Here is a 121,770-nt window from a genome sequence, read left to right as displayed (position 1 = left end):
TACAGTATTTACTAAATGCTGAAATTCACGTCAGCACATTCTCAGTGCTGGCTGTGATCCCAAGCAATAAAACGTCAGTTGGATGTGGATGCTGGAACTGTTTGGCTCCACCAAACCATTGAGCAGAACAGGCACAGAACAGGCTTCTCTTAGTTTTCTGTTGGCTTTGGTAAAAAGAGTGAGGATTCAGAATGAGCTTGAACCTGCAAATACTCCATTTAATTTCTTGAAGGTGTACAGTGATGTGTCATATTCATACTTGTAGTCATTTGGGAAGTATCCACAAATGAGCATCTTTTCCTGCACTCTGAACACAAGAAACCTCCCTTGTTGTCATGCTGCAGCACTCACATCTCCCAGCACCGCATGCCGCCAGCTTTGATGATGCCTTCAGACATGTGACATATGGGTCATCGTGTCAGGAGCACTCCAAATTGCCCTGCAAAGCTCCTCCTGTCAGTGGGAACCCAGAGAGGATCATCTCCTTTTTTGGACTAGCAGCGGAGCAGAGTTAAGTATCGTTTTTTATCTTCATTTTCAGAGCCTTAGGCAGGGGATTGACTGTATTTAGATGAAGACTGTGAACATTTCTCCATTTGCATAAAAAGTGAACCGTTTTTCTAGTTGCTGTAGTAGTTTTTGGAAGTAAATCAACTCAATAATCCAAGTTTTATCTTTATCTTACACTAAAATGCCATTTTACATTATATTAAATAACAATTATTAATATTAAATCATATTCAATGCTGAAAATGTCGATCGCTTTTCCTATGGAACCCAATATAAACTTAAATTACTGGTTTACTGTTGTTTAATACTGATTAAGTAGCAAAAGGTTGTTGTTTTGTAAAAGGTAATCTCTGAAGTTTTAAATTGTTTAGCTGCTGATTAAATTATTACAAATGAATGAGGAACACTTTTTGGTCTACGAATCCAATATATTGGGGTTTCCAAACTTCTTCCTGCCTGTGTACATATAATAAACTTTTACAGATGTGGACACATTGATTTAAACTGTGCACCACAGCCACATTTGACATTTATAAATGTGGTGCAGGAAGCAGAGCCACCAGGAATCTTCAAGCTCCTCAGTGTCTCATCTAGACACTAAAGACCTCCCTCTTCAACATTCTTCCACCATATGCCTTAATTACATATCTAAGGTAAAGGCAGGGGCGAATATAAACTTAAAAAAGTTTTTTTCCTACTCGAGAGGACCTCTAAAAAAAGTTAAAAAAAAAAAAAAAAAGAAAATAGAAGAAAAGAGCAGAGACATGGAAAAATGATGATGATACATGAGGATTAAATGGGTATGACTGGGTTAGGCTCTGTGTGTCATATTAAAGCATAACTGAATAATTCAAAGCAGCACAACACACTGTCTGCATAGAGAAGGCTGTTTCTTAGCACTGTGCTACAGCTCCAGCTTCACCATCACACTGCCTGGAATAAAACAGAAGCAAGTCAAGTGGATAGTTTAGGGTTAGAGCCCAGCTGTCTGTGTTGATGATGAACTGAACTTGATGTTTTCCACATTCGTCTATGTTTTAATAGGGAATATAAGAGGAACACACTCTGAAGTACCATGCTGTTACTTAAAAGAGATGGTCAGCCTCACAAATTTTGCTTCGCTTCTCCTAAGTGTACACTTCAAGATGCATGATGCATTCAATGTCCAAGCTAAATGAAGGGGTTGTGGATGTGATGTTGTTCTGTATTCACAAGTCACAGGCCCGTCCAGTTGTTGCTGAGTATATTGCACCTGACTCTTTCACTTCGTGCAGTGCTCAGTTATATTGAGAGAGAGGGGATGGGATTGACCTCCAATTCTGGAAATATTGTTTATTTATTGCATGTTCCTGTTTAAGAGCTACATGGTGAAATGTGAAGCTTTTTAACTGACATCTTTGTTGACTGTTGTTCACCCAGTTGTTCAGGCTTTCAGTGCTGCTCACACCCTTATTAGTCTTTACTTTATGGCTTATCAGTAGTCAAAGGTCAAAGGTCAAGGTCACTATGACCTCACATCTATCCTATTCTTGCTAATGTAATATCACAGGAACAGCTGGAAAGAATTTCACTACATGTGACACAAACATATAATGTAACAACAACACAGGATGTCATTCTTAGGGGGGCTCTTAGCCCTCACTACAGTATAACATCACTACTGATGGTAATCTCCGTTAGAGTGGTAATGGGGAATTACATTATGTCTTAGTCATTTTTATACTTTTAATAAATTTGTTTAAAGGCCCCCAAAAAAAGGTCTAGAACTTCCCCTGATGTATATACAACAGATATAATAGCTGCTTTAGTGAAACATTAAAAGAGTCCTTCTTATTCCCTTAACATCGTTATGATATATTTATGGCTCTTGTAGGCTCAGATAAACCATAGAATAAAATCACAGTGACGGCAACCAGTGTCTGTGACTTCAAAGCACCTTTCCTCTGGGCCGCTCCTGATGTCGGCCTTGAAATACCTGTCACGCTGTCACACGGCTGCCAAACAAGGCCGTTATTGTGTCCAGATGCTCCTTTGTTTGCTTGACCTAGCTGGGCTGCTTGGCATGACGAAAGACCAAAGCACACAGGGGAGGGAGAGGGGCGGGAGGGTGCTGATGGCCTTGGCAAATTCCTTACCACATCAGGCGTGACTCCATTCCCCACCACTGCTTTGGTTTTGATGGGAAACTTGCCTTGAATCTCAGGATTATTATGATGATTTTGCCTTTTTTAAATACATCTGTAAATGCCAGCCTGCTGCTATGGACCAGTATCTTTTTTGTATGACACCCACCTACAGTGAATCATTATTAAACACACACACAAAACTTTTTTGCAGTGTCCTTGCAGACTTCACTGGGAAACCAGTGGAATCTGAACGGTGTCCAAATCACACAAAAAAGAATTAAAGAGTTGTCCTTATATTTTCTTGTTAAGTATGCTGCTAATAGTTTCCTATGGGTGGTCCAGATGGTTGTAATTCAAAAGTTTTTATCAATAGTACTTTGTTGTTTTCTCAATAAGTGGGTGTAGGCCCTATATTTTTGCTTAGCACTTAGGTTGACTAAGCAGAGGCTGCAAGGAGTGGTGTCCAAAAGAAAACTGTAAGGGTCTGTGAGAAATCCTAAGGCAGCATGAGTTTAGCTGAGATACAAAGCAGGTTTGCCTGAGAGCAAATTAAACTTGAGCGGGGGAAGCATATGGACCCTGGTGTCAGAGTGCAGGTGGTTCCCCTTTCACTAATTCAAGCAGAATGGACTCTCTCCATCAAACAGCCAACAAAGAGTTTTGTTCCACAGCAGAGGAAACCAACACAGCGCAACCACATCTGTTCAGTTCACTACACAAGCCACAAGGTTTATGATTTATCAAGTGTACTTCATGTTAGAGCGTTTGATAGCTATCTGACTGACATTGATATTGTGTGTGTACTTGATGATTGTACGGCTTTTGTTGCATTCATACACGTCATTTTGTTGCTACATTGATGCCATTTAAAAGGAATCTCATACTATAACTTAACTTACATACTTTGATATTAAGAACATTGCCTTGTGTATACACACACATAAATGGGACCAATGCACATACAGAAACACACCATTTTCAGCACCCTTACCACTCAACAGAGAGATAACACCAGCTTTGCAACACTACAGTAGGCCTACACATAGTAAGTCAGTGACTGGACAGAAATCATAAACAGAGGCAGGAAAATGAACAAATGATCAACAGCCCAATATACCATAGCCCCCCTAACAGTCAGCTGACCTTCCTGCTCGAGTGCATGGCATTCTCACTCTGCAGTGCTGCACAGGATACGGTGTTGCGCCTGAACCCTGCTAGATACTACTAGAAGGTGGAGCCAACATGAAAAACAACAAAAAAAAGTTGGCATGGATTCCCTGTCAGGAGCTCTGTGATGCTGATGATGACGGTGATGTCTGCAAATGCTGCAGTATGTACAGCGAAACACAATGTTCCTGATGCAGCTTTGTTTGCAATTCAATGAAAATGCTCAGATATATCATTTAAGATGTCTTAATCTTTACCTGTATGACCTGTACTAAGATGGAAATACCAGAAAGTGAGTCTCATATATATTATACTTAAACAATATATTCCTTTTTACATATTATGCTCGCGTACTTACATTAAATACATAGCTTTACATACCACATTTTGTAATTACAGTCTTCAACTTGAGCTCTTCCACACAGATTTAAATCAGTACATGTTCTTTAATAGTGCTCTAATTCTGATCTGTGCCTCACAACAGTCAAAACTTTGCTTCTTCTGCCGCCCCTGTGTTGAATGAAGCCTTGGCAGAAGTCCAGGAGATTGTGTTGTTGAGTTGTCCCCTAGAGAGAGCGGCCGTGAGCTGCTAGGGCAAGGGCCACGGGACCCGGGAGGGCCTGGTTGTTAATATGCTCCAGTTATACATGTCAAGGCTGTATAAAGTTCCACATAGTTTCATAGAGCGACAATAGAGCCTGGGAGAACATTCAAGTCCAGGAAAGCGAGCAGTCAGGAAGTGAACAATAATTCAAACCAGCGCTCCAACGAAAGAGGACCTTCAAGTGTTTTGACTTTAAAACATGTGATTTATCCTCGTGTTCATGGTACCCCTGTGGAAAAAATATACAGTGGCAAGAAAAAGTATGCGAATATTTTGGAACTTTATGGTGTTCTGCATTAATTTATCATAAAACCTGATCTGATCTTCATCTACGTCAAGAGCAGAAAACAATGAAACTAAATAAGGTTCACATAGTTTTTCTTGCCACTGTGTGTGCGCATGAAGACGTATCAAAATGTCATGCATGAGCTCTGAAAGATTTCCTTTACATCTAATACCGCTGGAATATACAGAGCATTTGGCTGTGTAGCTAAAATGGAGTCTGCAGGAGCAGTTTGAGGAGTTTGACAGTGTCTTTGTCACCGCTACTGGAATCCATCGTGACTGACATAACTACAGGCTGTCCACATCTGCTGAACAAAACTCAAAATGTTTTAAAGGCTCTTTTCAAGCCTGCCTTTTTTTTTTTAACCCTTCAGGCTGAGTATCCGAGATATCAGAAAATGTTGTCTAACCAATCATTGCCCCCGACTGTTCGTACAGCATGGATTTCATTCACAGGCTGACGGTGGAGATCTTAAAGTTGGTTTGCAGTAGCTGAATGTGACAATTTCACACTTTGACACTTTAACGCTTCACTTCAGACATATAACTTCAGCACAACAAAAGGACCACAAATCCCTTTATGTCCACTTTGACACAGCTGTGTGGGAAAATTGTATGTTTTGCTATTTTTAAAGTTTCTAGGTCATTCTAACCAGAGACGTGCTCGTGCATACTTACATACTTGTACCAGTTCAGCAAGTGTGAAAGCGATGAGCTTCCTTGTCTGTTGGGACGGCTCCCTTTTTAAGGATCGTCTGCTGCGTCACACGGGGCCGTGCTGCGTTTACTGTCATCAGCAGGAAGCTTCCTTGCCCAGAGCCTGACACTCTGCCACGAGCTCCAAAGCTGTGGGTCATCACAGGCTGTTCGTTGTGATCCAGTGCGGCACTGCTGCTGCACTTAGTCAGGCATGTACGGTGCGTGTGCTTTTCTATTCACATAAATCCCGGGATGGTGTGTAAACTATCACTTAAAAGAGAAATGGCAATGAGTCGTGTGTAAGTGTGCCTCTGTGTGCTTGACTGTGAATATGCACAGACAAGATGTGTGCATCTGTGTGAGTGCAGTGTCCTGTTTGACAGGATTAGGTCAGGGTTTGTCACCACAACAATGGGAGCGACATGATCACTGTCAGGCATGACAAATGTCACTTTCATTATCATTTATAGATCTTTGGGCGAGAAAAAATCTAGATGGATCCATGTGTGTGTGTTTTTACACAGTAGGTGGGGGAGGATGATAACTGGGCTCACATCAACTGCCAAGGCCTGTTAGAGTTACCCTCCTTAATGAATTAACAAATATTGTGGCCTCTCATGAACCTAGCTCACTTTACTGATGAAATGTGTTTCTTATCCTCCCTTCCTCATTGTTTTTTTGTTTCGCTCTCTGCAATGGTGTCTGCTCTTTGACCTGAGGGAAGATCTTATCCTGTTAAAGTGAATTTGTTGTTGTAGGTAAAAGTATTTCGACACAACCCAAGGTCATCTAAGTTTGGCCAGTTATCTATGGGAGTAAAAAGTGCTTTATTCAACCATAATACAGGGCACGTAGCTGGAACTATTGTTCATGTTATGCAAAAACAGGACTCAAAAGATGATGAATGATGACAAACGTTGGACCTTTTTTCCACGGAAACCAATGGTCTGGTATTTGCATTTGCAACACTGTGAATAAATGTGCACATGAATGACAAAATAATAACTTCTAGTTTTACTAGTACCTTAAGGAATAACATTATCAATAATGAGATCTTATTAACATCAAACGACAGGTTCAGACAAGTGGTGCTGTCATCTTTTACCTTATCTGACAGGGATCACACTTTAATAAACACAACCGTGCTGTAAACGTGCCTGAGTTAGCCGAACGGCTCCTTTTTATTTGCTGTCCCTGGACAACTCTAACAATATTACACCTTATATTGATGTAGCTACGTTATTAAGAAGCAACATTATTCCCCTAACATGGCATGCTTGTAAGATGTGACCTGCTGTGTAACTCACAACTTCCCGTACCACCTGAACTTTAAAACTTGGTGGATAAACTGAGTAATAGTCCATTCTAAGCAGAACAAGCAGAACCTTTCCCCAGTCTTACCATGAGGTCCCAGCCTCCAGGAAAAAACAGCTGTCTCACTGATGCCTTTGCACTCGTTCCCCCGCTGCTGCAGCTTACATATTGATCTCCATAAACATGCTCATAAACTACCTTTAACACCTCTCGGCCCCAATGCTTACGTAGTGCCACTGGGGCCAGGGCCGGAGATTATGTGTTTTATCTAATAACCTCATGGCAGCATCCTTCTCACTTCCCACTTCCCACTCCCTCTCTTTCGTTTTAGATGAGTGATCAGTGCTCACATCCCTAAAGTGTCTCAAAGTAGCTCTTTGTCGCCATTACTGACATTAATCCCTCTGATACGCACACCTTTTCCCATGCACACACACACTCTGTGACACTCCACCCTTGATTGAACAAGATACAGGAGGGCGGAGGCAGCGGAAGACAAACAACAGACATGTAATTGATGTGTGTGAAAGGCTAGTGTTTACGGGCACTCTGTCTTATTGTTACAGCAGTATGTGTGTGGCGTGTTTATATGTGTTTGTGTGTGTAGCCACTGTGAGTAGTCATTTAGTGTCCCTCTGTCCATGTGTGCACCTGCTTTTAGGTGTTGTCTGTGTGTTTCCTATTAAAAAAAACTGTCACCATTTTCCAAGAAGGGCTTTACACCCAGATGTGACTGAACTGGTTCGACAAGTAAGCGCTGTACATTCTGTTATTCATTATACATATTATGTAATTGATTGATTCATCATATATTGTTTCATATGTTCTAGTGACCACATATTAAGAGAGATGATTGGGAGTTACAGTAGAAAATCAACCCTTATGCGTGTTCCTGAAGTTAAAGTGCAGCCATACAATTTACAATGTGAGACACAATGTTTGTCCCCCAAAGAAATCAACCCTCCGACTGCATAACGCTCCAATCCAATAACAATTATGCTGCCTTATTTTGACAACAAGTTATCCCAAACCCTAAGAGCACCCTCTCAAGTGGAAAAACATTAGTGGATCTGTCTTGGACAAAGCTGGAGAAACAGGACCACATTCTCCTCTTTGTCCATGGCCTTTTGATGGGATTACAACGCGAACCGGTCGAGGGAGGATCACTGCATATATTTACTATAGAAGTTGTTTAATAAGATTAGCTTTATTGTATCCTATCAGTCTCAAACGCGAAAGCTTTACTGGCTCATTCTTTGCACAATCTGGTAATCCACTGACGCGGGCTTAACGGGCTGAAAAGCCCGAGACCATGAGAAAGTTTTTCCTAAAAACACTTTTCACTTCAGAACATTCAAATGAGTCCTTGGAGCGTGCAGAAACGGACGACCTGAGCAAAGAGGTGCTGCAACCCGTAGGAAATTCCCCCACATGACAGAGCAGATAAGCTCACGTTGGCCTGTGCTTCTGGCTGAGATATCTCATCAGCTACTGAATGGATGTCATGAAATCGAGTGCAGAAATTCATACTTCCCTCGAGATGAAGTAAGTCCTACTAACATTGGTGATCCCCTAACGTTTCATCGAGATCATCTTCAGGTCAAACTTTACATTGGTCCTCACAGAGCTGCAGGCATGGCTGCAGACTCTGTAGACAGCTGGTTGCCATCATCACATCATGCCCGACTTTTTTTTTTATCAACAGCAGAACAGAGAAGTAAAATATGTCTTTCTGCTGCTTCCCACTGTGCAGAAAAGCCTTAGAGGTGAGTGGATCAGATCACAATGTCTAATCTCTTCCTACACTGAGACGTTTTCACTCAGCCTACAAGTTTATTGTGCAGAAAAAAAGAAGATGTCCTCCTCCTTGCAACTTCGCTTTATTTCATGGCGTGTGACTCAGCCCCTGCAGCGCGTAAACAAAGTCTGAGAAAGTCATCACTAGTGAAGACGGACTATTTTGGCGTAACATTTATGTAACTGCAGCATAAGAGCGTCTTGGCTTTCAGACTTTATTTCAGCATGTGAACCCTCTACGCAAGCTCGAGAGCACGGTGGCAATGACTCTGTCATGCCGTTAAAAAGATCAGCTCTTGGCGTATCCATTCATCTCTCCCTCTCTGTGTCTTCTTTTACCGTGTCCCTAGGCAGGTAAAAAAAAAAAAAAATCCTCATATCCAGCCTATTAGTCACACAGGATTAGACCCCTGGCAGAGACGAGCAGAGATGGGAGGTGAGACAGATTAAATGCCTTCGGTATTATGAGGTAATGCTCAGAGACCCCAAGGAAAGGTATGATCTGTGAAGTTACTGTGCAGCGTGTAGGTACAAAGACAAAGTGTGATGAAGGAAAATATCACCATGCTCAGTTTCTTGCTCCATGTCCAATGTAAGCTGGCTACACACAGGCTGCACAGTAAACGATTAATAAATGTTGTATGACTGCTCTTATGTGTGAGTCCATGCTGTGTTTGTATACAAGACCACGCCTGTCTTTCACAGACTCCCTCGTGAATTGCTGACTCTGGCCTAATTCATTACCAGCGTGGATGGAGATCTCTCCACCTCCCACCTTTTTCAGAAGCTCATTTGAAAGTCAAGAGTCATTTATCAGCGTTTGACTAAAACAACCTGTAACCGGGATGAAAGCAGGGACCAGACGTCACCTGAGTCTGTGAGCCGCAGTTGCAGCATAAAAGAAAAAGAATCATTTACAACTTTAAGCCAACGTCCTCAATCAGCTCCTGAAGCAGCTGTTAAGTAATTCGAGTTTGTTTTCATCTCACCTTTTATAGTTTCGCCAGGTGCATTGTCAGCATTGTTTTCTATTATGGTTCTAACTCTTCTTAACCTACACGTGTGTTCAGATCAGGAACTAACTCTTCAAGTTGATTGTGAATTATGATCTCCAAGTCCAAAACTCAGTATTTGGTACAGTATGAAATCTCCCTGCACCTGTTCCTTCTCTAACAGAATGACACATACTCTCTCTGCTGGTTATTTTAATTATTGCGCCTCACAAGCAGAGTGGGAGGCCTTCAAAATGAAGCAATGAACAGCTACAAAAAACAATGCTATCATGAAAAAACACTGTTTTCTTCACAAGTTCATATGCAAATGTCACGCCCTATTGAAAATGTTCATTTACTGACGACACCAAATGACCCGACTGCAAACATTTGCTGTCATTGCCGCGCGAAATCTCCTATATCTTTAGCCTCTTTTATTAATTGCTCATATCCAAACACTGCAGAGTGCCTTGCATTATCAGTAATCATTGAACACCTCACTGGAGTCATTTTCAGTAGGCCTGCAGGTGTCTTGGATCATTACCATTGGGTAAATTAGGTGGCAGCGGTTTTGAGAGAAAAAAGAGAGATGATGAGGAGTCCAATTAGGATGGAGAGACGCACGGCAGTCCCTCAGTGAGAAGAGATAACATCGGAGGAAATGTGCCGGTGGAGTGTAATTAGCTGTGTTTACTGTCCAAGCAATTAACACTAATTTGTGATGCTTTCAAACAAGCTGTTTAAGGCGATGAGGTCTTGTTCAACAGAGGTAATAATACTACAGCCATGTAATTACATACATAGCTCAACAAGCCAAACCTTGACCCGATGTTGTGATGTCATCTTGTGGGAGTCAATACTAGAAATGAAAAAAGGGACCGTCACTTAATCATTTCATCACGTGTCCGTTTGACACACGATGGCATGGTCTTGCATTTAAAATCGTACTGGGAATATAACTACATCTGACACAAATGTCCACTTGGAAGTTAGATGATGGACAGACATGGGTATGAACTTGCCTGGTTGCCCTTCAACCGTTGGTTGTAATAATGATTAATACTGATGCATCAGTATAAAAGCTGCATTCTGTTGTTGTATCTGCTCACAAATGAGCTCGTTTTGGCCACTTTATGCACAGTCCTTGATTCCCGGGAGAGGGTCAAATGAGACTTTAGTGAACGAGGAAAGAAAACAAAATAGAACAAAAGTTGTGAGTTCCCTTTTTTTGGCCTTGTGTCTCATCTCTGCTTTTTTTGTCAAATCATACAAGATTTAAACAGCTTTCATTGTTGGACGTGTTAATGTTTAGACATTTAAAAGAAACGCCAACCATACATACTTATTTATACTTTAATCTGCAAAGATTCCAGCATTTGACCAATAAAGTACTTGAACGTTTGAGCATTTTTTCAACCTTCAACCATCAGTATCAGTTCCTACAGAAACCGCTATGTGCTTCTGTTCAGCAAATGTTATTTACCAATTTCATTTCAAAAAGTAAAAGACAGTTATGAACTGTCCAAAGTCAGATTTTTTCACATTTGTGTATTTGTTGTTGTGAAGGATGTTGGATCAGTTGAATGTGCAAATGCTTTCAAATCCTTCGAGCCTGTATACATTCACCTTACTCATACTTGGTAAGTGAGAGTAAGTTCCTAATCTAACACGTCCAACTGCAGTTAAATCTGTGCCAGTAACACAGTGATGAGCAACGATGCGGACAAATAATGGAACTAGCAGAACGGGACAGTGAATGCCACGTCAGTCAACATACTCTTTGTGGTTGATGAGACAGGAAGAATAGTCTCTGCAGTGCTGATCCCTCCTCTTTACTGATTTAAAAATCAATTAGAGCATTCGCAGTTATTTGTCAGCATAATCTGACAAGCAGCAGGCACAAACTCTTAAAATGGTTTCCCCCTTTTATCATCATATTTATTCACTTGCCACGTTGTATTTGTAGAGGTTCAAGTCAAATGAAATGAACAAGGTAAGTCATTACTATCAAAATTTGCACTACCACTGCTTTTGTCAAAGACGTTGTCCCTTTCATTATGATTAAGGGAATCAGCTCAGTCGCATACATTGTATTGTGGCGCTATTTCATTTCCTTTCATTTCCTTCTGTTACTCATTATTAATCATAACAAGCAAGTTCCACAAATGGAGACGGCGCTCGCTTATTTTATATTAATGGAGGCAATTATTGCATGAAAGACTCATGACTTATGAAATTAGCATGTTAATGGGTTATTATCACTCTGTCAAGTTCACTGGGCCCAAAAGACCCGTTTGATGGGAACATTCCCATGTGTCGACTCGGGGACAGGAACGATGTACAACGCTCGACAGCTGCTAAATTTGAAGGATGTCAGTTATACAGCACAAGCAGGCTCGTTGAAGGGAGATGCTATTTGACTGTGGGAATGTGGCTCATTGTGATTAAACTACCAAACTGTAAAGTTTGAATTAGCTCTTGTACTATGTTTTGTAGCTCCATTACACATTTGTCTGCAAGGTGCATTTGAGTTAGCTTCATCAACCATGTGATAAACAAAGTCAGCATGCTGTTTGACCACTAGATGGCAGCCTGATACCACAGTAAAGCAGCCCGAGCTGTCCAGATGTTATTCCAGTCGAAAGGTTAGCCTCTCCCTCGGAGCTCACTCTTTGCTATTTGAAAGGTCATCATTTGCAAGCAGAAGACAATCTGATGTAACATTTATGTTGCGGAATCATAATCGTCTTCTGCAACAGGGTGTGGAGTTGATCACTATCACAGTTTGAATGATGCTCCAATTTGCAGACCTTCACCAGGTTCTCCAGTGTAACCTGAAGGTGACTGTGGCGAGAAGAGAGGGGGACACACTTATGTTTGCGATGTAATCTCTTCTGATAACAAGCCTCCTCTACGAGTTTCCCCAGTAGTATGAAAAACATGGTTGCAATTTGTCAGAGTTCTCCTGCGACTGCAGCATCTCAAAGTGTCAGACTGATGCCGGAGCCGGGGCCGGTCTATCAGCTCACGAAGGGATGAATCAAATGTCAGTGTGACAGAGAGCACATGAGGGCAGATCCATATTTCTATTAGGCTCCACAGACACGATAGATAGGACTGGAGTGCCAAGCATGTTTGTGCATATTTTACTGTTATGTAGCTCTTCCATCTTAGCTGACCTACAGAGGATGTGATAGAGTTACCCCCATGGAATTAACACATATATGGACAGGCATGCGCACATACATCACACTCTATCCCCGTCCTCTTCTCCCATTTGATGTGCATGTCCTGAATTGATCCATACAAAGCGAATACATCTGTACATGTCTTTGCCACAAGAGCCACTCCAAGACTTCTCATTCTGGCTGAGACACGGGACCCGCGTTATTGATCCATCTGCTGCCGCCTGAAGGGAACGACTGCCGGCAAAGATGAAATCTACTTGTTCACAGCTGGTCCCTCTGCTGCAGAGGCCTTTAGCACGGTGCAGGCTATTAGCAGGCCACACATCAACTGTGAGCTCTCAGACCCAAATGACACTGGTGGATATTGACTGAGCGCTGCTATCTGACGTGTGGCAGTGAAATTCACTAACGGTGCATTGCAGGTGAAGTTTTAGGTTTGTGTGGTCAAAAGAAAAAATAATTAGCAACAATTAACAATTGTTTTAGTTCACTAAAATGGTGGTGTCACACATTGGTGGCTGCTGATGTCTGCTGATGTCTGATGCAGAGAGAGAGAGACAGCTGACAGATAGAGCGAGACCTAAAAGGAACAAAGTCATACATACGTGGGAAAGCCGTGCACTATTGCACAAGGCTTTGTGGAGCGTACAAGATGTGCTGAGGCATCAGCCACGAGAGGACATTCAGGCTTGGCAGGGATATCTGTCACAGCAGCCACAGAGTCAGAGCGGCATTAGTGGAGTCAACAAGATATGTGTGACCACAAAAGTATTCTCTAATGAGAAAGAAGCACATTACACTACGCAGAACAGAGAAAACGTTACGGAACGATTTAGATTTCTGTGTCTGGGCTGATTTGTCTTGTTGTTTTAGCAGTCAAGCATGAGAATTAACCCCCTGTTCCCATCCCATACAGAACCAAAAAGTGCGCTCCTCATAGAAAATGCAAAAGGCAGCAATAGGGTGAATGATAAAGAAGCATGAGGCCCGGTGAAGTGATTTATCAAAGGATACAGGATGCTGCAAACAAAGCCCCTATGATTCATTTTGCAGCTGTTTGTGAAGTATTGTTGTTTGGGTGCTTGGGTCTTTCTCCTCCTCAGCACTCAGGCCGTGACAAATGCAAGTGTCATCTGTGACTAGAAGCCAAAGCAGCAAAAGGCCAGTCGGTTAATACCAGTGGAGGGAGGAAGTCAGCCACACTAGTGGTGATGAATAGATACCATATCTCCTCTGAGATAATTTTGTGTAAGGTGCTTTCTGTGACAGGATTGGTTGTACATTTTTCCTGCTTTCTTCCCCACTCAGCACATTTCTTCATAGGAAAAAAACAAAAAAACAAAACAAGTTGACTTGTTTTTATTTTTCCATTGCTCTCACACACATTTAAAGACATACTGATATACATAGTAGATGCACTAAACAATAGTAATAACACCAAGTGCTCTGTAAAAAGCTGCATTGTGACACAAAATGTAATTTACTCTACAAAGCTTTATATTTGTGTAGGGTATATATATTATTTATTATAAATAATAATACAGTTCCTCAAATGCCTGTGTTGTTTTTTAATGCTGTCCATGATGGAGGGACCAAGCAAGTCAGGGGCAGACATAAGTTAAGGGTTTTATGTATCCACATATAAATGGCCGGGAAAAATAAGCTGTAACATCTGTATCATCTGATATCAGACAGCTCGACACTGAAGTGAATACAACCTAAGCGGGTGTTTTTACCATCTTATTTCAGTGTGTTATCATGGCTGACCCTTTGTTAATTAACACGTCGTATCGTTCGAACCATGTGCACCTAAGACATAACCGTTCCCACATAAGTAATATGTAATGTAACTAAACTACTCTGTGAAAATCGGCGTTTGATTTAAAATTCTCCAGAGTGGGAACGACGTCTTGACAGGTGATGCCTCTGTCGTGGTCACTAGACAGCAGCTATAATCCAGGGGCGGTTGCACATGTCCTGACCTGACCTGTCACGAGGCCCTCGCAGTTTGAATCCCGTCACAGCCCCTTACTCAAGTCACCTGCAGCTGGTACTGGTGCAATAGCAACCGGCGCACAGTATCCATCACGTGTGCATTGTGGTGAAACTGATCATTGCCATCAATGGCAACCACAGCGAAGCCACTGGTGCTGATGCCGCTGCAAAGAAGTAGACATCAGGAGTGCTTCGTCTTGTTTGTGATCTACGCTGGAGCTAGGCAAGGGATCAATGTACTCCAGGAAGCTCATATTTCACTGGTGACCCAGCTGGGATAAAAGGGCAGTGGGGGGAGAAAGGCGAAGGGGGAGATGGGATGATGACACAGCTTTGCAAGGCTCTCAGAGGGGTTGGGAGAGGGGGTGGGGGGGGGGTCAATCCGCAGATCAGATCGTTTGGAGCAGGAACAGGTGATGTGGATGCAACCAAAGGTGAGAAAAGGAGAGAGAGAGGTTTTGAGTGTGACGTAGGAGTCAATAGTGCAGCGGGGGCTTATACACTCGGTGGACGGCAGCGCAGCTTGACAGCTTGTCGATTCAGTGAATTTATAATGAGTGTTCTTTTACTCTCCTCTTTCTCTCTAACCTTTTTCTTCTGCTTTACTCACTTCATCTCACCTCCCTCCCTTCTCCCCCCCCTCCTGTCACCTCCCTCCTCTCTTCGTTTGGAGCATCATCACCCCCGCCCTCCCCTCCCCTGTCACAGACTCATGTAGCCTATCATCCTGGGAGTAAAAACAAAGAGTTATATGAAAGGCGCTTAGTCGCATTTCCTCCTACCCCTGCTGTTGCGATGTCCTAATGATGCAAATGTTAGGCCGGCTAATGAGCTGAAGCTATGTTTGGGCTGAAGTTTGCCGCACTGCTCGAACCATCCCGTCTCATGAATAATGTCACTGTGTCAGAGTCAAGATGTGGGTTCCTCTCAGCTCACGAATAATGACCATTACAGATGGTGCTTTCTCAAACTGCGTTCAATAGAAGAAAAAAAAAGAGACAATTGTTGGACTGTAACAGTGTCCAAAGGAGCAGCCGAGCCTCCTGAAGAAAGATAATGAAAATTCATAACAAAGAATTCAGATGTGAGCAGTGCGTCCTGTCTGAAAACAGCACACGCAGACAGGAACAGGAGAAGTGTCGAAAAACTTTCGGTGGAACTCTGAACACCCTCTCACCTGTGCAAGTCTCACGACCTTTTGACTCAGGGTTCATTCTGGCTGTCACCGAACACACATGCCTCCGGAGGAGAGCGCAGCCAATAGATGTCGGCTCCGTGTTATTACAATAACCCTCATGGCTGCGTGCATTTCTCTCCCTCGCCGCATCGTGGTTTAATCCTCCTTGCTTTCACCCTTCAGTTTTTCAAAGACAGCCTGCGGGCTAGAATTGCCCTTTGCTGACTTGTGGCTGACAGTGAATAAGTTCCCCTCTCGTCTCCTCCCTTTTATCTCTGAGATCATACTCCGAGTGGGTCAAGATCAATGGTGCTCCCTGCAAATCTGCCCAGACTCTAGGTGCTTCTCATTGACCTTACACAGGGGTAACAGAGCAATCCTACTCTCATTCAGCTGGCTTTTACACTCACTTCTGTGGATAAATTCACCTATTACTCACTGCGCTTTCATCAAAATCTATTCTAGTCTACTTGAGATTCCTCGTCTCAGAGTCTAAGCTGCACTCCTGACATGTAGCTGGTTGAAATCATTCAGGAACACATTAAGTAAAACCGTCGAGCAGCTTGTATGTGTTAAAAAGTGTAAGGTCAAATTTTTATATCGCTGCCGAACAAATAAACAAACAGTTCAGCAAAGAGGCAAAGAGCCACACAAGCTCCGCAGGAATCTTTGTGAAGTACTAACTTCTGGCTTATTTAAAAATGTATGCTTTGTGATGCGGTTCTGTGATTTGTGCATTTCTAAAACCACCTTACGGTTGACTAACAGTCCGTTGGGACTTACAGGAATGCAGCATTAGGAGCACAAATGACAAAAAAAAGAAACCCAGTGACAGAAGACATGCTGTGACAGGGTGATAAATGGCTTCACGTGATGGAGCAGACAGGACGCTGAAAGCTGCAAACATCTCGATACCAAGAAAAAAAAAATCTATTTCACGTTTGGCATAGAATTAATGTGCTATATTGACTGAGCTGGGGGACAACAAAACTGAATCTGAGTGAGGGGTGGGACTGTCACAATGAATAGATGTTGCATATGTTCAGCAGACTTAAACACAACTAAAGAAGCCAAGTGAAGGAGACAGCAGCAACAAAAGGAATCCTTCCACGTCTGTCCTCTGAACTCTGCGTTGTGAAGTGCTGCATCAAGGCAATAAAGGCACGAGAAGCAGAGGGTAAGTGCTGCTGTTGCCATCCTGAGTCCTAATGCACATCAGAGACAACAGCCCAGTCCAGATGCAGCTGGGGCTCACATCCAATGGGATCCCAGTGAGACTCGCTTCAACAAGATGGATGGCGGGCACCGAGCTTCAAACTGGGCGCACTCAGCCCAGACATCATTGGGTCCGGGCTGAATAAAGAAGCGGTGGCCCTTTGCCTGCTTGCTCCTAATGGGAGGCGCTGTCTGGCTGACAGCAGCACATAAATAACCCAGTCGGTGTGTCACTGGAAAAGAACACAGTCACCTCGGCCCACTCGCTCAGGGGGCATCACAAGGAAAAGGTGAGACTCAACAGTACAAAAGCCAACAGTGATGTGAAGGTGGGTCACAGAAGCACGTTTTATGACTTTATTTTAATGCAACACTTTATGAGATCAACCAGAAACTTAATATTTGTGATAAATAACAGGAAATATTAGCATTCTAACAGGACCACAGGGGAACATGGCTGACTCACAATAACAATAATGATGACCAGCTTAAATTGAACAGGGCTGAAAAGACTTTTTTTTTTATTATTATTATATAATGTATGTATTATATTTTACATCGATAAAACCAGAGAGGATTTTTTACAACTTTGTCTGAAAAAAAAAAAAAAAAAAGAAAAAGAAAGAAACACGATCGCCGACGTTTACGTGCATCGTGACGTCACGCGGAAGTAGTTCAGCCAAGATGGCAGCGTCCTTGACAGGCATGTTTGGATTTCACTGTTGATTTATACCACAGTTGGACATCTATGAGCTGAACCAGTGACAAGAGGAGACTGTGAGAGCGGATCATGGAGAGACGAGAGTTCGTCGCGTCTCTGGTGGTAAAGGGGTCATTTTCTACTGTGTGAATGCTTTTAATTTGTCATGTAGTCGTCTACTCAACGTTACAGTATTAAACCAACACTTTGACGCTCACTGCTCTTCAGAGACAACAGCTACGTTGTACAATACATATGTTTTAATCGTCTGGTGAGTGAAGGCACGAAGGAATAAAAACGCAGGGAGCAAAGGGAACATGTAAGAAAACCTACTGCAGAGGACTAGATACTAGATACAGTACTTAGTTACATTACAACAGCAAAGTAACGTCGCAGTTTTGAGGTGAGCTGATGAAACGTGATATTAACGTTGTTATTACAAATCAAACAGTAGTCAACATAAAGCAGTTGCTGCGGAAACATTAATGATTAGTGATAATGCTGATCAGCCACACATCAGTGCATTGCAGCTGCTGTGTTATGGGCCTGTGTAGCTGAGTGTTAAGTAGTAGTAATAGTATCATAATTGATCCTGTTACATAACTTGTACAGAGTAACAGTTCTTAATGTTGGTCTCCTTGACTTAGTATTCTTTGCCTTGTGCCCCACTCTGTAAGACACTCGGGTTAAAAGCGTCTTCAAAATGACTAAATGTAATGTAAATGTAAGTTATAGCTGGGTTACCAAACAGGTCTATTGGGCAAAGGCCAGAGCACCTGACACGACAAGGTGCCCCTGGTGTGACGTGATGTTTATGTTTTTTGACACACAGTATTACCAAAAAGAAAAAAAGGACCCTTTGGAGACGCTTTGCAACTATAATCAGACACAAAATGGCCACAAACTAGTGAAATGTGACAAAACAGGTTCTAAAATTAGACAAAACACACAGAAATAAATACATTTAAAAAGCCAACAACAACCATAAAGACACTTGGAACAATGTTCTGCACTGTCCATGGTTTATGTAAAAGATCTGAGCTTCTCTCCCAGCATTGCTGTTAAAGAGGATGTATCACAGCTCCATGGCTTACAAAGTGATTTCTAGTTGATACTAATCTTTCCAGGCAGGAGGCTGCGCAGGGATGTGTGTGGATCTGACCCTCTTCCCCCTGGACACCGTGAAGACCAGACTGCAAAGTCAGCAGGGCTTCTACAAGGCTGGGGGCTTCAGGGGCATCTACGCTGGGGTCCCATCTGCTGCTGTTGGCTCCTTCCCCAATGGTAAGACAGTCAAAGTCCCAGTGACAGCTGGGTATATGTTCTGATGAGGGCTCAGTGCTTGTAAAGAGAACTTTGCACTGTGTTGGCTATAAAAGAAACAGTTTGAGTTGGGTGTTTAGAGCTTCTTTGAACTTCTGCACATTCATTTATTGAGTTTGGTTGTCGTGCCTGAAGTCACATCACAGTGATTATGAGTTAGAGTGCGACTTTGTTGTTGCTGTGGGTGGCTTCGATCAGTGTAGTAGTTCACAACCAAATTAGTTTTATTTCCTGACTTTGTTTTGTACTGCAGTACCAGGCACTCAGCTTGTATCCTCGTTAAATCACTTCAGGATGCGGCTAAGTTCTGTTTTTTATTAGATTCTCTTTGAGATCATCCTCATGGACTATTTTGTTTCTGTCTTAACAGGGAATCTATAACGGTGCTTTCGTGTTTTAAAGCACCTCCTTTTTAAAATTAATTGAACGTCACTGCTTAAACATTTGAAATTAGCTGCTCAAAGCAATACACTTTTTGTTATGTTACAGCCTCAATACTTTGTCTAAGCATCTTTAGCACAAATTACAGCCAAAAGGCTCTTTGAGTATCATGCTACAAGCTTGGCACTCTTTTTTGGGCAGTTTTTCCCAACCTCCATCAAGTTGGATGGGGAGCGTCAGTGCACAGCCATTTTAAGATCTCTCTTGAGATGTTCTATCGGGTTCACCCTGGGCTCTGGCTAGACCACTGGAGGGCACTGTGCTCATTGGGACCTTTAATGCTGCAGAAACTTTTTTGCACCCTTCCCCAGCTCTGTCCTTGGTACAATCCTGTCTCAGAGGTCTACAGACAATTCCTTGGACTTCATGGCTTGGTTTGTGCTCTGACATCCACTGATAGCTGTGAGACCTTTAGACAGGTGTATGCCTTTCCAAATCATTTCCAGTCAACTGTGTTTCCCACAAGTGGACTTCAAAGAAATGGTAGAAACATTGCAAAGAAGATCAGCTAAAACGGGATGCAGTTAGAAACACTTAACTTTCTTTCTTTGTCTGCATGTGCAATAGAAGTTTTACCTCTATCCCACACACACACACACACACACACACACACACACACACACACACACACACACACACACACACACCTGAGAGTCTCCCCTGTCAGTGGTAGTGAGGGATATTAATTGCTGGATGCTGGTTGACTAATGGGCCTTAAATGGCTGTGGTTCTGCTTGGTTTCAGCTGCTGCTTTCTTTGTCACCTACGAATGCACAAAGTCCCTGCTCGGTGCTGGGGGAGTGCTATCACCGCCACACATGGCACCTGTCACTCACATGCTGGCTGCCTCCCTGGGTGAAATAGTAAGTCTGTCTGTCTGTCTGTCTGTCTGTCTGTCTGTCTGTCTGTCTGTCTGTCTGTCTGTCTGTCATTCTGCTGACCTTTGTCTTCTCTCATGTGGATGTATGCTCTTGTTTCACTCTTCCAGTCCAGTATTTCTCTTGGTCTCACACTTGTTATTGCTCTTTTACGCACTTGCTCTTCTCTTTGCTGTTTCTTTCCCACCATTATAACTCCCAAATGAACACCACTGGCATGTCTGTTAACATTATTGCCTTTCAGATTGCACACAGCACTATCCAAAGGGGCAGCAGGGGAAGGGGAAGTGGGAGCGGGTATGTGGTTTTGGCTGTAGGCTTTGGGCTGCAGCTGGGCGAGTTACACGGGCTTCCTTGGGACTATCCCAGCATTTCCCCTCCACCAGCTGGGTAAATAACATCTCATTACTGCCTTTTGACTCATTTATGTTCCCAGCTCAGGTCCCCAGACTCCCCAGCATATTTAGTCTGGGGAATTCAGGCCTGGGACTAACGAGGAGAAGCGCAATTTCCTCAGCCTATCCTCTCCCGAATCCAACCATGTCGGGGCCATACGCTTGAAGATGAGTAAAGGGAAGGGGTTTATGAAAAGAGAAGTGCCCCCTCGCCACCATAGCTGTCTTGTGAAATACTAGGGTTTCAGTGTTCATGGCTTTACATTTAGCCACGTTATACCACATAGTAGAGATTTCACTTTAGAGTGACTTGATCTGCATCTTCTTCTCCTCTGTTGAGAAGAGGACTTGTCACTCTTATATTAGCACGATTTCATATGTCACATTTAGTTGTCTTCTACTTGTCACAAACACTGTAAAAGTTTTGTGGATTTTTTTTTATGTCTGTGACATGGTACACGAGTTTGAAAGGTGAGGCCGAGGTTGCTGTTACCTTTACCCTCTTCCCCTCTGTTCTGGATTTGAACACATCAAAGACACAAATCCTTAGAGTGGAGCTGAGCTGAGCAGGGGCGGTATCCCACTGCATTCTGGCAACTGGATACATCTTGTTCAAAGAGGGTAATCTTGAGGCTTAGCCATGAAAGGCCTACCCTAGTGGTGCCCCGAGTTGTATGCGAGGACTAAACGCCCGTTCTGTGATGCAATTCCTGCCACATATGATTCTGTGCCTCTTCAGTCATTGTTAACAACTTTTAATTAAAAGTTATTGCACCGAGGGTCTAACAGAAGTGGTGCTAGCTAGGCGAGCTTAGGTGCAATGGATTTGTTATGTGTGCAACAAATATGATTAATGAGTTAGCAGGTAAAAAAGAAATAATCGAATCAATTTGATAAAGAAAGGATTATTTAAGTTGTTGGAAAAGAGTTGTCCCCAGCTGTGAGGATTTATGACCTTTGTACCTTTTGGTTTTGCTCTGTTTGTCTGTTCTGTCACCTCTTTACCTCAGCCCAAATCTATTAACACCAATCAACACAAATGCAAATTCTAGGAGTTTTTCAATTAGCATGATGTTTCATCTTCTATTCTTCATTGCTCTACTCTGTTCTGCCAGTATGGGACAGGGTCACTTGCTTTCTGTGCTGCACTTCCTCCTGCTTGAACCTCTATTGCTACAAGCAGCTGGGTACAGACAGGTTTTGACACAGGAAGAATAAGAGTAAACCGTCTGACTTCCCCACTTTACCTCTTCATCAGTCCACGATCCTTCGCCCTGGAATCCATTTAGTTGTCTTTTACCAACTATTTCCACATCACAACATAAGCTTTATAGGACGTATTGGTTTGCTAATCTCATCCCCAAGCCTTCCTCTGTGGATGATGCGTTCAACTTGGCACTAACTTACTTTAGTGCATTGTGATCGTTCCGCAGGGAGTCGTAACTCAAAATTCATTCTGCATGAAGTATGAGATGGGAATTGAAAGAAGGAAAAGAGAACAATTATACACACTTGAATCAAAGCATTTTTCATCTTTATAGTCAAGCCTTTGGTCTAACAGATGTTCATGGCGGGAGGTAGGGTGTGGGGGGGCAGTAACAACAAGCCTCATCAGGGTAATCACCATATGTGAAATACAGTAGAGATGGACATTTGCGCGAGCTGTGGGATGCTGGTCTTCCAATGTCACATTAATGTTGTTTCTTTACCAACCTGGCTTAACTTGTAAACACCGCAGAGGGAACAGAGAGGTGGACACTTGTGGACGTTTTGGAGAGAACTCACTAGAGAGGGTCACGATAAGGAGAGACCCCCGTCCCTCCCTCATACACCCACCCTACCAGAAGTGGCCCTGTGTTTGTGTGACTGTGGTGGTGGGACGCTCGCATAAAGAATGTGTAAGCTGATGGCGTCTGTCAGGCTCTAGCAGGCTGTTATACAGCCATTAGATCAGATTGATCTTCATTCCAATTCGCTCGACGTCTACCCTGAAAGCTCATTTGTCAAGGCCAGGCGGCGGGCTATACTCACACGTGTAACACCCCCGCCAACAACACCACCACCACCGCCATCACCGCATGTCTGTGGCAGGATGTACTGGAAAACACAGTGTGACGTGACAAGATAGGAGGACAGCGTGGAGGGGCTTTTTTGGGGGGGGAGGGGGAAAAAAACTGGCAGCCACTTAACTTGGCAGCAAGAAATAATCCATGCGTTGCCTCTGAGCAGCGTCACGCTCCGTGATTTATTGGCTGTTGTTTCAAAGTTAGATACAAACAGTGTCCTCATCTCTCCCCTTTTTCTTCATGACCCTTTTCCCTCCCTCTCTTCCTTGCTTCTTTCCTTGCCGTCTTGGGAATAGGGATTCCTGGGAACTTGAGGTTTTGTTATGTACAACAGATGTATAATCTGTTATAATCAGCTTTTTAAAAGTGTAACAACAGGTAAAACTGTGTTTTAGAGCATACTTAGGTCCACTTATTGTCTCATGAATGATAGGGTTGGGTTAAGTAAGAGAATAGGTTGTTTAGCAAACTTTTCAACCAAGGCCGATTTCTGTATTTGGAAGCAGGAGCGCTCTAACTTGCAGTTTTATAAAAGTAAAGTTAGATTCTGCTTTGCTTTCTTCCTAAGAAAATTGTACTTATTCAACCATTTGTTGGCTCTGCTATTTCATTATACTGTATGTGTGGCTGCAGCAGTTACTCTTTGTCTGTTTTGGAGCTGAATGCAGTAAATTTTAATGACAAATAAATCTGAATAAATAAGGCCCAAAACAGCTATTCACAGCCTGTATGGTTTTTCTTACCTGTTGTCTCTTAATGGTGCCAAATGGTAATCCTGGTCCTGATTGACTGACCACTGTGTCTTGATGGCCATGAGCACTAACAAAAGGGATGGTATGTGGGATGTAATGGCTCAATCTGCCAATTGATTTGCTGGCAGTGTCTATAATGCGCTGCGACTCCGCTAATTTCCCATTCCTCTCTGCGCTTCCCACATGATTGAGCGCCCTGCTTCTTACCTTGTTGTTTGGCGGACCGGCGCTGGAAATTGAAAACACGCTCCGTCATTTGGATTAACAAGAGCAGGCCAAGGGAAACTGAAAGGCTCCAATCACAGGCAGGCAGCCTCCTAATTAACACCGCTTGGTGAATCCAACAGCTTGTAAATAAAGATGAATGCTAGCAGAAATCTAAAAGACTGCCAGTGGGTTTATTATAAGTTTCCAAGTTGTCTGGGAAAGCACTGAGAAGGAAGGGTGCCAAGCAAAGTAGGTGAAATAACAGAAAACACAAGTGTGCCTTCCACCTACAACCCTCCTCTAAACGTGAGGTGATTAGGCTGACTTTTAATGGTGGCCATCTACCTAAATCATTAGCTCAATCTTTCTCTCTATCACCCAGACTTTCCGAGTGCCCCGATTCATCACCACTGTTTCTACCATTTGCCGCTGTTTTCCGAGATGTGAAATGGCCTTGGAGCCTGCACACTTAATCTTCTCTCCACTCAGCATCCTTCTCCCCACCCTTACATGTGCAAATTACTCCCAAATAAACAATGTCCCTAATTTATTTGGTATAATCTCAGGCTCATTCTGCGCTCCTCTCTGCAGTGACAGGAGAGGAAAGGCCGTCTCAACTCCAAGCCCCCTGTCCAATTACACAAGTAATTACTTGTCATAGCCACTTTCTTTCTGTTTAGCTGCCTTATTCTGGTCCTTTGGAGAATTGGTTTGGGGAAAACATGATGTAAAATGTAATATAAATGGTAACTTGGCCAAAGCGAGGGCAAATGAGTTCTCTGAGATGGATGCAGCCAGCTTAGTCACCAAGGGAAGGGAAGTCTGGCCACTTGGTGGTACTGTTGCACCACGGTTAGGCTGCAGCTTGAGTATGGCACACTCACCTGACATACCAATGCATGTTGGACTGAATTCTTCATAGACGCTCATTCATTCAGATCTTTAGTTTTTGCTGGTGAATGTGTATTGAAAGGATGGAGGATTTGCACCGATCTGCAGAAAAAGCCGAATGAAAGTGAAGGTCACAAGAAATCTGAGAAAAGGTTTAAATAATAATTAACTATCAATGTGATGTTTAGAGGTACAGAGAGAAAAGCCCTGCCTGTTGGTCAGGTTATTTGGCTTGGTCTGTGATTTCACTTGACTTCCAGTGCTGCTGACTTTCTTATTCCCCCCCCACACACATGTATTCATGGTCATGCTTGTGAGGCGTCCTTGGTGTCTGAAAGAGGAGACGACAGAGAGGATGAGTGGCTGACAGAAGCGAGCCCTCGAACAGCTGTATGGGTAGACTTCTCCCACTTGCAGAGTAGGGCAACAGGGGCTTATCCTCCAGGTCTCATCTCACCAAAACCTTCTGCTGGGGAGCAAATGCGCAGATAGTTGAATGAGGAAGGAGCAAAACAGGAAAGGGGTGCATTTCATCTCTATTGCAGTGCCTCCATCGCACTCATTCTTTCCGCCTCTCCCTGCTTCACATAGCTGTAGTGAGTCGCATGCAGTGGGGGGGGGGGGCTCACCAATCGCTCTTTAAGATTGCTTGCCTTTAGCCGGTATTTCCACTCCGATGCAGGATAAATGGGAAATTAAGTCGCCAGGTGGGCAGCTGTGCCTGTCTGCCTTTAGGACGATGGGAGTTATGAAGCATAAATATTCATGTCTGTCTTCACTAGCTGTTGGCAGTCCATATTTTTGTTGGCATATGGCGGATGAGTTGGAACTTGTAGCGTAGTGTGCTTCTTGCGGCATGCGTGTGTGTGACTGGCCAGTGCGTTTGATGGAAGCACGTGGTCTTTGAACACAGATACACAGTCAGTCTTCTGACCTTTTTTACCTGTTGCTCAGGTGTCGAGTTTACAGTGTGTATTGGGTTGTTAATTGGACCAATTGCGCACTAACTAGAGCGCTTGTTAGCCTGACAGCTCGGTGTAATTGCTCTCCTCGGGCCGTGCCCTGTCATGGCCACCTGCCACATAGCAAAAACATTCAGAGGCTGGAGTGTAGAGTACACCGGTGTCCCTTCAAGTGTGTGTTGCTCACACACCGGCCTGCAGTTTGAGTGTGCAGTAATGTGTATATTAAAATTGAATTAGAGAGGAATCTATTACTGTAGCTTACAGATGATTTAACTCATGCTCTCTCCATCCTGTAGGTGGCATGTCTAATACGGGTGCCCACAGAGGTGGTCAAACAAAGAACCCAGGCTTCTCCTTCATCCACCACCTACAACATTCTGCTGGCTACGCTCAGAGAAGAGGTACACGCCAATTAAAGATGCTTTCTAAGCGGATTTCTTTCTTGTTTTGGCAATCACTTACATGTCTGTGTTAATAAGCAGGGCTTGACATGAACTTTTTTTCCCTTACCAGCCACTGTGGCTTGTGGTTTTGTACAGTTACTGGCCACTCAGCATTTTCAAATTAGCGTTTTAGATCAAGTTAAAGTTGACTATGATGTGAAAAGATTTACTTGAACCAAAGTTCAAGTAGATTCTCTCTCAGGCTCCAGAGTTTGACCATTCTGAGGCCAAATCTTTCATCCATGCCTAAAATAATAACCTCTTCCTTTAAATCCAGAAATCCAGAGTCATTACAGTGGGTGGGGGCTTCCCCCCTCCTCAACAGGAATGAGGAGGGGGAAGAATCTCATTCTCTCTATCCAGTTTGTGCACTGTCTTACTGCACATACCGTACAGCAGCCTTTCAGACTAACACAAAGACGTGGAAGGTTTCAAATAGTCAATAATGGCGCACACCTTTGGTCAATCATCCCTTTATCTATATTTTGCACTTGGTTGTCCAAATAAAGTGAAGTAAGTGTAGTACGAGTGGTGGTGACGTCTCACTACCCTCTGCAGAGTTGGCTAATCAGTGCATGAATGAATGTCAGATTGTTGGTTTAAAAAAATGAGTTTCAGATGCCGTTAAACCATCCAAGAAGTACGTCACATGGAGCACATCAATGACTTCACTCTAACTTATTAATTCAATTCATTTCAATTCAGTTTTATTTGTATAGCGCCAATTCACAACAGAAAGTATCTCAAGGCACTTTGCAGTGCAAAGTTTAAGACCTTACAGAGTATAATTATACAAAAAATGATACAGAAAACCCAACAATCCCATTTGAGCAAGCTCAGAAGTAGTCTAAACTCTAATTGAATCCCACCTTTTGCTTTCATATATTAATCAAAACATTCCTGTATGCCTCACATCGCATCCAGTCACATTACATGAAATCAGGCGTGAGTTCAAAGTCTTTTTGTTCTAATTATCTGTTTGTTTGTTTTTTTGAGCAGGGCGTTCGAGGCTTGTACAGGGGATTTGGCAGCACAGTTCTCAGAGAGGTAAGTTTGATTCAGATGTTTTTTTTTTATCTCTCCCTCTCCCTCCCTCTCTCTCTCTCTCTCTCTTTCTCTCTTTCACACACACATACACACACACACACACACATACACTCGCTCACTCACTCTTCCCGTCTGCTATCCACTTACAATCACCACAAACCACTACTAAACTGACAACCAGTCATAGCTGCTCTACAGCAGATCACACACTTGCTGTGTCTGTGATGTTGGTGATGTTTAGTTTTAAGAAGTTGTAAAGCACATCTTACAAATTCAGTTGAATCAGTTTCAAGAGTTTTTTAACTGAAGACAATTACTTGGCTCCTTGAAAGCTGTGTACCGAATTCCTTTTTGATAGGTTGGATGAATATTGAGGCTTTCCACTCTTCTGGCTGAAGTCATTTTAATTTCTCTTGGGCTTTATTGAGGTTGGAAATATTGATTTACTTTTTTTTTTCCCCCCTCAATTTCATCTCATTCAATTACTTGTCCGAGCTGCTCTCCCTCCTATTGGAAGTACATCTGATTAATTAATGCAATTAGTTGTGTTATAAAGGCAAAACAAAACAAGGATAAATGAGAGTGGGGCTCCACTCCCCTGATGGCCTCTCACCTTTTTGTAATGAGCAAGCCGCTCCAGTTCTTTGATTCATGATCTCCTGTTTAATTGCACCTGCAGTACATGATAACACAGAATGATTGTAGCTGTGCACAGCTCTGTAGATCTCCAACAGCCTGCCTGCTAAGTGCCAGTAGAACTGTAAAAGTAAACGAGTAAGGCCAGCAGAGAGGTAGAGAGAAGTATATGAAGGTGACACTTGTCTTTCTATCCTGTTTTTAGGTAGGTGGGTGAGGGTGTAATCTAGTCCCCTCCGCTGTGCTAGCCTGTACTTATTTTCTGCCTCACTAAACTGATGTTATTCACGCAAATTCCATCTGGACACACAGGGAAAAAAGGACAACAAGACACTGTGATTTCTCAGAGGGGTTCTGAATAAATGAATACATTTGGAGGCTGGCGCGCGGCCTGTGTGCATACTAACACCGGCAGATGAAACGCTACAGTGGCGGCGGGGATTTGGGGGTGTGGGAACGGCAAAGGATGCTCCACAGTGATTGGCTTTGACGTGTGTCAGGATGGTAATTTATTTTCTCCCGGCCTCCTTCGCTATCTGCCTATCTCCCTCCTTTGGCCAAGCGACCCTGTCAAGATAAGTTTGTTTATGTGGTATGGCGTTGTGTCTCCCTCCCCTCGCTCGCCCATTAATTGGGGTCCTCTCTGTGCTATATATTCATTAGTCAGCCTTCAAAAGGCATTTCTGATGGGCACAATGTCACATTAGTGCAGGATGTCGGAAGATGTACCATAGCGGGGAGGGAAGAGTGGCTACAGATTTGTTGATCTAGTTCAGATTGTGGCACACACAGCTGTGTTATTGCATGCACCTGTACAGGTATGGAACAGTTATGTGGATTGTAAACAGGATGCCCCAAAAGGACTGAACTAGTGATTAAAAAACTATATAGGGACTATTGACTAATAGGCATTTAGTTCTTTTTAACTTTTGCACCACATTAATCTTTACTGTGGTCCACCCCTCTCGTTATAAGAAGCTGTCAACTTATCTGCTGAGTCGGCAGCTTTTGGGTTCCAGCTGACTAGAGCGTGAAATCAGTGAGATCCAGATTTTAGTGACTAAAGTTGTGCTGTGAAAAATCACTTTATTCTACTCTGAAATTAACATCGGCAAGACTTTGTCTAGGACTTCCACGAGTACACTTGCTCTGTGGCCCAGATCTAAGCTATTGCCTGCGTGTTGATTTGTATCTATTTGATGAAAGTACACAGCGTTGTCCTTGTAATCAAGACTAATTGTATTTCATCCTCTAGCAATGTTTGTCATTTTGTCAGCATCCCCAGTGTCAAGCTCCGTCAGGACACCTCCAGCTTCTCTTTGTGGCTCATACCACCTTTCCCCACTAGATGGCATGATAAGATTAACACTGGCCTGTACTCCCCTCACCTCCTTCCTCTTCTCCTCTCACTCCCTCTCTCTGCTCCACCAGCACACCAATCCAGCTCTATGACATTTATGAGCAGCAGTCACCACAGCCAAAATAATGGGGCTTTCTTTTTCTTTTTTTTTTTTTGTTTTAATGGCCAGCCGTTCAGTTCTCTGATGTAAAGCACTGCGAGGTGAGCTCGGATTTGGTCTAAAATGCACCAATTTCAGTTTGAGTAATGAGCCTGAGATGGGTTATTAGATCATAATTTAGTGATGTGGTGGTATGATAGGTCTAAGTGAAGCTGACAGAGTCTTCCACAGTCAACTCAGGCACCTGGAAGATTTGTCTGATTGACTGGAGCATACAGCCGCTCTTCATATATTCATCTTTCACCTCCTCAGCCTAGAAGGCGAAATATCTGGATACATTTTGTTCAGACTTTTAACTTTTGTAAAGCATTAAACTATTGTGAAAACTGTCTGAATAGCTGCCAATTACTATAATATTGTGTTGGTTGACTATTTAGTTAATAGACTGTTATTGGCACACATCAGTCCTCTATCACATTCTCTTTATCCTGGCTGTGCCCTTTGGTCCCTGGCGGCCTTTGTCTAACCTCCATTACAGTGTGTTTGATTTCCTTTCCTTTTGTTGTTTACCCTCCTGCTCAGCCTCAGTCACACTGGACTCTCCTCTCAAAAGGTGAAACTGTGCGAGAGCCTGGATGTTTGCATGTACAGCATGTAAAATCACAGCCGTGCAGTGACAGTTCAGTTGCTGTTATGTGTACGGGAGTTATGATTGTCAGGGCCCATGCAGAGCAGCGAGGGGTCAGAGCGGACCCCCTGCAAAGCCCTTTTTTGGAAAGGAGCTGCTTTTCAGTCTCTGACACAGGTTCAAAAAGGGAGAGGTGGTGGGAATCGCTCTCATATCCTGTCTGTGTGCGCAATGATCCACACAGGCTCGTGTTTATACACCCTCATATGACTTAGAGCAGAGGAGAGACAGAGCCGAAAGAGGGATGTGAGACTGGCCAGGGGAAGTTAAAGGTGTTTATTTTCCTTTAGATATGTAAAGGCAGGATTTGTGGGACACATGTGAGGGAGCGGAGGCTTCCTTCTGCTCGGTGTTTAGAGTTGGACATCGTCAAAGCAGCTGTGACTATGAGCCTGACAGCAGTCGGCTCTTCTACGACACCTTAAAGCACGTTGTGTGGTAACCGATAAGCCATTGGGCCGTCCCCCTAACTGCCAATAGTTAATATGTGTTAGGTAATTGTCTCTGTATTAGAGAAAGTGCTCCAGTCTTTCTGCTACATAACATGTCTGCAAAACATAATTGATTGATAACAAAGCCAAAGAACTAGAAGAAGCATCTGGATGTGAGTTGCTTGTTTTGGGGCCTATTTTGAGCCTTGAATCCTCAGCGTGTAGATCAAGCTGAGCCCCATCAAACGGCCAACTAAGACGTCATAAGTTTGATGTTCCTGCTCAGATTTAGCTGTAATAGTTGGTCTGAGGTAAAATTAAATCAGTTCTCAACAAGAAATGCAAGAAGGCCAACAGCTTAACAAAGGCAGCCTCATCATGCTGCAATGCATCAGCACCTGGGTTCTGAATTTAATTCAGACCCACCCAGTCCCAAACAGCCAAAACCGATGATAGTCATGAAGGTAGACTTACACAAGCACAGTGCTGAAATAGTTTTACAGAACGTCAGAGGCAGCCAGCAAAAGCTGCAGGGAGGCTCCAGCCCCTTGACTATTCGCATTGTAACATAGTTTCTTTGATTAATCTGCATCTGTCTAGTTGCTTGAGTTATGGAATATTATGTTTGAATTCCGCCCCCTTCTGAGTTATTTGCAGGTCGGGACGACCCTTATTGGAAGACTGATAGCCTTAAGCTTCCGAGAACAATTCCTCTTTGTCACTGGGTGATCTTTATCACTTTACCACACACGTCACTCCAGGGACTAATGGTTTCTTCCCACTGTCACTCTGAGTGATAGATGGGCTTCTGTTTACGGTGACTCGGCTTGCTGTCGTTCACGTTATGGTTGTGCTAATACAATTGTGTCTTAATTTTTGTCGTCTTCTGTGTCTTGAACGCAGCATCTTGAGCACTGGATCCCCCCGACGCATGCCGTGTGTTTTGGGGGAGGCACGGTGGCAAGTCTGATTAAACCTCAGTAGCCTCCCTTAGATCAACACATGGTCTTATTGATGAGTTCTCCAGTCTTGCGGGCTTACCGAGTGAGCTGCCATGCTGTCAGACCCTCGCTTTGTGCTTTCTGCTCAGCGCAGACTTGGCCACAGGACAGTGCAGGGCTTTCTGTGCTTCCCTGTTGAGGATGATGCATTGGAAGTCCGTGCCACTGAGACCCATGGATCAGACACTTATGTTAAGTACATTTGTCCCTGTTGAGCTCTTCGCTACACTCAAAAATCCATCATTGTGGCTGTAATTTCTAATACAGGGAATTTCTCTGCATTTCTGTTTTGTTTCTGTGTGTGTGTCTGGAGAATTATTACCAATATCTGCAGCCAGACATTTTTCCAGGAAAAAGACACAGTTGTTTTTGACAGCTCGTTGTGTTTATGCCTGTCCCCTCCTTTGTACGTATGTCTGTTTTATGTGTGTGCGCCGTAGACATGACCACGGCGACCGTGTTCGCCTGTGTGTTTCTCCGGGACTCGGGGCTATGTTTGCTTCCCACAACTTTATGCATGTTTGTCTCAATCCAAGCAGAACAATTTTGGTGCTCCACATGTGTTTCTAATAACACGCAGCCCCGACGACCTGGCAAGGGACTGAAGGGTGGGGGCTTGGGGGAGGAGGGGAGGGCGTTTAACGGAAGGTGGGGGCGTAGGTCTGGAATGGAGGGGGAAAAGGGACAGCAGTGGTTTGGATGTCAAGTGAAAGGAAATAAGTGTCAAGACGGTGCTCCTGTATGTTGGAATCTGGTGTCAGTACATAAGATTGAGAGTGATTCATGACTCCCCTGACAGCAACGCTCGCAATTTCGACTTTTAGACACCTGTTCAACTTGAGGATAAGCATTACAGTGAAATGACACCACTGCTGCCTTATTACTTTATTACCGGTCATATTGTGCAGTCGCTGTTTCATTTGTGGACCCCTTCCATCAGATGTGATCTAATGGTCTTTGCTTTATTGTGGGGTGACAGGACTGAGTGAGAGTTAAGGGAGTGGAGGGACGATAAATCAGCGCTGTGCGAGAGCCAGACATGGGAAGCACCCAGTAATTAGAGGTTAATCTATTCCTTTTTTTTTTTTTTTTTTTACTGCACCACTACTCTTTCATGAGAAGCAATGGTGGATGTACCCCCTCTCCCCCTTCAAAACCCAGTATCATACCTCATTCCTGTGACTTTACCGTAATGTTCAATTCAGACTTTTCGAATGCAAGTCGTTTTAACCTCATTTGTTAATCACATTCTGATTTTTTTTTTGTTGTTTCTTCGAGTTGCGTAAGTGCCCTTTTTTCCCAGAGAGTCATATGAGACTCTCCAGAAACAGCACCTGCTCCCCCTCCACTACCCAGCAATCCATATGCTTGCCCCTGTTTCCTCAGCCATCTCACTAGCAGCAGCGCTTATGACCTACGTGCATCTGGAGCAGACCACCTGAAGGGCCAAGGGTCGTGCTGTGATGTCACTGCTTAATATCCAGTGGAAGAGAGAAATATAAAGTGTCACCCGCACCACAGGCATTTACCTCAGTCAACCCCAGCAGAGGTTAGGAGTTCAAACCAATTCATAATTCAACACTGCAGAGCTGCTAGCACGGCTCTGGACACGGCTTGTTCGAGTGTCCAGTTTTCCCACTGTTTATTCAGAAGGTCCTTAAAAGAGAAAAAGAACGTTACTGTATTAAGAAGTACCGTGTTCACTGGCGTTCTGATATTCACTAACAAATAATGTGGCTCAGCTAATGGATTGATCAGGTCCCATACATAGTTTTGTTTGACAGAACCATCGGACTGTGTGTGTGTGTGTTTGTGTGTGTGTGCGTGCGTGCACGGGCGCGTGCATGCGTGTTTTCACACTAGTTGCGTCACTGCCAGTATACACTTCTCTCACTATGGAGATTCTGTTATTTCCAGCTGTGCTGCTGTTGTGCTTATCTGATTCCCAGCTGATAAGATATTTTCGTGTGTGTGTGTGTGTGTGTGTGTGTGTGTGTATGTGAGAAACAAGGAGAGAAACATTTCAGTTGGCCTCCAGGCAATGATTGGTTAGCTGGAATGACTCTGGTCTGTGTTTTATTGCTGTGGGCATCGCTCCCAGAGAACATAGTGTGTGTGTTTTAATGAGGCATGTGTGTATATATATGTGTGTGTGTGTGTGTGCCATGCTGGGGATATTAAAGCAAGCCGCCTTATTCAGCATCTTCTTGCCCACTCTTTCCTTTAAAGGGCAACTGGCTGTTTAACTGCCTACAACATCACCTGTGTTGTGAGACACACACATACTTCTCACATTTTCTTATTGTGCTGGATTATTAAAGCCGGGCTATCCCAGCTGCTTTATTTGCCGCTGCCTGTTCCACTTTTTTCATCCTTCCTGTTAGCACTACCGCTAAATTAACTGACAGCCACAGCTTTTCATTGGTTCCCCAGTGTCTGTAGCTTGTATAAATAACCGGGCTTCTCCTGTGGTTCTTTCAGTTCGTCTTCGAAGGGGAGATTAATGTGCCGTTCTCGCACCCATTCTGAAGTGGTTCTGAAAGTGTGTCAGCACTTGCACAACAGAATTCAACAATAAATTGAAACTTATTTTGCACCGCTGCGGCCATTTACCTGAATGCTTTCTCTAAATTCTTCCCTTTTTGACGTCTGCTAACTCCAGACAGACATAATGTTGAGAAATGGGATTATTTCCCTTTAAGCTCCGGCCTCGTTAGTGATGCCAAGCCCTTCCTGTCAGTCCTGGGATTATTTGCTGGTAAGAGACTACGTTTGCAGCTCAGCAGCCTGTGTGATTGTCAGTCAGCTGTGCTGTGCCACACCCCTCAGCCCCATCACATTGAATCTAAATCCACTCTCCCACATCAGGCGGCCATACATCTCCCTTCCTGTCAGCAGCTAATTGGTTGACCCTCAGGGCATCCTGTGTTGCACTACACCACTCTGCCATGGAAGTCATCTGTCAGTGGCCATGACAGGTCCAAACTGTCATGTTTTCAAGCTTATGGAAGAAAAACACAAGTCTACTGTACATAGATGATGAATTACACCACAGCATATTTATCTTTTTGCAAATACTCACTGTTAGCATGCTGAAAACAATACGTGCTGATACGTTCTTGCTTTATTAAAGGCTGCGGAGGAACAGCAGCATCATGTGTGTGTTTTCCCTGTCTCCCTTTGCCTATTGTGCTGTATCAAATCTTCAGTTTGAAGCTGCACACAGGTGGAGGGAAGAAAAAAAATCACCAGCACAATGTAAATATTCAGTTTCTGGGAATCATTTCTCTCATGTCGATGGAATTGCTCTCTTGAATCTTTGCCAGTGCGCTGTTTCTCCTGCACCACCACCACCACCTCTACTCTTTCTTTTCCTTTGCTCCCTCTTTCTCTTCCCGCCCCCCCCACGCTGCCTCAGAACAAGTCTTAATTTGTCAGAAATATTACGGCTCTGTGCCGACATTTACCGGGCTGCGGCGCCTTATGGGAACCGGGGCCAACTAACGTTTGATTGGCTCAGGGAAGAAGTGCCGGCGCTCAAACCTCGTCTTAGTTTTTGCTTGTTTAAACACACACACACACACACACACACACACAGCTCTGCCCTTGGCATTAAAAACTGTCAGGTGGAATTCTTCAGCAAGTGCAGTCACACTCGTTGCAAGACTTCAGCTTGCGATGAGTGATTGCTCGTCGCTTAGGGCTGAATACTCGTCAGTTACACAGCATAGGCCTTAAAGGGACACACGCTGCAGGATACACATTACTGTGCAGATTCCAACACTCCCTAATCTGTGACAAATTTAGGTTTAGGAACTGCACGGAGCACAAAGGGAGTTATGCTTTGTATGTGTTACAGGTTTAGGTTTGGATAAGCATATGATTTGTGTGAAGTGTTCCTCAGGGGAGCGCGAAGGCAGGTGTGTGTGTGTGTGTGTGTGTGTGTGTGTGTGCTTGAACTGAGGCAGCACATTGGGGTCTGTTTTCTGTGAGAGCAAACCTTGGCATCCACTACCCAACATTATACACCCACCAGGAGAGAAGTAATCCAACCTTCTCTCTCTCTCCCTGCCATTCTCAGTTCCCTCCTCCATCCCCCTCCCTCCCTCCCTCCCTCCCTCCCTCCTCCCCTCATCTCTCCTTCAGGCCTCTCTTATGACGTGAGAGGCCAAACACAGGCCCAGAGTGCCGGATCAGGCTCCTTCTATTGATTGACTTTATTTATGTGTTTGTTTATTTATTTAAAACGCCCTGAACTCCTCTGTCCCTGAGGTGTACTTAGGTGTGAAACACACACACACACACACGCACACACACACACACACACTGTGTCCCTCTTTCTTACTAAACCGGACACATAGAAATTCCTCCCGTGCTCCTGTGTTTAACCAGGTTTTCTTGCAGTGTCACTGCCAGGTGTCACCTCTGTTGTCACTGCAGTAACTAGGTGCGACATTAGCTCACAGGTGCACAGTGCGGGTCCTGTGTTTGCTAACATAACATATAGAGCCGTTCATACCAGGAAAATAATAAAGCGTGTACGCAGTTGCGACAGAAGCAAGGTCGGTGAATGGAGTAGGTTAGTACAAACCCATTTAGCCCGCTCTGGTTCGAGAACATATGATTACACTACTCACCATAATCATGATCATGTTCATAATATGACATCATTATTTTCACAGGAATCATGTTACAATTTCAAACAATAAATTAATTATGTTTTTTATTTTGTTCAAATTATATTTCACCTTTAAAGGCAGCATGTGAAATCTGACCCAACGATCTCTAAAATTACATTATTGAATGAAACATGTGAGCAGACAATAATTTATATTTGTTTAGTATGTGTTCTCTTTCGTACTATATATTCTATATGTGTGTTTGATGTAATATCCCAAGGAACACTGTTAATAACAGTAAATATCAAATACCTATATCATATCATGATGTTATATACATCATCTTAAAAAAACTATCTGCTGGGTTGTTACTCAGAAACTGTCCAGCTGCAGCTGTTTTGGGGAAATAATTACTGCCCCCCACTCACTGTTAACTCAGAGTTCAGGGCATTGCAACATGCATCCTTATCGCATATCTCTCAAACTTCATTAAAATAGAACTAACCAGCAACATCCCTGTCTGTGTGTGTGTGTGTGTGTGTCTGTGTGTGTGCTCGCTGCTTGTGCTTACTGGAAAGAACTTGTCTGTTGTGTTGTTTTTAGTGGTTGCATTAGTGTTTTGGTTCACTCGTGGCCTTGCGTGCATATATTGTCTTCGTATATTCATCCACATTGTCCCTTAACTGTCAGGCAAACAGGTCTGGCCTCTTCCTGCTCAGTGACTCTCTAAGACTGAGGTTAAACACTTGGCACGGGAACGTTCGGAGGTGTCCAACACCACCTGCATCTCTGACATGATTAATGACTTCATCAACTTTCGACATATTAAAATCTGATCTTTGTCTGTTTGTTATCAGCGTGTCACCGCAGTCAGCTCCTCGTGATTCTTTTCGTGACATGGAGCGGGTGGAATGTGGGTGTGTCTGGATGTTTGAGACGTACGTGTGTGTGTGTGTGTGTGTGTGTGTGTTTGTGTGTGTGTGTGTGTTTGCTTGTATGACTTTGGCAAGTGAATTCGGCTTGCAGCCCTGTTGCATTAGCAGGTAATAAATGTGGGCTTAGACTCTGGGTTTGGCTACGCTGGCCCAGCCCATAGGATTTTTTTATTTTTTTTGTATTTGTGTGTGTGTGTGTGTGTGTGTGTGTGTGTGTGTGTGTTTTAGTCTTCACATAGCCCATAGTGATTTCTCACTTTACATAAGGCCGCCACTGATAACTCTACCATCTGACTACCATCTGCTTTCTCTTCAAAGCCTCTCCTCTCCTCTCCTCTCCTCTCCTCTCCTCTCCTCTCCTCTCCTCTCCTCTCCTAACCCTCCTCTCAGGCAGAATGCTCTGATTAAGGTAAAGGTACAAGACAATAATCTAAACCTTCTTCAATGACTCAGTGTTTCTTAAAACGACTGTTTAAACATTTGAAAGGACTCATTGTTAATTTTATTTTGCGCATAAATTGAATTTGAGAGTGTAGCCATGGTCTCATTTGAAATGGTACATTTGATAAATTCCAAATCCACGGGTTTAGGAGGTTTTGCCAAATGGATTTGGATTGGTCATTTAGTAACAAGTCCTAACAGAGGATCCAACAGACTTCTCTGGCTCATGAACCATTTGCTCATTTGTTCCACATCTGGTGGCAGGAACGGAGCAGAACGACTGCGTAAGTTGTTGCGTTCCAGATTGCACCACATTGTCTTGACTGAATGCGAGTAGTGGTTTTCAGAGCAGTGTTATTTCATAACAAAGCAGTAAAATCAGGGAGGGCATCTTTTACTGTCATCGTAATGACAGTAAACAGTGTCATCGTGCATTTGCTGCTGTCTTTTCTAACTATAATGTGAGTTTTAGCAAGGTGGGTAATAATGGGAAGCACACAAACGGGATGGCAGGGACCATCGTCGGTCCACCACCTGTGTCTCAACTGAAGAACCCCAGTAAATATTGGAATGATTGTCTTAGCAACTTTTAAAGGGATTGACAGTAGATATGGTACAGACCTGTACAGTAGGCTCATGCCTTATGCTTTCATCTAACACCATTGTAAGGTAATTTTTTTTTCATGCTCCTCCGCCAGCAACAGCTGTGATTGGAGGAATTGCACTTTTGGGTTGTCCGTCTTGTCCCAATTCTTGTGGATCATATATTTCTCCAAAATTGACACTTGGACCCACGGGGGAGCCGATTCAATTAGAACTCTTTACAGACACGCATATAAACTTCAACTTGACTGATTGTCGGAGGCATAATTCGAGTTTGTTTGTCCAATACTTCAGTTTATGACCTCAGCCTCAGCTGTGCTTTGTTTATGATGGTCAAAAATGTGCATGTGAACAAGCTAAACTAAGATGGTAAACACCTGTTCGCGTTTTCATACCGAGAATACCAGCATATAGTCGTTCACATACAGCGTCAGACATTCACCAGCACAGGTGTGGACTGTGTAGAGTTGGTTTGTAGTCTGTTCAACTCCTAGTCTGTGTTAGCAGTGAGAGTTTTCTGATAGCATGAGGTCATGTGAATTTATCCTCTGTTTTTTTGGAGCGAGCACTTCCACGCTAGTTAGTTTAATGGAAATCTGTGTTGGAAAAATGAATGATGAAATACAAATAACGACTAATCTTTATTACTGGCTGTCTATACATTTGTCTACCAATCCCTCCATCTCAATTTCCATCTTCGCTGCTCTTTCTCCTCCTCAAAACGCTCATCAGTATGCAGAAGCTGCAGTACGACCTATTAAAAGTCATTTGTCAAATTGCAGCCAACTGACTTGCCTGCAATCAAGCTTAACGTGTATGTATTTTGACATGTGTTTTTCCTGCCCTCCGCTGAGTGTCTAAGGACCTGTGACAGCCCGGAGCCTCTCTGAATACTAATAAAGTTAGCACTAATACAGTTGGCAAGGACAGGCACACTCACACACACACACTCACAAACTGGAGCACTGTCAGCAGAATGACACACCAGACAGGATCTCCATATTCGTGTAATATAGTACCTGACAGTCACAGCAAATGGCACTGTCACCTTCAATCATTTAAAAAATGTGTCATCCAGCAAATATATAATGCTGCTTCTCAGAAACACACACACACACACACACACACACACACACACACACACACACCATCAGAAATATGATTAAGCATGCCAGCATATTCTACAAAAATGCAAGACACGATACTGTACATGCATGATAGCAGGTCTGTGTGAGTGCTGGTCATGTGTTTCCCAGCAGTGGAATCCGGTCCCTGGAGGCCGGCTGGATGACACAGATGTTTGTGGGCTTTGGGAGCAGATGCTGCTGTGCTCCTGGAACACAGTTTGTCCACTGTGGTATGATTTCTTTACACAAAAAAAAAAGAGGCATGTAATGTGATAACAGAATCTCTCTCTGTACTGTATGTATTTGACTTTGGAACAGAGCAGGGAGCAGAGCCGAAGAAGGTGAAGAGGAAGATGTAGTGTGCCAGAAACTCACCAACTGGTTGCTAACCTCCCTATTCCATAACTCTAAAAATGAGAATTTATGCTTCTGTTGTGTTTATTTTAAAGGTTTTCCGTCCAGTGACATTGAAATCTTGTTTGCAGCCCTCAACCATGTGTTGAATGCACTGGGTGTGTACATCTTCCTGGTTTCTTATGATCACTACGATTTGGTTGTGTCTTAAATGGTCATGGAAGCGCTCTGATTGGCTCAAACTGCAGCTGTGTGAGCTAGTCGTTTTTTCAGTAGATTTAAACACCATAGCTCATAGCTGCTCTCCCTTTAGTGGAGTTCTTCTTTTAATCACAGCTACATGTTTAGCTGTATCATGTGAAATGACACACAGCAACTGAATATTCCTGTTTAGAGTCTAGCTGATCTATTTTCTAATGGAATTGATGTCCTTTCTGTTTATTAGCACGCTTGGATTGAGTGGCCAATATATCCACACACATACACACGCACACACACGCCAGTCAGTTTGACTTGGCCTCCTAGTCCTGAATAGACCATGGTAGCTGAGGCATTATATGGGGCTGGGGGATCAGACAGAGTCAGCAGTTAGCCCTATTGAGCAAATGTGGATTTTATGCTGCCTGGCTGCCTGCATGCTGGTCTAGTGCAGCACGACCCTGGTTGTCTGCGTGGCTGTGTGCTAGTCTACCGTGACATAGCTGAGGTCTAAATGTGTGCCCTGAACACTTGTGGCAGACCTCTCTGTAACTCTAGGATATCGAAACCATGTGGTTTGCCCACTGGCCCTGTGGTTAAGAGAAAGAGTCACCTCTTGACTTCAGGTCCAGCACCTGCAACCAGTTATACAGCCAGGTGGGGCCCCCGCAGCGTCCTACGGTGTCTGAGTCCTTAACCCACTCAGCGACAAGCTGCACGGCATAACTGTGGAAGTGCACAACACGGAGCTGCCACTGGAACCGCTGCTTCTGTTGGGGTCTAGCACCAGCATGAGCCTCGGATAGCATATGCAGGCTCAACTAGGCACCTGCCAGGAAAAACCTGTTCATCATCATGCCTTCTTCAGTGAGCACAAACGTCCATGCTGCTTTTTTTTTTTTTTTTGTTTAATCTCAACAAGGTGCAATGAACGGGCGGCCAGCAACTCCATCAAATCCGCTTCAGTAAACAGTGGCTGAACCAGGTGTTAGGTCAGAGAACAGTAACATGACGTTATTGTCACGTTTGGATCAGGTCTTCCTCTTCTGCATTATCTGTTAACTTATACAATAACTAATTACATGAATGCTGATTAACTGATACCGATTAGTCACTGACAGATGCACACTTTGTAGACATTTGCATAATAAAGTGTAGTTGGTGAAGAGTCTATTAATAGATTTATTTTTGCATTGCTGGTATGTTGTGTGTACTGTTTGTTTATGAAGATTTAAAAACGCTAGATATGTGGAACTTGCTGAGCGCGATCTCCTGTTTCTTTTTCAGCTCACAAAGTTCAGCATCAATTCAGTTTGATTCCCGATTGTCTCATTTCATCAGGTAAACAGCAAAAGTAATTCTCCGGATTTTTCCTAGAGACTTAAACTTCTCCTACATTCAATAAGAGACGACAACTGAGTTTGTGTAATGGGCTTAATTACATTCACGTCTGTTATGAATATGTCGACCAAGGACTTGTTTTCATTGGCAAATGTGAAATGACTCAAGTAGGATACTGTACTTTTTTAGACCTACATGTGCGAAACAGTTGAGCAAGAATGGGGAAAACACCTGCACCACTTTTGAGACCAGCACCCTAAAATAACCTTTGTGTGGACGTTATAATAACTTTGACAAAGTAGATATTTTACACATGCAGCCCTAACTAAACCACCCTGAACAAGAAAACCACTGTGGACACACACTGGGATTGCTGAGCACAGGCGCACATGCAGATATTATATAAACGTGTCATTTTTTCTTAATTGAACAAACAGGTGAAAGAGAACAGAAACTTAACTGGAGGCTGTGTTTCGTCTTTGGAAAAATGTCATGTTCAAACATTCAAAACTACATGGGGACGAAGTAAATGAGTGACATTGACATCACATGTCTCCATGGTTACCCTATCCCTTTAAAAAGGACAAACAGCATGCGCGCTCTCTCGGGCTGTTTTTAAAAAAAAAAAAAAAAAAAACCTTGCTGGTGTTTTCATTACAAGTCAGAGCAGTGACACAAGAATTGCAGTTGTGGTGAAAAGTCATTCCACAGACTGCAACACGTCGCACGCGCTGCTCTGCTCAACGGACAGTGAAGAGATACCAGGTTGTTTTTGTTTGGTATGTTCACAGTATGATCATGCACCGCTGTATAACAGAAGGATTACGTGTCCAGCCCTCTTTCATTAGCACATCTCTCTCGCTCGCTCTCGTTCCTCATGCGCCTGCGAGGTTGATTGTGTCTTATTGCTGATGTGAGACGAGCAGAGAGCGTTTTAGGACTGAAACTGACAACACTGCAGGGGCTAGTTCCATATTCTCCACACTGCACCGTGTGCATTTGATTTCATAACTGGGATAAACAAACCCGCACAGCTGAATCCTGCATCATCTCGTCAGGCTCATACATGCTTCAAGTGTTAATTATAATTTTCAATCAGACCACATGCGGTTTTCAGACGTTCTGCCTTCGCTGTGCAACACACACACACACACACACGCATTCCACGAATAGTGTGCCAGCGGTGCTAAATCATAAGTCACAATAAGTCATAAATTATTGGTGGATCAGTCGTTACAGATGCTCCACAGAACTCCTCATCTGCACACATGCAACAGAACAGGCACCATGAAATTTAATGTATTCTATTCTATTATGATAAACTTCTTACACACACACACACACGCCTACTGTTTTTTAAAATCATGTGAGAAGTTTCACACAAGTAGTTCAAAAGTTCCCAAAATGTGAAATGAGTCAGGACATGTGTTTACTCGCTTGCTACTTACTCCTCGCTTCCAAATTAGTTTCGCCCCATTCCAGCACACCGCATTACATGTACAGCAGGATTCTCTGCGTCTGAAAAGCAGAACTCATCAGCTTGGTAAAAGGAGGCAGAAGCTCACTCTAATCCCTCCACATTTAGAAAAAACAGGGGTGCTCTCAGTCTTCATCATCTCCTCTTTCAGACCGACGGTATGTGAAATAAAGTTTTTAACATTATCTCCAAGTACTGGGAGTGTTTGCTTCAGACGGCCCAGACCACCACACAGACCAGGTTGGCATGAAGAGTTTCCACTGGAACATTTATCCACGTTCCAGGCCGCTACTGTACATCAAGCACATACCTGCAATTATTTACATTTCTTTATGCATTGTAAAAATGAAAACTTGAAATTGCTCATCTTATTGTGAAAGCATTTAATTGCACCTTGCACATGCTCATTTCAACTCCTAGAAGTTTTTAACTTATGATTAATAGTTAAATGACTACATTTGTTAGAGTTCACTGTGCTCGTTACATTGAGTTGATACGATACAAAACAAATGAGCATATTAGCAGATTTCCCAGCATGCATTTGTTGAGTTAATGCTCTTAAAATATTGTGTTTTTTTTAGTTCTCTACAGAAAATAGTCCTGGTGGAAATTTGCATAGTGTCTTTGATACATTTGCTTAACAATAGATAAACTTGAAATTTTAGAGATAGTAAAATAAATTAACTGAACAAAACTCTAGGAGTTTTTTTTTTTTTCAAAAACTTTTCAATCTTTCCAATTTGAATTGGCCTCAAAACTCAGCAGTAAGTTGCCTTGAAGTTTTCTCAACTTTGTCCTTTTTACAATGAGCCATTGCCAGTGGAAATTCTGGATTCTGAATGATTTGAAGATGTGTGTCTGAATATCAGGTTATCCAGACATTTCAGACAGTATATATGTGCATTAGACTTAGCAATACATCCCAATGCCTCTTATTTGCCATATTTACTTGTAAAATCAGGTGTTTTACCAGTGCATCATAGAAAACTAATATGCTGTGCTCTTGTTTTCACAGCTTTCTTTACTTTGGCTTTGAAAATGGCCTTGTCATTATAAAGTTTCATACTCAGCTCTCAAGGAGCAGATGAGGCAGATACCCTTTAGGTTAATCTACTGCAGACCAAGTGTTTACATGAGGTCACTTCATTTTGACCAAGTGCTTAATAAGCTCATCAAGTGGCACAAACACAGGTCTTGTGTTGTCTCTCGCTCTCCGGCTGACTCAGAGTTGGATCAGTCCAGTTTTACGAATGTGCTAACGTGGTCTGGTGGAACATGTCGGAGGAGGCAGCGCAGATGGATGAATGATCCTCTTGTTGCTGTGATCAAAGAGTGATGACACAACCGGGTGTCACTTTATTTATTTCTCTCTTTGGTTTTGTTTTTATTTCCCACTGTTCCTTCCTGTCCTGCTTTACTATTTCTGCTGCGCAAGATGACAGGATGCACGTGTGTGTGTGCCTGTCTGTCTGTGTCTGTCTGTGTGTGTGTGTGTGTGTGTGTGTGTGTGTGTGTGTGTGTGTGTGTGTGTGTGTGTGTGTGTGTGTGTGTGGTCTGACTGTGCCATTTAGCCCCTTGCCTTGGCACAGCCATAGATTTCCTCCTGCTTCCTGTCTGGACCAGTTTATTGTTTCTAGTGGCAACACTCACACTCACCAACCACCAGTGTCGACCCTCCCTCCATCCCACACTCCCTCTTTCCAAGTTTGCTCCATCCAGCTATCCATCTATCCACCCATCAATCCATCCATCCATCCCTCCGCTGAACGCTGCCAGACCACAGCCCGTCTCATTCATTAATCATCAGAAGTGAGAAGGAACAAGGGAGCAGTCAGTTGAGTGAGAGGAAACAGAGAAAGGTGGCAGGAAAGACAAGTGCAGGAGATTGGAGGTTACAGGGGAAACACGAACCGCCAGAAAATCAAAAACTAAACCCGACATAATCCTGATCATTCAAACTTTGCCTTCTGTGTCTTTCAGGTCCCGTTTTCATTGGTGCAGTTTCCCCTGTGGGAATATTTAAAGGTATGTAGCAGATATGGTCTTCAGTGTCTGTCTCCCTCTGTGTTTATTTTCTCCCGTCCTCATCTCTCCCCTCTCCACCAGTGCCATCATTTACTGTAATTATTCTCAGTGGTAAATCTGTAGTAAACTTGTAATACTGTGGTTGCACTCTGACACATTTACAGCAGGCTCACTCTCTGCATTCCCCTGTATCATTGTGGCGGGCGAAAATGGGACTTTATGCCCCGGTTTAATGGGTCATCACAACTACCAACTATCAAACCATCCTTCAATTTAGCATCATTCCTGTGTATTCTTTTCTAGCTTTCTCTCTCCTTCCTGCTCTTTTAATGTCTTTTCTTTTTTCAATCATGCCTTTCTCCTCCGACCCCCCCCCCAACCTTCCTTTGCCCTTTCTCTCATTGCATTGTGTCCGTGAACGCATAAAAAGCCACTTCGCTTTGAAAAGATGGCGTTTTGTGGGAATAACGTCATGTCTCAAGGGTGCGAGAGGCAGACAGTCAAACATTCCATCAATGTTGGGAGCTAACGGCCGAGCTGAGATGAACAATATGCCGCACAGCTGTGTGTGTGTGTGTGTGTGTGTGTGTGTGTGTGTGCGTGTGTGAGAGTTAGATTCTGTTGTCCACAAGTGTCTCTTTGTCCCTCAGTCAAAAGGCCCTCTCTCTCAGGCCATCTGGACACATCCGTTGGCGGAGAGCTGAACTGCTGGAATCTGGACCTCTCCTCTCGGCTCCTGCAGTTGTACAGTCCAATTATCCTCTGTGCTAACATGGTGCTCTGAATGACTAATGCCTTTCATTATAATAAATAAGGTGTTGAAGAGGAAGCAAAGCAAACAAAAGGCATCGATGAGCAACCTCCAGGACTGACCACCAAGATGTTCAGCTGCTTTTAGAAACTTGAGGGGGATTTCGAGTAAATCTGTGTGTGTGTGTGTGTGGCATCATCTCCCATCTGCTCTGTGGGTTAGTAATACGCTGAGTTAAGAACCTTTTCTTTTTAATTTCGCACCAAACCGCTACAGCTGTCAGCGAGAGAAACAGAAAGAGAAGACGGGAGAAACGACCAACTGCTGTAGGCCCAGTGGAAGAGAAGTGAGCAGACAAATCCCGTCATAAAGTTTATTAAGGTCAGCTGGTCCTTAAATTTCTTGGGATGTCATGGAGAGGTTTATTCCAGGCAGGAAAAGTCAGGGATACTAGTCAATTATTCAGATTATGCGAGAATTTGATACGTCGGTCACTGCGTAGAAACACAACGCCTTTCCACACCAGATTTGAATATCCATGTGAATCATTCTGGCTCTTCTTCTTCCACACATTAATTTCACAATAATGTGGTTTTTCTACTCCGTTGTTTTTCCCAACAGCAACTGCGCAGCCTGCCCCATCTGTCCCGACCTCAAAAAAAAACAACATTAGCAAAACAGGAGGGTGTAACACTTTCTAGGTTATGATCGAACATCAACAGAGAGCCGCAAAAAAAAAAAAAATCCACGGAATTCAGTTTCACAGGCACGACGGGAACGCAGATTAAACCGATGGCGTGCGTGAACGCGTGCAGTAAAGCTGCGCGCCAAGTGCACGCAACAACACAGAGGCACGCGAGTGACGTAGCGACACATGCACACAGACCAACCGCGCTTTTCAGGAAGTCACCCAGGTGCAGAGTCAGACCCTGACCCCTGGGTTCACAGGTCAAAAAGTTTGTTTTTCCAGGTTTGTGCCTTTATTATTTATTCATGAAGCAGAGAGGGAGGGAGGGAGAGAGTCAGAGAGAGAGAGACAGGGAGGAATCACCCCCCCCCCCCCCCCCCTTCAAGGCCTTTGATGTGGAAAACAAAATCTCCTTTTTAATCTGCCCTCTAATGGAACACACATGACACATCCTGAGCCTGTGCTCACTCTCTGCTGGCCTCTTTCTTCTCGCTTTCTTCCTTTCTGTCTTTTGTGTGTGTGTGTTTACTTGTTTGTGTTTGCGTGCGCATCCATGCACACATGGTTTTTGCGATGTCCACATGTGTGCGAGATAAGAGGAGGGGTGGGCGGGGGGAGGGACGAGATAACACACAGCAGATTTAACTCGCAGGGGGGGGGGAGATGGACAAAGAAAATATTAGTAATCGCTCCATGCTGTTGCTCAATTGCTCTCCCTAAGAAGTAATCATACCTTGCAGCCCCCGAGGCGGCCCAGCTGTCCATGTGCATTTTATGAAGGGACTGACCTCGCATCGTCAGCCCCCACACAGCTTTGCAGAAACTACTGGGCAGTAGAAAGAGAGACAGAGTTGATGCTCAAAACGAAAGCATCAGGTGGTTTCGCTCTGCAGCCGATTGCATTTGAGCAAGCGGCCCTGACACACGAGGCTCTGTGTGCGACAACCTACAACACTGCTATGACCATTCCATCCAGTTTTTCCCATAGATCAACAAACTGGTGTGAATTTAGTTTTGCTTTTGGTTAAACCGCTTCAGTGTAACCTGCCTTGTAAAAGCTTGTAAACATGTAGTTCATTTTCTAAACACTATAATTATTGAGGACTTTGCACTAAAGTAAACACAGCTGATATAAATATTGGTTCAATGCTAGCACAAAAGCATGACGGCAGGTGATCCAGTCCATACGTTTGCACAAACATTTCTTTTCCTTATTTTTCGAAAGTCATTGTCTCAGCATGTGATGCAGAAAATGAAACGTCTTATTATTCACATCTGTTCAGGGTTACGTTGCTCAGTGATTGGCTGAAATTTGAGCAGATGCTGTCACTGGCTGCAAAAGTTAATTAAGTGCTAGACGACATTCAAAAAAACAGGATTTACTGCAGTATTTTGATACCGAATGGTGATAGGTTGTAGAAGTTCACCCGGTGACCTGCCAACTCTGTGTTTAGCATACTCTCCCTTATCTGTATTGAGCTTCTAAGGAGAGATGTGGAAACCTTTCAAGACAAATGTGTGACTTGGGGCTACAGTATTTAGAACAGATAAAAAAATGCTAATGAAAAAGTAATGGACATTATGTCTTAACTCATTGCAGGTAGCAGGCACACACTTGAGTTGCATGTACTTATGAGGATTTGTGAAGATACACATGACTACTGTTATTCATTCTGTTCATATCTCGCGTAAGTAAATGTTAATTCATGCTGCGCTAAAGGTGCAAAGTTCCAAAAACTGCCCACATTTCTAGTTTTATGTTGAAAATCTGTAAAAAAATCTATTTGTAGTGCAGGGCACTGTAGTTTTCAGCAAATGTGAACTAACCAGTGTATAGTTCTAGTTATAGTGTAGCTGCTGATTACTACACACTACTGTAATCACTGTGAGACTTAAACAGTTGCCAACACATTTCACATAGTATGCGGAGGACTGAGCGTGACGGAGAGGGAGAGCTGCAGCGTATTCTCCTGCCTCCCTCTTGTCCCGTCCCAGTTCTTGGGAAACAAGTAGCATGACATCACTGGGGAGAAAAAGCAACACAAAAATAGCTGGACAAGCTGGTTCCCAGCCACAGAGCCTGGACCCCAGACCAGACCAAGGTTCACAATGTGTTTTCAATGTGTCTGATATCTCCACTAACTACAATCTGCTCTCTCCCTCTCTTTGTCTCCCTCCCTCTTTCCCCGTTTCTCTTGCTCTTTCATCATCCTCCTCTATCGACAACCCTCTCTCTCTCGACATTTCTCTCTCTTTCTCCCAGACTCTGTGGTCGCGGAGGCAAGGTCACACGCTCTACTCTTGGCAGGCTGCTGTGTGCGGAGCTTTTGCAGGTGCAGGGGATTATATGCTGCTTTGGGAAAGAGGCAAAAGGGGGTGGAGGGTGGTTTGGGGTGGGGGACTTTTGGGGGGGGGTATAGATGGATGGATAGGTGAGTAGGTGGCCAGGAGGGTGGGACAAGTTTACCCAAAGCCGCATTGTTGTTGGATTCAACAAAGGTGAGCTCGGCCGGCAAATCACATCCTCACCTGCACAACAGGTCTGCAGGAGGAGTGAGGAGGAGAGCCAAGCCAGTTCAGCCAATTAAAATCACACCACAGCAGAGTTTACGTCTCCTAGACTGCACGAGTATCAGGGGGAAAGGCAGACAACCAGGGGGAGAAGAAAGGAGGGATGAGAGGGCCTGCTTCCTGGGTCCAGGCCCCTGCAGCTGTGCGACCTCCTGAGCACCGGGGCCTGAAGTGGTTTAAGTGAAGAGGAAGTAAGAAAGGCACAAGAAAGGAGGGAAAGAGGGGAAAGGGAGCGGACTGAAAACAAGATGAAGAGAGGGAGGGGTGGGGTGGTGGGGGTGGGGGGGTGGGGCACTAAACGGGAGAAAGCTTGGGAAACAACTGGAGAAAATGAAATCGGACGTAATGTGGCGTTTAATGATTTAGTTTTTGAAAGTAGTTCCATCTCAAGATAAAGACCACACAGCTCAGTCCAGTCCGTCAACACGCTCGTCATCCACCCAAAGAATTGGACCTGCTCGATCACGGACAAATGTAGACACATGAAAACATTAGTTGATGTTATATCAGTTGTTATTGAAAATTCAACCAATAAGAACGTGCAGCTATTGTTGTACATTTACATTTAGTCAGCATGCGGGGCGGTGATCCAGACACTGTCCTGTTGTAAAAGAACCGCGGTCTCTGTGGAACTGAACTCGCTTCCAACAAGCCAGAAAAGAGAAGTGAAAACACAGCCATGTGGGTGTGTGGGGGCTTTAATTTGTTGTCTTTGGTAAGTCTTTTAAAAATCAATGTACCTGTGTTTGTTGGATACTTTCAGATGCTGTTTTATAAGTTTTTATTTCTCGGAAATTCTGGATGCTGCCGTTTGGACTAAATAGAAGTTGGACAGTGTAGCGGTAACATCGCCATTTTAAGCTTTGACCCAGAGAAGACATGAACGTTTCTGGATCCTGTTCCTTTATGGCTTCTTCTTTGCACGATAGAGCTTTAAACACGCGCACTTGTGGATTGCACAGCACAGCAAACTGTGTTCACAGACAGTGATTTCTGGAAGTAGTCCTGAGCCCCTGCAGCGATGTCACTCACAGAATCAGGCCGTGTTTTTAAATGCAGGGCCAAAAGATCACAGGCGTCCAATAGTGTATTTCAGTTTCAGAGATTTCTCCAGGTTATTGATGATATTATGTATTGTATATAATGTAATATACAATATTATTAGTATATTATTATTTGTTATTTGTTTATTTGTTTGTGTGCTACATTTAACTAGAGAGAATAACATCGATCCAAATGCATGTACATATCAACACAGCATGTACTTAGGAATAAGAAATATGTTTCAGCAGTCGTCGTTCCACCCGGTCTTCTCCTTTTTTTAATGAAGAAGCAGAAACACATGTCAGAACAAGAACAGCAGGCCAGTTCACGGAGCAGTTATTGGACGGTTGTAACTTTCACTCCATAATTCTTGCAACAGCACAACGCGCCAGACAGGACAGGAAGATTGAGGTTAGCTGCTCCGGGGGCGATGGAGAGATGGAGATGGAGGCGAAGGAGACTAGGGAATGAGGACCCAGCGCTCCAAGGAGCAGAGACATGGCTCTGCGCCTCCCCACCTGGTCCCAGTCTGTTCTGAGAAGAAGAGGGGGGAAAACACGGGAGGAAATCAGAACAGAAGAAATGGCTGATCGTGTGACGGGCCGAGACATGCAAGAAAGGAAGACGTAAAGGAATTAGAAGAGCTTCTCTCCTCATGGAAGTGGGGGATGAAAAACCTAATGATTTTATAGAAAGTTTATATAGACATATAACGTTTTAGGTTTAAGGTTGAAAAATGTATAATTTGGAAGACGACAGACAATCCGAGCTAAAAGGGGAAGAGGGAGGAAATGGGGCAGCGCACTGGAGATGGGGGAAGACGGGGTAGGACGGGGGCCTGGGTCCAGGGTAGGAGTCAAGTTCAAGTCTTTCTGCGGCCGAGCTGCCGTCCAAGAGGGATGCTCAGGTTTCACTCGCTTCCCCATTACATTGCGCTTCACACTCTCTCTTTCACTCATACATAATCTGTTTGACACTGGAAATGCTCACACAGGCGCGTTTAATCATCCCAAATATCTCCACTTGTAACTCGCCTTGACGTACGATGAACATGACCCCGTTTGAACCTCTTAGAGGGGGAAAGAAAAAAAAAAAAAAACGGGCCTAGCCCGAGATGAGATTACATCACGGCTCGTTTGGGTCTAACCATTTAGACGCTCGAATTCAGCGCTCGGTGTGTTAGGATTTACGGGGATGTTGCATCCTTTTACAGCCGGTCCAAAAGTATTTTGAAACAGACTACGTTAAGAGTGTGTTATCTTTTTTGTCCCTGCTGAAATGTGTGTTTCATCCACCTGAGTAGGAGAAAACTAAAAGTCAGTCCACTCTGATTATCAGCCAACATGAACCAGTAACACGGAGCCTGATGTTTTCCTGTATTCTCAGTTCACTTACAGACACATTGCTCCTCAGTGGGCGCATATGGAGATGTTTACTGAGAACAGTTGCTATGTTTGTGGCAGAATGACACACACACACACACACACACACATTGTGTCGTCCATCCAACTTGAGGTGTTGGAGGGGAGTTGGGGTGTAGCTGCTCTATAAAGATTTTCAGCAGGAATAGTTACGACTGTGTTTTCACTTGTATCTGTGTGTGTGTGTGTGTGTGTGTGTGTGTGTGTGTGTGTGTGGATCAGAGGAAGGGGCGGGTTGGATGAGGCACTAAAAGGGAGGTGGTGGAAATTCAAGTGTCTGTCTGTTTTTTTTTTTTTTTTTGTGGTCTAATAATGGGGAGTATTATGATTTTAATGAAAGTAACAAAGTGGAAGGCCAAGAGTTCCCGTGTTTATTGCTGGATTCGTACGTTACTGTAAGTGCGGTTTAGTAATTGGGCTTTTTTTATGGGTTTATTTTTAATATTTAAAGGCTCTTCTGGGAGGATGGAGACGGCCTTTTATGTTTTCAATTCACCAAAACTGTGTATGTGTCTCTTGTAGGTGCCGTAGCGGCATTTGTTACCACTCCTCTTGACGTGGCGAAGACCAGGATCATGCTCGCAAAGGTATACACACTCGCGCGCACACACAGACACACACACACACACACACTCACAGAGCACACCACCTTTTCTGGCAGCGACTTTTAAACACTGCTGTCAGGTGATGCCTCGCAGGCAGAGAGCTGAGCGGGCCCACGGCCTGAGTAAATTTCAACAGTGTCAGCAGGACGGAGCAGGCCGAGGTAGCACTGGGACAGTAGTGAGACGTACACACACACATCTATCATCAGATCTGGACTATGGACAGTGTTGGCAAGACATGTTTGTGCACATGGTTAGTGTTGGAGTGAGGACTTGTTGCTGCTCCAGAGGAATTTCCATCTCAAGGCTGAGGTGAACCAGAAGGCCAGTGTCCCTTCTGTTCACTCTTCTACTTTGTCCGTCCACTAAAGCAGCCCCCCTCCCCACCCCCACCCCCACCCATCTCTATGCGGTGGTGTCCCTTCTCTTCCTCCCTCTCTCCCTCTACTCCTTCTTTCACTTCTGGCTCGCTCTAAGTGTACGTCTGGCTTGCCTCACTACGTTCTCTGTGTGTGTGTGTAAAGGGTAGTGAGTTCAGAATTCCCTCGGTCAGCCTCCCACACACACACACACACACACACACACACACACACACACACCAAACTGTCCTCGGAGAAGACAGTGTTCCATTCCTCTCCACCCCTAACCCTCTCGTCCTAACTAATGAGATACTGGAATTAACAAAACAATCAGTCTTGATCTCTTGCGAGAAGCCGTTGGCTCAAGGTGGAACGACGCGGTACAAAAGCTTCCTGTAAACATTATTTGAAAAGCAGCTGCTGTAATTTACCACCAGCAGAGGACTTGCCGGCCTGTGCTGCCTCAAAGAGGTTCGGTTATAACTTTATAAGGCCAAGTTTTTGATTCACTTAAGGCTCCACAGGTGAGCTGCACAAAGGCTCCATTTCATTCAGTCACAACCAAACACAGCACGAGCCAGGAGAATACTCTACGTCGCACTTTAGTCTGCAGAGAAGAGAACTACATGTGCTTGTAGTTCATATTTGTATAGTTTGGTTTAGTCCTGCAAACTCCCACAGCAGCAAATCATGACAAGTCCAGGCAGGAGAGTGAAAGGGAGACAGACAGACAGAGCAGGGCTGGTGTTGATGGGTATGGACAGTTTGGATCGGATGAATGGGAGGAAAAGTGAGTGTTGGAACTTGTCACATTAGTTTCCTTCCCCGAGCAACAGAGTAGAAGACTCTACTTTTTGTTTTTTTTTTTGTTTTTTGCAGCAGCAGCAGGCAGAATGAACGAGTGCAGTTGTACAGTTGGCAGTCTGGCACAGACCAGAGCAGGCGAATGTCCAGGGCACAGCTGGATGTGAAAAAGCCCCTCCAGGGCAGGACTCCTGCCACACCACCCTGCCTGCAGCGCTGGCGGCGTGCCTGGCACGCCACACTGCTGCTGCATGCCTCCTACACTGCTACTGTACGGCACAGCACTGCTCTTTTCTACAGGTTGGCAAGATTGCCATCAGTGCCATGTTCACCGGCCTCCGCTGGTGCCCGCTGTGTCATTTCTTTGCATGAAACAGTGTGAAACACATTTTTTTTTTCAATCTGTTGACACGATTTGAAGCATTTCAGGTTGTAAATGGAGCTGCATCAAGATATTTTTGAATGTCAGCATGAGTTACACAGGGACTGTGTGTGTGTGTGTGTGTGTGTGTGTGTGTGTGTGTGTGTGTGTGTGTGTGTGTGTGTGTGTGTGTGTGTGTGTGTGTGTGTGTGTGTTTTGGATACCCCGGCTCCACCGTTCCACAGCGGTAAAGGAAAAGAAAATTTGTCAGGCGAGGAGAGGGGAAAGTCGTTTCTCAGCCACCTGTCTCCAACAGAAACACCAGGAGAAGCAGCATCGTGTTTCCCTCTTACATGAAAACTAAAAGCAGGAATCTGTCATTTGTTCCAGTAGATTGAGAATCGTAACACAATTTACTGTGAAAGAGACGCAAACCGGCTTCCTCCTCGTTTTCGGGCGCCCTCCACTGCCTCTTTCCCTTTCCCTTCTCCTCCCCTTTCTGCCACCCACTCTCACTTAACCCCGACTGGCCCTAACCCGCGGCTCTCGTACCCCGCCGGCACTCCGCAGTGATGGATTAAAAGCTCTCTGGCCAGCTAAGCTGTATTATGTAAATAAAAGCACTAGACTGATGGGTGTGGAGGAAGAACGGGGAGAACTCGTTGATTATGTTTTTGGGTGGGCAAACGGCTGGGGCGAGCTTCCTCGTGGGAGCCTGGGTGGGTGTTTAGAGGTGTCACCTGCGCTGACACAGCTGTCCGTGAGGGAGAGGTGCAGGAATGAAAGGGAAGGAGGGTGGGGGTTCGGAGGAAGCTCAGCCGAGGAAGACTAAACAGGGTGTCTGTCCGGGGAGCAGGAAACGAAAGAGATGATTCATCCGTCATCACACCTCTATTTGCTCTCTCTCTCTCTCTCTCCCTTTCCTTCCTAGGCTGGCTCGACCGCAGCGAGCGGCAACATCCCACTGGTGCTGTACGACGTGTGGAAGAGCCGAGGCCTCACAGGGTGAGTGCACGTCTTCATCGTGGAGAGACGTTCGGCGGCCAAACACAGTTTTTTTTTTCTTTTTTTACACATGCCGTTTTATCTGAGCCCATTTAAAAGCCTGTTATTTTACATGATTTGATTTAACTGTGCAATCCCTCACGTAATCAAATTTGATGAAAGAGCTGCTACCCAGGAGGGGACATGGATTTACAGCCACGACTGAGAAATTAGATGTATAAAAGCTTTTCCTGCCGGCTCACTGTACCGTCCTATTGATTAAGGTGTTACCGCGGCCCAGTGGAGGGATTTATTCGAGTGTTTTGATGTGTTTATGACGCCCGGCAGACAAAAGGTCAGGTCTAATGGGGCCACAGTGAGCTGCCAGCACTAAAACCAACCCTCCGCTGCAGCCGTCATTTAGTTAGGATGCACCTTGGCTTAGTGGTCGTAGTGTATTTGTTTGATATTCGGCCCAACACTGGTGGGACGCTAGCTCTCCCTGCTCTCTGTCTCCCAAACACACATTCACACACACTTACAAAGCCACTGTATCAATGTTTGCGCAGGCTCCAGTGCTGGAATCTAATCATGGAGAAACGACATTTTAGTTTGGTTTCAATCGGAGCCAGGGGTGATTCCCTACGGGCTGCTTTCGAGCATCAGTAATAGCCCGAACTTCATTTTTAATAAAGATCTTGTTTGAGAACGCTGCACAGTCTCAATGAGGTGATGGTTGGCGAGCCCCTATGGAAAAGCCCTCAGCACAAATCCCAGTCTCCCAGCTGCAACTGTAACCAAGCGGTTATATAGGAGAACCGCACCTCTGTGCACCACGGCAACCTTTGATGGGTTTTTTCTTTGTTTTGTTTTTCTCTCCTCCAACTGTCTCCCTGCTTTACGCCATCATGATGCAGAAGAACCCGCGCCACGCTCCCCGCAGCATCACAAACCCCTCCAACTTCTTTTCTCTCCCCCGACATCTACGTAACCAGAGAAGGTGAAGAGTGAAAGGAGAGAGAGCAACAAAAAGAATGAAACGGGGAGACAAAGGAGGGGCGGGGGGGGGGCCTGTTGTTCCGCAGGGCCAAAAGGCCTGGTGGTTGCGCTGGTGCATGCTTGATACAAATTGCTGGGGCTTTAAAGCTGTAATTATGGTAATAGGCCCAATTGCAGAGTAGTGAAGCTCTAAAGTGCTTCCATGTGTGTGCCATGCCCCAGAGACCCTGGCTTAGCAGAGAGCAGTGCAGCTCACGCCGGCCTCCCCCCCAGTAACCTGCAAAAAAAAAAAAAAAAAAAGAGAGAGCTACACCAAGAATCATGACAAAACAAGGCTAATTGGCAACATGTCCCTCAGGCTGTGTCTGTTTTGCGCTTTTGCGTAAACAGAAATGGAAGAAAAGTCAACAAATGACATGTTTGTACTGCACACGCACAACAAAGCAGAGCGTCTGGCAGTTTGTGGTAAACCGTAATTATGCTTTTATGGCGGCGGCCATCTTTGTTCCTCAGTGTAAGAAACGGAGTTTGAGGAACTGGAGCACTTTTCACCTACGAAATGAAAAGTACGTGGTGCTTTAAATACCCGCAAGGGAGCTTGTAGGAGTGGAGTCAGGGGGGGTGTAGTGGGTGCCTTGAGCAACTCTCTCTCAGTCAGACAGAGGTTTTCTTTACATTCACTACTTTTGCTCCTGTCACGGCTCAAAACTTTATTTAGCCCCAATCCCTCAGGAGAGGCGATCGGCTCACAATGGGAGGAGGACAGCTCTCAGTGGCCGGCCAGGCTGTGATGTCAGAGCGAGTCAGGGGCACCCGAGGGAGCCGAGGGGGAATATTTGAGCTCCGGCTCTGCTCTGAATCCACAGGTGGGCCTGATCTCAGACAGGAAATGTAACGCTGGTCCAGATCTGAGACAAAACAACAGCGCTGAGTTTAAAATTAGTCCATTCCTCACACTGCTGGCAATCAGACCACCACACGAGAAGATGGAGTGGAATATGTCGGGACTTGTTGTGTCTACGGCGTTCTGTGGCCGTCCAGCTGCTCGGTGGATGAGATTTCCTCTCTCCACATTTCTCTCTTTTCGGATTTTGATTAGCTTTGGCCCACGTTTAATATTATTGTGCAAGTGATGTTAAGTGCTCACCCGGAGCAGGCCTGCGGCTTGTGTTTCAGCAGATGGTGATAGATAGCTGTGTTGAGATGGAAAAAAGCACGCTGAAGGGCAGGACAGCAACCGCTGACTAATGTCTCCACATTTATTTGGAGCAATTACACCAGTCCGTGCTTACACAAACAGGATTAACTCTCTCACACGTACTGTGCACACTCTGTGTGTCTCACACACTCACCGCTCAATAATTATTTTATTTGAATCTCTTTCTAGACTTTCGAAAATGGCTTGAACTAAATCATCTGTGGTGAGAAAAGTGATTCAAATAAGGTGATAAACAAGTGACCTGTCTTGTTATCATGGTGTACAACACACCAAATGTGGACAAGAGAGAGAGAGAGAGAGAGAGAGAGGCACCAGAGGAGATAAGAAAGAGGAAATCATTTCCAAGTTTGGTCAAGGTAACAGCTGCAATAGCAGATTCATGCTCCTGTGGCCGTAATTGTTAATATTATTAAGACGTTTAAGAGTCGTCATGACGACGGTGCTGAGATGCTGATGTACATATTGTATATAACAGGTCACAAACCAAACTGAAAAGTTGATTTGATGAATAAAAAGAGAACTCCAGAGTTATTGCAGTTAAACCTGAAAGGGGAACTTGGATGTGGCTGAGAGCCCAATATGCTGACCTGACATTGATACGCGGTCTGAAAAGAGACTTTAAAAAAGCACTTTTGCTGGTGAAGCAACAACCTTTGTGCTGGTTTGGCTCTGCAGGTGGATCGCTGTTTTAAATCTTGTTCCATTCTCTGATAAATGTTGGGTCTGTGACACACTTGCGTTCAATAAATGTATTTTCAAGCTGTTTCAAAGCGAATTTTGCAATTTTTCAAAAGTTTTTTAAAAAATGACAACGGACAGAAACACAAGTGCTAATGTACCCACACGTATGATGAATGCAGACAGGCATGTAGTGCGCACAGGCAGCTTCACACACTCTCTTAACTCACACACACATGCACAGTGCTCCTCATCCATTACATCTGGCTTGGATTGGCCCAGAGCATGTGAGCGTGGGGGCGTATTGGCAGACAGAAGGTGTTGGTAGGCAAATGCATGACGAGAAAGACAGACAGAGAAATGGGAAAATAAAAGGAGGGAGAGACAGAGAGAGAGAGAGAGAGACGAGAAGGCAGATGACGGGCCGAGGTGAGCACGTGTCTGAGAAGTGGATGACGCAGCAAGAACTCGAGATGGAGGAGAAATCCCCGAACAACTGAGCCAGCTGAGGGGGACGTCGCTGGACCGCGAGACAGGGAGAAATGGATGGATGGACAGCAGAGGGACATGTGTGGATGTCATCTGGCCATCAGTCATGCAGATAGAGAGAGAGAGAAAGAGCGGGGGGGGGTAAGAGCTCCAGGGAGGCCCTAGGGTGGGGGCTTGAAGCCTAATCCCAAAAACAGCTGTGTGTACTCGGGAGGGCGGGGAAGGGGGTGGTGGTTCTTGGGAGACGGGTGCTCTCTCATGGCCCATCACATCCTCTGACCCCAGCAACGTCAACAGCTTCTTGATGTGCCTCAGTCGCCGCAGACCGCCCCCCCCCCCCTCGCTCACTGTGAATCAACCCCACCGACGAGGCCTCAATATTTGACCTGCTCCCTCTGTACCACGAACAAGTCCACGAAAGGCGCCGTAAATCACTCCCAGATACTGTCGATCAGTGATCAGGAGCGATACGTGATCCAGCCTGAGCTTCATGGAGAGGCGTGTCCGTTCGGATGTAAACTTGGTTACTGACACAAAAAACTCCCATGATGTCGTCCTCAGTTGTTGTCTGTGCGCTGTACGTTGTAGACAAAGTGTCATGACGTGTTGCTTTAGTGGAGAGGGACGATTGAGCATGTTTTCATACTCAGGTTCATTCTTTATTAATTTTCCTTCATGCTACCACTAGACGTGTGTTTTCTCTTCGTGCTCAGTAAGGACTACACCAAGCAACTCTTCTTTGCACTTCTTTTTTTAACCCCCCAGTGAAAGTTATTGTCTTTTGCTGAAGAATGCAGATTTTGAGGATTTTTGTAATCATTTTTGTAAGTCTGTAGAAAGTTTAGAAACATTTATTTAAAGAAAACAACATCTACCAACCTTTGCCACTTGCTCTCCTGCATTATTTCAAACACTAAATTAACAAACACGTTTCCCTCTTTCCCTTCTTTGTCTGCAGTCTGTTCGCAGGCAGCATACCGAGGATGACCTTCATCAGCGTGGGTGGTTTCATCTTCTTGGGAGCCTACGAAAAGGTCCGCCGCACTTTGCTATAGCGCCGCGGCTTCTCTAACTGCCCCGGTCTCCGGCCGGTTGGAGGAGTAGCAGGGAAAAGCATCTCGGGAAGTAGCACCCTAGTGTTCTGAAGAGCCCCTGCACCCTCCATGCTCCTGGTCCCCGAGATACAAGGACCACCTAGTGCTCAGGAGGAAGACTCTGCCACAGGCCAGGCAGAGAGAGAGAGAGAGACAGTGCCCTGTGGACTGAGTTTAACAACCTCAATCCCACTTCTGTTGATTTGGAAGAAATGAAGCCACACCCTGTCGCACAGGACTAACCGTGAAGCCTCTTTACTGTTTAATATGTGTGTGTGAGTGAGTCGTGGCATTAAAGACTTGTCTCTTTTTATACACGGAGGTGTTTTGTGTTCCCTGTGCTCTGACCACTGCTTCCTCTCCATGGCTTCGTGATTACTTTAGTGTTTTATCCATATCTTCTCCTCTTCATCAGGCCGAGCCACCTGTATTAAAGAGCCACCGGGGAGACATAGTACAGTAAGATCTGATCAGACGCAGTCCCACTAGAGGAACACTGAGCTCATCTGTTTGTGAAGACTGGACTGATTTTAGACTTGGAGGTGTCTCCATCAGTAAAACTAAATTAAATGAAGGTGCCGGTTGTATTAAGAGCCCCTGGTGTCTTGTACAAGTGACATGTGTTTTTATTTATGATGGTACAACATGTACTACATATGTAATTGCAATTTATATGTAGGAAATGATAGGATTCTGGGGAACAAAAGCAGATAAATGATTCTCCAACTGGACTTGTCTACGGAGCAGCACATTTATATTGTTATACATTGAATTACTGGATTTATTTGATGTCTCTTCTATGCAGCAGCCTTTTACTGCACTGGCCAATTGTAAAATAACTGATGGGCTCCACTTTCCAAATATGTCTCCCTTAAGTTAAGTTATCCAAGAAAACGTATTATAAGATTAACACATCACTCCTCTACATCTAATTGAAGAAGGATTATCCAAATGACATGTGCGGGAACAGTTAGCCCCCAGTGTCGTGTTTTCCTTCCTTGTTTTCAGTGAATCGGCTCAATGTCGTCCTTCAGCAGCCAGCATGGAGGTAAAAGCGAAGACTCTGTAAATCCTGCGGGGCGGTCGGGGAGGCGGGGGGCAGAGGGAGACGGATGGCCTCACAGGTGGGAGTGCTTGTCATGCTGCTTGTCACTAGGCTGTTGGACAACAATGGCCGGAGTGTGATTGGTGGTGGCCACGGCCGGGAGCGTGTCAATCATCCGGTGACAAACATCCATCTGGAATGCACATTGTGGCCGGTCACTGACCCACAGTCAGCTCGGTCTCAATAGCAAATATTTTAAACAGCCTGCATAAGGAAAAAATATGCCTGCTGTGTTTGGAGCTTCGGGGAGCCAGGAGACATTCTTGGTTGGAATATTAGCTCTGTGTGTGTGTGTGTGTGTGTGTGTGTGTGTGTGTGTTTATACAGGTCCAGGCACAAGCTACTCGACTGCTTTGAAGATCAAGGCCCTGATGACTTCTCCATAACCACTGAGACATGTGAGCGGCACTAAATGCTAACTCAGCTGTTTGTGATACCATTGTCCCGAAAACATTCTCTCCTCATGTGTTCACACGAGCAACGAGACAAACACTGACAACTCGCAACAATAGGAAACTGTGATTTTATTAGACACTTCACTGTTTTAGCTTTGACACTGGTACAACAGTCTCGGACAGTTTGTTTCAATAAATTACTCCGAACATGAACTGCACCTCACTCCCCTCTTGTCCCTTTTCACGTGCTACACTGGGGTTGGTTTCCTCCCAGGGTTTCGCTGATTGGTCTTGCTGGTAAAATCATCTTGTGATAGGAGCCATCAGGTGTAACCAGAGGAGCGTGTCCTCCGGCTCACCTTGATAAAGCCAACAGGTAACAGAACACAGTTCAGACAAAGGGGAGAATTGTGGAAACATAACTACACACGCGAGTTTTCTGACCCAGTGGAAACGGGGAATTGTGACAGTTCAGGGAGCATCTGACCGCAAGGAACCTCCCGGTTTGGTTAGAGCACGCTTCACAAGCTTTCTGACTGTTCACAGCATGAAGCCACACCTTTAGTGACCTTGAACACGAAACGTTATTCAACTGTAGTGATGATGACAAAGTTAGTTACAATGTGATGACGTGACAAAGGCAAAAAATACTGGCCGATCTCTTCTCAATGCACAACGGTGGATGTTGGAGGCACATTACAGCAGCAATACAACATCGTTCTCCCTGATTCTCCTGTTTTGTTTTGTTTTTTATTCCAACTTAAGAATCACTTAATTAAGCAGTCGGCCAATTAAACATTAGTGCACATAACTGAAAATGCCACAACAGCCATGTCCAAAATGACAAATCTTAAATAGTTTGTCGCCAGCTCTGACTGACGGCTGTTAGTTGAAGTTCGACCACATTCAGTTGCAAACGTGTCTCAAAGAACCCAACTTGAGTACGAGAAGAACCTTTTCACCCAACTAGAACAGAGCAGCTTCGCAGTATCGCGTAGTGTCGTGAAACAGGTGGAAGAGCCTTGATGGTACAGTTGACTTTACCGCGTCGAGAGTATGTGGAATGCCTCCTCACGCGGAGGAGCTTTCTGCATTCCTAGTGGCAGATATCATGTATCTGCCTGCAAGTGAGTGTAAAAAAAGTGCTTTACCTTTAACTGCTCATAAATATCCCATCGCCAATGCATCTGTTGTACCGAATTAGTTTTACACCAAAGCTCTTCCTTCATATACTGAGTGTGGGGTTGTGTTTCTTTAAGGCCATGGTTGGCATTGTTTGTCGAAAAAAAAAAAAAAAACATTCAAGTGCTATCAAGTGTTTTGTTAGAGTGTACCAGTATGTCTCACAAAAAAAAAAACGTCTCTTGATATAGGCTATTACAAGTTGAGTTTTCTTTGATCATGCAATAAGGCACTGCAGCTGACTGTTGGTGAAAGCTGAAAAAGGCTTTTGAAGAAAAACATAAAAATACCATCACTCCTTTCTTTGCCATGCACATAAATTCAAATACTCTTTTGTAAAAGTTATATAATATATAATATAAGAAAACTCTTATGTACAGTCAAATGTCTAAATGTATTTCTCTTTCGTCCCCCTGCACATACATACACTGTACAAGATTCCCTACATTTACATGCTTCAAATGCAAGTCACATTTTTTGGAGCTAGAATTTGTATTGGTCACCTCCCAAAGGAAGGTTGTTAACTATGTACAGCTGATACGCTCAGATGGGACGCCACCCACACAAGCTCCACCTTCAAACTCCGGATCCCCCCTGCCTCTCCCCCCTCCCCTCCTCCTGGCACTCCCTGTCAGTCTACATTCTGGAGGCTCAGGACAGTCCGCCTCGATATGAGGTAGCAGTTTTATTTCCCAGTGCAAAAAAAAAAAAAAAAATGAAATTCCACCCAGCAAGTCCACATTCTGGGCTGGATGGAGCTCCTGCTAGTCGCTGGCTCTCCTTAGGGGGGCGCTCTCAAGCTGAGAGGCTCTGAGGGTGTGTCCATTGGACAGCAAAGTCTGCCTGAGGTCAGGCTCACAGTCACTGTCGTGGTAGCCGTGGCTCATCACGCCCAGAGGCTTCACTGGCTTGTGGAAGGACTCTTCCTGTGATGGAGGACGTGTCGGTGTCTGTCCCGCTCTGCTCACTGCACAAAGAAGAGGTGGGGGTGCGATTAGAAATAAGCAAAGTCAATCACGGCACATGACTTTAGACAAATACAGATTCAGCTTTAGGATAGAGAGACGTGGAATGTGTGTATAGGGCTGCGTTGACGTGTGGAGGTGAGAACAGGAATTTGGAGGCCAATTCCTCTGGTATTACTCTCAGCTAGAGAAGCAGAAACCTAGAGCAGGCCTGGACGTGCAACTCCTGGAGATTGGCAGCAGAGAGAACTCGGTGCTGCTTTTCAGTGTTTTTATCGAGCTACTCTGAGTCAGATGCAGGCAGGAGCCGATCTATCAACGATCACGTTCAAAAGGTATGCGCCTTGAAAAGCCTTTCTGAATCAGTGATAGCTTCTCATGGTGTCACCTGACCCAAAGAACAGGGACTGTTTGGGCTGTAAGAAACCTCCTGCGTGTCCATTTGAACTCGCCTGAATCATCGTCTCACCTTTTCTATCGTGTCGGTTCTGTTGTATCGTATTGTGGTTTTTTGGATGCGGAGACCCCTGAATATCTGTCGGGACCCCATTGGGTGTCCCGTTGCACAGCGGGGTCATGTGTGAGCCTGCCTCGCGCTGCTCCCCTGGGTGATGGAGAGAGTGCTGCTGGTACTTTATGCCCTCAGCAGGGCCGAAGCCTTGGGTGAAGTAGTCGGGATCTGTGCAGTAGCTGCTGCCGTTCTCCATACAATCTGTGCACACTACTGCACTGTCGAAACCTGTAGGCATGCAGGGAGAGAGAAAATTAATGATTTGGTTGGTGGCGGAAAATCAACAACTGCGTGTCAACACTGTGGTTTGGATGTCTGCTGTAATTATTTCTGATTCTTCACAGACAGCGGTGCCCCTTTCATCGCTATGGAACTTTGGAAAACGGCACAAACCGGTGGGGAGCACAAACATTTGGTACCTGTGGGCTCTACAGCATGTCCATTAGGCTGAAGTCCACTGCCAGCCTCCACACGGATACACACATCCTGCCGCTCAGACAAAGTGCCCTGGGACGATAGGTAGCTGGGAACATCTGGAGGCACCATCGTCTCATCTGGGACAAGAGACAAAGATGAAAAGACCAACACAATAAATTAGATTTGGGACAATTGATAAATTGATTGTTAAATAAAGACAAAAATGGAAAACAATTGTTGGATTCATGGACTAAATAAGTACGAAATCAATATCAAAATCATCCCAAACCCCACTTAGAAACACACCTGTGTTGGTGACGCTGCACTCCTCACTCTTCTTCCTGGTCTGGTAGATGATGCAGACCCACACCAGTGACGTCATAACAATACTCGTCACCACGGCTATAACAATGATGCCTATAGTGACTGTGCTTGGCCCCGTCAGGGGGGCGCACGGGCTCCTGCCCTGCGTCACCACCAGATGACTATGAGCACGCTCCGTTCCCAGCGTGTTGGACATGAGGCAGGTGTAGCGACCGGCGTCCTCTAGCGAGGCGGATCCGATGACCAGTAGCTGGTTCCCAGGGGTGAAGTGGTGTCTGTCGGAGGGACGGAGCGGCTGGTCGTTCCGCAACCAGGTAATACGAGGAGGCGGGCTGCCCAGGGCCTTGCACTGCAGAGCCACTGTGTCCCCAACCACCACGCTGCGATCCTCCAGATCCTGGGCCAGGTGAGGGGTTTCTGTGGACAGGATTGATAGGGATCTTATCAAAAGCTCAGAGATTGCAGGATTCCTGAGGTCAGTGTTTTCTATTATGCTATCACGGATCCATCAAAGTTTTAGATTTCAACTCTCAGGTTTCTGCTTTATCTCTGTTTGTTCACAGTATCCATTGCCGACTGGTGATTTAACTGGACAGACTGAAGTCAAAGTGATGTTCTGAGTTTGATTTCCAACCACAGAAAGCTTATCTCATCATGACTCTCTTGCAAATTCTGAAATCTGTTAACTCTGCACATTTTCATTACAACACACAAAACAACACTTCTCTCAGGACAGAATCCTCTTCACAATAATCTTTTCAGTGTTCCCTCGGCAACTTCACATTCTGCTGAATGGAGCACATTGAGGTGTGTGTGCGTGTGCGTGTGTGCGTGCGCCCGCCCTCCCCTCGCAGACTGAGCACTTCCCCTCACAGTGGGACATACACAGATTAAGAGATCTCACTTAACCCACTTCAGCCGCCCCTTCTCTTCTATCAATACTTTCCCTCTCTCCATCAATCCCCCTCCTCCCTCCTTTCTTTACTCTAAATCCTACTTGTCTACCCTTCTCCTAAACACTCCAACAATTCCTGTTCTCTCGCTTTGTCTCCCATTTTTCTCCGCTGCCACTCTTTTCCAGACAGGAGCCCCTCAGCAGCAGCAGCCACCGCCCCCTCCTCTCTTCCACCCCTACGTCTCTTAAACCCACACATGACAGAATCAGTGCCTAGACATGGCTGCCTGCTTCAGTATTTTATACTGTTGAATGGATTAGCACTTGAAATGTCTCGCACACTATGCAAATGTGGCAGTGAAATACCAGTTCCACCAGTCTGACCAAGTTAAATATAGAAAATGTGTGTTATGAGCTCTTTAAGGGGACATTTTTTGCGAGATTCAAGCAAAGTACCCCCCATTTTTTCAGCTTGTCCAACAAGGGACTGCTTTGCTCAGTTCAGAGACAAAGGACAAAGATGAGCTATGTGTTGAGATGGTTATAGGAGTGCAGTTCCGTTTTGTTTGACTTAACAGTGTAAAACAGCCAATAAACTGGGAGCACTGAGGCCTGCAGTGAAGCAGCCATGACTGTCCCTCCCACCATGAGATGAGAAGGGGGGGTGGGAATGCCTGACAAACACCCCTCTGTGAGTCCCCCTCGGTCACCCACCATCCCCCTTTGACCTCCAATTGTAACCTATGGCCTCTGACCTGCAGCAAGACCACAGCTGCAGAGAAAAGAAAAATATAAAGCCTCTCATTCTGCAGCTTTGGACATTCCCAACTGAGTGCCGAGCTATTTGCAAGTGGAGATATGAGAATATGACAATGTGCATTTAACACGAGTTAAAAACAGGTTAATTTTAGGTTTTTAGTACATTTAATACTTGTAAAAACATGCAGCTCTTACCCAGCACGGTGAGGGTGGCGTTGGCAGAGATGGTGCCCGCTGTGTTTTTGGCAGTGCAGCTGTAAACGCCCATGTCCTCGGGCTTGACATCCATGATGAAGAAAACGTCGTCGTCAGGCATGACATGCATTCTGCGCTCCCGAGCAGCAGGGAAATCTGTTCCTCCGTCCTTTTGCCAGGCGATCTGAGGTGCTGGGTGGCCCTCTGCGGCACACTCTAGCCTGGCTGTGTGGCCTGTGCGGATTGTGCTGTCCCTGGGAGTTTTCAAGAAGGATGGGAGAACTGTGAAAGGAAGAGATGTGAATTCTGTCAGTATGAGTGGAGCAAAACCTCAATCCTTTATTTATTTTCACTGTCCACTTTACTTTTTCAGCAAACTCCCTCATTCATAGTCACAATTTTACACTTTCACACCTGCAAGCCCATGAGCAGCTCTGCAGGAGCTGTCTTGGATAAAGAACTTTGACAGCAGTTGTTCAGGATTACAGAGCATTACTCATTCAGTTCTTCCAACAGCATTTTCCCAGCTGGTGCTGACATTCAAACCAGGGACTCTAACCTCTATAGGAAACTTAGCTCCTTTGGCAGCTTCAGCGTCTTTACAGTCATGTGTATGCCAAGGCAACAGGCAGACAAATAACTCTGGCAGACGTGAAAGTACAGGAGAAGCTAGAGCTCTGATGCAGATTTGGGGCAGGAAACCAAACTCTACATAAATGCTCTCCATTAAGAAAAGCAGGGTGACTGAGCGCAGGAGAGACGGCTCCTGTTAGTGCTGACATGCAGCTAAATCAATTTGTTCCGAATACCATCCTGGGAGAGATGGAGGCCGGCTAAGAGAGAGACAGAGAAGGCTTTATTCAAGCAACAGAAAGGAACTCAGCATGACCACTAATCTCAATCGCTTCTCTGTCGAATTAGACAATCTAAACTCGGACAACACTTAACAATGATAACAACATAAAAACAGACATTTCCTTTGGTGGAAATAGTTTAATCACACACATATCAACAGAGGTTTTGGAGTGTTGTGCTTGTTTTGTCTAAATTGTCTGAGCCGGGCACCAGATCTCGTATTGGTGTAGTAGTTTTTTATTATAATCATTATATTATTATATTATATGTTATATTATAACAACAACCCAACTCAGCCTTTAGTAATAATAATATTCTTACCATTGACGGTGAGGCGAGCCTTATTGGAGTAGGTGGAGCCAAAGTGGTTGGTGATGATGCACTGGTATCGGCCCTCATGTGCAAAAGTGACATGCCGCAGGTGCAGGATGGTGGTGTACTCCATCACACCTCCACCTGCACCTGGCACATCAGAGGTTGTACCCTGGTGGTGTGCGCGAACGTGGGCGTAATTCTCTGTTTCGGCTTGTCGAAGCAGCTCCTGGTCCTTACGCCACGCGAAGGTCATGGGGGAGGAGCTGCTGCTTGCGGCTGTACAAGTTAGACGCACGTCGCTGCCAAGAACTGTGACAGTGGCTTCGGGCTGCACAGTAATCTGGGGCTTGGGGAGGTCCTCTGAACATGGACAGTTATGGAAAGGCAAAAAGAAAAGGGAAGAAGGAAAGTGAGAAAAGACAAGAAAGGGAGCCCAGAGTGTGAGGAGAGATAAAAACACAAGACAGAGAAGGAAGCATTAATGTCAAACAAATGTCCTTGAGTAAGTGTCTTCCTTTGCACAAATGGACGTGAAAGAGTGAAATAAAACACACATCGGGATCCATTAGCATGTCTGAGTGCAAATACAGAGCTAAACAAAAACAGCACACAAACAAATATGTGCGAGTATGTAAACAACAGAACAGCGCCAAGCTGTCAGTGTGGCCCATCTGTGCCTCCAGTGCCTCTTGCCCAACACGCCCACCCACATAAACACAGAATGCGCTCAAACTTCACTCACCACACACAAAGCTGCCGGACGGGGCCTGGAAGAGGCCGATGCCCTTAAGGCTCTCTGGGTGGGCGCAGGTGGCATTGACACCAGACTGCAAACCATGTGCCGCCAACCAGTCCGGCAGCCAGTGGAGCTGGCAGTCACACAGGAAACTGTCGCTCTGAATGAGACTGTGGAAAAGAGGAGAGGAGAGAGGAAGAAGCCGTGAATACATGTGGTGTATATCGCATAATTAAAGGTGTATACAGGTGCCGAAAGCACTATCTGTGCAAATGCATCATAACTCACAGGGTTTTGAGGAGCTTCATTTTACTGAAGGCTTCGGGCTGGATGGTACGGATTGCATTCTCTCCCAGGTTCCTGTTGGGATTAAACACTGCATCAGTCACCAACGAATGCACGTTTTACTCACACAGTTCCTTCACCTGATCTGATTATTTTACCAAGTTGGAAATATCCAGGAGTGGATGTTAGATACGTGCCAGCTTTTCTGTCACTCCCTGCCCTCTATTGACAAAGGCCTGTATAAGCACTTAGGAATCCCATTTCTTCTGCTGAGCTCGACATATGGTCAATAACTTTGTAGTTGCGCAGAGGCAGAAAAAAAAAAAGGCCAAAGTTGAGATTACGCGAGGCTAACGAGAGAGGAGCAGCTGGGCGCTCGCAAAAGCCCCTGTCTTCTCCTTTTACAAAGACGCTATTAAATTGCTAGCAGCCTCCCCTCTGCCAGCTACTTTTGGCAACCTCCAACCCCAGTCCACCCACTCGCCCTTACTCCCTCTCTAGCTAGGAGGAGGAGCAGCTAAGCATTGTGGGATACTCACAGGTGTTCCAGGGTCTCCAGGCCAGAGAAGGCTTTCTTGGCCACTGACTTGATCTTGTTTCCAAACAGAGTCCTGCCGTTTCCAAACATGAAGGTGTGTCGATAGATGAAGAGAGAGAGAGAAAAAGAGAGGGGCACAGGATAAAAAAAAAAAAAAAGGGGGGGGGGGGGGTGAAAATAGGGAGCAAGAGAGCGAGAGATGCACAATTAGCAAGGCTGAATCTGATAAGAGTGAAGTGAGAGGATTGAGGTATTGGAAATTTGAACTGTGTGGAGATTAGCCGGGAGAAGGGGGGGTGAGGGAGATTGGATGGGGGTGAGGTAGGTGAGGGATGTGGTGGTGGTGGGGAGGGGACCTGGGCTCTGCACTGCTCTTCAAAGACCACTTCCATCTTTATTAGAATTTAACAGCAATGACCAGGCTGTGCAGTGTGTGTGTGTGTGTGTGTGTGTGTGTGTGTGTGTGTGTGTGTGTGGGGGGGGGGGGGTTCTTTCCCCCTGCAGAGCTTGTAAGGATGTACATGCGACCGTGTGAGTGTGTGTGCGCCTTGTCAAGCCTGGTTTGAGAAGTGAGTTGCTGTTCCCTCTGATTTGGGGTCGTAATCCCTTCTTCCACCCTCTCCCTGCTGCTGCCGCCCCTCCCTCGCTCCTCTTCTGTTGTAGACTTCATTTCACGGGAAGAGGAGACACGGCTGACTGGCTTACAATCAAGACCTCAGTGTTCCAACTCATTCAAACGTACACACAAGCAAACGACTGTCTTGTCACGGGGATGACAATAAGACTCCTTTTTGTACCTTTTACTTTGAAGAAATCTAAAGTAAAATAAAGTTTTATTTTCCTTGGCTGTGGCTGTAAGAGCCATCCCACGTCGCAGGGTTCACAAGTTGCTTTTAGGGAACTCTGGGTGCACAGCGGACACTTTGACGTCTCACCCCTTCCTTCTCTTTTTGGCATCTCTTTTTCCCATAACTTGCTTTGCCAGTGTTGGGATGCAGCAGGCCGCTTCCGCCAACGCCATGACAAAAGGGGCAGGGTCAGAGGGCGGGGCATGTGAGGCGTTTGATGTTGATGACTGAATGCAGCCCTCAATTTCACCCTCTCTGAGTTCCTAACAACGGGGACTGGGAATAAGGGGACGCGAAGAGCGGAGGCATGGAGGAGAAATAGAAATAGGACTATTGGGGAGTGAACCCCTGCCAGCTTGAAGAAAAGCCCTTTCACTCCCTCTTTCTTCCAATTCTTTCTCTTTCAGTGGTGCTCACACTGGGAACCATCTTGGCTGGACACCATCTTTTCATTCTGCAGGTTGATGATTGCCCCTCAACACCAGCAACTCTATGACTGTTGTAATTCCTCACTCAACTTTTTTACTAGCTGTCTTCATAAAAACAAGTCATCATGGAAAACAGATAAAAATGATTCACTGTATCTGCTTCTTGAGCCATCATCAGGAAGCTGAACCCAGTTTGGCTATAAACCTACAGCAAAACAATGAAATCCTAAGTTGAAAGCCAAACTGAACTGAAGAAACACTGGCTTGGGATTGGAAAGGATAAAGCGAATAAAGAATTACCTTCGATGTTTCCCAAACTTGGCAAAAAAAAAAACCAAATTGGACCCTATAACTGGTTAGTGTGAGAACTTTCCTGCCAAGTGAAGTGTGGGGTCCTGAGGGGACAGATATCTCTAACTCTGCGGCCTTACATTGGACTGGATAAACTTAGCTGGCAGTGAAGGGTAACTTTGGGATTTGGAGGGAAACTTTTGGACGAGAGGAAAAATGAGGGAGCGCACTCTTCTTTCTCTGATTGTCTGTCTTTGAAGAACAGCAGAGAGAATCCCAAAGTCAGTGGCAGGCCAGGCCAAAGGGATCAAAAAAGAGGGGCTGAGAGAAGGAGAGGTGGAGGGAACAGAAGAAAGAGATACTCACAGCTTGTTGAGGCTGTCCAATCCGGAGAAGACCCCGTTGGTGTCCTCTATTGTGCCTGAGATGTCATTATGGTCCAGCTCCCTGTGGAGAATGAAAGAAAAGAGAAGGATAAGAAAAGTGGAAGGAGGGAGGGAAGGAAGAGAACGGGGACAGAGTCTGCCAGGACTGAAGCGGTTCAGAACCTTGGCAGAGGCTGCTCTGGAAGTCACGGGTTGCCCCCTCAACCACACTCCCTCCCCTCTACCATCCTCCTCCCCTGCACCTGGCCTTAAGAGCTCCTCTGCCGCTCTGCACTGCCAACCAAGCGCATTCTTTCCTTAGAGGGGAAGAGAAGGGAGCGTGCGTGTGTGCAGGCGTGCGTGTGAGTTGGTGTGTTGAGGCAAGCCCCAGTGCAATGTATAATTCATGATGGCATGAAGGGGTTGGCGCAAATATAATGCCTTGTGAGAGGCCAGACAGTTGGGTCCGTTTGTCTGATAGAGGCAGGTACGGCACAGCCAAAACCAGAGCCAAGAGTCTTAATGAGGTGAAGGGCCGAGCTTAACAGTGGCCATGCAAAGACAGAATGGTTTGAGAAAGAAAGAAAGAAAGAAAGAAAGAAAGAAAGAAAGAAAGAAAGAAAGAAAAAGGCTTCTTTTAAAGCATTTGGGGGTTTCCAAACACTTGTTGAAAGCACCTCGTCTCCCTTCACAATGTCTACAGAACTGCCTCTGTAGGTGAGGTCATTGCTGCAGAGGAACCACCACTCCTCTTCTCTGCATGGTAATAAAAAAAAACAAAAAAACAACAGAATCAAAGGTCTCCTCTGAACCATTAAAAGACTTTCTTTCAAACTTGGGAAAGGCCTTTGAGGTTGATGGTCAGCCACACCCTCCACCAACTCCACAATAGCACCCTCCACCCCTTCCTCCTCCCCTTGCCTTCCAAGCATCTCTTATCCCCCACTGGTTCTATTCAGTCTCCTTTGGCCGCAGTCTTAGCTGGACTGGACAGGGGCTGCCAATTTCCTACTCTTTCTGGCTGGCTGAATGTGAATGGCCATTGCCTTGTTAAAGCAAGGCTAGTGGTGTGGGCTGTGGAGCAGAGAGACTGGGCACGGATACGCGGGGGGGGGGGGGGTGCGATAAGCCAACAACCCCCGTGGCCGAATTAGAGGGCAGGCTGGCTTGTTTGAAGCTTTCACACCCCAATACAGGCTTCAGCCCATGCCAGCACGCCCAACAGCGCAGGCCCAATTAAAGCTCCCCCGGCTCCTTTTCAGGGCTGAGCCCAAGCCTGTCCTCGCCTACACTGATTAGATTAGGCCTGTCTCAAAAACAGAGTGGAGGAGTGATACAAGAGAAAGAGAGAAAAGACTGTGCAAATTCAAGAATGAGATAATGTGTGTATTGGGAGATAACATGACGATATATCAGAATGCACTCAGGATAACAGAGGGGACGAAATGGGCATTGAGCGTTCTTTAAATGGGTAAAGCCAAAAAAATAAAACAACAAAGTTAAAGCCAATTAAAGAGAAGACAGAAAAGGAAAACTGGAAAAACTGAGATATGGCCGTCACAAGCTCAGCTCCCTGCTCCACCCTTTATTTCCCTCTGTAGCTAGTTATCTAGCATCCAGTGTGCCAGCAGAGGGGCCTTATGTGCCTTGGCTTGTCACCCCGCTGTGAGAGAGAGCCTGTCTAGTGAGCTCTGGCTCTCCTCTCTGGCTCTCTCACTGGGAAGAGGCACAGCCAAGACTTTGGTTAGGAACCAAGACCCCCAAGTCTTACTCCTGGATTTATCCCCTGACTTTCTCCTTTTAATTCCCTTCTCTTTTCCTTCTATAGGCCTCTTTGGGCTTTCTCTGCTAAAGGTGGATCAGAGAAAAAAGGGAAACTCTGTCTTTATTCATGGCTTCCAAAAGCGGGGAAGGATCTCAAAGGAGGAGAGCGACATAGAACACTTTTTAGATCCAAGGGTGTTGGGAGCCAGTGCTCAGGACAAAACAAAAAGCCCTAAAACTAGACAAACAAAGAAACAGAATAAAATGAAAAAGTACAAAACAAGAAGTTGCTACAGAAACCACGACAATAGTAACGTATGAAGACCTCGTAAAACCCATGAGTGAGACATGAATGCCAATGAGATCGAGCCTGTGTTGAAATGTAAACAACCCCTGCTTTCTAAAGTCAACTGAAGGGACTAAATGGACCTCAATATCAAATTTCACATAGGCAAACCCAATATTAAAACATCTCAGCTTTCACTGCTCCCAAGCGACACATCATGGCCTTATCATCAACAGGCACAAAACCCTAATGAGTCGGCTGCTGGGGGTCATTTGGGAGATTGGTAACGGCGGCTGCGGGAGTGTACTTACAAGATGCGTACAGCCTTGAGGCCTCTGAAGGCTCCCTCGGTGATGTGGCTGATGGCGTTGTGGCCCAGACGGAGGGCGTGGAGATCCCCCAGTACAGCCAGACTGCCTTCGTCCAGACGAGTCAAGTTGTTGTACGACAGATTCCTGGAGAGGGAGGGGGAGGGCGAGACAGTCAGGAAAGAGGACAGAGGAAGACATGGAGATGGAGAGAGAGACCGAGAGAGAGACGAAAAAAGGGGGGAAGAAAGAGAAATGTTCTGTGTGAGGTCTGGAAGGAGTTGACAAGTTGGCAGGACGCTGAGGCCGGCCGTGACATCACTACACTTAAATTTCATGACCGATTCAATGTCTATTTGCCACTCTGTGATGTTTTTCCATTGTGCCTTTTCTTTGCCACAAGATTTTTAACAGAGAATGGGTTTACCAGACCTTACAGCTCAACTGAGGTCCTAACCATTTGACAGGGAAGAAAAGAAATTCTTGGTTTACATGTCTACAGCCTCCATTTATAAGCTTTCTTGAGCATGTGGTAAACCCCAGGGGAATATACTGTCAGTCATGTGTAATATAGCCTTCAAAATGTTACTTCACACAATATGCCACCTACAAATCTGAATGGGATGAGAACAGGACATGGATTTCTAAGCAGTTTTACTTGTTTCAGGAATCTAAAGAGAGAAAGAACTAAACAAGTGAAAGTTACATTTCAAAACTGACTGAAATTATAAAATACCTCTTAAATAAATCCTGATAAATTATAAATGCTAACAAATCACATAGGGTCAATCATCAGCTTCATCAATCTTTTTATGTGGTAAATGGTCATATGTGCATATGATTCCCCTCTCTGTGGCCCCCGTTGTCTGTCACTGTGGCCAGGCCTCATAGTTTGCTTGACCAGTCATGTATGCAGAGATCTTCCCTGATGACCAACTCCGCTCAGCCCAGTGGGAATGCAATAACAGGCTCCTCATAAAGACAAGTCTCTCTTCTATCAGTGAGTGGGGTCATCATAACTTTAGATAATAAAATCATATAACCAATGACTATTGCAGTGCTGGGAGGGTGTTTCGGGAATGGTACTGGAAGCAATCTGTCATTCATAGGACGTGTGCACAGGAAAAGCGGCATTGAGATACACAGAGCAAACTAACATTAACGCCATCTACCTCTCAATCCCCTCTGACTGTTACACATAAACAAACATAGGCGCCACAGATACCCCAGGCTACCTCGCAGTTAGCAACGCCTCAGCTGAGCAGAGCTCTTTACTGCAGCAATACGGACAGTCATGTCAACAGAACAGGAAAGACTCTTAGATAATAACTCCTCATTCAGTAGACAAAGGGCGTAAAGGTGATGCTTCAGTGTAATTACCCCAAAACAACCAGCAGAGGATTACACACTGGTTTACAAAACCCACACGCTTCAGAACTATGCACAAAAACTCTTGTCGAAGGGCTTGAGTGCCGTTGAGCCCAACTCTAATTATGGGATAAACAGGCTTATCCTGAGAATAGCAAAGAGTATTGAGTGTTAAGGCACAATGTCATTAAACCCTAGGGAAGGTAGACGGATGATATGGGTGGAGGTGTGGAGTGTTGGATTCTCAGACTATAGGACAGATTCCCAGAGACAAAAAAGGCAAAGACTGGTCTTTCTTTGCTGCCCTCAACTCAATTTTAAAATCTGTGACTACTACCTGCCGAAAGGTTTTTGCATGGGAACATCTGGCAGGAGTGTTTGGGTGTTCGGGCTAATTTAAATGCTGGTACTCACAGTTCCCTCAGCTTCTGGCAGAACTTCCATCCATCGGGATTGATGCGGGCTATTGCATTGTTACTAAGGAATAGCTGCTGAAGGGAGGTCAGGCCGTACAGGGAGCCACTGTTCACCTCTGTCAGACTGTTATGATCCAGGTGACTGCAGGGGACAAAATTGAGTAACACTGGTATTTAGATACAGAGATCTTGTCAGTCAGTTTGCAGGCAGCAGGATGTCAGGAGTGCAGGAGCGATTTTAAAAGTACATACAGGACTTTCATCTTTGCCAGGTCCCAAAAGGCCCCATCGGTCAGTTTGCTGATGCTGTTCCTTTGCAGCTTGAGCACCTCCAGGCTGGACAGACCCTGAAAGGTCAGACCCTCCACCTGACGGATACGGTTCCTATTCAGTTCACTGCAGGGTGGACAGGCAAAAAAAAAAGAAAAATCTGTGAGACACTTAATCATACTTTGCAACCTCTTTAAAAAATATTCCCACATATCTTAGACTGAGGAATGTTTTGCCCTCATTCTACATCCATTCATCTATCTATCAAGTTAAAACCAAAGAATCCTGTAGCCTGCACGCTTCAGTTGGACCATTTGTCATTAACAAACCCTCAGCCCAACAGGCATTCCTCAGCAGTGTCCTTTCCACTGGTGGCACGGGGCCAGTGCTGTATCCCTGCAGGCTTTATCTCACAAAGACTGCAGTGCTACGATTCTTTGAATAAACTGTGATATTGACGGCAGAATGAAGTAAGTGTGGTGACTTTAAAAACCTGCAGTTCTTCTCTCTTCTGCACGGCCTCAGACATTTTTACGTGGAACAATGAATGTACACATCTGGTATGTGTGAAAGCTGTAAAAGCCCTCAGGGTGGCAAACATAAACATCCACATAGGCTCTTTTGTGTCCAATGTGCTTCACCGCTAGCGTGTGCAGATACAGTGTCATCAAGGCCACCCCTCCAACAAAAGGCACCTGGAGCTACAATGGGGGAAGCCCATTATGTGAGTCCCTTCACTCTCCAGAAAGGAGGTGTTAATCTACAAATGGGTCGACCTCACTGTTACGCTGGAGGGAAGTATGACCAACATAGAAGACTGAGGATATGGGCCATAAATAACAGATAACATGGTTCTGATGTTTTCCTAGTCAAATCTTATCTACCCTTAGATGTATAGCTCACACTAATAATGTTCCAAATGTTAAACACACAAAGGTTACTCAACAGATACAAACTCCTCTTCATTCAAAATCAATTTTTATATCCTGAAAAGTCTCCAAAGGCTACAACTGAGAAATCCCTCCATTTTCAGCCTAAACCTAAACATCACGTCAATAACATATTGTTTTTGCAGAGCTGAACTGTTCTGACGGACCAAAACACAAGCTTGTCATCACTCTAACTGTGTCGTTAGGCTGATGAAGTCCAGGGGTACTCACAGCTGGGTGAGCCTTGGGAGCTGGAAGGCTTTCACTGGGATTTGGCTGATGCGGTTTCGGCTCAATCTCAGGACCTGGAGGGTCGAGCCCAGATGGTCTAGTGCGCCGAGCTCCAACACACTGATCTTGTTGTTGCTCAGGTACCTAGAAACAGAGGCAGTACATGGTGTCATAAAAGATTTATAACAAATCTTATACATTTGTTAATGAGTTGACGTGTTTCTGTCCCTCTATTGTTTTCATTAACACACTGGGGACAGATAATTTGGATGGAGACATCTACTTGCAACACTGTTCTGTGCAGAGTTAACTTACAGGTCTCGAATTTGGAGGCCTGGGGGAAAGCAGTGCCCTCGTAGCTCAGTGATGTCATTATTGCTCAGATCCAGAGTTTCCATAGAAAGCAGCCCTCTTGTCTGACTCCCGTCAATACTGCGGATCTTATTATGATGTCTGGAAAGCAAATAAAAAAATAAGAGAAGGCGTTAGAGGTGTTTGACAATCCACGCTGACCTACAATTCTAACCTATGTAATGCTGATGCCACCATCTCCAATAGGAATGCTGTACACCTTTAGTGTACTTTTCCCATTGCCCAAAGATGGAAAACACTTCAAACCTCTTCCCCAGCTTCTCTATGCCCACTCAGACACAAAGACAGAGGAGTACACAGAACAAAGTGTTCTCCACTCACTACAGTACCTCAAAATGTGTACTTTAAGAGCTTCCAAACAGAGGGTGGCCTTCTTTAAACAATTCCAAGGACACCTGAGCCTCTCCACAGAACTTAGCTGCAAAGTCTATTAGATTGATTAGGCTCCTGTGATCAACAAGAGCCACTTGAAGTAGGTTTTGGACTGCTTCAGCGCGCATGGAAATGAAAGGTGGCTGTATGACTCTCAAAAAACGCCTGGTCACTATCAAGATCCTAATTTACCCAGAACACCCAGAAGTGAGAACAACAAATTTAAACCATCTTAAAACAAGTAACACTTGCACTGGGAGTTAAATTTGAAAAAAAAAAAAAATGTTCCACTGATATGCCTGACAAGTGTGAGAAGCAACAGCATGCCTCCTCCTTTGTGGTGCAAAAGTATTCTGCTTTTAGGAGTTTCCACACAAGGAAACATTACATCGGCACTGTTTTGTCAGGTCTTGTTAGCCTGGGTGAGCCGGGAGCCTGCAAGAAGACTGGACAGAATTCAGTTTTTATTTTGGCCCTGTTCAGGGGTCTTGTGTGGAATGGAGGGTCACCCACCCCACCCTATATTTACTCCTCAACATCTGTGGAGGGTTATTTTGGGGATCACAGCCTATTGTACACAGAAAGAAGAACAAAACAGGAAAAGATTGAGGAGAAGTTAAAGACACAGTCCTGCTGAACATTTCTCCCTTAAAGAGAAAAGAATTAAACATTCATTTAATTAATTAAACAATCCCAACATATGCACACACACATAAGGAGACAATCACGTGTCAGCAGTGCACATATAAGGACACAGGGCACACAAGAAACCTAAACACAGCTCCACTCTACTGCAAACATGCACATAGATAAATATATAGTATGTATACAGTAGAAATGTAAAGACAGGTAAACTGTGAATACACAGACTGCCACCTTTCTGACTACACAAGCAGTGTGTGCATATGCGAGAGAGCCGGCGTTATCTGAGCATACATGAAAGCCTTTTGCCGGGCGACACATTTGACACATGCTTGGGTGCTAACTAGGGCTGGGAATTTGATTTAGTATCACTTTCATTTGCCCGGCTAAAATAAACAAAACAAAAGCAAACGAGTCGGTGAGCACAAGGGCACAAGGGTGATAATAGCAAATAAAGCACATTTGTTTGCCGTGCGTTCTGTTTTTAAAACAGCATTATTGGTGCAGGTACGCTGCCGAGAACAACAGGCCCCATTGGCAGGCTCCAGGTCTCTGCTGGTTGCCTGGTAACCTCGCAGTGACGACAAGACTCCAGGAAGTCAAAGCGCTGGGCCAAGAAATAGTCTGGCAAGGAACCCCTTGTAAATCAAAAACTGGTTGTTTTTTACACTTTGAGGGAAACAGTCTGTCTGTCTCTGACTAAATGTCATGTGTTTACTTTGTTTTTTTGTTTTTTATGTTATACTGGCCACTGCTGGAGCGTCATATTCACTGTACATCAATGAACTCATCTAAGTCTCGGCAAGAATACAAGCGCTTCCCAAAATGTCAAACTCTAAATTTGAACACTCACATCTTCCAACGCTCGTTCACTTGATTGATGGAGAGTTTGATAGTTTTAGATGAGAAAATAAAAGCAGCCTCGTTCTCTGGTTGCTGTGTGTAAATGTACTTGACAGGAAGATCAAGAATGAGAGCAGGTGTTTTACCATCAAACTTTTCAACAACAAGGTCAGTCCCGCCTTCCTCTCTAGCCTTCAACCAGCAGATGGACAGGACACACACACACGCAGTCATTTATTGGTGTCTGAGAGGAGGGGCGGTCACATGACAGTGGACCACCTGAATAAACAGTGGCAGAAATGGTTAAAGATGAGCCTTGCAAGCCCGCCCTCACAAACAAATACGCAACACAAACATCAGAGGCGCGCGTGCATCAGGGCAACAGACAGTGGCTACAGTGAGCACGAGCACGGGTGGGTGAGGAGGAATGGGGGAGGACGAAAGGAGGAGGGAGGAGAATGCGAGGGTGAGGTGAGGTCAACAGCTGGTGACCTTTGATGGGAAAAACAGCTCCATCTCAAAGTTGTGGGAGAGACCGAACTCTCTCACTCGTTCTCTCGCCCCATTATTCTTCCACCACTCGAACCAAATTCCCTGTCCTCTCTTCCTCCCTCCTCCTCCCACAGTCTGAGCCCAGCTGCAGTGTAAGAGACAGATAAAGCCTCGGCGCTCAGTGTGTTTGAAGTCCGCACATACAATAGGAGCGTTTATAAAAACTGATTATCATACAGCCAGTGACATTTCTAGCGGAGGAGCCTGGTTCACTCATGTTATCTTTGAAGTCCGAGAGCCTTATTCTCTCTTAATTCCACTTAATTCCAAATCTCATTACCCTGCCCCATTGACCATCTGATTATCATGAGTCCGGCTCATTTTGACACTTCTTTTGATGCATGGAAAGTGCATCGGGGGGTTTACACTAGCATGTCCAATCTTCCGTTTCCAGTGTCATCTTTGGGGGAGGTTGGCCCGTCCCTTCCCGTTTGAAGCTGGCGGTCGGGACAAAAGGAGAATTATTTCAAAATCACATCGTCCAGTGGCCGTATGAGTTGTATCCCGAGCTTTTTTAAAGGGCCGCTTTGATGTTGACTGGAGAGGCGATGGGCATAATGGGAAAGTTTGTGCTGCTGCTCTGCTGTCACTTTGACGTTCGCTGTTTTTAAAACTTTGTGTTCCTTCTTTTTTCTTGCCATCCCGCTGTGGCATTCTGGGAGTCTGCGGGACATCGGTGCATTCACCAAGTGCATTGTGGGATTGTGGGAGCCTGGCATATGGTGTTTGCTGGGCTACATTAGAAGCTTTACCATGCTCAGTTGACATCTATCCTAATGTTAACGTTCCTGTTAAACTGCTTCTCACTGCTATCTCAATCATGTTGATCATCACTCAGGATTCACCTGCAGCAAAGAGAAAGAGCTGCGAGAGCTGTTGATGAAAGGAAGGCGTGGAAGGACAAAAGTGAGAAAAGGACAGCGCGTGGAAAAAAGGAAAAGGAAAAAGACAGTCATTTCCTAACTAAGCATACTAACTAAGAAAGAATAAAATGAAAAGGGGGAGGAGGGAAAAACCCAGAAGTGGTCCACCTACTGATTCCACTTTGAGATACCATTGATGTTCGTATATTGTACTCCCACAGGTCTAAGTCATCAAGTTCTTTGTAAGTGAAAAATGTCAAAGTTTCACAATCAGCTCAGATCATACGATATGATGTGATGATTATCTTCAGAAATACTGACACAGTAAAAGATATCAAATATACTTTCATCGATAAAAAAAAGTGGTTTAATGCATTTCTAAAGCAACATGAAAAACTATCTCTTTACTATCTCTAAAACAAACTTTGACATTGTTTTTTCCTCTTTTTTTTATCTCAGTTTCCCAGTATGATAAATGCAGCGTGTGATTACTGCTATGGTGCAGTCTGACAGGATAATAACGGCATTAATACAAACTACAAGGTTTACTATAACACATATATAATGAGTTCTCAGCGTTTTGGAGAGGCTACTGTTGTAGGAGCTAAAGACAGATACTATGTCCATTTGTGTGTGTGTGTGTGTGTGTGTGTGTATGTACGCCACTGCCTCACAGAAACCTGTAGTCAGACGACATTCCAGACTATCTCCAACCAGTGGCACATGAACACTGCCCTGCATTCTGTACTACTGCCTCTGCCAGGGCGCGTGCACACACACGCACACACACACACACACACACACACTGGATTTACTTTTGGAAATAACCAAAGTTCACTCTTGTTTCCCTTTTTTCATTCTACCCAGCCCATTACTGCCTCCCCCACTACTTCTCCTTAACCATTCCTCTTTGAACATGTTGTGATGTCACCCTGATCTGACATATTCGCCTCCCCCATCCCTTCCTCCCTCCCTATTTTCTCATCCTTCCTCCCCTGCTCACTGTCACCCATTTTACTGTAAGCCATGTGACTGACAGCTGCAGCTGTGAGTGCTTCAGCGGGCCTTCACTTCAGCTGTGAGGCTTTGTAAAGATCTGACCCTCCCTCCAGCCTCCACTCCCACCAGGGTTACAGGCCTTCCCCCTAGCAACAGGCTTCAAGTCAGGCCAAAAAAAGACACCCTGATCATTTGGAGGGGCTGCAACTTGGCACGCTTTGTGTAGTAAAGGTTAACTTGCTCCAATCTGTTTCATATCAAAGGCAAAGTGAAAAGGAATTTGAGCTGAACCCTAAATATCTAGTCTGACAGAAATCTTAATAAAATACCAAAACAGTAGCTCAGACCTTCTGGAAGCATGACACGTTCGAAGTGACAACTGCAAGAGTTGCTTAATCAGAACTTAAATTCCACATCTTACTAACTATACACAACCCAGAGAAATATGTTGACCGCAGAAATGCAATCGATTCCGAGAAGCATGCAGATGACACACGGGGAGTAGCCAAGGTGTGACTCCCACCATACACTGTACAGCAGCTCCGTCCTTTTCCACCAGGCATTTATAAGCAAGTTGTGAAAGAAAATGCTCAGGGTCCAGCTAATAGTTAGCATCAGACTAGCTTAGGAGGGGTTAACTTTCTGTTTTCAGGCTGAGTGAGATGTAAGAATGTTCCCTTATCACACAGGCTGAAAAGAAAACTGTGGCACAACAGTCCATGCAACAGATGATACAGGTGTCACAACACTGTAACTGTACGGTCAAACATACCAACAATCTTTTAATAAGAACTGTAACAAACATCTACATCAGCTTCAGCCTTTTCAATCCTATCCTGGTCTTTTGTGGTCCAACCCAGAAACCCTTTCACTGTACAGTCTGGCTTGTGTGGCACACTTTCAAAACCACTAAAACAATTATCTGATACACTTCTGTGCACCCACGAGGGACCAGTTATCAATCTACTATCTTCCCGCTACAACTTTTTCTTCAGCTGGGCTAAAATGAGGCTGTGTTGATGGGTCACCGGCCTCACGTTTGTGACATACAAAGGAGCGCATACACACCCTTCCCAAATAGGGCAGTAAATCTCCAGTGAGATGCCAGAGCAGGCGCAGTTTCACAACTTGTAGCAACTAAGTTGGAACTATATACGAGCTGACACTCCGTGCAGCCAGCATTGCTCGCAAGAACACATGGCCAGCTAATAAGACTAGTCAGTTACTTGACCACAAACTAATCGCTCACGACAGAACTCGATATTTATGCCAACAGAGCTTAAGTGGAGAGGGAGACTTTTTGAACGTGTTCTATGTGGTCGCTAGTGTCACATTAATGTAATATCACTTCTGAGATGCACAGGCATATGCATACTTGACGGATTTCAAGAGAGTATTTTAAGAGCATTTCAAAGAGGCCACTGACCTAAGAATATGGTAACAGAGTCTGGTACCACGGTCAGCAGCAGTAAAAGGGGCAGTACTCACAGGTAGAGTGATACTATCTTGGAAGTAGCCTGTCCTAGATCCGGTATGGAGGTCAGTTCATTGTGGTCCAGCCGCCTGAAGGTGACAAATACACACAAAGTGAGAGAGTTAGAGAACAAAACTGACTGAAGGAAAGCACTAACAATTGAATATGAATAATGTGTGTTATGAGGACTTTACAAAGTGAAATCACGTGGGAAAGAATGTGACACCCTGACTGACACTAAACAAATGCAAATTCTTATTTTGAACATGAAGCTGTTCTTGTAATTCCCGCACACTCGGTTAATGCTGGCTGAGATGCTACTGCTGTGTTGCTGGGGGCCACTGCACATGCTCCGTCGCGAGGCTAAATCCAATCAAACCTCGTATAAATCAAAAGATTTCAAACACAACTTGTCACGTCTGCCGCAGAGCGAGTAGCAAGTCATCCTTTTAAAAACCAAAAATAACATGGGAGTAAAACAGATGTCGAGGAGCGTATGACTGGCTGGTCGGCCTGCCAAAGATGTCACCAGTGTGTGTATCATCAGTTAGCTCGTGTACGTGTGTGTGTGTGTGTCTTGTGTACTAGTGCTGAGTGACACAGAGCCAAGCCCTCTCCTCACCGTATAAAATATTTACAAGGCCAGCGTTGGCCACGGTATCGGGTGGTGGAGGGGAGGCTTAATATAGAAAACCACTATTTTATTCTCAATTGGACTTAGTTCAATGCAACACATAGAGCGATGCTGCTAGGAAGTCAAGCGGAATCCATGAATGCTAGGTAAGTTAATTAAATCACTGATTAAAATCATTTAAAAAACTAACACACTTGCAATTTTTGAACATGAAACAGCGAAAGCAGGCGACTTACAGCTCTCTCAAGTTGTGAAGTTTGTCAAAGGCTTCGATGTTTATGGTGGTCAGCTTGTTGTGGCCAAGATTTCTGTGAAAAAGAGAAGAGCAGGTAAATGTCATCAGACAGCAGGGAACAAAAAACAATCAGATGCACAAAAATATTTTTCCTAGTATTTACTGTACTGTCATAGGCATTTTTCAGTAGTTCAAATAAGGATCTCAGTCAATAGCAGCAATTATTTCACCCATTTGACAAACTAACTCATCCGTCCACATTAAGTATGCCTGAAAACACTGCAGTACATCAATTGAGCCGGCCTTCAAGGAGAGCCCCGATCAATACTATCGATACTCTCCTGGCTCACTTTCCAAACATAACCCACAGGCCATTCATCTGCAGCAGTCAATTTGCACTTTAAGCTAACAGTGTATTTAATAGCAGGCACTTGACTTGTACAGAGGCTTATTAGAGAGTGAGTTGTCCAGTGATATAGTGTTACTGCTGTCAGAGAGGGAGGGGGGGGGGGATTTGTGTGTGTGCGCAACACACATCTGCATTTCAGATTGAACTTCTCATGCCATGTGAATCTAATTTATTTCACGCATAAACAAGTGCTATCTCTGTCACACACACACACACACACACCTCCTGCCCGGCTGGCATGTAGCCCGCCTGTTGGCAGAGAGGAGGCTGCAGTGAGAGTGGCGTTTGTGTTTGTGTGGCGGGGCTATGCTAGGCGAGACAAAGGGAGCCCACAGCTCCAATCTGCCAGCCTCCCGCCCCTCCATCCTTCAGTCCAGACGTGAGAGACGGCCCAGGAATGTTTCACAGGCCTGCCGAGAGATGTCTGCTTGTTCCCAGAGACCTAGGGACATTTACCTGAAGCAACAAACTCCTCGTCCTCGCCCCGCAATGGCCCTAAAAGACTGCTGCAGGACAAAAAAAGGGCATTTGAGGCTGAACTCTCTGGCACGAGCTCATGTCAGTGATCGTGCATTTTTAGAAATGCATAGAAAGAAAGCGAATGTGAAAGCACTGGTGTTGTCTTATATTCTTCCCACTCCACCTTTATGCCCATCAATCTCCATCTCTGTCTCACTTGACAGATTTCCCTTTCTCATCTTCGGTACTTGATTGCAGATAATGACGGCCTCCCTCCCCAGTTCTTTCGCCTGATGTGTGTGTGTGTGTGACGAGATAATAGCAGAGCATGTGTCAGCCCTGCAGGCACATGGGCTGACAGGGAGGTGTGCACATGTGTCTATGTTATGATCATTTACTGGAGCACCTCCCATTGTGGCCTAGATCACTAAATTGTCGTCCCCTGCAACAGGAGGCAATTACCTCATTATAGTGAAGCTAAGTGAAAAATCACAGCACTTTCCTATGGGCCGCCTCTGCCTGGAGGTACGTATATTCAGTCAACACACACACACACACACACACACACAGCGTAGACAGAATGAACTTGGGATAGCGCTGTCATCTGGAACAGCAATCAGGATTTTATCAACCTGCTTTTGGCAAAAACTAGGTCAAGGAATTTTACTGGTGAACCTTGAGTTACAAGCAAATAAAGATTTTTCCAGGAACATTCCCTACCATGCCAAGAGCAATTTTTAGCATTTGGAGGTGGAGAGAAATGGCTGCACACACACATTCATAGGCATGAAATGCAAAGTAAAGAACGAGCAGAATAGAACAAAGGGATGACTCAGAAAAAAAAAGTTACGTTTGAGAGCCAAACCTGCCGTACTGGTGCTAAAGGCCACTGCAACACACAAAACGGGTCCTTTAGTGTATACACAGGCCTGCATGTGCCTCTTTCTTAATCAACTATGGTGTTTACACAACTGATTCGTTTTCACGCCATCTCTTTCAGCCAGATTTATTTTCTCGCCTATCAGATGAGATAAGTCCTGCAATGTTTTAACACCTTCTGCATGAGGTGATAGTGATAACACCGGTTTCTCTCCCTTGCTTTTCCTTCCCACCCCTCTCTCCTCTCTCTCCAGTCTCCTAAATGGGATGGGGTGTTGCAGGGGGCACTTGACTACTAACATGGCTAATGGTTTCCAAAAAGTGACTGTACAGTCGTGCAGTTTTGGGAAGAATTTGGACCAGAAGCCTAGAAATCATTTCCTCACAGGAGTTTAGGTTAGTGTAGACAATAGATGTGATAGAGCTTCCAAAACCATACGTCATATATTTCAACCAAACAGAAAAGGATGTATAGTTGATATGGAAACAAGCGTTGTGATCAAACATTGCAAAGTGTGTGGGGCAGTTCTCGAGGTCTTGAATGCCTCAAACACTGCAGTCTATTGAATGGTACAACTAGTTTATACAAGTGGGCAGGACTGTTTGACATTAGTCAGCAGGATTAAAATCAAAAGCACTCTCAGTCAGGTAGGTCCTTAGCCAAAGAAAGTATGTGATCATTTAAGGCTGCATGTTAAGCCAAATACTTTTGTACTCACTGGATTTAAACCTTTGTGACTGGTGCCATCCTTGCACAATTTTTCACTCCATTACATTATTTACAGCTAAAGACAATATTCAGACAGAATTCGCTTATTCTCAGTTAATGAATAACTATTATGTAATTAAACGTTTTAATGGAAGGGGTCATATTTAAGTTAAAACTGATTAAAGATACAGTTTTTACCTTTATTTATTTTTACTAAAAATAAGCTACAAAACAAATCTTAATTTGGGAAGGTGCCATTGAAGAATCTTGTGCATCTCACTGCCAGCACTGCAGAGATATGGACTTCAAATTGTTTCTGAGTGAGCCTCTCCCTTCTAACCAATCAAAACAATTTCTGCTTGATTAGTTCGTTTTAGGTTATTCTCAGTCTCAGTTAATCTCAGTCTGCTTGGAAAAGAAGTCTAACAAAGACAATGTGATGTGAAGTCATACAAGGCCTGCCTGACTAAGCAAACTGTGTTGAGAAGAAAAGAGGGCTCAGCCCCTGCAGAGGACCGTCATTGCTGGATCATGCAGCTGATTTGACATATAAAACTCATTAAAAGGCTTTAAAAAATAGCTATGTTATGGGTGCTGTGGGAGTAGAGAAAAGCTGGGAGTACAGGAGTGATGTCATCGCACATGACACTATACTTCTCTAGTCTGTGTGTGGGAGATAGGAGATGCGGGGAAAGAAGAAGAGAGCAGGGACTTACACACACACAGATAGATCATCATTATCTTTACTCATTTCTATCGTAGATAAATGCAGTGTGAACTTTGCTCACTGAAAGTGTGAAGTGATGTCAGTGATGAGCCTTCTGTAGACAAAGGCCCTTTAATGTGCTCGATTTCAGAGCATCATAAAACTAGTCAAATAATAACCTGTGTGTCAGAGAGGCAGACGTACACACACACACACACACCACTCTTCCTGTCATTAAGGGACAGTTTATAGCCAGGCAACTGCAGTGAGAGTGTACACAAGGCCAACACCAGCTCCAGGCCACCACTTTACACTCCAGTCAAACAGAGGAAAGAGAGCGGCTGAAAAAAAAAGGCAGTATCTTATCAAGTTTGACAAGGTTAAAAGCATAAGCTGCCAAACAAGATTTACTATAATAATGATAAACGTGGTGTGTTATAATCTGAGTAAAAAGCAGTAAGTGTAAGTTCTTGCGAGGCAGACGAGAACTTAGGTGCAACGTCAGAGATATTTATTTCACCATTTGTATTACAGATCCCCTCCTACACACACACACACACACACACACACACACCTCAACAAAGGAGCTGCTCCAGACTTTGAAATCAGTTAAGCTTGGAGCGTGACTTTGTGTCTGAAGTTTTCCGAGGCAGGAAGGCAGGCCACATCTTGGGGCCATGTGCACCAGTGTTGGTTGCTGCTGGGTTTAGATGAAGCTGGAGATGGAGCGGGGCACTCCAAACAAACAGCGAAAAGGTTGAGAAAAAAAAAACTGAACTAGCCCGAGGCACTGCATGAACCCATGGCCAGGTCTTACGACGCCTGCCAGGGCTCTCCGGATGAGAAGCACCGTGCAACTCATCCTGTCCGCACTGCATAAATGCATATGCAATCATCGGCCTAAAAGACACAAGCACATGCTCCTGCATTAAAGACTAAATTCTAGTGTGATAATGTTGTAATTTGTTACAAATGGCGCCAGACTGCTTCATTATGAGTAAAAGGAAATGAGAGTCTCCAATTATTCTGAAAGAATAACATAAATACTGTATGTCTCTTTAGGGGCTATTGTTTTAGTACTGTGCAGACAGTTGACCTTATACTCTATACTTCAAAGTGCAGAAAAAGAGGGATCATTAGTCCACTTTTCCCTACTTTTGTGTTTGTTATACCAGCAGAGCAATAATTACACTCCAGTCATTCGAGACAGAAGTGTCAAAATAGTGGAGGGGTGCTATCTTTACAATCTAACTGCGTGTCAGTGTGTGACTGTCTAGACAGTGAAGCTCTGACGCTCTTTCTGCGCTAACAGAAAGCACAAAGGCTAATATGGATGGCGGGCTGCTGTTTTGTATGGAGAAGCTGCTTCACTGCTGCACAGTACCTCTCGCACTCTGTCCAAGTCACGCTTTTTTTTTTTCTAACATCTTCTCCAGATTTCCAAACTCTTACCAGATGTAAAGAATTCACAAATGATTCATTGATCAATCCGACTTTGTAGACACCGACTTTGAGGGAGAGGGAAAGGGAGGGGGGAACTTGGCGCCCTAAAATGTCTTCACAAAAGGGCCATCTATTCTGCTGACTGGATTCCTGTAGAATGACTTGTGGCAGCAGCTGTTAGATTGTCATTAAATCCAGTACGGGGCCATGAGCTCATTCCGTATCTTCATGTTAATGTCAGACTTTATCTGTTGTTATTAGAGAAAGGGCTCAACCTTAGCTCTTCCTTACTGATTTGTCAACAGCTAGTGTTTCGCATGGATCATTTCAACTGTTGAAAAGAGGATCAATAATAATAAAAATTAATTGCTGCCTGAAATGTCCATATAGGAACTCCCGGCACTTGTACTATCCACCTTTATGCCAAACAGCCTGATAAGGAAATATAACATGAAAATCAACCGATAAAAATCAGTGTCATCATGACATCATCAAAAAGTAGAGAGTAAAGACTTCCAGAGGACGTGCGAGTCACAAAGCAAGACAAACTACAATAATAAACAAACTTTGTAATCACTCCCAATACCACAAGATTACAAGGCTATGTAACGAGAATGCCCTGAAAACCACAAGGGTCTCAGTCCTGCTGAGTGCTGCTGCTGTCTCTGCCCCAGCTGCTCAAATGATCGTCTGTGTAACTAAGAGTAGAAGACTTTCTGCAGTTCAGTGTATGTGTCAATCTTTATATGAAATTGAACTTACTACATAGTAAGTAACGGTAGAGATGGCTGTGATTTAAACACTGAACCAAGGGCAAGAATACTCCCGGTGTAGCAAATTATTTTCCACGCTTCTTAATACATCAGATAAAGTAAAACACTGCCTAAAAGTGAGGCAGTTGTGTCTAACAGAATGTGACATACAAGCAGACCATCCTGTAATGTTTCATTTCCTCTGGGTTCTTTATGTGTGTTACAAAAGCTGTGACAGTGGTTGAGGTTTCTGACCACTGACAGGACTTTCGCCAACTACTGGAACCAGCCTGAAGGCAGCAGCAGCAGAATGTGACACTGACAAACTACTTGCGTGCACTCCCACCCCAGCCCTCCTCCTTTTCCCCCCCAGGGCCAGGTGATCTGCTGTTCCACACTCTGACCAGTCCACAACCATCCAGCTGAGCTCCCAGCCCCTGACAGGAAACCACCAACACAAGCCCATTTCCTGAAGGCAGAGGCCAAAACCAACTGTTGGGGGGTGGTGTTTACCAATAAGGCTGTACTGTGAGGTTTTAGGGTACAGCTTGAGGTTTAGTCGCAGCAGAACGTTTGGTGTGCAACAAGCATTATGGTTGACACATCAGGAAACCACTTGGGAAATGTTCAGTTACAAACAGGATCATTCAAGATCCTGCTGCTTCTTGCTTTGCCCAGAACTGTTGCAAGCTAGTGATGCAAGGATCCTGACAGAACGCTGACATATGAAATAAACTGGAGTCTATAAAAACTGGAATAGTAAAAAACAAGAAGGATTTTACCATCTCACATGAGAAAGGAACGAGAGAGGCCTGCAAACAGGCACCACATATCTGTTTTATCCCTATCCAACCACAGCGATTGCAGCCAAAATTAGTAATGCTCATGCTTTTATTTACTCGCAAAATCCCATTACGGTGGTGGCACTGTGGGCAAAAATGCTTTTTATACACATTACAGTGGCTGCAAATAAGATAAGGCACCACTCTTGAGAGGGAAAATGTGGCCGTGTGAGAGCAAACTTGCTTTGAATGTTATTAGGCTATTCATCAATCAGAAACAATGGACAAATATCTGAGACTGGTAGTCAGTTTGTTGAATGTTAGGAGCAGTGATGAAACACAGCAGAGGATATGTGACAGAGAAGCTGAACCACTCCTCTAACCTCAAATGTTTAACCTGAAAATCTGTGTAGGTGAAATTAATAGGGACATAAACACGCAATAATTTGTTAATAATATAAATATATAACGTTTTTTTCTTTATAGAAGTCCATTCTGATTGCTCCCTAATAACCCCACAGTCCTCCACCGTCTCTCCCAGAATGTGCCAGCATGTCAGTTTCCCCAAAACCTCATCAAGGTCACTTTCTCTCAAGGGACCATTACAATCAGGGTTCTAAAGAGAGATTATTTTGACAAGTGGGAAGCATTAGGGGGTTCTTTCTTCGCCTTGAGCCACAGGACTACTGCTGATGGATAAAATGCCAACATGTACCCTCAAGCCACCTATCTTCTCTGGCCAAAATATTCATCAAGTTTCCGAAATTACTACGACAAAGTTGACTGACACTGACTAATAACAATGCTATCTCAGAGAACTAGATGACAGAGTAGGTCCAATATTCACTTTATTTCACTTAATTAATCACAACTTGTGGCTTCAACACATACAAGTGAGTTAAAGGCTAGAGGTATGTAACTTGTGGGGGAACAAGTTGCTTATGGGTTAGCCAGAACTCCTATTAGGTTTTTGTGGATAGATTATATCTGACGTTAACTTGGCTGCTGCCATTATTTAGGCAACACAGGGCTAGTGGTCCATTTTCGCCATCTGTGCCTCATGCACACAGATCATTTGTCTGGAACACTGAGGATTAAGCATTTATAACCACTTGTATATGTTGATACAACAGTAATTATTCAACTGGAATGAGTTCCCATCTATTCTTCAAGCATTAATATTATGGGAACTAATACTGACAAATCCCAGAAAACCACAAGATTTTGAACTCATGTTAATGGAGGTGACATCATCGGCGTTGTACAGGTATTTTCTTGTTGACAAAAACTTTGAACCGCAGCACTTTTTCGGTTGTGTCAGTAATTAGTCAACCAATACCTCCTAGACAAGAAGCTAGTTGTTGTGATTATTTTAAAATGGCATTTTATCTTCTTCTGCTCAAGATTCAGTGCAACTCTCGTGGTGGACACAGGACACAACTTTCCTTAAAAACTTCCTTCCTTCTGTAAATCACTGTGAGGTACTACGGCACTGTTCATTACTGTAATCCAAGTGTAACAGCCTGGATAATGATAATTGCAACAGCTACATGACAGCACAATTATTCTTCACCCACACAACAGGGTGGGAAATCTCCATTCATTTTAAGCTGCATTTATCATCTCTGGGTGAATCTTGGTTTTTGACTGCAAAGAAGAGGACTTTCAAAGCCTGCAAGCGGTTGTATAAAACACATGTAAATGTAGGACTAATTGGCAGAATTCTTTTGTTTATTGACAGCCACCAATAAAAGTCCTCGCTAACACCACTGCTGCTGCTGCTGTTCCCTCCCTGGGGTTAATATAACAGAGACACTGATTTCATTTAGCTCAGATGCCTGAAGGTAGAAGTGGACAAATGCACTTTGTTTACAGCCAAGGCATTGTGCAAACTGATACTCCACGTCAGCTATAGTGAAAGGGTAAACTATTGCTGCCGCGCTGTATTATAATCCTTGCTAAACCAACTTGCTCGCTACAGTTTTCCTTTCATTTGTGAATAGCATACACCCACAGGCAGCAATGAAAAAGCACAATAACTTTTCTACCACAACACAGAAAGTAATTTCACCCACTCAAGTGGACAGGATTTAGAATAATGGGATCACGTTGAGCCACAATTGAAATTGTCCTTACTTGTCTCTTAGGGTTTACAGTAATCATCTACTAATCTGGCTCTTTTACAGACCCCGGAGGAACAGAGCTGGCTCCTTTTTTGAGTTACCTGCCAACATAATGTGACTATCTTTGTGTTGTGGAATTACACAACCTAGGTGTTTTAAAAGATAACTCAAAGCCATAAACCATTCCCTTTGAAAACAACAATGCTGTGAGTCCTTAAATCTTGACCGATAAGGTTTGGCCGAGACATAAGTAGTACTGGAGCATTGACGGAGCTCATGCAGAAGCTTATCTTTACACAAACCAAAAGGTTTAGAGCAGCTGTTTCAGCTGGGCCATTTGTCCCACAGTAGTTGTCCTTTGTCCATGACGACCGAACGGAGCAGCATGTGTGTCTGCGTACATGCGTGATAAACAGCATCTACAGTACACTTGAACTCGGCTGAGTGGTGCTTCAGGGCAATGAGGCAACCCAGGCACAAGTGCTGTTATTCATGTTTTTAGAGAACTTTTAAAAAGTTGCATTCCTCACTTCACAAGACAAACTGTCCAACGCAGGAACCTGGGAGCCAGAGCTGGCTTTGGTTTTTTGGTCTTTAACCCCATGCTGCCAGCATCACACCACACACACACAAACAGATGCTGAAAACTCTGAAACAAGAAGCCTAATTGTCACTGATGAATCACAATTGCCACTGGACATAGTGGTTGTGGTGAGAGCCAAAATGTTGATTGGGAGGACAAAGACTAGTGTTGTCTGTAAATAAACTGTGTCATTCAGCTTGTTAAGTGCAGAAGCTCCATAAACAGTGGAGCGAGTTTAATAAAAATGTCACAAATGGGCTCATTTTCATAAATTAGCAGGCAGAACTGTCGTCAGTCTTACACTGAGGAACTAATGCTTAATTTACAAAATGAATGTAATTTGTGAACTACAGCTAGCAACACAGAAAAGTAATTAGGATAATACCTGTCATAAATCTGACTGAATAATGCAGGGCTTTATTTGTTATGGCACATTTGAACATATTAGTTTACTCGCCCATGGGATAGTTTGGAAACACGAATACACATTTAGATAGATACATCTAGTCTTAGTGTATCACAAACTATAATAATTAACTTTTAAATACACTGCTAACTACAAAAGGCAGTGATGAGCCTTCACGGCCTGTAATATTAATTTCTAAAGATAATGAAGTGTTAACTGACTTCTTCAAATTGTAGTATTTAATCACACTAGAAATTATTGAGAAATATATATATAAATAAACAGTTGGAACTCTGTGGAATTAGCAGTGTAAATGTAAAGGCAGCTTAGAGAGCTCTTTCAGTCCTCTAAAATAACCTAATGTGTCTGTAAACAAGTCATCTCCCCCCCTGCAGAATGAGGTGCACCATTTGAATCTGAAGTGTTTGTACCTGTCCCTCTTCCTTCAGCTGCTCACATGCTGAACTGTAAAATCCAAACTTAAATAAGCAAACATATAAATTAAGGATTACTGCTTTTGCACTGATGTCCAGCTCAAACAAGCTGTGAATCAAGGTTCAACTTCAAGAGTTGTGTGAGCAGAGGTAGATCCTGGTTAATTCTACTGGCTGCCAGAGTGGGCTGCAGGCTCATAGTTACAGTAGTGTTAGGAAGAAGGACATCTCCATCTGCTACAGCTGACAGACAATTATTCAACTTTAAGCACGACCACAAAAATCTTCTAGGACGGGATTCAAGGAGAGAAACCAGCATCCACGGAGCTCCGGCGCATAACGCGCATTAACGCGTGCCAACGACGCACCTTTATTTTATTTATTCCTTTATTGCATAACGCCCTTTTCCTCTGTTTTCAACGCTGAAGCCCCGTTAAGGACTGGTCAATAAATAAGTAAGGACAGCTGAGCGCTCTACTTACAAGGAAACAGTCCGGGCTGGCAGGTCCAGAGGCGCAGCTGTCAGCTCCAGACCGCTACAGTCCACCGAGTCCCCGCTGCAGGTACAGTTCTGGGCACAGGGCAGCTCGGAGCTGAACCCATCGCGGCTCAACTGTACAACAGTCAAAATCAAATAAAGAACACATCTAGACACATATCCAAATTGTCCCAGGGACGCCGCCATTTTGTATCCAGCTTTAATAGCGCGGCCGCCGAGCTGTGTCCTCGCACCCACAAACTGGAAGATGACGGAAACGCTCAGCTCCTGGACGGCGCATGAATTGTCTTATTGACACGCAGAGGCTGCTAGAAAAACAACACGCCGCTCAGGTTTCCATCCCGACAGCAGTCACGGAGGACACGCGTTGCCCCGCGTCCCGACTTTGTCCTCTCTGGCGTCCGACGCGCGCTGAAACTTAAAGGTGTTTGGAGACGCTGACCAGTCAAAGTGGACAAACAGCTACAGTCGACTTGGGCTGAACTTCAACTGAAGTTACGAGCGCGCGTCCATAAAAGGACGAAAACTAGCTTCTCCATCGGGACCCGTGTCCCACAAACAGCGTTAAAGGACGGACGGACGCGGTTTCCCCAAAACAAAAACAAAACAAAAAATAAATAATAAAAAAATAACAAAGCGACAGCTCGAACTGAAGAGACGAGGAGGCAGTGGTTCGGTGAAGGTGCTGTCATACGGAGTGGAGGAGCCCACACGGAGTCCGGCGCTGCGTGTCGTCCGGGTCCGTCCGTCTCGAGGCGGCACTTTCACCCCGGAGCCCCGATAAATCCCAACTTTGAAATGGTCCGTCCCCAAGAAGAAACAAACTCACCCAGCGGCTCCTCGGGTGCAGTTTGTGGTCACCGAATCTCCACGATCTGATTAATAGCACAACATCACCCTCCCTCCTCTCCTCTCCTCTCCTCCTCTCCTCCTCTCCTCTCTCCTTCCGACGTTTTTTCCTTTTTTGCGCTACTTTTCCTTTTTTCTGGCCGCTCGCGCTCTCAGTCCCACGTTGGATGCACAACAGCGAGACCGGGCACCTCCCGTTCGCTCGCCGCGATTGGTCGACGCGATTTGACAGGCGGCTCGAGTCCAGGCGCTGATTGGCCGTCGGCGTTTCGTCCGCTTTGAAGAGCCTCTGGGCGGCCGTCGGTCAGCGGCCGCAGGCCCCGCCCATGTTTCCCACCCCGGGGTGTGAAACCGCACCTCCTCCTCTCACTCTCACTGCTTCTTAAAGAGACAGTCACCGACATCAAGCTCTGTAATCGCATTATAACAAGCCATAACAACATAATGGCTCTGAGTGGCATAACAATCTGGTTGGAAGTGTTGTTTAGCAAGACTGAAATCAAGATTTAGATGTAAAACAAAATGTCACTGAAGGTGTTTCCTCCAGACTTCACACAGGGAATTTGCAAGAGGCATCCATCATCATCCACTGACTGATTTGAACTTCACTGAGCAGCACTATGAGAGACTATTCGTTGCATGGATGTGGAGCATCCAATTCATATGATGCACCCAATAGTTTGCTATGAAGAAATCCTCTCAGTGAGTGTTTTCTGAAGTTTAAAGTGCGTGTCAAAAAGATTCCAGCTGCTTTATATCTGTTCTTGATGTGAGACCTGAAGAGATCATTTCAACTGGAGACATAACTTCAGCTGATGACGTAGGACTACACTGACTTGTGCAGCAGATGGGCAGTGACAAAGTGGGCCTACTGACAACTGATTTACAGATTTAACTAACTAGAGGGATAAACAGCTAAAAAAGATATTTTAGTGATGTATTTCTGCATCTGACTCACACACAAGTAGTAGAATAACAATAACACATATGACTTATTATGATTAATGATTCATTCACGAGTGTAGTTGTTGTGTATTACTCCACGTATAACAACGTATCAATTGTTTACATTTTGTATTTATGACTTCAATATGCAAAGTAGTTAGTAACTACAGTTGACAAGTACTCAAACTTCCAAATATTTATTTATTTATTAATTAGTTGTAAATAATGCAATGTATTATGCACTGTAATTTGTTATACGACTAAAATACAATTTTAGTCTGAATAATTCTCGGAATCTGTGTTGTTTTTTTAAATAGTTTAATAGTTTAACCTCAGTGTAATTTTTGAATGCAAATCTATTGCAAATGTTTTAGTGTATTACACATATTTGTATGTTTCAGCAATGCAATTTTACTAAAGCAAATGATCTTGCAGAAGATGATGTTTTGCACAGGTGGGCTGCTGTGTTCGTGACTGAGTGCTAGCTAGTTTTGTGTAGCTGCATGTACACCTACACATGTGTGTCTGCTTTGTTTTTCATCCACGCTGATCTCTTCACCATTTGAGTGTCTGTTATAATGGTCCACATGATAGCACAAAATTCTTCCCAAATGTTGAAATCGTGTTTGCCCGTTGTCTAAAAAATGCACATCTGTGATAAATCAGTGGTCCTGTCAGGCTCCTGGCCCCGCAAACACTTTTTCTCATCACATTTTTTTCCTGGCACTGACAGATCAGTGTGATTGACTTTGTCAGAGCTTTTGTGATTGCTTCATGTTGGGAGCAGTCCCAGATTTCATTGCTATTAATCACAGTAGCGAGGAAAGAGATATTCACACCTGTAGCACTGCAGGCAGTGTTAGTGGCACAGTTCCTTGTTCTTTTTCAAGTGAATAGGCGAGGGTTTCACATTGCATCTTGCATGTGTGAGTGAGCACAGTAGCCCACAGGTGAGGCCTCCAGCTCGTAGTAGCAAGGAAAATATCTGAGAAATGAGACGCTGTTAAAACATGACTTCATTGGCGATGGAAAACTGAGGCAATAGAGGACAGTAGTTTGTTCTAAAAAGTCTGAGCTGTAAAAAAGAAATGGAGAAATGGACAATGAATGTTTCTACAAGTATGACTGGGAAAATGATTGTGAAATTATTTACAAGAATGTTTTTATAAAACAGAAAGTTGTTCTTTTTCAGCACTATAAGATAAATAACTCACACTGATTTAACATAAAAAGCTGATATGATAAGTTAAATATCTTAGAGGCTGTGTTGCACTTTTTGTAATAAGCAGTGTATTATTGGATCAAACTGCTATTTCACCTTTACCAGGGTGCTTACTACACAAGTTGCAAGTAACAGGGGGTCTACAGTTTGCAGCAACCCGAAGTATGCTAAACCTGCATTTTGATGTTCCTTCAACAGACATGAATGTGGACCAGGTACTTTGGGTTTCTATTTTGAGATAACTGCTGACATGTATTTTAATGTGATTTATTTGTGACCTGGCACACAAATAGCTTTACTAGTGCAGCAGGCAAAAGCCAGGTTCAACTTTTGATCAATGCACCAAAGTCAGGTTAAAGGGTCTTCCATGAAGAAATGCTCGTGCGTTAGTGTGGAAGTTTGTGACTTGTTACGTCTCTCATAAATTCACGGCACTAAGCGGCACGGTCGTGCATAGGCGACGTCTCTCCCCCCAGTATGGATTGATTTATAACCTGAGAAACAGAAATTCACGCAAAGAATTCCCATCGTTAAGAAAGCATTAACAGCTTTTCGCTGCCACGTCTGGTTCGCTCTTCATACTCGGCCCCACACCCATTCTCCTGTGTGCTGCTGTGTGAACTTGCGACTGATGAGAGTGGACGTGAGTCTGTCATGAGAGTGCATTGTGAAGAGGATAATGACTGCACCAGATGAGCTTTTTTTTTTTTTTTTTTTTTGCTGTATGTACATTTTTAACACCAAGCACATTGGTGTTTACACAGCTGGAATAGGATGAAGGTGTCAATGCAGACATGTCTAAAGATTTTGGGGCTGAGAAAATAGACAGCAGTAGCTATAGGCATGCTTGATGATCCACTACATATTGTTCACATTTGATTTTTTTGTATTGGAGAGAGAGTGTGATGGCGGTGGTGGTAGCAGTGATGGTGAGACAGGGGGATTGATGTGCAAGTCCTGGAGCGATTCATCACGCTCATCTTCCTGGAATCTTCAAAGATAACAAACCATGTGCTGCAGCCATTCGTCAGTTCAAAAACGGAGAGGCGTGAAACCCCCGGCCAACTCAACATACTGGGACTGGATGGCTAACGGGTGTTGCAGGAGCGTCGAGATGCCTCGCTAATGGGAAGCAGAAACGGTTTGGGCATTTCTGTCCATACGGAGGTGCCTGCTAAGTGGCGTGATGCGTGGCCTACGAGGGGGGGGAGTATGAGTCAAGAGTGGGGGGAAAAAAAGAAAGACAGATGTGCAGAAAAAGGAAGTTTAAGAGGATACAGCACACAGCATGTGCTGTATCCTCTCATACTTTCCTATACATGGTAGTCCTCCTGGGCAAGTGGTCCGAATTTGCATGTATACAAATCCTCTGGTCTGACCCAGCGTGAATTAAAGGATCTGTTTCACCTCTCCTGGTTTAACTACCGTACTTTAACAGAATGCTAATATACTGTAGTACCATTGTGGCAGCCTCCACTTGTTGTGGTGTAAAACAGTTTTAGCAGCCTAATTAAGAGTGAGCTCATGTTATTATCAGGTCCTTTATTGTTAATGCAACCAGTAAAAGGAACTGTGCTTTAGACATATGTACAGCCTATTTCATGCCATTGATTTGGTTTTCTTTATTTAATTTGCTTCTCAATTATATTTGAAGTGTGCAACAATTAAGGGACAAGCAATTAAAAGATTATGATTTGATTACACACCTAATAATTGACTAAAGACATTCCTTGACATTAGTAGGAGCAGATGTTTCACTCAGGTCATGAACTTACAGCAACTCTGACTGAAGAAGGCTCAACTGTGACGTGGCCGATGTGCAGCCACATGATCCACAGGTGTCCAAACACCACAGCTATTGTTATTTGTCTCTATGTATTATGTTTTTTTAAAAATCTGCTGTCTATTGAAATTGTGCGCTAACATTTACATTTCTCATCAGTGTTTGTCTAATGCGCAGAGTGAATCATGGCGTACCGTGCCAAGTTCCTGTCAGTGGGGTAAGGCTGAGCAGCTCGGCGGCCCAACGGCAAGTGATGAGAGACAAACCGTACCAGCTCCCTAACCTGTTCCATCACGAGGTAGGCGTGGTCCGAGGTGCTCGCCCTGTTTGTTATGCTTACGCTTAAAGCCACAAGCGTCAGCTGCAATGAAGGTATGCATTGTTGAAAGCAGGACCAATATGGCGGGTAGCTTCCACGTCCTTTCAACAGGTGTTTACTTGTATCCACATTGCTCACATCCTTAACCAGGCGAAGACAAACTCGAAGCCGTGACTTGTTGGTTTACAAGCCTTCTTTGACAAGCAGGGTGGGACAAGGCAAGTCTCCTGTGTATTTGGCTGTGGCTGTTTTAATAGGCCTTGTCAATAGATTATTTCATAAAAGAAGCGATGGCCTGGAACAGGTTTTGTTTTGGTGTGAGGAGAGGAATGCGCTCGTTTCAGACTTTGAAAGGTGACTTCTGTGCTGCACGGCCGCGGCAGCCAAACAGCTTTTTTGTCTGCCAACACTCTTTGTTTCGGTTGTTTTTAGCGTGAATGCATTTGCACCAAGAACGGATCTCTTTCTGTATTTCGTCTTTGTCTCACTCTTGTTCCCTCTTTCAATATCTGAAGGGAATTAAAACAAAGCTTTTGCTGTTGTGTAGAATATATATATCACTGTTAACCTGATGCCCTTTGTGGACCCAACTATGCATATTTTATTCTTTTCTACACTGAACTCTTAAAACTGTTTCATTAAACCCATGAAACATAAAATCAGTAGACCTACCGTACCTTTGACCTGTCACATTTCGTGGTTGGTTACACAAAGGCCCAGCTGCTCGACATCCACTGGGTGGTTTAATTAGCCAGTTTAATCAGAATGGTCCACCACTCTAAATTCAATTAGGTCTTCAAACACACTCAATAGCACCACAGGCCAGAGGTGGAAAATTCAATTTATTTGAAGTAACTGGATACCCATTTACTGCATGGCAGACCATATGGCCTCTCCCTTGGAGTGCGTTGTATATGTTTACAAGCAATTCATTCAGCATCATTACCTTATCTTAAGTGTATCATTAACTGTGGAGAAATGGCAATTAGACGGTGTGTTAACTGATGCCGCAAATAGCGATAGAGAGAGAGAGAGAGAGAGTGTGTGTGAGTGTGTGTGTGTGTGTGTTTACCAGCCAGTAGGAAAGAGGTAAAGGGCGAGAGAGACACATTTTTTAAGAACTGCTCGAACACAAATCACAGCGATTCAGTAAAACTGCAGTTCGCTGCATTTGCACTTGAACATTTAATAAAAACTTTTAATTGCTCAGCACTCGTCTAAATAGTCGTAAGCGGGCATGCACAGCACAACTGTACTTAAAAAAGCAAAACCACCCAGTAGGCTAATGAACACAAGCCTGACATTCCATCAGTGAAGAGAATGGACCCGTATTAATCAACCCTTTTCTCTTTCACAAACCTGCTTCTCTCTCCACTTGCGGCTCTGCGGAGGCCAACTCATTAGCGGAGGCTTTGGGAGCGCTTGTATGGCTATGTGGAGTACAAAGAGAGAAAAGGGTGATCCCTCCTTTTACCCTGTGCTCTCTTGCTCCTGACAAAGTAGGGCCTCGGTGAATAGCGAGAGGCAAAAGGAGAGCTGAAAGGAGCAGGAGGAGCGGGGCTCGTTCATGCAGAGAGCTCCCAGCGCCTCTATACCTGCTCTGGAGAAAAGAGTGGCCAGCTGCTGCTGCTGAGCCTTTTTCCCTGGCTTCAATAGAGATCTTGTGAAAGGAGCCCCGGACAGGGTGGCTGAATGCGGAGAGAGAAAGTGAGGAATGGAAGTTAGCGAGGAAAGGAACGAAGAAAAAGGGAGGGGAACAAGCGGGGGGAGTAATTGGGAGTAGAGAGGGTACAGAGTTTGCATAAGCCCATTGTTATGTCCCTGCTGTGCATGCAGCATTTGAGGTTGGTCTGTGACAGTGAAGAGGAGCAGCTTAGTTTAATAAATCATAATGGAAAAATAGCACGTTATAATGAAGCAGTTGGAGAAGTCCATTATTTGAGGAGTTCAAAGAGGAGATTGACTTTGGAGCTGGGATCTATGGATGCGGGCCAAATGAAGCTTGGCAGCGCCTCTGCTAAAGCTCAGAGAGAAAATAAGTAATTTATAAAGCGTTCGAATCCATGTGTGGTACAGCATTAATGATATTCACACAGCAGGGCTTCTGGTACTTTCCTCTGAACAGACAGTACAGTATTTGTCAATCTGTTTTTGAATTTCTACATTTCTCTGATACATTTTTGGGATCCTCTATTTGTTGTACTGCACAGCTGCTAAGCTGACTTCAGCTTGTTTTCCTCCTCTGTCTGTTTCTCTGCCTCCCTGTTTTTCTGAGTTGCTGCTTCACAACCTTCTCTTGGCTATACCTCCGTTTTTTTTTTGTTTTTTTTTTTTACTTTCCTCGCACCTTCCCCCGCGTCTGCCCCCAGGCCTCTGCTGCTGCTAATAGGATAATGGCTGCCATGTTATGCACACTTAAGACCCACAGAGCAGTGCTGAGGGCTGTGTGTGTGTGTGTGTGAATCTGTCTTCTCCATCTAATCTAAATTAAGGGATGTGTTTAAAAGTATCATGCTTGCAAGTAAAACAACTTGCAAGCATGACGCAGGGAGTGGATTTCTATTGTCATGTAGAAAAAAAAACAAAACAAAAAACTGTTCCATGTTATATATTCACCATTCACCACAGCTGCTTATCCCTGAGTCTTTCGTCTTGACAACTTTTAAGCATATACAAATAAAAAGCGCAATAACCAGGATTTTATGAAGCTATATATATGTCTGGGGTTAGGTGTTGTGAAATTTCTTATTAGGCTATTTCTTAGTAGTTTATGTCCAATTTAGAAAGAACTTGTCCTAGGAAACTGTTTCATTTATAAACACACTCTTCTGGGAATTGAATGATGAGCTAGGAAATGAATGATAGTTTATTGAAAATACATTCAATTTATCCCCATCTTTTTTTTTTTTCTTCAAATGAAAAACAAGTAGACAATAACAGAAGGCCTTTTGAGCTTTTCCTGAGCTTCAGCCAGATTTTTGACGGTGCTGTTTAAACGAACTAGCAGATGTTCACTGCTTCTGATGTACATCCAGTTCCTCAGCAGCACGGGAGACCTCTCAGCCACACTGTTGAGCTTTGAGGCCTGCAAGCTCTGCATCTTTCTCCCTGAAACAATGTCAAAGGAATGGATATATAAGAGACTCAGGGATTGAGTGGAAGACAAAGGTAAAGTGAGATGTCCCTCCACACACACATGTTTTCTCCCCCATATAAGAACAAGCACTGGAGATGAAGTGGCATGAGGAGCCAAAACTGTGTCGAGGTTTTCAACCAGCTGGAAAAGTTCTCCATCAACACATTTTAGCTTGCACCTCCACTTTTTTCTTTGGAGTTCGAGAAATGAAATCACATCAAAAGTAGCACATGCACCATTTTGAACATGTCAAATTGAAGGACAGAGGAACTCATCAGTGTAAATTACAGAACAAAACAAAGAAGAATGAGCCGTGCAATGTGAATTAACGTTCTTCAGCGCCTTGAACATTTTAAGATGCTATGCAAAACAAGTTTGCAAAATCACGTTTGCAAATTAGCTTTGCCATCACATGGGATAATTTAACATCTAGGATTGTGCAAGATCTTGACTGTGTCTTCCACATGCCAGACTCCAAAACTGAATCCTGTACCGGCTGGTAGCATTTGGCATGATTCAAAAAGCCGCACAAAAAACACCCATGAAGTTTCTTGGTGGTTTTGAGTTTCTCAATATGTACTGTATAACTATGAACTCACAAACACACACACACAGCAGATGTCTGGATTTGTGCAGGGCGGAGAGAGAGGCATTAAATTTGACTTAATAACGAGATATGGACATCCGAGACGCATGTTGTAAACATCACTTTATTTCACTGCTGAAGTCATTCAGCAGGCTACATTTATTCCTCATTAGCTCATTACAGCTGCTGACAGCAATGAATTGTCATTCACAGTCTGGATCATTTCCATCTCTACATAACCCCTGCAGATCAGTTTAACCTTTTGCACTTCAGACATCAGAAGGTTTAGTTTGTCAGTAAGCTGACGCTAGGTGTCAAACCTGGCTAATTTTTTCCCCCTTTCCTGTTCGCACACACACATGTGCACACCCACGGTTTCCTGTACTGAATTTGTTGTGCTTATTTAACATGGACACCTGAGGCAGTTCGAAGCCAGGAGCGTGACAGAGCAGATGCACCACAGTTCCGCGTGTCTAACTCCAACCAGATACTCACAATTTATTTGTCTCCTGCTTAACATCCTGCACTCATTCTCGACTCATTCTCTACGTATGCACAGGAGCCCAACATGAATTATAAGATGAACAATATATGAACAAAACCAGCAGCTCTGTGCTCAGCACACCTGCATGTTTTCGAGACCAGCCCTGTGAAACAATGCTGGATATTTCCCCTCAAGTGGTGAGAAGTCAGGCTGGGTCCTGAGAATAATCCTTTTTCTCACACCTGTGAGATGCTTCCAAGTCAAACACACCGAGCTTGATTAAAATATGACCATAACAGGAAATTTGCAGTGGAAATTAAACTCAGGGCTGAGGTGAGATGCAGAGCGCCGAAGTCTGGCAGTCATTGAGGGGAGAAGATTGATTGTCTTGGATTAAACGTGCTCGTCTTAGATTTCGGTTTGGACCTGTTTGGAACAGGGCCTTGCAGTGTCATTGTTAGCTTGTGTGAATTCTGCGTAGATCTTATTAATTAGGAAAGACATTTATTTGTGGCTTATGTAATATTGTTTAAAACGATTTAATACGATTCCAAAGCATATCCAACGTGTGTGTTTACTTTTGCATCTTTCAGGTTTATGGACATGCATGCTTGCCATATTGTATTTCTGCACATGCCTTGCCTGTTCTGTGTGTATATATATCTATATGTCAGAATGCATGAATGCATACATGCCGGCATGTGAGTGAACATTTGGCCTGAGCGTTATTGACCCGTGTGCAGGTGTGAATATGTGTGTGCGTGCCTACAAACACGAACTGTCCAGTGCAATAGCAACACCAATGTTTCCTTAATGAATTCTCCCCAGTTCTTTCCTTTTTTTACTGCATTAAGGGTAGAAAATGTCAGCCCCTTCCCTACTGGTCTGGATGGTCTTTGGCAAAAAATGCTTCAGTATTAACTTGTAGGTACTCGAAGTAGCAGTACACCTAAATACTAATAACAAGACTATGAATCTAGATTAGATAGATAGATTAGATTACATTAGATCAGAGTCAATCCTTTTTTTTCTTTAGTTTGCAAGAAACAAGTCTTCTTCAGTTCAGAGTCATGGAGGTATGACAAACCTTTAAAGCAAATCTCTCCTGTGATCTTTTGTCATGGTTTATGAGCACCAAACCAGACTAAGGAGGTATCGTGGCATCTTAGATATTAAGACTTTGTAAATAAAGATACAGCTATGCTGGTGCCTTCTAGTTGTGCCTTCTAGTTGTCATATTGTTTGTATGGTGAGTGTAATCAGTTAGTAATCTCCTAGACAGCATCCAGCAATTTAAGAATAGTAGCAGCAGCACGAGCATGCAGGATCTTTTTTCAGATAGTACAGCAAGTTGAATAATGTTTTTTATGGTTTCCAAAAATAAACCAAATATTTTTGTATTTCTGTAAGTATAAATATTATTAAGTAGTAAAAACATAAGCCAATTGTTAACGTCATCATGCTACCATACGCATAATGCTGATGTTTAGCAAGTATAATGTTTATTATGTTAGTGTACTAAAATTAGCCATTTAGCAATAAACACAAAGTACAGTGCAGACTCATAAGAATGCATTAGTAACACGTGTTTGCATGTATTTGGTTTTGGAGTAATTAAAATGTTGACCTGAAGATACCACTAAATGAAAGATCATGGGATCATCAAAGCTATTAAAATTCATTCCCAGGGGGATGTATACTGAACATATCTACACCAAACTTCACAGCAATATATCAATATAACACTTATTTAACTTGAAAGCACCTGAAACATCATGATGACAATAGAGGAAAAGTCACGAGGAACATGCTGTAAGGCCAACAGTTGATCTATTTTAATTTAATCTATGTGAATTTGTAAGTTTTCTATGTTAATTTGTAAGTTTTCTTACCTAAAGTAATTTGAGTGCTGTCTACTCGTGCAGAAAACTTTGGTTTGACAATAACTGTACATCTGAGGTTTCTGTCACTTACCTTTAATGTTGAATTAAAACAACAGTACATGTGGCTGAGCGCTGGTTCCTTATCTTGCTTCACCTGTAATTTGAGGATTTCTTTTTTCCAATCTTACTGTTGAGGTTCTTGCTAAATTGTGAAAGAATCATAGATTACAGTGTCAGTTTGTCATCATAACTCCACAGGGTTTCATGAAAACTCTCCATCTGGTGACAGTTATATGGGCTCTAGCTCTGTCAGATGGGAGTCTGTGCGTCTATGCCAAGCTTACCTCTTCGATTTCATTCCTCATTAGAAGATTATCAATCACACTCTGGTCTCCTCTTCTAAATGCAGGTCAGTCAGCAAATATAAAGGCTGCTTGTCATGCTCCCTGCAGCAGTTGAAGCACACGTTTCAACTAATTTAACATATGCTAATTTTGTCTGCTTTCCAGTTGTATGCATAATGCAATTTATTGCTTCGCTCAAACTGTACACGATAAGTAATTTCTGTCCAAACAGATTTTACAGCCAGCTTAACCTTGTCAAGAAATCTTTGAAGTGTCTCTGTCGTATGACTTAAACGACAGATGTGTCAAATGTTCAAATCTGCTGTCCAGTGGCTGACGTTTCCAACTACTAATATGCAAATGATGGTTAATAAAGTACTAGAATATGAAGAAGCAATGCAACGTGTGTCATTGCACAAACTTGTGATGTGCACCTGGGATACGTTACTTACACAACCTTTACACCTGGAGGGGAAGGAGAGAAAGAGGGGAGACGCAAAAAGGGGCAACAGAAAAAGAAAAAGAGAAGGCGGGGATGAGATTTAGAGGAAACGGACAATAATAGAGATGAAACCAAATAAAAAAAAAAAACAGAATAATGCATCGACACAGGTGGCTGAGGCTCCGGGCCGGCCATTTTCTCTCTCTCTCTCACGCTCTCTAGGAGAAGCTGTAAAGTTTCTGTTGGAGTGTGTGCGGGATGGTTTTTTCGGGGGGCCTCCCTCGCTCAGCCCGGGACCGTCTTTTATTTTCCCTCTGCAACAGTTGCTTTTTCAATCACCCTACAACACTCTCCTGCATGTCAATAGCCTGGTTTCAATCAACATGCAAAACATTAAGTTCTCCTTAAACACTCTTCTCTCACTATCTGGTTTATGGGCCCATGAGTCAGGAGCAGAAACACTGTTGTAGTAACACAGAACAACAGTCCAGTTTTTTATGCTTCTCATTTATCTTTTATAATTTGGCATAAAATAACCAGCCTCCTCTCTCAGTGTCTGATATTTCTAACAATAACTGCAATAACTGGGGCGCTTTCTTTTGGCTACCAACCTCTGAATTGTTGCATGCTTGATATTACATGCTTTTAATGGGTAGTAGTAGTTCTGTGCATTGAGAACACTGATGTTCATTCACAAGGCTCAGCTGCCGAGCAATGCACAGACAGATGGGAAATAAGCCGTCATTACTTGCTATTGCTCATTTATCTTTAAACGACTGCATTTAAATGTAATTATCTCTATTGCAGAGGCCATCGAGATGGGAAGACGTACGACATCTGTGTGTGTGTATGTGTGTGTTTTTACTTCGTTGAGCCTTGGGACCGCTGGAAAATTTAGATGATGATGTACCACATATTTGTCTTGGGCTGAAATTGCTATATTTTAACTCTCTTTCTCACTCGGACACACACACACACACACACACACACACACACACACACACACACACACACACACACACACACACACACACACACACCAGATGTTTTCATGTGTACCGTCTTGTTTTTACAGCTTTGAAATGGTCAGAGCCCCTTCTGATAATTCATTTAATGTGCTGTCGTGTTCAGCTTCGGACCATAACTTCATGCTTGTTAGTTGAGTGATCTGCTGTCTGAAAGAACTTGTTATGTGGAGTTACCCCATTAAGGATGGTGTGTGGTGTCTATTATCTCCATTCGTGTACATTTGCAGCTGGTAACCAGTTTTGGAAGCTGCATTTCGACCCCTTATTTAAGTAAATGAGCTGTTGTTACTTGTCGTGTACCATCAAAGGGCGGTCAGAATTCCCTATAATAACCAGACGTACAGTAGAGCTTGACTTCAATTCTTACTTTATCTATACTTTCAGAGAATATTCACAAATGATATTATTATCACTAAACATAAAAAACAGTGTTTCACAAACCAAGTACACGAAAATGTGTTACAAACTAGTGAGGAACAAATCAGGAATGACATTATGACTAATAAATCGTTAATGGATGCTTACTGAGTAACTCAGAACTGAGCACTTCATAATATGTAATGCTAAGTCACAAGAGAACAGGGTGGCAGATATTATATTAGTGAGCTGTTAGGATCTGCTTTCTGCATAAATTGTTCCTGACAAACTCTCAGTCAGAGCTACTCATGACTCATATTTTATTCTCTACTTAGTCATTAGTTTCCCCTTTTTGCACGCCCTAAAGTAATGTGACACGTCATACTGAGTAGTTATGAAGTAGTTCCTCCTCTGATTCATGATTCTGACAAGAAGCTGGAGAGTTTTTAAAGAATTGGCAATTATTTCCTTAATAACAAACTAGAATCATTGTACTAACTAACCACGTAAACTGTAAATTTCTAGTTCATATTCTTTTTGGAAATGTATATTTACATGTCTACTAAATGTTTCAACACCTAAAATATATAAGTTTAAATAAAAAGGACTCACACAAATAAAAATAAAATGGTAAAATCTGTCTTAACATCGATTAGGGACAACTTTTTGCAAAAGTGGCCTTGTCTGTATTTCACAGCCAGTTCCATTTCATTGTACTGTAAGAGAACATGAAGATGAGGTGGAGTTTTTTTTTTTTTTCCTGTGTAATGCAGAATATGGCGGGCCACGTTAACTTGGACACTGCTCACCATTCTCACAAAATCATTTGCCTGTAAATGTAGGGCTTCATTTAAAATTAGCCTTAAATGACTTGAGGCCAGCAAGTAATCAGGCTTCATTGTGAGAGTATGGAAGTTACCCAAAAGCTGAATAAATGAGCTGTGCAGCTTCTATAGAGAAAGCTCCACCGCCCTGCACAAAAGACTGAAGGGGGTGGGGGGTGAGGAATGTGTACGGCAACATGTTGAATGTGATGATTAGTCTGCCGTGGCCAACTCCAGTGGCTGGGTCTTATACAAAACAACCCAGTGAGAGAGTAGTTACCAGTGCAGAGGTCCTTGTAGCACAGGTGCAGCTCTGGTGTCTCCCTCGAAAGACTCAACCCTGTGACATTGAAACAAAAACAAACTGTGCACCGATGGTGGTCGGGGTCACCCCCCTCCCACCAACCCCCACCTCCCATTTTTTTCTCATTCTCTCTGCATTTTCTTGGGGCGGCCTTCGCTCGCAAATCTACAAAGCAAACAGTGTGGTGTGAACACTGGGCGGAATAAGGGTAAACACAGGTTGTTGTGATGTGTGTGGTGAGTGAGTGACCGTGTGTGGAGGTGGTGGACATTCCTGATATTGAGCCTCTGGTGTTATTCTCTCTTTTTTTTTTTTTTTTCTTGCCGGGTGAGATGTTTTGAGAAGCCTGGTCCCCCCCACCCACCTTGGCCTCACCTGTTGAGCCGTGACAACCAAACAAATGGCTTCCATTGCCGCTCGCGCTGACCTTTGACCTGTGGTCTTTGAATTGCCCTGCAGAGAGGGGCTGTCTGAGAAGCCTTCCTGGTTCAATAACATCTTTTCCCCTGAAGCAGATAAAGCGCTTAGCTGTTTAACACCTGTGGTTTCCATCCCCTGAGCTCCAACACACCTACTCACAGCTTCCATGTAATCCGCCTGTAATGCACATGCATGTTGTTTATCAGGTAAAAACCCAGATGCAAAAGCAATTTATTTGATTTTTTCTAAGATTTACAGAAGCTGCATGTTTGCTATCTGACTTGGAGCATTTATTAAACCAATTAGTGTAACTGTGACATCTCCTCCAAGTAGCAAACACAACATGTCACCAGCAAAGTAATTTAACATTTCTGATTCATTAATCTGACTAATTAATGTGACAAAGGTACTGTGACTCAAATTAGACGAGTGTCCCTCGTGTTCCTTTCCTTTCCTTTCCTTTCCTTTCCTTTCCTTTCCTTTCCTTTTCCACATCAGACGTGCGCACGCTTCTGCTCCAAACATGCTCAACTCATCAGCCTCTAAGAGGGAGAAAATTACTCTGCACTCACGCATGAGTGCACTCCATCTGAGACAGATATTTACTCACCTAGGACATGATAAATAATGCCTGTCTTACCTCATGAATAAAATAAATAATCAGCTTTGTAATTTACAGTGGCAACGTCTTGCCAGCAGACTTTAATGACGCACGCACAGGCGCACACACTCACTCAAGTCACGCGTCCACGTGCATTCGTATTCTGCTGCGTGCCCTGACTCCCTCCGTTTGGAGTTCAAGTGCGATATGCAGATTTAAGCAGCAGCAGAGTGCTTTCCTTCAGACCTGGGTGATGTGGTGTAGCCACGCAGATGACAACGACAATCACATAAGCCCATAAAACACACACACACACACACACACACAGATGTTGATTTGCTAGATAACTATGCTGTCTTGTGCAAATCATCATTCTGAAAGAGCCATAAAGCATTCATACACTCCTCATTCGGATTGAGAAACCTTGCACTGGAACAATTAGACCCTGCGAGTTAGGTCAGAAGCATACCACTGGGAACACGTAACTGCTCACATCAAGCTGATACAGATGCACCGAAATGCTGCAATCCAAGACTGTGCTGCCAAACGGTCCGACAAACAACAGCAGCACCTGCCTGAAATCTGGGAGTGAGTGGAGCGTAATGCCTTGGCTTCAGAATGGGGCTGTGTATTTCAGTGTGTGTGAGTGTGTGTGCGTGTGTGTGTGTGTGTGTGTGTGTGGTTCTCCAGGAGTGATCATGATGAAGCAGGACTAGCATTAGGTCATCAGTTTTGCTGGCGTCTCCACAGCTGCTGGGCTTGACTGGTGGAGACATGTCCACATATGGAGGTTCTTGCTGCTCACCGAATATTTCATTTGAACAACGCTTTGCTCTGAATGGTAACCAGAAAAGTGACTTTGTGGGTTGTAGAGGCTTTTTTGGGGGGGTTCGATATACTCTCAGTAACAACGAGGCTACGTGGACTACAGACTGCTGAACATGTAGGAAATTCTAATTAAGGCAAGACCACAGTATTTATCCAAAGACTCTTATATTGTTCTTGCACCCCTTACTACTTAGTTTGTGGTCATGTTAAAATTTCACTCACTGCCTCAGTTGTAGAGCCGTTGGAGACGACTGCAGAAAGTGGAGTCTTGCTTTCTATTATTGTTTGCAGCCAATGAAAATTGCACTTTGTACAGTTGTGATCATTTCATTTTTGGCATTCGGAGGGAAACACACTAGTTGAAATCAAGGCATTAACACAGCAGTGAGTCAATCTCCTGCACTATTTGCTCTAACACCTACGGGGATTTTCAGGAGACGAGAGATGATCTCTGTTAAATTGAAGTTTGTTTTTGGAAAAGCTGGGCAGAGCTACCGCACTTCCTTCCCCGAGTGATGCTGACTCTTTGCTGGAGTCCTTGTTTACCAAATCGGAAAAAAGTGACACAGCTTGACAATAGTCGAATTTTCATTCTATGACTGCATCAAGTTTGGATTAACAGCATCGTGATGTCAAGTGTTGATGCATTCAATGCTATGTTCCATCTGGACGTACAATTAGAACAGAATAACACGCTGGCTCGTACGCAGCAGTGTCTGCTGAGTGACTCATAATCCATATGTGCAGTGAGTGAGACAGTACTTATACACGTGCACACCAGACACGCACGCACCCTTTCATGTCCTCATTGTGCTGACCCCCCCCCCCCACGCTCGTCCGCCAGCGTCGGAGCTGTTGCTATTCCGCTGAAGCTGCTGGGTGCGAATCAGTGTTGTGTTTAGTGAGGGAGATTGTGTATTTCGAGAGTGTGTTGGGAGTACAGCGGGTCGATAAATATTTGATGACAGTGCCACCTCTCCTCAGCCAAGCCTGAGCCGATGATCTCGTGACCTTCAGACACCCAGGGCTGGATGAATTATTGAGAACGGAGCTGTCAGTCACGAGTGCTGGGCCAGCTCCAGGTGGAATAGAGAAGGGGACGGCTATCTGTGATCACATCTCGCTCAGATGTCAATCGCCAGACCACCACCTGCTGATTGGACACTTCCACTGAGAGGAAAAAGGAGTTTGTGTAAGCTCAGCAGTATCACCTTCTTATCCATGCACAACGAGCACGGATAGATGGAAGAAAGCATAACAGATGTATAGATGAAATAGAAAGTGTTCATCTTTTGGAACGTGTCCTGACATTTGAGATGAATGGTTTTCTTTCATCCCTTTCTTATCAGGAATGCTTCCTGCGTAACATGAAATCGCTTCCATTGTCTTCTGAGAGGCTCCTGATTTGTATTACCATATTATATCTTGCTTAAACAACTGCCTGATAAATGACAGTTCATGACTTTGCACACAATGTCAAGTTCCTCAAGGCCTTGTGAGGGACAGCGCAGAATCAACCTGACTGCAACCTGCTAAGCTTTGTTTGCGTGGAGCCCTCAGCTCCACATCACCACTCAGCTGTTGGAAGCCGCTGTGTTTTGGGGCTGGGCCATATGGATTAGTCAATAAGTGTACAGCGTGTGCTGGCAAAGAGCACTTCTGCTGACATTGTAATTCAGTGGCTGCCTTCATCCTTGAATATTTGTGTGTGACTGTGAGCAGAGCGTTTATGAGAGTGTGTGATTATGTTTGTGCAGACTAATGTGCAGTATATGTATCCATCAGCATTTCCAGAGGCCTGTGGTCCAGCAGGCTGCTTCAGTCCGGAGTAACCTTCTCACATGAAGGTGTCGCAGATGATACTTCCTCAGGCCAAACACCACCTGATCCCTCATCCAACACGCCAGCCTGATCCCTTCCATCCCCTGTATTGCCTTTCTGTACTCCCAATCTTACCGCCACCCTGCACTGGACATTTATCCGCCAGCTCCACCCTACTCTCCCAGCCCCAGCAACAGCTGGGCTCAACTTGCAGCTCATCGGCACTTTTGCTTTGTTTGGCTGGGACTGGTCGCTGTGGCTGGGAGACACGGGGCCGAGGCCAGCTTCTCTGTGCAGGGTGAGCTGTGTTTCAGATCGAGATGTGTTTTAGATCGAGATGTGTCACGAACACTGTTCTCATTTTTAAATTCAAGTTTTAATAGAATGATTACACTGCTTTTGTCATGCGCAACAAGGCTTTCTTAAGGAAAAGCCCCATTTCACTTGGGCATTTTCACAGTTCATGGTCTATTACAGGGCAGAGATAGGTTCTATTCAAAACCTGAAGCAAAACTTTAGCTGGACAGATGATGATCTTCAGGCCACCTCGCTACACTTTCACAAGCTTGTTTCTATTATCAGACACTTAAGAAACAATCAGATGATAGTCAACAGTCCTAAGAGAGTGAATTATTTTACAATAAAGTCAATTACTATGTTGATTCTGACTACTTACCCCACTATTTAACAAAACCACATGAATTTCAGAATAAATCCAGGTCTCAATGAAACATAAATATCAAACCGCCTCTCTACATGAGACTCCCCATCCATCTTGTGCTTCTGGATAACGTCTATGCACCGATGACAGCAGGTTTCAACCATTATATGCAGGGACAACAGCGGGGCATTTCGTTTTCTTAGTGAGTTAAATGCGGGCAGGCACACCTAATCGAATCTCCTCCGAGGACCTGACTGGTTTAATGGTGCTCATGAGTGACAGACGACATTGTCGTTTCTCAAAGGCAGATGCCTGTGAGAAGACATGGCTGATATACAGCAGATTGCCCCCGGCTGCCATTGTGCGGTTGGAAATCCAAGGCTAAGGATGTCCCTGTGTTTGGGTCTGACAAACAACATTATAGTCAAGAAGGCTGAAGTTATGGATTGGACTTCAAAAGGCGCATGTTCACATGACAATCACAAACTGAGTGGTGGGAAAGAATAGTGGATTTTTACTTTTGTGTTATATACACTGCAGGTTGGAGGAAGGGCATCATGTTAATGTGAGTCGTCCTTGAACGGGGAAGCGTCTTACAAACGAACACTTTAATTTGCATGAAGATGGGATATTTTTGAAAACACACACATTCGTACATAAACACCCGCTTGTTTGCCATGTAAAGAAGACGACTCTCGTGTTACCATGAGAGTGATTAAGCTGGCCTCCGTTTTATTGCTCCCAGTGAACGCAGGTTTTACGTTTATTTCGAACACCAGTGGCCCCAGTGCCGTCTTTGCTATCTCAGCTATGGGCATCAGGGGAGGGATTGTGCTCAGGACTTGGATTCTTATGGGCTTCCTAAGTGAAAAGACAGGCCCCCGCCAGGATTACTTCTCTGCATCACTGCAATGGCTTTTCCAGTGACTGGACACTTGCATACTGTAAAGCCCTTTCATTGGGGGGTGGTGGCTGTTTCTCCACTGTCAGCGCTTTTTTGGACAATGCCTCCACAAAAGCTGCTTTCTGAATCTCTCGTGTCTGCCGGGGAAAACCAAGCCATATTTCATGTAGCTTTGCTATCAGCTGGGGCTGCCGTGGTTTAATTTTTCCAGTCTGTTGTGTGTCTGATGTCTCAAGCGGCGCTTTGCTTTATGTACAAGGTCAGCAAAAAATAATCAGCCTTATCATTTTACCTCCATCAACACCGTGACACCAGTGAAATATTATCAAGTAAAGACACAGGTGCTGAATATGAGTGATATTCAAAATCCAGTGTGTGTACAGTTTTGAAACCTGTGAGGAGCGCACACGGCTGATATCAGTCTCTGGCAAACGATCACTCCCTACTCCATTTCCTGCTTGATTTTCAATTTCGTACTCCTCAGTGTCTTGATGTCTCTTTAGCACATGTCCGTATCACTTTGACCCCTTTCGCCTTTACCATTTCTCACCCTCTCATGTTGTTTAAGTCTGTTTAAGTCTGTTCCCTTCTCTGTGTCGTTACAGGTGCATTTTCTCTCCGTTGCCGTGTGGCTCGTCATCATGTCATGATCTAACTGTGCACTGGAGTGTGTGTGTTTGTGTGTGTGTGCTGCACCTCACACCTGTGGGGTTTCGGATTCCTGCCTGTTCACAATGAACACATATTTCACAATTAAACTCAGTGCTACCGATCAGTGCAGAGCCCCATGAGGCCGGCCAGTGGGAGGCGGTGACAAATTGCTGTTTGAATGGAGGAGCCCGTATTATGAACAACTCCAGTGTTTGTTTATTTGTGACTAGGGTCTGGGAACAAGGACGTAAAACCTTTACCTCAAATGTTTCGAAGGAAACATGTCCATACACTGCCTAAAATGGTCCTGGAGACAAAAAGAAGCCCGCTAAGGAATATCAGAATAGTCATGAGAATAGATTTACAGAAGACAAATTCGTGGAGTATACTTCATCTTGCATTTCTGTGGGAGGCTCTAAGAGCGAAACTAATGCAGAAAGAAAGAGTGAAAAAGAGTTTGATGGTGAACTTTTCCCCAGTTCCACCTGGCAGAAGGCTTTTCAGCCACGGCAGGCCCCTGGGACGTGGTGCTCAGCGGAGCAGACCATGCACACGGGCTGTGATCCTGAACCTGCGTGTGTATGTGTGTGTTTATGTATGTGTGTCAGAAGAGACAGCTGTCCAGCTCATCTTCCCCCTTTGCGGCCTGCGTCTCATTTATAATTAACCCAGATGACCAGGTGGCTATGTCCCTCTATCCCTGCCAAGGCATGCTTCGTCCTGACCTCTGAACTTCTATCAGACATTCCTCAGCTCATGTTTACAGCTCATGTACTGCTTGGTTGACTAGACATCCCGGCCTTGGTTTTGAATCGGTGAGATACATAATGAAAAATTATACAAGACAGATTGAAGGGGTCAACATCCTTCGATTTGGTTAGTTGGTGTCTGAAACCTCATGCTCCAGCGTTTATTCAACATGTGAATTGGGGCCCCTTGTGTCAAACAATTTTGGTTGCTTTCTGAAACTGACAAAAAAGCAAGACCACTTCAAACTAGACATTTCTCTCAGGCTTTTTCGAGCCAATGTCAAGCTTTGCCCCGATAAACTGTATATGCCCACGGATCTGCCTGACCAAGTTAACAGCCTGCAAGCTAAACTTTGGCTTCTCTCGTTCTCTTGCTCCCTTCCCAACCACCTCTGACCCAACACCCCACCTGCCTGCATGTCATTGCCATGCTAACATTAAAGACTTTTCCAGATGTGTCTGGGGGGCGGGGGGCTTTGGTTAGCAAAGCCAACTCTTCACAACCTGCATAGAACCTTTCATCCACAAACACTTCCTTATAACACAGAGCTGCCCAACAACGTTCAGTCCAGAATAGGTTGAAGCTCACACATTCTCTGTGCCCTTATTTCATCGCCCTCATAATGGTGCAAGGGGGGCTGAGGGCAGGACAGGGACCCAAGGTTAGTGAACAAGGCATATCCAGTTTCTGTTGTGTAACAGCAATACCACTAGGCTTCCTGTGCACATGTTCTGTGTAATGCTCATGTCCTGGTGATTGGGTGGGCCATTAGAGTACATGGGGCAAGTGAAACTCTACCTGATTCATACTTCCTCCCACTGCTGCCTCTGCAAGTTGAAGCTGGACTTCAAAGTTGACTTACAAGAGCAAATTGGTTGATTGCTGTTTAAACACTGCCTCGCTGTTGGGTTAAGAAACTAAAGCTGATTTAAACATTTCTCATTTTCTTAGTGAACTGCTCTGGTGTCGCTTATTCTGAACATTGCTTTAAACACAGGCATGATACAGCAGAAAGCGACCATGTGTCCCGACACCTCTTTTTCACTGCACTCACCTCTCCCTCCCCTTCTCCTTTCTCTAAAGGGCATGGCCATGGCACACTAATCTCCCGATACCCGCTTTACCCTTCTGACTGCCCCACCCTGACCCCACCTCTCCTCTCTGTGTTTGCTTTGGCACTCCACAGGACATCCGTCACAGCACCTGCCACTGCGGCTCGCAGCCTGCATTCACCCATACCCCCTCAAGTGTGCTAAAGGGTGAGCCACGTGTTCCGGACACCCTCTAAATGGGTGACAATACCACTGTCCTCGCCTGTCTGGAATAAACATCAGTACGGTCGACTCCCCATGCCCCAGTGTTTGCTCCGAAGGGAGGTTAGGGGTGAGAAAGGCGTTTAAAAAAGCGAAACAGGTGTGTGTTGTTTTTTCTTAGCTCTCTTAGGCCTTCACACATGTCAAAAACACTCCGTCCCAGCAAAGCAGCACAGGGGTTACAGGGAGGGGAACAAACTAAGGTTCTGGTTAAGGTCAAGGTTAGAATAAATATGATTGTTGTAACATTTGTTCTGGCTATTACACATACCTTCATGTTGTTACAGTATATGCTAAATGTCAAAGGATATCAGGGCTTCGATCAAAACATTTCTATGTTCTAATAGATCTAATACATTCTTACTTGTAGGGTGGTCTACTAAAATATAGTCCTCCTTTTGAATGGCCGCTGTAGAAGAAAGCCTTTTGGGGCCTATGTTGCTTTGTCCCTTAGTAAAAAGTAACCTAAAACAAGGGTTGAACTCAGCACACAGACCAGTCAAAATGACTGGCACCTCTTGACACCTGCATCAAGGCCTCTTTGTGCAGGTACCCATATGTGCAGCACAGGGAAGTGGCCCTGTATTGGCCACAACTAGGCCAGACTGAAAAGGAGAGAAGCTGCTTTTGTCCTTGGGGGTCTGTAATGGACTGATAGCATCGTGCTGACCTCCCTTCTTCCCCACCTGGTTCTTTTCCTCTCTTTATTCTGCTGGCTGTTAAAGGCCCCATTTAGGGCTGCTGATACTCTCAACCTTTTGCTATCAGCAAGTGAGGGCCAGGGAGAGGTGCAGATTATAAGCTATGATAGATTAAGTAAGGTAAGGGGGAGAAAACTTTGGTTTGGAGTGAGTACTGTCTTGAACTGGCATTGCACATTCTGTAATATTGTAACCAAGTCATAAATTAGGCTTTAAATGAACACAATTGAAATGACACATTGGAAACTGATACCTGAAGGGAGGGCCAAACAATCTCTCATTCAACTTGTCGATGCATATCAGTGCTGATGGCTTTACAATGCTGGTGGACTTTATAACATCATCACCTTAGAAGTGGCCACCTCTTACCTCAGCATGGAAGGGGATGACAGAGGCCCAGATCACAGCGATGTTAGACCTCCCGCGGGGGTGATTAGGTCCCCCGTCCAGTCCGACAGCCAACATCATATCGTGGTCCTTTCACCATGTGAGAAGACCTCTGTTGTAGCAACCCAGAATGAAAGAGACCATTTTTTCTAGCCTCACTGGGCCATCTGACCATCAAATCTCCCAGGCCAGCAGTAACATAATATCCCTCTTGTAGGATAGGGGCTCTCTCCCACTCTTTTCACTTCACTCGCTTTTCTTTCTGTTTCTTTTTGTCTGTGTCTTTTTCTCCTTGTTGTTGTGGCAGCGATCTGCAGAGAGGGGCGAAGGTTGGCAGGGCAGGTGTCTGATTTTCATTAGAATTGCAAATAGGAGTGAGTGGATGCCCGATCAGATAAGAAGGAGAGGTGAGAACAATGGTGGAAAGGGGGTGGGGGGGGAAGAGGAGACAGGAGGAGAGAAGGGAAGAGTAGAGGACATGTTTGGGTCTGACTGTGCTGCCTTTGATCCCTGTAGGGTACAGCCAAGGCTCATCTAACTCCCCACCATACCCAGGGGACAGGACCTCCTACCTCACTTATCTTTCCCTCTTCCCTTATTCCATCCACTGCAGTCCCATAGGAAGGAGCAATGGGAGGTAGTGTTGATCATGAGCAAGATTAAAAAATTGAATCAATCTTAAAAATTGTACTGACTAAATGTGTATTATTCATTTTATGTATATTATATTCTGCAAAGAACTCATCTCAGTCCAGATTTTAAACACTCACAAACTGAATTGTTAAAAATCATACTTCATTACAAAGCTAAAAACAGCTTATAACAGATTTATGCCAATGGAAAAGTAACACCCACCCACCCACACACCCACACACACCCACCCACACTTTTCCCCAACATACTCTTCCCCCAAACACACACACCAAGACCAGCTGTGCCCCAAACCTGTCAGAGCCAACAGCTGGACTTTGCAACTCTCCCCTTTTTGTCAATATACTATACATATTTCTGCCTCTGAAAAGTCAAATGAACAGAAAGGCTTTGCTCAGCATCGCTATGTTCAGGTTTGACTGACACACAAGAATGCAACAATAACCAAATATTACAACATTTGTGTGTATGAAGTCTTTTTATTTACACAGACACACCTCACAGTCCCCGCAGTCGGCAATATACACACTCCCTGAGGGTGAAGTGTTGAAAATCATCAATTCCACAGGGCTTGTTGCCGTGGTGAAGGCCTGCAGCAGCAAGGTTGGTTGGCTGCTACACCTCCAATGTGCACCTGGTGTGTTTGTGAAAGGACAGGATAGGCCGGAAAGAAAGAACAGCTATGTCAATACGGGCACAATGGAAAAAACAAACATTTCTAGTATGATTGTCGTTTCAGTTATTTTTCTGCTTGAATAATTTTCCCTGTGTAAATTTCCTACAAGTGTGCAGATTGTGTTGTTACTGTATTATTTGCTATTCTCCTGTGAACAATACAGTTTTTACTCTTCTAGGAAATGTAGATGTCTGTTTTCCTACAAAACTACACTTCTTCTTGCTTGCTCTGCATCAACAGAGGTTCTTGTAACTGACAGGGATATGTAGGAGTCAGAAGAAGCCTGGTGATTAACCAGTCTTCTTCCCGTACAAAGTCTCATGAGTCAGCGTTAGCCTGCGTGGGTGAGCTGGCGTTGTGTTAAACGCTGCTCTGTCCAGGATCAAGTTTGCAGTTCTGCTTCAATAAAATGGATTCGCTCGCAGATGAACGTGGCTCCGGAGCACCTGGCCTTGCCCCGCTCCCAGTGGGTTCTGAGTTCTCACGACATTGAGCAGCACCTGTTGGTCAGACCTCGGGCAGCAGATGTTCCAGCTATGTTCCATCCCAAAAAGCATGACTATTGATTTGCAGGAAATCCCTGCCAGAATCCATCATGCTGTTGGCTTATAACCCACTTCACTATGTCCTGCTCTTAAGCAGGAACACTTTTTGTGAGGTGTTGTGATCTGTTTCACATAAATAATTTAAAGAAACCACAGACAAACACGTCTCTTTCATACAAATCATCAATTTACTGTTTTTGGATGTCTCTCTTGGGACATTAATCATATTATCTTGTCTTTAATGGTCACAATACAGCCATTTAACATTCAAAAAGGTAGATAGCTCTTCCTGCCGCTGTGCTCTCAGCATGGTTCGTAGACCTTGTTTGCCGACGGATAGGAGTGGTCAAACCCAGCAGAGCTGACAGCATAAGAAGTGGCTGGTGCGAATGGGCTGCACAGTGCACGGTTATCTCTCAACATGCAGGGGTGCCTGACAGAAAGAAATGTGCGAGCAAGAGAAATCCAGAAGAAGCGAATGATAGAATGAGTGAAAAGAGTAAAGTGGGCGTGCGAGAAAAGTTTGTGACGAAGTGAGAGATGAGGTGGGAAAATGAGTGAGTGGCAAAAACAACCTGAAGAAACGAGGCTGGAGGTGCAGAGGATCAAAACCACATTAACACACACAGCCTACCCCCTGCCCCGAAATCCCTCTCCTTTCGATTATTGCCAATGGCCAAAACAGGGCTCATGGAACAGTCTGTGCAGCTGCAAGCTCTAAAGTACTAACAGACAATTATAGGCTCCAGTTGCCTAGGCAATATGTTGCTTTCTTCCAAGCCGAACTACTTACCACATTGTTCAATAATGTGAACAAAGCCAAGAAAAGGCCGAACAATGGACCTTTGGCTATTGCTCCCCCCCCCCTTTTTCCCAAAAATAATGCATTCTCCCTCAATTGCTTCCAATGTTCCAGTTACAAAAACATTATTGAATGTTGTGTGTGTCTTAGATCCAGGGGTACAAGTCCTCCTTGCAGGGACTGAGGGCTCCTCAAACTCCTTCTCTTGTTATTGTGCTGCATTTTTTTTTCATCAATGGGGCATGAGAAGGGTCTGGCATGGGTGTGTGACATGTCCTATGGACCGAGTGTGTTTCAGCGTATGTTTGTGTGCAAGCATGTGTGCGCGTCCTCCGCATACAGACCCCATCTGTTTGGTGGCCGGACACAGTCTGGGAAAGTGTGTGCAGGCGAAGAATTCACACACAGCACAAAGGTCCAATTATGAGCCCCCACTCAGAGAAGGAGAAGGGGGGGGGGGGGGGGGGGGGGGGGGGGGGTAGATGAGGGGATAATAGGGGCTTGTCCATCTCGGAAGGGGGCATGATGGTTTCCTTGCCTCTCACCTCATTGCTTCTCTCCTCTCTGCCCCACCACAAACAAATATGTGTCAACAAGGACAGAGCACGGAGGAAATTCCTTTGCAGAAAAACAGAGCCGGTATTTTAACTTTTTGTGCTGTGATTCATCAGCAGTTAGAGAGGGGGTGTTGAGGCAAAATACAAGACCATAAACTGTAACGTAAAGCTGATACAGTGCTGTGTTGTTCTCATTAAAGACATGAAAGATCAGATTTTTTTTTTATGTCATTATTTTCGGCACATTATAACAAATTAAAGCAGACAAGCTTCACATAACTTTTTTTGCCACTGTATGTTAAATAAATAAAGCACAGATACACTATCTTCTGCAAATAGCTTTAATCTCTTATTTACGTACAGTAAAAGTGCCGCGTTTGCTTCCTATATTTATTCCCACAGACTGTTTCCAGTCCTGTCTGAGGTGAGTTTAATCTCCCAAGTGTTGGACTTCTGGTGTCTATACAGCTTCACCTTCAGTCTGTCTTTACTGTAATACAACTGATTAGATTAGTCTGTATTGGAAGAAAATGATAGTAGGACGGCTGGTGTCGACTTGCAAAGGCCCAACGGTGGCTCAGCTGGTGCCAACTCAACTTTGATTCCTTATCTTTAACTTTGGTGACACACTTTTGGCAAATTGCTGTTTGATTTTGGATCATGACGCGCCTGCTTTATCTCTACGAAATGTCAGGGGACGCCACGCTTTCTCTGACAGCACAGTGCTACGGTCCTTATGAGTCTAGACAGCCTTTTGATCTTACGTGTCTTGTTTAAAGTGGTCAGGACAACGTGTGAATTCCCTTAACGTGTTATCAGTGGAAAGCTGTGTGTAGGGGCATAAAACGTCTACGCTCGTGACCTGGTACTTGGCAAAGTGAAGCGTAAACATCCAGCGGAACACGACCAAGTTAAGAATTACAAACGCTGAGCTGTGGATAATTCACAATGTCAAAGACACATTTACAGTGTACTGTTTGCTGAGTCAGCCAATTAATTTATTCCACATTGGAACTATTATTTATCGGCCAAACCTCTTTTTTTTTTTATATATTATTTTTTTGCAATAATAGTTACAGTAACGTTGATGTATGAAGTAGTAGAAAATGGAAATACTCAAGAAAGGTGGGAAAATTCTCAAATTGGACATAACACATATACTTCAGTAATTGCAGTCTACTCCACCACTGCAAAACCACTCCTGCAGCACCTATAACAAATGTTACCTGTCATTTGTTTAATCTGTACAAAACCAGTGTGCTCCAGCAGTCTTGTTGAGGATTACCAGATATAACTAGTGGAGACATGATGAAGCCATGCACCTGGCAAAGAAGTTGTTCCATGGGTAACGCCCCCATTAAAACCACAAATTGGGCTTTTACACTTTGGTTTTGTACAGATAAAACTAATTAGAAATAGCAATGTAATTAGTGAGCTTTGGAGGTATTTGGAGGCGGACTGTGTGTTTGAACAAAGCTAGGCTATTTGTTTTCCTCCTGTTTTCAGTCTCTGTCTGACAATCACTGTACTAACTACTGGTAAGAACTATAGAAAGTATTTGTGCTGGGCGCTGTTGATTGTTACACGTGTTAACATAGGAATATACATCCATGCATCATAGGCCATGAATGACATGAAGGAGCATGTGTCAATGCAAGGGCGTGTGCGCATGTGTAAGGAAACAAATATGCAGTTGCATGCGTACGTGGGACGCGAACATGTGTGTGTATGCATCTGACACTCAAGCGTCAGCAGCTGGTGAACTGCTCTCGCACGCCAGGTGCAACCTGTAGCTCCAGGGGCCGTGTCGGTGCACCGCGTGGCAATAGGACCCTCTGAGGCAACACACATTTCCTGTATGTGCTCATGGATGTACGGTACACACACAGAGAAAGAATTTGATACACACACATGCATGCAGCATGCAGCAGGTTTAAATATGAAGAGCATAAATCAGTGATTGAATCACAGTATTCAGTTTGATCTGATAGGCTCAAGGTCTGAGGGGCTTTATAGATTGAAAGAGAGAGAGAGAGAGAGAGAGGGAGCTTGGTGTTATGTTGTCCCTGCAGCGTTCATGACTGATGTGATCGGGACACACAAGTGGTAAAGGCAGGCAATAAAAAAGGCATTTGGTTGCCATCTGTCTCTGTGGCCTCAGTGTCAAACAGTTGGCTGTCAGGCTCATGCCATAGACACACAACCAGAATAACCATTAGTCCATAAACAGGCGCCCTTCTATAGACAAATGCTAAGGGATTTCTG

The 121,770-nt window shown here is 44.3% G+C and overlaps 2 protein-coding genes across 4 annotated transcripts; one reads left to right on the top strand and one right to left on the bottom strand.

The window, feature by feature from the left end:
• The first annotated feature begins 15,330 nt into the window (after positions 1-15,330).
• On the top strand, positions 15,331-59,096 carry slc25a26 (solute carrier family 25 member 26). Of its 3 annotated transcripts, XM_026350007.1 has the most exons (10): positions 15,352-17,892; positions 18,897-19,053; positions 20,278-20,396; positions 25,984-26,088; positions 27,130-27,177; positions 44,469-44,513; positions 48,216-48,285; positions 51,511-51,575; positions 54,049-54,122; positions 58,445-59,093. In XM_026350007.1, the coding sequence occupies exons 1-10, from the start codon at positions 17,860-17,862 to the stop codon at positions 58,539-58,541; spliced, it is 813 nt and encodes a 270-aa protein (XP_026205792.1). In that variant the 5' UTR covers positions 15,352-17,859; the 3' UTR covers positions 58,542-59,093. The 3 variants fall into 3 exon arrangements, with proteins under 3 accessions (XP_026205793.1, XP_026205794.1, XP_026205792.1); XM_026350008.1 differs by lacking the exon at positions 54,049-54,122 and having other exon boundaries at positions 15,331-17,892; positions 58,445-59,096; XM_026350009.1 differs by lacking the exons at positions 54,049-54,122; positions 58,445-59,093 and adding an exon at positions 52,832-53,288 and having other exon boundaries at positions 15,350-17,892.
• A 1,093-nt stretch (positions 59,097-60,189) lies between these two features.
• Positions 60,190-93,726, bottom strand: lrig1 (leucine-rich repeats and immunoglobulin-like domains 1). The gene is made up of 18 exons (XM_026347943.1): positions 92,715-93,726; positions 82,549-82,620; positions 81,693-81,767; positions 75,877-76,014; positions 75,562-75,705; positions 74,384-74,527; positions 74,130-74,273; positions 72,351-72,494; positions 69,991-70,071; positions 68,059-68,130; positions 67,523-67,594; positions 67,241-67,404; positions 66,505-66,858; positions 65,329-65,610; positions 63,462-63,896; positions 63,158-63,292; positions 62,697-62,966; positions 60,190-62,229 (listed from the first exon to the last, which is right to left on the bottom strand). Exons 1-18 carry the CDS (start codon positions 92,915-92,917, stop codon positions 62,027-62,029), a joined length of 3,132 nt encoding a protein of 1,043 aa, XP_026203728.1. The 5' UTR covers positions 92,918-93,726; the 3' UTR covers positions 60,190-62,026.
• Between the last annotated feature and the right edge of the window lie 28,044 nt (positions 93,727-121,770).

The sequence above is a fragment of the Anabas testudineus genome, chromosome 5 (genome assembly GCF_900324465.2).
Source record: "Anabas testudineus chromosome 5, fAnaTes1.2, whole genome shotgun sequence".
In the NCBI taxonomy this organism is placed as follows: domain Eukaryota; kingdom Metazoa; phylum Chordata; class Actinopteri; order Anabantiformes; family Anabantidae; genus Anabas; species Anabas testudineus.
This window is presented reverse-complemented; position numbering and strand designations above follow the sequence as displayed.

Coding starts and splice junctions, on each gene's coding strand:
- slc25a26 (XM_026350007.1), top strand. CDS start 17,860: ATGGAGAGACGAGAGTTCGTCGCGTCTCTGGTG. Junction 19,054..20,277: donor TGTTGGCTCCTTCCCCAATG/GTAAGACAGTCA, acceptor GCTTGGTTTCAG/CTGCTGCTTTCTTTGTCACC. Junction 27,178..44,468: donor GCAGCACAGTTCTCAGAGAG/GTAAGTTTGATT, acceptor TGTGTCTTTCAG/GTCCCGTTTTCATTGGTGCA.
- lrig1 (XM_026347943.1), bottom strand. CDS start 92,917: ATGGCGGCGTCCCTGGGACAATTTGGATATGTGTCTAGATGTGTTCTT. Junction 74,274..74,383: donor CTGGCAAAGATGAAAGTCCT/GTATGTACTTTT, acceptor TGTCCCCTGCAG/TCACCTGGATCATAACAGTC. Junction 63,897..65,328: donor CGCCACCCTCACCGTGCTGG/GTAAGAGCTGCA, acceptor TCCTGTCCACAG/AAACCCCTCACCTGGCCCAG.